At 45.4% G+C, this 144179-nt stretch overlaps 3 protein-coding genes across 4 annotated transcripts in view; 1 reads left to right on the top strand and 2 right to left on the bottom strand.

Moving 5' to 3' along the window:
* The window catches only part of Tgfbrap1 (transforming growth factor beta receptor associated protein 1), a 46752-nt gene extending 10491 nt beyond the window's left edge, over window positions 1–36261 (bottom strand). Inside the window, exons 1-8 of the mRNA XM_041655798.1 lie at window positions 35776–36261; window positions 19622–20323; window positions 11818–12012; window positions 9477–9631; window positions 5004–5086; window positions 4060–4401; window positions 2344–2401; window positions 1–2 (exon numbers count right to left, since the gene is read on the bottom strand). The exon at window positions 1–2 is cut by the window's left edge and continues 142 nt beyond it. Coding sequence (XP_041511732.1) covers window positions 1–2; window positions 2344–2401; window positions 4060–4401; window positions 5004–5086; window positions 9477–9631; window positions 11818–12012; window positions 19622–20309 — 1523 coding nt within the window. The 5' untranslated portion in view covers window positions 20310–20323; window positions 35776–36261. The remainder of the gene's footprint in view (window positions 3–2343; window positions 2402–4059; window positions 4402–5003; window positions 5087–9476; window positions 9632–11817; window positions 12013–19621; window positions 20324–35775) is intronic.
* A 5827-nt stretch (window positions 36262–42088) lies between these two features.
* On the top strand, window positions 42089–53846 carry CUNH2orf49 (chromosome unknown C2orf49 homolog). The gene is made up of 4 exons (XM_041656514.1): window positions 42089–42296; window positions 44342–44508; window positions 48526–48901; window positions 51113–53846. Exons 1-4 carry the CDS (start codon window positions 42198–42200, stop codon window positions 51167–51169), a joined length of 699 nt encoding a protein of 232 aa, XP_041512448.1. The 5' UTR covers window positions 42089–42197; the 3' UTR covers window positions 51170–53846.
* Window positions 53847–60990: 7144 nt separating this feature from the next.
* On the bottom strand, window positions 60991–133634 carry Fhl2 (four and a half LIM domains 2). 2 transcript variants are annotated; one of them, XM_041655097.1, is made up of 6 exons: window positions 133485–133634; window positions 85513–85677; window positions 73536–73710; window positions 66502–66671; window positions 63670–63856; window positions 60991–61566 (listed from the first exon to the last, which is right to left on the bottom strand). In XM_041655097.1, exons 1-6 carry the CDS (start codon window positions 133491–133493, stop codon window positions 61415–61417), a joined length of 858 nt encoding a protein of 285 aa, XP_041511031.1. In that variant the 5' UTR covers window positions 133494–133634; the 3' UTR covers window positions 60991–61414. The 2 variants fall into 2 exon arrangements, with proteins under 2 accessions (XP_041511031.1, XP_041511032.1); XM_041655098.1 differs by lacking the exon at window positions 133485–133634 and adding an exon at window positions 98056–98270.
* Between the last annotated feature and the right edge of the window lie 10545 nt (window positions 133635–144179).

Genomic DNA, 144179 nt, shown 5'->3' with positions numbered 1-144179 from the left:
AGCTGAAAAGTAATAGAAACCAAAAAAAAATTTAAATCTAGAATGTTAAATACCTTGTAGAACTATCTCAGAAAGTCCTTGTTTCCTTACTCTCTTAAGACTTTCAAAAACATAGCTGAAGCATCACTCACACGAGAGTCTAGAATCTGAACACGGGCCAGCATGTTGATAGTGCAGCCTGCATTTCAGGCCTGCAGACTGGGTGGCTGGCTGTGGCGGCTCTCTCTACCCATGTATTACTTCAAAATCGCAAAAACTCTGAAATCTAAAACAATTCTGGTCTTGAGCATTTTGAACAAAGGGTGTAAATTCTTAGATCAGTTTTAATTTTTTTCTTTGAGAAATAAATCTAAAAACCCAAATGTGCTAAAATATAATTATTTTCCAATGTGAGATGATGCTAAAAGTGGAAAATTCCACACCATCAAAATTGGTTTTGAGCACAGATTTATAAAAAGTATTGTATAAATTACTTTCATGCTATTTGTGTAAGACACAGTGAAATTTAGCTTAGGATCAGGTCTTACATCCAAGACATTTCATTTTATACATGCAAATACTACAAAATCTAAAATAATCTGCAATTCAAAATAGCGGTGATCCCCCCCAATTAAAACGGATTAGGATGCTTAGTGTGTACTAGTTTTTTTGGTCCTGAGTTCACCACTTAAATAACTGAATCAAAGGTCCACTGAAAAATATTGACTTTTTTATGGTACTTTTGCCACTTATGAATATTTACTCCATATTATTCAAGTATGCAAATCTTTCTCTATAGTGTGCTAACATCATCATAACACACGTGCAGTAATCTAAAGATGCTGCTACCATGTCTTAAAAATAAACGCTTTGTTTGTAATATCCAAATCTGTTCTTGGCCTTGAGGCATGTGATGATGAAAACTCATTTTCTTGTTCTCTTCTCTCTGCAATTATGTTATTGTGATTTTAGCAAAGTAGCTGCAGACTAAACTTACGAAAGCACAGCCAAAGCCAGGGAGCTGATGTCACACAAAAGTCTCCCGAGGAAACTAGCACCCAATGCAATCTGAGGCATCACAGGGCAGACGGGAGCACATCTCCCCAGGGTGTGAGAAGATCTCTGCAAAGATCAATGGGAAGCTGCAAGGTGAGAGCCAAGAGACAAGGCTAACAGATCAATGGCATTCAGCTGAGGCCCAACAGCCCTGCTGGCCTTCACATCGCAGCCCGCCACAGAGCTGGAACTTCATCACTGTGGCTCTAAAATGTGTTGTATGGGAAGCACCTGCCCAGTTCACTGGCAATGCAATGCCTGCTGTTCTTACTACTAGAAACTACAAATGCAGCTGTTACCTGCTGCCCTCATTTTCTAAGGTGATGTCATATGCCTGCTGTTTCAGCAAAAATATCACACATTTAACGCTCATTTCATAAAAGTCATGAAAAGCAATGGGTATTAGCAGTTACAAGTCAGGGACAGGGTGGGCAGGGGGAAGTTAGATATGGGTTACTAAAATACGGTTAGAGAAAAAAATCCTTAGTTATCTGTGCTCACTGGAGTGACTAAATCTCTAAAACAGACGAGCTCCAAGTTTCCTGGTGCAGAGATGGTGGCATGGACACCAAATCCAAGAAATGTGTACAATACCATGTGACAATTTTCTAAATACATATTGATGTGTATGTACACGTCTGTGTGCAGATGCCACATGTGTGCAGCGCCCACAGAGGCCAGAAGAGGGGTCGGTCCCTAGGATCTGGAGCTATGACGTTGGGAGCTGCCCAATGCGGGTGCGGAAACAGATTCTGGAAGAACAGCAGTTGCTCTTAGTCACCGAGCCATCTCTCCAGGGCCCCTTGTCACTGTTAAAAAGGAAATCAGCCTTTTTTTCATTTCTTCAGTTTTCCCAAACTCAAGCTTCAGAATATTCTTTACAGAGATTTAAAGACATCACTTCTTGGCCTGTTTGTCAGGAACAAGAATGGAGACTTGATGTCAACCCTTACTAAGGAGCTCACTTGTGAAAATGGTGTTATGTTTGCTCTCTGTGGAAAAGGTCAGATCAGACAAAAGTGGTTTCTACTGACTTAAAAAGTAATGCAAAATTAAAGGTTATTGGCCTTTTAACAACACTAAAATGCATTTTAAAAAATGTATGGTGTGTGTGTGTGTGTGTGTGTGTAAATGTGAAAGTTCTGTGTGCCTCAGTACACATGTGGAGGTCTGAGGATAACTTTCGAATGTTGGTTCTCCCGACACCAGAGGTTCAAGGGCTGAGACTCAGGGTGTCAAGCCTTGAACGGCAGGTGCTCTTACCTGTCGAGTCACCTTGCTAGCCCACGAAAGCCTTTCTGAACTCACCTGAACTGCAGAGGCATCCTGTTTATTGTAATGATAGAGCAGTCCTAGTGCAAAATACCTGGAAAAGAGAAGGATGGGAAGGATAAGCGAGGGCATGGCCCACGTCCTAGGACATGCACAGCTCATGCTCTGTCCACGGTCTTCTTCCCACTCAGCAGGTGACCCCTTAGAGTCACATCTCAAGACACTCAAGTGTCCGCTGGAACCTCTCTTTAAAATCTCTGGGAACGCAACATGACTTTTTATAGATACAACATCCCGAGTCACTGCCACCAGGTGTCAGTGTGCACTCTGGATTTGAAACCCAACAGGCTGAGGAGCACTAATCTGAAACCTGAAATCTGAAACACGCCAAAACATGAAACTTTAAGGGCAAACTAGAGATCCAAAAGCTTAGGGTGTTTGTGTGTGTATGTGTGGTCACATGCGTGCTTGCATGGGTAATCCCAAGTGGAGTTTGCATGTGTTTGGGGGGCACATTCCTACGGAGGCCACCCCTTGCCTAGGTCATTTCCTCCATCACCCTCCACTCTGTTCAGTGAAGTCGGCTCTCTCGTGTGGTCTAGGAGCCAGCAGGTCCCAGGTGGGCTGCCACATGTGCCGAGCTTTCGTGTGGCTGCTGGAGTCTAGGTTCCAGGCCTCATGCTTATAGAGCCAACACTTTATCCACTGATCCACTGAGCCCTCTCTCTAGCCTGTTCAGGTCTTGACACAAAATAAGATCTTAAAGTTTCAGATTAGAAAACTGCTTAAGAATACAAAAAAAAAAAATCTGAAAAACTCTGAATTTGGAAATTCTTCTGTCCAGGTATTCTGGTTAAGAGATATGCAACCTACACCACCAGTCCATAACGTGTTCGCTGCAAGCTATGGAAAGAGCTAACACTGTCAAGGATGCCCACACCAAATGGGATCTGGTTCGGTGGCCCCACATCTTCATGAGTCCTTTTTCATTTTAAATTCTAAACAAAAATCATAGGAGATCTAGAGAGATGGCTAGGCTCTTAAGCAGAGGACCCAAGTTCAGTTCCCCGTAGCTATGCTGGGTAGCACACAGCATCTGTTAACTTCAGTTCCAGGGCGTTAACACCCTCTTTTGGTTTCTGTTGACACCTGCACGCACATGCACAAATCTACACAATAGATATTAAAAAGTGAAAATAATCTTTTTAAGAATCACATATAAAAACCCTAAGGAGCTACCAGTCCTAAGCAAGCTGGTCACTGGGCATTCACTGCCCATGGATTTAGGGCTGCCTACTAACCGTTAGGCATAATGAAAACAGTTCAAACCATTATCAGTAAGACCCAGAAAGCTAAAGCTAAAGCTTTAGACCCTATCTAACCAATCAGATTCATGATTGCATTATTATTACAAGCATGCAGCATCTTCAAGGTGAGTCCGAGTCTGACAACAGGACCTTTTCAACTGCTGCATTTACTAACAAAGCTCACGGTAATTCACACTGGACTCGCCAACATGAACAAGCATAGGAGTGAATTCCTCCAAGGTCCCATAGCTCAGGAGAACGTTATCATCTGAGGACCATTTGATGACTGTTGTCACAATGACTTCTTAGTGGTTACTGCCTGGACCCTTGAAAACTCAAACACAACGGTGGCTGAGTCAGTTTCAGAGTATCCCCTTGAGGGGGCCACATGGAGTGCAAGAGGACTGGACAGGAAGCTTTAGCACATGGGGCTAAGAGCACTCACTTTTTGTGCTTCTCCAGCCAGGCAGCACTGTCCGTCAGCAGGCAGAAGTTCTCAGTGACCAGGAGGTCCAGCAGGCTGTCATGGTCAGCCTCTGCATACAGCTTGAGCAGGGCCGTGTCGACGTCTTCCTTGCAGCCATTTGCTACCTCTGTGCTGCGAACTTCATTCAGGTAGCTCATGAGGAAGCGCTTGCACTTGGCCATCTTCTCCTGGTCACCCTGGGTCAGTTGGTTCAGGTCTGCATACTCATGAAGAGGAGGGTGAGACCGGGTGAAGGAAGAGGAGGTGGGCAACAGGAAGGGGTAGAGAGAGATCAGCTCCCGGACATCCAGCTGGCTGCTTCTGCAATTACAGTGTCAAACTAAATGAAGCAAAAAGAGAGAGAGAGTACACATAGGCACACAAACAACACTGGAGGGCAGTGCCTGGAGGCACATGTTAATGGGGGTGAGTGTGACTGAGTGACCATGCTAATCTCTAGTGCCAATGAAACCATATCAAACATGGTTCCAAAAAGAGGAGACAAGAGTGAGGAGCAGAAACGGATGACTGGGGAGTGCAACATCAAGGTACCTGAGCTGGGAGGAAAACCCAATGAGCCCTGGGATTCCCTGAGTAAGAAAGAACCATCAAAAAACAATGTAACATAAATCTGAGCCAGGACAGGGTCCTTCAGAAACCAGCATCTTCCTGATACTAAACTCCAGACAGGTTGCTCAGTGGTTCTTAAATAAGGGATTTTATCCTAACGTGGTTTGTGCTACTGCTAATATCTAGCAGTTGGAATCCAGGAATGAGCACCCTACAATGTACCAAACAGTCCTGCCCCAACACACCTCCATCTGGCCAGACCACAACTACCCCCCTGACATCACATAGATGACGGAGGTACCCAGCAGAGGGGACACTGAGTAACAGTGCTGCCACCAAACACTTCAAATTACCTGAAGAGCTCTTTGGCTTCCAGGAACTGGAGCTGTGCAAACTGTATAAAGCCTGCCTGCTGCAGAACCCTCCTGTACATCACCTGTAAAAAAACATGGGTTAATTCTCTCCTGAGGACGCCTTACAACCGTCACCACAGGAGTAGGCTGCACTTGTCAATCACAACCCAATTTACCTTCTTCTATAGAGACACGTTATTAGTTACAGAAAAAATAAAATGTACTGAATATATGTACTTATCCCTCAGTAATGAAAAGGCACCGTTCCAGGGCCCCAAAGATACCAACATATGCTCAAGTCCCTTAGATAAAACAGCATTGTATCCCACAGACCTACGCATATCGTCCTACATGCTTTTATGTCATGTCTAGCTTACCTGTAACACTTAGCAAGCTGTAAATCCAATACAAACAGTTCTTACACTATGCAATTTAGGGAATAATACCCAAGAAAACAGTCTGTAAGTCTTCATTAGAAATGCAAATCTTTCTTCTTGTGGTGCTTGAGGATGGAGCCCAGAGCCTCATGCATGCAGGGCAGTGCTCTACTGAGCAGAGGAACATACATACATGCATGCATACACACGCACACGCACACACACACACACACACACACCACACTGAGACATAGTCACAGATTCGATTCCATGAACCCCTAACGTACTGCTTCACCCTCTTCTCAATCCACTAGGCTTCTGTGACTGCTTCAGCCTCTGGTTGCTCAGGTGGAAATCAACAACCCCAGTCTTCTGAAAGTGACTTTGCAGAAGCATTTCTCATAGCATCCCTCAGACACAAGGCTGGTCAAACTTAAGTACTACACAGCCACATGAGTCCTCTTAGCTGAAGCTGAGGAAGTGCTGTGTGCCCTATCTCTTGGAGATGCTCTGCTCACATTTAATAACAGACTGCCTAAAGTTCTTGTAGTAAAACTGCCAGCTCATCTGGGCATGGAGCACTGCAACCCAACTTAACTCATCTGCAGAACTCTTCCATTCTTGTAACATCCAACAATAACAACACACACACTTGGTCTAGAGAGATGGCTCAGTGGTTAAGAGCACTACCTGTTCTTCCAGAGGACCCAGGTGCAATTCCCAGCATACAAGGCAGCTCATAACTGTCTGTAACTTCTGTTCTAGGGGATCTAACACTTTCATACAGACATACATACATGCAAAATACCAATGTACATAAAATGAAAATAAAATAAATCATTAAAAATAAATAACCAAAAGTCGGGCACTGGTGTCACATGCCTTCAATCCTAGCACTTGGGAGGGAAAGGCCGGCAGATCTCTGGGTTTGAGGCCAGCCTGGTCTACATAGTGAGTTCTAGGGCATCCAGAGCTACACAGAAAAAACCTTTCTTAAAAAGCAATCAACCAACAAATCACCTGTGCACACCTGAGGAAAATCAGTCCCTTCATCCTTTTTCTCACAGCCCATTTCTGAGTTCTGCTAAGGTTTGTCTGAAATGCTTGTTCCAAGTATGCCAAATCATCATCCTAGCACTGTCTCCCAGCTGAAGATGGATTTCATCGCTCCCTTTGCTACTAATTCTTCTTCTAACCTAGAATGCCAAGAAAGCCTTGAACATAAGGTATGCCTACTACTTACCTAAGCACCTAATCACCAGCTTATCAATTCTCTACTATTTATTCAGGGATTATTGATTTGAAGGATTCCCTGGTCCACTTTCATTGAACAAATCAGTCACCCACTGCCCCCATTTTAGATATGAGAAATTCTACGTAGAGATAAGTTTTGACTTCAAAGTGGCTAAAGTAATAAATGACTGAGCTATGATCTAAAGCCAGACCTCATCAATACATTCTATTGTGTTTTAGAACAATCTTGCACTTTCAAATAAAACTTAAAGGGTTTTTCAGTGGTGTGTGTGTGTGTGTGTGTGTGAACTGTGAATTCATTTGAATTACTGAGTGTTTACTACTGAGCTACACTCCAGCTCACCTTGGTTTTAAAGAGCAACAGTTCCTCCGGGGGCACTGAGATCAGCACACTGCTTAAACTGGTGAGAGGGTGAACAGTTTAAATAGCACTCTCTATCTGCCTTTGTCTTTCCTCTCTGGAAACAACCATTTCTGACCTAACAACTGGATTTACTGTACCACCTTATAACAATAAGCAGAAAGCAGAGCCCTGCCGTCCAGCGTCTAGTTCTGTTTCTGGAAGTAGGAATAAAATGGGTCATCCTTGTAGCAAAAAAGGATTAAAAGGATCTACCAGGTGTGGGGGAATTCCTAGCCATATCCAGGCTTGCTACAGAGAAATCAGTGACAGCGGCATCTTCGTGAGGCTACCAAACTGAAAGTCCCCCCACTCCACCCCAGGAGGAAGACAAAACCACTACCAACTCCATCAGTAAGGATGCTGAAGTTTGAATGAGTACTCAAAATTACCCCCAAATTCACGTTAACAGTGTTTGGAGGTGCAGTTAAGGTTGGATGAGGTCATGAAGGCAGGGGCACTACGTGGCCTTCTTGTGACCAAAGATGAGACTGGAGCTGGTGCATTCACCTTCATTATGTGATGCCTTGGGGTGGGAGGTATGAGTTAGACACAGGCTCCACAGGGGCAGCCTGAGCATAGAAGATATGTCCAGAGAAGAGGATGGGGTGCACCTCTTGAAAGAGTGGCATGTGCATGGTACTGCAGACACACACACACACACACACACACACACACACACACACACACAGAGAGAGAGAGAGAGAGAGAGAGAGAGAGAGAGAGAGAGCGAGCGCGAGCGCTGTTTACATAGCTCAGGGAAAATAACATCCACACAAGGGAGTTGAATTCACAGCAATACAGGGAAAAGGCAGGGATCAGATGCAAAGGCACAAACCCCCATGTAAGCAGGCTGGAGAGTGGGAGAACTCATGTGATGATGTCATCAGGTATTGGCTATGCATCTTTGCTCTTAGTCAAAAAGGGAAATTCAGACACAGAACACTGAAAACTTCCAGAAGAACATGCTACATAATTTGAACACAGTGCAAATGGTGCGCTTGAACAAGGACAGGACACCCCTTCAACAGCAACTGTGGCACAATGCTATGGCTGCACACTGCCCCTACAGCTCCTCTTCACTCTGCCACACCCCTGCCTGCCTGGGCTGTGTGGACACATGAGGTAGTGTGAATGCCAGCAGTCAGAGCTTTGTGCCTTTGCCTTTGCTGCCCCCTGCTGAATAGCTCAGTGCCACTTCAGCAAGTTAGGAGCAGGGAGGAGACCCTCTGAGTGTTAACCACCTGTACGACACATGCTCTTCTCATCCACTGGCAGAAGCTGCCCTGTGCTCTCTGAGGCAGCTCACATCCAAACATGCCTTTTCTGCCACAGCAATCAATAATGGGTAAAACGTACTGGCTTTAGTTTCTAAGGACTGTTAGGGACAGGTTCCATGCAGCACCATGGTTTGGGTGTGAGTGGAGCTTTGTTGTTGCTCTAACGCAGCACTAGGGATGGAACCCAAAACCTTACCCACACTAGGAAAGTGATGTCACTTTTTCTTTGACACAAGGTTACCCTAAATTTCAAGACTGGCTTGAACTCACTCTGTACCTCAGGCAAGCCTTGAACTTGAGGCCCCCTTACCTTAGGCTTCCAAGTAGCTAGTTTTACAGGTCTATGCCTCCAGGTTCAGCTCACAAGTTTTAGTAGTCTCAAATACGTAGAGTGTCCTGAATGTAGGAATTTTAGGGAATGGGACTGATAGTGGCTATATTTATACCAATGACACTCTAAGCTAACATTTCTTCAGTGCACTACGTGCTTTCTCCTGGCCAGATGCAGTGATTTGTGCCTGTGATTCCTGGACTCGGAAGGCTGAGATTGTCTAAGGAAATGGCTGGGCTCCTGCAATGAGTGGGTACTTCATCCACATAGAGGGCAAAGCACTGCCTACAGACGATAAAAGACAGACTGCTGGGGTGGGGCAGCCAACCTTTTGACACTGAGACATGATAATGTGTGGTCTATAAATGCACTGGGTTGCATGTATCCTGGATGCATGGGCCCCACCTCCAAACATAGTCTACATAGAGGACACACACGAAAATTAATTGAGCCCCAACAAAGACAAACTCTAAAATCAGAGACTAATGACCTGACCTCACTCAGTCAGTTTAGAAGGATCAGGTTCATAACCGCTTTTAGGAGGAGATTGAAGAAGAGATTGATTTCAAATATAGTCTAGTGTATCAAGTGAGAAACTGACAAGCTGAGCTTCCCACGATTGGCTGTGCGATCTTAGGAGAGCTGCTCCGCTGCTCTGTAACCTGCTTCCTTACCTATGGCAGGTGAGGTGTGTGGTAAAAGGTGCACGGTAGGCACAAAAGTCCTGCACGCGGTCTTGTGTCGACAGAGTCCAATGCATGCAGTTAAATCTGACTGCTTTCTAACTTGCGGCTTGCAGGCATAAATTCTTGTGACCAGTTAATTACCAACCTGAAATTTGTCTTTTGGAATGTTCCTCCGGGCTCCTTTTGCTAAAACCAAAGCCTCCTCCACTCTTCGGCTTGCTAACAGATCCTGTATTTGTTTTTCCAGAGGTAATGGAACCAAGATGTAAACTCCTTTACTTGTGGCAACAATCACTCTTCCTGAGGGAAGAGAAGAAAAACATTAACATATTTGGAAAGGGAAAAGCATTGCCTCCCACAATGCATTACTGCCTTCCTTATACTCGGCCCTTATCTGATCTGCTAATCACTCCCACCGGCTTTTCCATACCATTCCAAACAAGATTATGGTGTGATGCCTCCCTTTTCTTCCACCCACACTGACAACTGTTGGGAAGGACAAACTTTAATGTCACATTGCTAAAGAAACAACTGTGCTCTTTGTCCCTTTTCTATATGAAAGAGCCATTGATTTAGATACCTGTGGGGAGACACATGACACAGAGTCCAATGAAGCTACAGACCTCCATCATGGAACACCACCAAAAGCTCACCGAAGATCTTTTCCTTCCAAAGTTTGTATACATAAACTAAGATTGTAATGCAATATTTTGAACTCTGAGATAATATGCCATGCTTCCTGTCCATCCATATACCACTGAGTCTTTCTGTTCACTACTGATTTCCCTACCATCCTGCCAGCTCTCTTTGCCCATCACTGTAACCCTACAGGAAGTCTGTGGAAGATCAGGACTGCTGTCTAGGCTAGCTCCTTCCACTGGATTTCCAAACTAAACTCTGACCCTTCTCCTAACTCAGCAGTCCCTGTTCACTGGAAGTAATTAACTTATTCCTTCTGTCTCCTGTACCTCAACTAAAGTGGTTTCCTTGCTTTATGGCTATCTGCTTGGAGGCACTCTTCCCAGGAGCCTCTCTGCTCCCATAAAAGGCAGGCAACATTGGTCTGCTCTATGTCAGTAAGCCCCGTGCAAGTCTGCACCACTCAATATTCAAAGTCCCACAACCTGAGCATATGGTCAGCCTCTGTATTGCAGATTACACATCCACAGCTTCTGAGTCTGTAGGTTCAACTCACCAGGGATAGAAAATATTTGGGAAAGTCTGTAGTTGAACATGGGTAGATTGGTTTTTGTCCTTATTTCCCAAACAATAACTGAAGTAACAACTGTTTACATTGCATTTGCATGGCTTTAAATAGTATAAATCATCTAGAGATGATTCAAAGCCAATAGGAGTATGCATGGAAGTTCTAGACTAACGCTATGAAAGGACCAAAACATCCGCCTGTCTATGTGTGTACCAAGGGATGTTACTCCAACTCGTGAGTCAGTGCCTACTTGGACCTGACCCCAGTCGGGGTGGGGGCTACACTTCTCACTAAGGTTATACCCCAGAATCTCAGATGCCAGGAAGGCAACATTTAGAGGATAAAAAGATCTTTAAATGACAAGTACAAGGAATGAATCTAGATTAAAAATACTCAAAGCCATTCATTGGACATGAATATGGGCAGGCTAAGAGATGGTACTATGGAGGTTTGTGCTGAGGAAGGTCAGTGTCTTCCATTGACTTAAGAACAATGCTGCAAAACACAAAGAAGCTTCCAGTCTAGATGAAGGGACTATGGTTATTCATTCAATCTCTCTGAACGTTTTAAAACGTTCAAAATGGAATGGAGGGAAAGTGAAACTGATGCACACGGCACTTCAGCCACTTGCCAACTGTGCCCACATTGCTGCCCCACCCCCACCCCATATACACAGACATACCAGGATTCACTTGTGGGAGCTCTTGTTCAGATACTCCCTTTTCTCTGACAGACAGTTCTGCATATATCTGCTTGGCTGACTCCTATCTATCCTGACATTAATTATCACCCTCAGGAAGCCCTCCTGGTTTCTCCAGGAGTCAGTTCTCTTTTTGCACTCCCCAGGGGGCCTATTCTATCTCCAGGCAAGTCTTACACTGCTGTGGCTCTTTACTGAAATGCCTGCCATCCCCTTAACCTTACTGTGCCTAAAGCACAGAAACTGCTTTGCAATGACTGTCATAGTCATCGTCGTCGTCTTCTTCTTCTTCTTCTTCTTCTTCTTCTTCTTCTTCTTCTTCTTCAAGATTTAATTCTTTTGTGTGTGTGTGTGATGCACACATACAGGTGCACACATATAACTGTGAGCAGCCTGGTGTACTGAGAATCAATGCTCTGCAAGAGCAGCAAGTGCGCTTAACCACAAGGCATTTCTCCAGCTGTTTGTGTATCTTCTCTCAGTATAAGGCGCAGCTCCTAATGCGTCCCCAGTATCATTTATGGTAGAAAGACCACTAGGTTTGGAATGAAAATGCTGTTAAGATTTCTACTGTTGTACCTTCAAAGTCCTGCAGGATGTGGCCTTCTTTAAAGGGCAGGGTCTGTTTCTGCTGCTGATCCAGCATGCTGTGAACGGTGATGAATTCGTCATCGAGTGCTATGACATAGGGGAAGCAAACAGCCGCCCCAATCACATTCTCTGACCAGTGCACAGGGGCACGCTGGGAAATCCCGGCCACGGTGGCAAACATGCCTAGAAAAATAGAAAAGAGATGTCTTCAAATAACTATGAGGTATTCTTTGCCACAGAAATGACAGGGTGAGAAGTAACTCACTCACTCAATTCTCCTACGGGCTTGCATTTCCAAAACAATAACAGAATATCCTCATGTGCAAAGAACCATGCATGACTTATCACCATGAAGAGAACTACCCTATTCAGAATGCCTATCATGTCTGCTTCTAATTACAAATGAGATCTTAAAATATTTCCACTGAACTCACGTACGCATGTATAAGCGACATGTTCCCCACATGGAAAGAAAACCGCTCAGGAAGCGTGGCAAGTTTTCTTCCATGCCACCTAGTTTGCCTCTATGCATCAAGCTCTTTTTTACACACTTGGTCCACATGTAACCTGAGCACCTACTATGTGCCGCGCACTCTACTACGAGGTCTTTCAGAAGCTGGCTGTGCTTTGGCGTGAGGTCTGAGCCCTGATAGTTGGTTTTACCCCTTTATCACTGAGAATGTATATGTGCTATAAGAACACCATCATTTGCTTTCACAGGGGCCCCTAAGAAGAACGTCGCCCCCATGTCAGCTAGAAGCAATCTAAGAGGACGACGTCCCCTCTCCCAACAGAGTTTGCCCACAGGGTTAGGGACATCTTTTAGTGGTTGGTTTAGGGTTGAGGGGATGGGGAGATATTGTATGGAATTAGGGGTATATTAAAAAAAAGGGGGGGGATTAACTGGTTTGATGGGATGATTGGTATTTGTGACTTACTGTTTTTAGAAAATTATATTGGTACTGTTTCTTGTATATTGATATATTGAATATTGAATGTGAACGTTCCTACCTCTATTTTTATATAAGAGTATGCTTATATTGTATGGATACATCTATCATATCACAATGTAAATTTCTACCTCTGATACTATTTATGTAATAACATTGTTTACATTTGATATGTAATGACATTGTTTACAGGTGAAGATCATTGTCTTCATATATTGCACAGTTGTTTATTCTCTTAGTTTTCAAATTAGATAGGTATTGAAAATTATATGTTTGTCATATTTATTTTTAGGTTAATCAGGTCTTTTAGATAGATAGAGATTATTTTTAGTATAGATAGTATAATCTTCAGCCTCTTTAAAGAGCTGTAGAAAATGGCCTTTAATCTAACCTAGAATTCTGTGCCTACGAGACACAATTACTCCTGGCAACACCACTCTACTCCCGAGAGAACGTTGAGCACCAAAGACACTCCACTGGGAGATTGTCTTCTTGGCAGAACTGGCCTTTGGGTTAAGAAAAGCCCATACCTCAACTACTGACTAAGATATGAAACAGGATTGTCTTATCTTGCCAAGACAAGGTAGGATAATTCTAAGAAAGTTCCTTGCATTTGATAATGGTATGTCAGTTATGTTAAGCCTTAGCCAAAATTGGTTGACTCAACATTGCAAACGAGACTTTGGGTGATTGCCCAGGTAGTCGGTTGTCTCTGTCATTTGTTGCACATTTTGGATATCTCTCATTTGTTAAATAATATTTATTCCCTTCTCAGATCTTTGATAGAGTTAAAGATTATTTAATTGTAGTTACTCTCTACATTATTTACACTCCTTGAGATAGAATGTCTAGCAAAACTTTTGTTCTCAATATTGTTTGTTATATTTATCATTTGTTATTATTGTTTATAGTTATATTTGGTTTATTTCTGTCTTATTTAGACAAAAGGGGAAGATGTAGGGTTAAGCCAGCCCCTTTAGGAGGCGGTTTGCCTCGGGCGAATGCGTATGAATAAATCGGGCGAGGGAGGCGGCTCCTCCCTTTTCCTGCCTCCTGTGAACCGGCTGCGCGGGAACCTCATTCTGTAAGTTTATTTAAACATTAAAACTGTATATATTCTTTAATATCAGCCTTGCATTTATTTACGTCGATACAATATGCTATAACACAGAGAAATGGCTTTTTGTACTCAACATACTGTTATAAAGCCTTTGTCCTTAGAAGACTTGTGAGTTTATCTATACTGTATATAAGGCACTGATATTAGGGATTACTAAGATGAATATTTTCACCAAGGGGTCAATCCATTTTAACTTTAGTTGTTTGCAAAGGAAGCAATCCAAGGGCATCTGCAATAACAGGGGTGGGAGAGGAGGCAGGTATAGGAGAGGCCAAGAGCCCCATTGTTTTGGGTCTCTGCTGAGACAGCACATTCCAGCAGGAGCTTGACAAAGCCGCTTACCTCCTGAAGCAGGAAGCAAACAAACAAAAGTGGGGAGGGAAGAACCCAGACCTCTCAGTCCTTCTCCAGGTCCATCCACCCTAAGATTTCCTCCAGAGTCCACCTCCTAGAAAGTGCTTCTCAGCCTGCCGGCTGCAACCACTTTCACAGGGATATTTACATTACAATTCATAGCAGGAATGAAATTATAGTCATCAAGTAGCAATAAAATAATTTTATGGTTGGGGGTCATGACAACATGAGGAACTAGATTAAGGGGTCACGGCGTTAGGAAGGTTGAGAACCACTGTCCTAGAGGCTCCCCCATTTTCCACTGTCACCACAGAGACTAAATGTAACAGTCCTATGACGTTGTTTACTCTTTTTGTTCTTTAGGGGAGCCCGCCACCCAGCTTCCAAATGAATCACACACAGCCTTCTTACTTAGAAATGTCTGGTCTTAGCTTGACTTGTTTCTTGCCAGATTTTCTTAACTTACGCTATCCCATCTACCTTTTGTCTCTGGGCTTTTCCCGTTCTCTTACTTCTGTAAATCTTTCTCTTAATCCATGGATTGCTGTGTAGCTGGATGGGTGGCCCCTGATGTCCCCCTCCTTCTCTGGTCACTTCTTCCCTTCTCCCATGTGTCACCCCCAGATTTCTCCTTCTAGTCTCTCTGCCTGACAGCCCCACCTATCTTTTCTCCTGCCTCGCTATTGGCCGTTCAGGTCTTTATTAGAACATCAGGTGTCCTAGTCAAGCAAAGAATCACAGCTTCACAGAGTTAAACAAATGCAGGATAAATAAAAGTAACACACCTTAACATAATATTCCCCAACAACTAAGACTCTAACACAGAGACCCTCTGGGTGGCACACATCCTGATCCCAGCAAACAGTGATGCCCGTGTACACAAACAGCATCAGAAAACACTGAGGGAGTGAAGCACGGCTACGAATGAAGACCAAGCTGGGGTGTTCGTGCTATCATTGGAAGTCAGCCAAAGAGACCAAATGGGAAAAATGACCAGCATAGCTGGTAATGGTGATGCCACCTCCACCAAGACATGAGCTAAATACAAACTGGCAAAGGGATGAGCATGAACAATCCCAGAGAGTCTGCGAAATTCTGGGTGAAGAAGCCATGCTCTAAGCTCGACGACATGGAGCCTCTCAGCACTGCCAGTCAGGGTCACTGCACCTACCCACTCAAGGGAATCACACAGTGCATTGGTCCTGGCTAGTGTTTCTGACATAAAGAGGGCAGAAGCCAGATGCCAAGAACTACGGCTTCTGCAGTTTCACCAGAGTAAAGGAGCAGAGCCCTAACTGGCAAATGAGAAGATCAGTGAAGCCAGACAAGTAAGTACCCCTAGGAAGAGGGTATTAACTAGACTGCTGCTAAGTGCCCCAGCTAACTCTCTTCTGCCAAGCAGTCGATAAAGTCTGTTGCTTTTATACTATTATAGGAACCCAAGCGTTGTTGGTATACCGCATGAGAGATTTGGGAAGGGCACACCAACTTTAAAATTATTTATTTTGGTCATGCTCTTTCTAGGTTCAAGCCCACCAGTGATTTAAGCACAAGCTGAAGAAGAGCCTACACAACATGAAGGGCAACTGAATTCTTTCCCTTGTCTAAGAAGTGCCATCAAGGGGTATAGCTAAAGTATTATAAAAAAATTGGTAAACTTGCCTTACAAAAGGCCAAGTACGAGCTCTTATGACATCAGTGGTCACAAGTTACACTCAGGGAAAAAGGCAGAAGAAAAAAATAAAAATTAGTGTCATGCTGAGAGGTGGGTGCATTGATTATAATCTCGATAGTAATTTGTCTCAACTCTTGATTTCTGAAATCATGTAATGATGTTATTTGGAGAACCTATAGCTACAGAAGGTGTACGTAACAGACCTTACAAATCTTTCTATGTGCTTACAACCACATTCATTACAAACAGAAAGACAACTAAAAATAAGTTGGTTCATTTAGCGTAATGCTCATGTAGATGAGACATAGAAAATTTGGGGGGAAATGCACCCAAAAGATGACTATCCTTTCCCTTTAATCTAACACTATAACCAAGAAAGGAGCACAGGACTCTAACAGTTTCCCTGTGAAGCCTTCAGAACCAGAGTTAAGGCTACACTAGAGGACAGGCAGAACACAATGGGAATTCCAGATACATACCCAGGGCATGAGTAAGTTAGTGTCTACTAACGGCAGCCACCAAAATCAGTGACAAGACGGACTCTGCCAACAGTTTATGGGCATAGTGAACAGTCTTATAAAAAACATAGCAATTGAACCAGTTCTTTACATGGTGAGACATGAGACCATATAGGTAATATCAGAAAACACAGATGACTTTGTTTATAAACTCAAAGACAGAGAAGCCTCCTAAGTACAAATCAAAATCATAAAGTAATAACTTAAAAGGCTGAAACATTAGATTATATAGAACTTTGTAAAAAGAGATTTTGCAAGGCAAAAATTAGAAACAAATACCTAAAAAGTGGAAGAAATGTTGGAATCTCAAATGTATAAAGAATACCAAACAAAACAGAGGGTTTGGTGTAGGGGTGGGGTTCAATGACATGGGCTTGGCATGAATGAGGCCCTGAGTTCAGTCCCTAGCAGAATAAAAAAAATTAAAAATAGATGACAAAACAGGTAATCCCTATTAACCCAAGGAAGCAGAACAGACTCCTAAACATGAGGAATTCTCAATGTTGTTCATAGGGAAATGGCTATGCTGCCAAAGACACAAGTTTGGCAGTATATTCTGATGGCCAAGCCTGGGGCGAAAGCACTGCCATGTCACCAGGGAGAATATAAAGTAACCCTTACTAAAGGAGACATGGTAACACCCAGCTCAGCTCACATGCATTCATGCTCTCACTCAGTGTAAATCTGCTGAAGTAGAAAACAAAATAATGATAAACAAAAAGCAAATAAGCTACCCAAGGGAGGAGGCTAGATGTGGGCAGGACACAGGCTAGATCCGCTGTGGGGATCTCTATCCGGGAGTACTTGCAGAAGGACGGAGAGGAAACCTTTGTGCGGTGGAAAGACGACACTAAGGTACAGAAGAATGATCCTAACTGATCTTATGATGCAGTTATCCTAAAAGGTAGGATTCCCAGCACTGGTGTCCACTGACAAGGCCTAGAGAAAGTGGACAAGAGCTCCCGCACCCAGACTGTGGTCTGTAAGTAGCGGGGCTCTGCGGAGGAGGGGCTTGACACCAGGTCTGGAGCAAGACTGTGTGAAATGTGAAAACTCTCGGATTTCTAGAGACACAGCAAACTGATTCAAGAATCCACCACGTAAGCTCACAGCAAGCACCAATGGAACTACAGGTACCTAACGGGACCCATGCGTTTACCATTAGGATCATTTAGTACTATCCCTAGTTGATTGATGAAGGAACCTTAATGTCTCACCTTGATTTCATACACAGTGCCTGGGAGATGCCAAGTGGGTAAGGAAGGGAAAGTTTGCTCCACAAAGGCATTCCCAGGGATATGTGAAGGGAAGAATAGACAGAAACACAATGCTGCCCATTGTCAGGCCTAATATGGCACAGGCCTAGGTCATCAGCACCCTATACCATCACAAGAGGGGAGAAAGCCATGCAAAACCCCCCAAGAAGTATCCACACTATGAAGTTTCTTGCTCCCTCCACAAAGCAAGCAAGCACACACACACACACACACACACACACACACACACACATCTTAAATCTCCTGATTATCTACTTGCAGTCAACAAAGGTCGGAGGGTCAAAGTGGCATGTTAAATGACTCTATGGAGATAAAACTATCAAAATTCCGGAGTGTAGGAAACCATCCAACTTCTTCAGCAAAGGGAAAAGGAAAAGTTCAGGAAAAATAAAGAGAAGGAGGGACTTGAAGAATAAAATTTAACAAATCTATCAGCCAATTACAATGTTTGATCCCTGGATGGTAGTGAGACAAGAAAACTGAAAACACAGCAACAAACCCAAACTACACAGACATTTTAAACACTTAAGCAGACTTATCTGTGTGTGTCTACTACATATGGTCAAATAGGAGGACTATAACACATCTAAATGTACTGATGATGTATTGAGTATTTAACGTATATGTTTTTTCACATGTCTATAACTTTGAACCACAGCAAAATATTTACAGAAGAAGTGCTATGATGTCCAGAGCTGCTTCAAAACAACAGCTAGGGAGAGGACAGGTATACAAAGGGACTGGCAGGGCTGAAAGCCAGAGAAAAGACCTGGTTTCTTTATGCCATGCTCATAGTCATATATATGTGCATGTGTGTTATACATTTATAGAATATATATTTATTTTTAATTAATTTATTTTAACAATATTTTAACATATCATATAATATGTAATTGTATATAAACACATATAATTGTATACATAATATAACTGTGTATTTATATATGCATAAATATATAATCTATAAATATAAAAATGAATATATTTAGTTAATATATAAATGATACAGAATAATTTACATAGCATATAAATTATATGTAAACACATATGGTTTATAGTAATATATAAATATGTATATACTCTTTCCATAATAATTTCTTTTTCTTTTTTCTTTTCTTTTTTTTTTTAAGAGCAAAAGACATTGGGACCAAGCACTTTCTTCTTCTCTCAAGCCATGAATACACATGGAAGAGTCTTGAATACACAGTCAAGTAAAAGCCAGTCTGAAAGGCCACATGTCATATGATTCTAACTATACATTCCATGCCAACTATGAAGACAGTACAAGGTAAGTGGTTGCCAGGAGGCAGGGCTGGGATCAGGGGGACTAGGTCAAGCCCAGGGAGTTTAAGGCAGTGAAAGCATGCTGTTTGCTACCACAGGAGTGGTTGTAAGTCACTACACATGTGTGCAACCTGTAAAGTGTACATCACCAAGAATGAGCCCTAATGTGAATTTGAACTCTGATTATCAATGAGGGTTCACTGGCTATATCTAAAATACCATTCTGGTGGGAAATGGCGACCCATCCCCCCATTTAAATCGGATGGAATTTCAGCATCCGTCATGCAGACCTGCTATGAACTGGCCACACATTTCCAGGGATGTCAGGCACTCATTAGTACAGTCATGTAACACATGCCGTCTGGTCCTCAGTGAACTGCATGTGACTACTATGCCACCTAGTGACACTAAAGCCATCTTAACTGACCAACAGATCTTCCGAAATGTACAACGACAAAATCACCTAATTATGTGTTTCTTAGAACTGTGTCAGTGAGTGACACATTTTGCTGTGGAACCCTCCCTCTCCCATCTCAAGGTGTATCCAGAAACCCTAAGACAGCAGGCAGGATGCAGGTGCCCTGATTGCAATACTAACTGCAGCCCCTCCTCACCCAGGCCTCCAGGGCCAGCCAGCAGGAACTCCTGTCTGCCTATCCTCTTGACAATGGGTGGCTTCTCCTCGCTGCAGTAGGGAAACAGGTCCTGGGAAAGGCCTGTGCTGTAGTTCAGGATGATGTACTGTGTGGTCAGGGCCAGGCACAAGAAGTAGCCATCCACAGCCACAGCAAGAGGCTGCTCTGGAGTGGACACCTCCTTGACAATCTGTACTCGGTCCTCGTACACCAGAAACATTTGGACGGTCCTTCGCTTCACGGATATGATGCACACTTCCACACAGAAGGGGTCCCCATTCACAGGGTTCTCGTTCACTGCAAATGTTGTGGCCCCTTTGATGCGGGCCCCTGAGGGGACTGGCTCCAGGTTCAGCATGTTAACCAGGGTTATCGAGTTGTCACAGAGCACCAGCAGCCTATTGAGAGCCGAGGCTGCACACAACTCATTCACGGGTTTCTTGAAGCCCAGGTGTCTGTGTAGCTGTTTGGTGGCAATGAATGAGGCCGTCCCTGTAGGCAAAGTCTTCTCCTCCAGCAGGAAGTGGTAGATGAAGCAGTCATTGGTGCCGACATAGAGATTCCTGCCACAGCACTCCACACACTCAATGCTGATGTGCTCTCTGTCACCAGTCAGCAGCTCCCGCTCCACTGCAGAGACCAAGGTGAAGGCCTTGATGTTCATCATGTCTACTGGGTGATCTGTGGGAAGACGGATAAAAATTTTCATCTTGGAGGAAGAAAGAAGCATAAACAACGAGCTGCAATGAAGACGCGCTGACTCCCCATCCCCCATTTCATCAGAAGAAAGAAAGAAAGTCCCCATAACTTGTCTCACTAGGAGGCTGGGGACCCCGAGAAAGAATACACACATGTGCTTAGGATTACTTGCCCGTCTGCTCATTCCCAAGGGAGCTGCAAGCTCCACAGAATTTTCTCCATTGTTCCTGGGAGACACACCGCAGATAGAACACCCACCCACACCTACTCACATCCGCAGACGACGTGAGGGATACACTTCTGGAAAACGCAGGCAGAGACCTCACCAAGCTTCTTTGATGTCTATAGTTACCTGCATGCGTGTTTAAGAGAATAGTCGGAGCTACGTTCTGAATCCCTTTGTGCTCTCTGGGAGCCTAGCCTGTCAGCTTCAGCTCCACACTTGTCTCTAGGAATAAACACGCCCACACTGAGTAACAAAGATGAGCCTCCAGTCTCCCATCCTGCAGGTGGTGAGATGAGCTGTTCCTAGGCCTGGGAGTGAGTCACTGGACGGCAGTAATGCACAGCCTCATTGGAAGAAACACACCCTGGGCTTCCAAGGGTCTCTTCTGACACGGACTCTGGTTTCACATTCCACAAAGTCAGAAGCAGAACAGGCTTCCTCAACTTCTCAGCTTCCAAGGACAACTCTTAACTCCTGTGAGGCAGGGACCCACAGGTTTAGACAGAATAGGAGGCTGACAGAAGTGACAAGGACATCATCAGGTCAACACAAGAAAGCAGCCTCTATCACACTGAGCTTCTCAGAGATGGAATAGGATCACTTTATGAGACATTAATTCCAGCTCTCTGACACATTCCAAGGAAGGTAGGGAGACCTCAGAAATTAGCTACTTCAGAGAAAAGGAGGAATCTTGTAACGCCTCTGATGCTTTTCCCCTCAAAGATTCTAATGCAGTGGTTCTCAACCTTCCTAATGCTGAGACCTTTAATACAGTTCCTCATGTTGTGGTGACCCCCAACCATACAACTATTTTCATTGCTACTTCACAACTATAATTTTGCTGTTATGAATCATAATGCAAATAATTTTTGGAGATAAAGGGTTGTAATGGGGTCATAACCCACAGGTTGAGAGCCACTGCTCCAGAGTGTCACAATTTTGAGCACCCCTCCCCGACGGGGGTGATGACAGTTGTTTTGCATCAGACTGTGACTCCCTTCTAATCCTGCATGCCCAAGAGGGAGGCCTGTCTGTGGGAACAGACAGCTCTTTGCAACCATTTCCATCACCTGAAGTGAAGCTGGAATGTCTCTCCCTATGTCGTGAGTTCAAACTTTATCTCCCTTGTAGTAGTAATGGGAGGAAAACTGACTCTGAGATTGGACTTGAGGGTTAGGACCCTAGGTAAGGGCTTAGTGCCTTTCACAGAGAGGGTGAAGAACTGTGTGTCCCTTCTGCCGTGTGATGACATGGCAAAAGGTGCCTCTATGAAGAGAGACCCTAACCAGACACTGACAATCCTCCATCTTAACATTCTCCATAGGTGTGAGCAATAAAGCAGCCTCTCTTACAGACTGCCCAGGCCACAGCACTGTGTTGCAGCAGGACGAAGACTTCTCTAGGCTGCCACCTCTGTGAAATGAATGTAAAGTAGCAGCCCCTACTTCACAAGGCTGGGGTGGAATAAACCTGCGCAGGTAGTGTTTACTATCAGGCACACAGCCCGCTGAAGCTGTTCATTTCAGCATGAAGACTAAGCCCTTCCCTTCGTGATGGGCTCAACTGCTCTCGGCCCCCGCCCCCCAGTCTGTTTTATTTCCCAACCTGGGCTCCAAAAAAGGAAACACTACCACACTCCCTTCAAGGTTGTGGCTATCTCACTGCCCTCTACCAAAGGGCAGAGGAAAACAAACAAGAACCAGCAGGGGGAAGCTAGTGCACACCTGCCAACCAATGCAATCAGCGGGCCAGAGCTACAAGTCTGAAGGGCTGCGTAGTAGGATCCTGTCTCACAAGGAAACATAAAGCAAAGCAAGAGCAGGAGAGGGAGAGAAGGAGAGAAAGGGGGGGGGGAGACAGAGACAGAGAGAGAGAGACAGAGAGAGAGAGACAGAGAGGTGCACTGAGCCTACTTACTTCTGGCCCCCTGATGCGAGCCTGCAATCCCACCTACTAGGGAAGCTAAAGAGGGACGCTCACAGGTGAGGGCCTGTCTGTCTCTAGGCAACAGGACTTCTCAGAGTCCCTGGGACAGCTGGAAGAACAACCCATATAGACATCTGCAAGTAATTTCTGGGACATCCAACTTTCTCTCTCTTTTTAAAAACAGCACCATCTATTTGTCAAGACCAAATAAAATTACCAGAACCCACCTAGACAACTTTTCCATTTAAATGCTAATGAGTCAACCACAGATACTGAAATGTAGCCTTGGAGATAAGATAACTAAGCCAGTAAAAGCGGAAATAATACAAAAATACGTCTTCCTTCATTGGTTGATCAAGCAGGACTGCTGTTTAAAATGGCAGGATAAAGCGATTCTGCCACTTAAAATATGAATTGTTTCTCATGCTTTTGGAAAAGAATAGAAACAAGCTTTGGGCACCTACAATCACACTCCTCTATTTAACTTCGTAAAGAAGTTTGGTATGTAATTCTAGTCTCCGTCTTCCCTCAGCATAGAGATAAACTATCCACATTTGCAGTGAAGAGTGCCAAGCAGAGCCAAATACCTCCTGTTTAGTTGAGTGAGGGGAGCTGGGAAGGGGGAAGGAGCGGGAACAGTAGGGCAATTGTGTGTCTTATGAAAAAGCTGTAATTTTATGACACTTCAAAACAAATGCAAATGCAGTACTGTTTCATCATCTGCCAGCTCAAGTCTTGCTGATGGGAAATTTCCTACTAGAGGTCTTTAAAATTAAAAAAAAAAAGAGGCTGCACAGGTGGCTCAGTGGTTAAGAGCATTGGCTGCTCTTCCAGGGTACCTGGGTTCAATTCCCAGCGCACCCACGATGGCTTACAGCTCTCTACAGCTCCAGTCCCAGGGAAATCTGATGCCCTCATCTGGTCTTCCTAGGCATCAAGCATCACATGGTACACAGACATATATGCAGGCAAAATACTCATATACAAAGGAATACCAATACGACTTTAAATTAGAAGCCCACTCTTTTCTTTCCATGTTGCTGTCTGAATCCCCAGCCCTCTCCTTCCACTCCTAAGCACTGCAATTATTAGGCATGTTTCACCACACCTACTAAGAGCCTGCTCCTGTAGTTAAGCAATAATGTATCAAAAGCAAAACCGGATGGAGGCAAGTGAAAGATGAACATGTAACTTAAAAATGGTTTACTTGCCGGGCGGTGGTGGCGCACGCCTTTAATCCCAGCACTCGGGAGGCAGAGGCAGGTGGATCTCTGTGAGTTCGAGGCCAGCCTGGTCTACAAGAGCTAGTTCCAGGACAGGAACCAAAGCCACAGAGAAACCCTGTCTCGAAAAAACCAAAAAAAAAAAAAAAAGGTTTATTCTTTTTTTTTTTTTTTAAGTTTTCAAGATAAGGTTTCTCTGTGTAGCACTGGCTGTCCTGGAACTCCCTCTGTAAACCAGGCTGGCCTCGAACTCACAGAGATCCACCTGCCTCTGCCTCCGGAGTGCTGGGGTTCAAGGCACGCACCCCATCGCCCAGCTAAAAATGGTTTATTCTTATAAGCAGTAGCAGCATTCTTCCCATGATTAGTTCGAATGACATATTTATGTAGCTGAAATAAGAATTATAAAAAGATAAACATTAGGCCACACATCTGTGTTATTATTAAGTCCAACTTGCAGCAAGTTCCTCTTAGTGTGGAAATAAAATAAAAAGTTCTAAGACAGTGCCTAGCTTCCCACGAGCCTCACAACCTCAGGAAGGAAATCAGACTAACATTATAAGGGGAATAATAGATAAATATGCCTAAAGGCCAAATTAATAGTCTTCATATTTTGCTTTTCACATCACTCTTTTTTACTAGTCCTTCAAGAATTTCATACAATGTGTTCTCTATCCACTGACTTGACTTTGTGTCCTTATTTTTTATTTATTCATTGACTGATCGATTGATTTTTACCCATCAAGTCTAATTTGCGCTGCCCATAAATTCTGGGATGTGTTGCCTTCCAGGGGACTGTGGACTACCTACCACTATAGAAACTTACACACACACACACACACACACACACACACACATACACACACAATGGAACTACCATATAAAAAGCAACATGCTGCTACTAGACACCACAGGCTAACATATTAAATAAACAAACAAATAAACAAACAAACAAATAAAAAGCTCAGTGCTGGAAATGGGTTTCTACTTTTGGAGTTGTTGGCTGGTGAGATCTCACAGATTCCAAATATTACAGGCTTTTGCCAAGGCTCTTGATTAGCCCAAGGGCAGAACAAGACAGTAAGACTATATTATGGAAGACACCACATACTTGAATCACAGAACATGAAGATACCTTGTCAGTATTGACCTGGAAGTTTCATTCCTACTACTGGCTTTCACAGTGCTGGAAAGTATTATACAAAGTAACAATCTTAATCATTGTTTGTTCTCTGCCAATTTGAGATTATGCACTCTGTCCTTTGAAAGATACTGCCACTAATGATCTGAATGTGTCTTTGAAGATGCCAATGTAGGACCATCAGGATGACTCACTGGCTAAAGATGCTTGTCAAGCCCGAGGGAGAAAATCAGCTCCCACAAGATGTCCTCTGATCCCTACATGCATACAGTGACAGTATGTTTTTGTATGCAAAAATAAAACTTTTAAAAATAATTAATTTATTTCTGCTAATGAACACAAAAGCAGTATTGTTTAGTTAGCATCTGTAGGTGCTGCTGTAAGAACTGGCTTTTTTGGCTGTCTTCCTTTAGGCTTTTAGGTCTCCTAAACCCAAGCTCCAGACTGGAGAATTCATTCTTTAAGGCTCTCCATGGGTTAGGTACCAGAGAATCTGATATTGCCCATATATTTCTAAAGATACCTGCTCTCGTGACTTGGAGACAATAGTTATGCAGGCTTCCCGGGCCTTGCTGCTTCCTCTTCATAGCACACAGCCAAGGTCAGCAGCTCAGATATGAGAAAGTTTATGAGCTATGCAGAACACCAGTTATGCCCTGACTTTATGAACATTGTGTTCCCCAAAGCAAACTCAGGGTTCTTTATGCATAGTCTGTTAAACCTTTGAGAATCACATAATACAAGTTCTGCATAATAAACTCTCTAGAGAATTAAAAAATAGGGGGTTCAGATCCCCCTTTATGAAGCCAATATAAATATTCAATCTCTGATAGTAAAGTTCAATAGTGTTTTTCTCAAAAGGGAAAATTAAGTCATTCTTACAAATAAACATGTCCCTTAGCAGCTGCAGCAACCCATCAATATACACTAAAATAAAAAATGTGGCGATGTTGGAATACTATCTTGGCAGCATGTTCACAGGAAAGTCCACAAAGATAAAATCTGTTGGTTTAATGTTCCACAGTTACAAACTAAGAAAGAAAAATGTCATTATTTTGGTAGTTGCATAAAATCTCAATTCAACATTCATCCATATCAAAAGCTTGCAGTATATTATCCTAATACCTAAAACACAGGAAACTAATCCACAACAGGAAGATTTTTAAAAAGATGTATTTTATTTGGGGTGTGTGTGTGTGCGCACGCACGCGCGTGCACATATAAATACTCACAGAGGCCAAGGAGCTGGAGCTACAGACACAGGTGATAGGAACAAAACTCAGGCCCTCTCTAAGCATACTCTCTTAACCACTGAGCCATCTCTCTAGGCCTCAACATCAAAACTTTACAACTATTTCCTTTCAAAGAAGATGAAGATGTCTGTTAGTACCATCTGTAGTGGGATGAATGGAGTCCTACTCAAATGCTAACGGCCTAAGCTCCAGGGCCTGTGAGCACCACCTTCTGCAACACAAGATCTTACAGATGAGTGGATGAACATGAAATCTTCAGGTCAAGCCCTAACCCAATATGACTATGCTCTATAATAGAGGAATCAGGCTGTAGACACACAGAGAGGAAAGATATTAATAAGGGAGGGGAAGATCAGGATCTATAATCCAATGAATGCTGGCCGTACGAGAAGAGGCGTTCCATGGATTCTCCAGTTCTCAGAGGAACTGGCACCATCACCCTTGATCTCAGATTTGGATCCTCCAGAGCTGTGAAACAGGACATTCCTATCGCTTAAGGTGCATAGTTTGTTACAGCAGTTCTTGCATGCCCATACACTGTGTCTATTCTAAGCTGCACTGGGAGTTTGTCAGGATAAGACTCAAAACCCAAGTCAATAGTACATAAAAAGATATAAAGAAATCAAAGACATAAAACTACTAATATCTACATACAGTTCTACAAAGATTCTCTTAGAATTAGTAAGAATTTAAAAGTAGTTAATTAAAAATATTATTATCAAAGTAATCTGTATTTCTACACATAAATAACAATTAAAAACTTTAATCTTAAAATTTATTTGTTATAACACATGAAAGAATCACCTAACAAAGATGTACAAGATCTCTGAATAAGCTAGGTAGTGATGGCGCACACCTTTAATGCCAGCATTTGGGAGGCAGAGGCAGGCGGAGCTCAGTGAGTTCAAGGACAACCTGGTCTACAGAATGAGATCCAGAACAGTCAGGCCTATGCTTTTCCCTGTCTTGGAAAAAAAAAAACTCTGAATAAAATCTTATTTTATTCCTTATGTATTCCTTACACCTTAAGGAAGGCCTATTTATAAACTTAGCAGTTTTTTTCTCTGCAGAAATTGACAAACTAGTTTTAAGTTTTACAAGGAAATCCAAGGACCTTGAATAGTCCAAACAATGTTGAAACTGAAGCACAAAATGACAGGACCCAGACTAAGAGAGCTCAGAAACTGTTAACAAACAACAGCATGTAACTAACATAAGGTTATTCCGTACTGCAGTGCCTGACTGTAGTTCTGTCTACTTGTATCTAAGAACTAGAGGCTAGCTGGGCAACATATCTGCCTCAAAAAGGGAAAGAAAAGGAAAAGAGGGATGGAGAGAAAAACAAGCAGGTCAATCCCCAAACTGGGAAAAAAATGCAGTTTACACACCTGCCAAATCAAACGAGGAGATATAAACTCCCACAAGTCAACAGTCAAAATAAGAAACACTTATTTTTCCTTCCACAAGTGTAAAAAAATCAAGAGGACACTTTACAAAACAAGGTACACCAATGACCAAAAAGAACATGAAAAGACTGTCACCATTCTTAGATACCAGAATGGGGTAAGCTGCATGAGCTGACTTCACCGCTATTAGAACAGCTACCATTGAGCTGAGCACGGTGGCACACGCCTCCAACTCCAGCACTGGGAAAGCAGAGAGGCCAGCAGATCCCTGGGTTTGAGGCCGGTCTGGTGTACAGAGCAAGTTCCTGTTGTGGATAGTATTTTAAGGCATATTACTTTGTTTATGCTGTGGAACGTTTGTTTAATGATGCAAAGATGTGTTACATTCTTTTATGATGTATTTGTTTAACTCAGTGAAGCTGTGTTACTTTGCCTGTCTAAAACACCTGATTGGTCTAATAAAGAGCTGAGCAGCCAATAGCAAGGCAGGAGAAAGAGTAGGCGGGGCTGGTAGGCAGAAAGAATAATTAGGAGGAGAAATCTGGGAAGCAGCGATCAAGATCAAAGTATGAAAAAAAGGAGGAGAGGAGGACTCCAGGGGTCAGCCACCCAGCTACACAGCAAGTCACAGAGTAAGAAAGAAAGAAGCCCAGAGGCATGAAGTAGACAGGATAATTTAAGTTGAGAAAAGCTGGCTAGAAACAAGCCAGGCTAAGGCCAGGCATTCATAAGTAAGAAAAAGTCTCTGTGTGTGATTATTTGGGAGCTGGGTGGAGAGTCCCCCAAAAGTCAAAAAAATCATCTATCTGGCTACCCCATCCATTTTACTTTGTTTATTGTTTCGTTCTGTTTAGACAGGGCCTCAAATTCAGCACGTAACTGGGGTGACCTTGAAAGCCTGACCATGTTACCTGCAATTCTGGACTAGAATGACTGGCATGACCACCTTGCTTAGCCATTCTTTTACTTTTTCTTTCTTTTTCCCTTTTCTTCCCCCGCAAGTCAGGGTTTCTCTGCTTAGTCCTGACTGTCCTACATCTCACTCTGTAGACCAGTCTGTCCTTGAACTCACAGATCCACCACCTCTGCCTCCTTAAGTGCTGGGATTAAAGGTGTGTGCCATCACCGCCTGTCACCACATTCTTAATGTTTCTATGTAATTACACAAGACACACACAACAGATTTATTCTTCATAGTCTGAAAACTGAAAACAGTCGAGTTTTAGAACCATAAGGTAATGCATTCAAGTACTAACTGAGCTATGTTCCCAGCCCAGCTATTTGTGAAACATTCATATAGTAGAAAACTAGTCAGGAACGAACGGATGAAAACAACACATGGCCAAATGTCAAAGACACTGTATGAGGCCAATGAGATGGCTCAACAGGTAAAGACATTTATGGCCAGACCTCAGGTCCTACATGGTGGAAGGAGAGACACAAGTCCTGCAAGTGACCTTCTGACTCTCATACAAGTAAACACGAAAGATAAATATAATAATAAGACTGTACATCCTATACACTTCCACTACATGAATATCAAAAGTAGACAGCACTGACGTGTGCTGATTTAACTCTTATTAGTGCTTATTTTAGCAACAGGGTGACTAAATGGCCAATGACAAAGGGAACACTTTGGGGAACAGGAAGAGTCTATGTCTTGTTTAAGGTGTCTGCTGCAAATGCATGGAGACCTATTCTACTACTGTGACCAAGGCTCGTAGAAGAGTTTATTCAAGGCTTATAGTTTTAGAGAGTTAGAGTCCATGACTGTTACAGTGAGGAGCAAAGCATGAAAGAGGGATGGAGGGAGGGAGGGAGGGAGGGAGGGAAAGAGAGAGTGCACACAAAAACACTAACTGGGAAAGGCATGGGCTTTTAAAATCTCAAAGCCCACCTCCAGTTACACACCTCTTAATCCATCCCAAACAGTTCCATCAACTAGGGACCAAACCTTCAAATATGAGTTTGTGGGAGCCATTCTCATCCAAACTACTACACTTGTCAAACTTATATGACATGTGCATTTCCCCAGGCACAACTGTAATCCTAGAATATAGGAGGCTGGAGGACTGGGAGTTCAAGGCCACCCTAATCTACACAGGGAGACTGCCTGAAAATATAAAAAGGAGCTCACATATTTGACCAAAGGTATCTGGATGTCATGGGAAACTAGCAAAACACCAGCACAGAGCCGGGCGGTGGTGGCGCACGCCTTTAATCCCAGCACTCGGGAGGCAGAGGCAGGCGGATCTCTGTGAGTTCGAGACCAGCCTGGTCTACAAGAGCTAGTTCCAGGACAGGCTCCAAAGCCACAGAGAAACCCTGTCTTGAAAAACAAAACAAAACAAAACAACAAAAAAAAACACCAGCACAGGCAAAGTATTGGCACAGAGTTTTCCCTGAGCACAAAGCTGCAGGTGATCACTGCAAGAGATTTTAGTTTATGGTAAACTAAAGCACATGGTAACTGCATGTGAATATAAGAACAGGACACAATGACAACTCCACTGCCTGTGGAAGATTCCAAACTGCTAAAACTGTTCTAGCATTTTCTGTGAAGCTCTTGACACACAAGGCTGAGTAAGCTGATGATTCCCCCCCCCATGGAATTTATTTTATGTTCACAAAGGTGAGAACAAGAAGGAACATCAATCGTGTCTGAGATGAGGGAACTGGAAACACCCCAGCTCTCCTCCACAGGACAGAGGACTGCACAATGCAATAAGAAAATGACTTACAGCTACGTACAAGGCTGAATCCATTCATGGGGCATCTCATGAGAAGAAGAAATTAATCCATAGGTAATGAGCCTGGGAATGGGCAGATGACAGATTTCTAAGACATCAAAAATGTTTAGTTTCCTAAACTCAACATTGCTGTTATTATTTGCTACATCTCTACAGATTATAATTTTTTTCTATATGTTATTAAATAATTTTTAATTTTTTATTAGTATATATCAATTATATAATGAATTTCATAGTGGTATATTATTTGTGTTTTAGTAAATAAACCTTGCCTAAAGGTCAGTGCTAAGCAGCCACACTGGTCAGCCATACAGGCCAGGCAGAGGTTGCACACACCTTTAATCCCAGCAGTCACACTGATTAGCTATAGAGGCTGGGTGGTGGTGGTGCACACATTTAATCCCAGCACTAAAGAGGAATATAAGACGGGAGGAGACAGCTCTCAGGCTGTCTCATTATGAGGACTCGTGGAGGCAGGATCACTATTTCAGACTAAGGTCAAGGTAAGAGCCTGTGGCTGGCTGCTTTGCTTTTCTGATCTTCAGGTTGAACCCCAATATGTCTCTGGGTTCTTATTACCCATGCTACAGCTTTCATTATCATATTTTGTTTTTTTTTTAATCTTTATGTGTACCTATGAGAATGGGTGTGTAACACACATGTGCATGCATGTTCATGTATGAGTACAGGTATGTTCATGCCAAGACATGCATGTGGAGATGGGAGGTCAACCTCAGATGTTGGTCTTTACCTTCTACCTTGAAGGCACCTCTTTAGCTAACCTATGAATGATGTGGGATTCCCCTCTGTATGCTGTGAATATGTTTTATTGCCAGTGGTTAATAAAACAGCTGCTTTGGCCTATGGCAGGGCAGAATAGAGGTAGGCAGAAAAACTAAACTGAATGCAGGGAGGAAAGAAGGCAGAGTCAGGCAAATGCCATGTAGCTGCCAAAGGAGAAAGACACCAGAACCTTACTGGTGGGCCACAGCCTCGTGATGATTAAATAGATTAATAAAAATGGGTTAAGAGCTAGCTAGAAATATGCCTGAGCCACTGACTAAACAGTGTTATAATTAATAAAGTTTTGTGTGATTATTTGTGTCTGGGTGGCCAGGAAGCAAAAGTGCAGTTTCCACTTACATATAAACTCCCAGGAATTCTCCTGTCTATGGCTTCAATTTTGCCATAGGTGTACTGACATTACAGACAAATGCCTGGCTTTATGTGGATTCTACAGACTTGAACTCAGGTCCTCATGCTTGTGTGGCAAGTGCTTTGACCCACTGAGTCATCTCCCTGCCCTCATTATGACATTTCCATACACAAATATAATGTGTTTTGACTGGTGTAATAGTGGTATGACTGATGTAGAGTAACCACACACTTTATTATTAGCTTTACACATTAATTTTTATGATACGCATTTTTCTATAAATTATTTGCTTTCCCAAACTAGTTTAATGATGGGACTATAAAAAGAATCCATTCAGTAAACTCACTAGAATTCACAATTTTCACTTGGAATTTCACTTCATGGAAGCATATATTTATCCCATATGTAAGTGATCTACTCACAATTTCTGAATTCACCTAAATCCAGTATTTAGTTTATATCAAATCCATATTTAAGGGCCTTTTCTCAAATAGCATAGATATTTGAAATCTTCACAATTATTAACCATAAATGCCTCTTATATTAGAAGATAAAGGGCAAGACGAGCGTGTGGGGACTGCTCAATGAGATGGATGCCCTACACTAGGTGAGTGTCTGCCCCTTCTGCGGCAGCAGGTTACACGAGGCCACCCACCACCTCTTGGGCTGTTGGCCGCAGCAAAGCTAGGGAGGTGGCTCAGCAAATAAGGGCACCTGCCACTAAGTTGGATGACCTGAGTTTAATCCTGGAACCCACATTGTGGTGGAAGGAAAGAACCTATTCCTGCAAGCTCTTCTCCAACCTGCATGCATGCATGTGTCCACACATACACAAAAAGTCCATGTAAAAACAAACAAAATGAAAAGCCATAGCACAAGAACAAACAAATGAAATAAAAGCAGCTGTAAGATCAGTTATCCAGAAGCAGAAAGACATTTGCAGATACATCATAATATTTTAATTTATGAATACATAAAATTAGACCAACTCCTGCTCTAGACAGAAAATATATATATTGCAAGAGTACTGTGACAAAGTGGCATTTACTGAGACTGGCGCTTTAGCAGAATAACATTACTAGCTGTACCATCTATATACAGGGTTTGGATTCCATTGTAGGTTTCTCCAACACTGTCACCTAGTTACCTCAGGAGGACAGGGTAATTTAGATAGTTTGATTGATCACAGTTGGTATTTGGAGAACTGAGACTCCATCTAGGCATCTTAAGGCCAAAGCACAGGCCCTTAACAGGTGTCATGCTGACTCAAGAATGGATGCTGTATTTAACATGTATAGTCCAAAGGATGCTCAAGCCTGGATGGGTACCAGACAACGTATCCCTGAGAACACTATGGCTGACCCTCATGAGAGCCCCAAGGACTGGGTTGGTCATAGTTATTTTTAATTTGCTACATTCCTTTCCTCTATTCCTTTCTCCATTTCTCTCTTCGTATTTTGTTTGTGTTGTGCGGTGGCAGGGCGCTACTTGCTTGACACCACTGTAGTCCAGGTTGCCCTGGAATTCACTATGAGCCAGCCTGGCCTCTATCTCAAACTGATCCTCCTGTCTTGGCCTCTTGAGTACTGGGACTACAGATGTGCACTACCATGCCTAGATTGAGTCAGGATCTTGTCATGTAGCCAAGGCTAGTCTCAAACACAGAATTCCATTGATTTAGTCTCTGGGGTGCTGGGATGGCCAGAATGCACTCAACCTTATTTGGGGTAGTCCCAGACTGAGTTAAGTTTTGCGTCTGTTTAGTGGTCATGTATTTTTTCATATAATAAAGCAGGCGGGTTTGCCACAAAGGAGAGGAGTTGTAAGATCTCAGCCAAATTATTCTGCAGAACCCAAACACCTGGCTGCCACAAATCATGACTTGAATGTCTTTCTGATGAGGACTGGATCCTGACCAAGAAGAGATGTTTAACCCAATCAGGGAAACTGAGTCATTTTTATAAGGGATCAAAGCTTTAACATTAGCATAAAAGGCTTTTAATAACTGTAAAAAGCAGAAATGCTAATTGCAAGTCAGGTCTGGAAAAAAATGCAGTGTTTTTGTTTGTTTTCAAAACCTTCATTTACATTTGTGCCAGGCCCCTATTCATTTGGGCAGGATTTTTTTTTTTTTTTTTTTTTTTTGGTTTTTCGAGACAGGGTTTCTCTGTGGTTTTGGAGCCTCTCCTGGAACTAGCTCTTGTAGACCAGGCTGGTCTCGAACTCACAGAGATCCGCCTGCCTCTGCCTCCCGAGTGCTGGGATTAAAGGCGTGCGCCACCACCGCCCGGCTAGGATTTTTTTTTTTAAACAGGCTCCTCTCTGTAGCTAAAGAAGACCTTGAACTCAGATCCTTCTGCTTCCCCTCCCAAGTGGAGGAATGACAGACTTGTGCCATTGCACCTGGCTTTATGTGGCGTTAGAGATGGAGCCCAAGGCTTCCTTCATGCAGGCTAGCTCCATACTCTCTGAGCTCCATCCTCAGGCCCCAGTGTTGCTTTTTAAGCAGCAAGCTCCAGGCGTCGTCAGCTTCACAACTAGAAGAAGCTACTGTGACACACAGGGCAGTACCAATCTTCATCTCCAGAGAGTTTAGGCCAAGGCTGACTCGGTGCTGCAGGCCTGCTGCAGTGAACAGCTCTGTCCCCAGCTCTAGGACTGCTCCTCAGATAAGAGTGAAGGAAGAATGGCAGAGGAAAGGAAGGCCAAGAGTCCTACCAAGTCTTCCCAATGAGCTGAAAACTCTCACCTTGGCATGGACAGTGAACTGAAATCCAGAATCCACAGCCTAACTCCACAGTCACACCTCCATGGGATCAACGATTGCTCAGAGCATAGAACCCTGGGTTTTGAGAGTGGAAGGAAGCATGGCCTTACGCTCTCATTTCTACTTGTGAACAATCATTTACTTTATTTCTCTTAAGTGTCAGGTCTTATGATAGATGCCTCACATGAATATTTTATGGGAATTCACACACCTTTTGTAAAATTAGCCCTACTTGGTGAAAAAGGGGAGATAAGACAGGGCCTCGTGTAAGCTAGGCCGGTCTCAAACGTGATACACAGTCATGAATGGCTGATGACGGTCCTGAACTCCCTGTCTTTCTACCTCTATCTCCTGAATGCAGGTACCACCACACCCTATTCTTCCCGTTTTGATCAGGAAAATGGCATCCAAAGGTCACTGTTAGGAAGTGACAGGAGTGGGATCTACACCCACAGCCTCACCCTCATCGTGGCCACGGAGTGTGATAAACCAGGGTCTGGGGAAAGGTGCTGTGGGCAGGTTCTTGGGGATTCTGGTCAAGCAGTCTTTGACCAAAGTGGTAGTTGCTTGGTTAGCAGAAAGGAACGGAAAAAGAAAAGGAAGCAGCTGTCCAAATGTCTCTTCCTTTCTGACCCTGGAGCTGTGAGTCCTCATCTTTGCTGACCAAGAAAGAATCCTGACCACCAGCATCAGAGTGCAGCACACAGCACACCAGCAGGTCTCTGTCCCCGTGCTCCGGCCAGCAGCAGGCAGGCAGGCCAGCTCACAGGGCACCCCTTCTCGGAGTCTTCCCGTGCCACCACATTAACACCAATGTTGCCCGCCTGCCCTCCTGACCCAGCAGGCCTTGCCCAAAGCACAGGGGTGATCAATCATATCTGCTGGACTCCAGCCCCCGACTAAGAAGCAGTGTGAACTCCACTTGAGCACCCAGTTGTAGCCCCAGAGCAGCGGCCTCTGAGACTCAACCAACAGTCCTTTGACAGAAGCAAGACCAGGAGGCAACTGCACAGCCTTATGAAGCACTCTAAGAAGTCAGGCAGAAGGCTACGGAAGGAAAAGTCCCACTGGGGAGCAACTCCCTGATCTGGTGCACCCATGGTAAACACTGGGACCAGGGTGATCAGACACAGGCCTCCTCTTTCCTCTTCAGCATTCCCCCGCCTGGTCTCCCCCAGTCTCTCAATTCAGACCTGAGACCGACCCCAATTTCAACCCCTAATCCACAGAGCTCGGGAAACTTCAATTCCACACGCACCCCAACCCTTCCACCCAAAGGGTGGAGGCGCACCAGCACAGTCCTTCCTGATCCTGATCTCTCTCTCTCCCCAGAAACGCAAGTTCAAGGGCTAGGTCTCTCGGATTTTCCTCTGCCTTACACTGACACACCCCCAGATCACAGGGTACACAGTGACCCCGCGCGGGTGAACACCCCAGGTTCCCCCAGCTTGCACGCCGGGCCCCGGCGGCACAGCTGGCCCAGTCATGCAGGCACCCGCCCGCTCTCGCCCCGCTGCACCTGCGCGGGCGCTCGCCAGGGCCGATCGCGCACCCGCGGCTCCCCCAAGCCGTCCCTCGCCTCTCACCAGCTCAGCGCAGCTGTCCCGCGCCGCCCGCGGCCTGGGGGCCCCGCCGCCCGCTCCGGCCGCGGCTCCTGGGCTGCCGGCCCCGCCGCCGCCGCTTCCCGTCACGTGGGCCGCCGCCCGGCGCCGGCGGAGGGAGGGCGGGCGCTCGCCGGTGCCCAGGCCGCCGTGCGCCGCTGGGGGGCTCCGCATCAGGGCTCGGCGGTCTGGACGGAGGGCGAGCGCGCGCCGGCCAGTGCGCAGGCGGCGCCGACTCCGACCGCCGCCCCCGGGAGGGCAGAGTCTCGGCCGGCCGCCTGGGAAGCGCGGAGGAAGCGCCGCCTCATCTTCTCCGCTTTCCCAACCATGGCTGCCTACTACAGAGCAGCGCTGGGCAAGCGGAGGCTCGGAGAAATGTCTGCTGGACAGACGGGTGGACGGCCTGACAGCCCGGGCCCGACTTGGCAAGTGGGGATGCCTCCTGGACCGCAGTGTGCCAACTGGGGGCCTGGCCTGTCAGTGCCCAGGCCCACTGCTAGTCCAGGCTGTAGGATTGCAGGTCCCGGAGAGAGGAGCGTCTTTGCAGGCCTTTCCTTCCTAGTTGGGCGCCCCGGGGCGATTCCACCTACTTCTTTAAGGGCAGTCCATCAATGGCCACTCCTTTGTGACAAGCAGTGGTGAAGAATCATAGAATCATTCTTCTGTGTAGAATTAAAACCCAGTTTCCTGATTAAGGGTTAGGAAGTGCTATCGGCAACAAACAAACCAGACAGGCTTCTCCAGTTATTTCCCCTGACTTGAGAACTTGATATTGAGGTGGCTTAGGGTTCCCCCACTCCCATGGCCCTGTCCCCAGAGTGTGTAGGAAAGATGCCACCCCAAACCCCAAGAGTGGGCAACACACTATTCTGTAGGTTTTTTTTTCCCCCCAAAGAAGGAAAGCTGGTGGGGATGAAGCTCTAGAAAGACTAGCTTCTGAGGGAACCTCTACTGGCTGATTATAGATTCTTGAGTTCAGTGCTGTCCGGCAGTTTATACCTTGTCCTACCTTTACGAGGTGCATACTTCAAGAGCCCCATTTTATTGAGGCAAAGAGAAGTAGATGACTTGTCCTGAGTCTCATTCTAGTAAGATTCAAAGAAGAGACTCAGAATTCAATAACACAGTATGTTTGCAACAAAAAAATTAAGCTCTATTATCAAAATAGTTTATGCAACAAGTTTTACATTCCACTTATATGATCCAGGAGTGAAGAGTAATCAAACAAAGAGATGTAAATCAGAAATAAGTAGTTTCTTTTTTTGTTGTTGTTTGTTTTTTCGAGACAGGGTTCCTCTATAAAACTTTAGAGCCTGACCTAGAACTCACTCTGTAGACCAGACTGGCTGGTCTACTACAGAGATCCGCCTGCCTCTGCCTCCCAAGGGCTGGGATTAAAAGCGTGTGCCACCACCACTCAGCATAAATATTTTCTTCATGAGAAGGCTTACCATAGGCTTTTTTAAATAGCAAGCTTTATTGTTGTAACATCTGTTCTAGGGACATACTGATTCATCTACATCACAAATGAACTCCCTTTACATAATGCCTGGACTATGAAACGTGCTTAGATATCTTCATAAGCTAGTTAAGTTCTTTACGTTGTTTCTTTTGGGTCCATTTAAAAACAAATATAGTGTCATGATTTTGAAATGAATGTTTTAAAAATTACTTTTATATATGCATGAGTGTTTTGCTTGCATGTATGTGCATCACGTGGGTACAGGAGCACTCCGAGCCCAGGAAATGTATCAGATGTGGACCTGGAGTTACAGACGGCTGTGAGAACCAAACTCAGGTCCTCTGTAAGAGCAGCAGGCACTTCAACCGCTGAGTCATCTCTAGCCCCTCAAATGGAACCCCTTGGCCCATATCAGACACTATAATGACAGTTCATAGGATGTGAAAAGATGTGTTCTGACAGAAGACTAAAGAAAATGAGGCATTTCCTAACTACAACTGCATGCTTCAACAGCTGACAAACACTTCCAAAAGGTAGTATCTTCTGTCTTGTGCTCTGTACCCAATTCTATCAGTTCTATCTTCTTGCATATAGAAAGCACTCAGCCAGTTTTTTTTTTAATTGGGTGATTTAATGCTCAACATTAATATACAAAAGACCCTTACTAGTGATGCTGGGGTGAAACTGGGGACCTGTTCATGTGGTAAAGATGCTCTTTACCACACAGCCATGTAACTAACCCCAGAGGGTCTTAATGCTAGTAATCTCTGATTCCAACATGTACCATTCTTAAGAATGTATCTAACATGCTTGACAATTAGCTAACATCTATTATGTTTGGACGTCACTTTTAAAGATCAGGTTAAAGACATTTATGATTTTAAAAGTAAACATGGCTTATAATATGCTATGTTTTTAGAGCTTTTATTGTATAATATTAGCTCATGTAATGATATATAATCATTTCATATACTTGTACTTTAGCTCTATCAAAATAAAATTTTCAGTTATTACTCAATCAGCTACTTCCTGGGCAGCTTCTTCATGCCAAGTGCTATGTCATAAGTCAGACTGTCTCGGGGAGCTTACTGTTTTGAAAATCACTAAATTAGGGAGATGTGTGCAAGAAAAGCTTACCTAACCAAACTAAAAAGTCAAAAATAATGTGCTTTAGAGGTTTGGTGACAATAGAGCTCAGGTAGGAAGTGCCTAAGAATCATCCAGCACAGACTTAGCAGTTCTTGCTGTGTGGCAGGCACTGTGCTGGAGGCTGAAGACCAAAAGATAAAAAGAAGTAACCCTTGAGAAAAGTGCCTTGATCTCAATGTTTGCATGCTCCCAAATTCCTGCAGAAACATATTCCCCAGGATAACAGTATTAAGAGGTAACACCTTTAGGATAAAGTCCATGAGTGGGATCATCTTAAAGTGGAACCCTTTACCCCTCTGCCATGTGCCATGTGGAGGACACAGTGAGATGTCACCATCTCTGTGGAATGGATGCTCACTAGATGCCAAATTCTCCAGCACCTTGGCTCTCTCAGACTCCAGAACTATGAGAAACATGTCTCTTGTGTCTGTGAGCCACCAAGTACTCATCAGTATGTCTGCACACACTAAGACACTGAAGGAGGAGAAGCACTAATATTGCCATTTACAGTGCTATAAACACTAATAGGCAAAAACACAAATCCAGAATGTGAAGCATTTTATTAACTGTTACTTTCACTTTGAAGTTCTTTGTCTTATGCTCAGATGAATTTTTGAAAAATAACACATATCTCTAGAGGTTAGGAAGACAGCTCAGTCATAAAAAAAAAAACCCACTAGCCATTCTTGCAGAGGACCCAGGTTCCATTTCCAGAATCCTCATGGCAACTTACAACCATCTGTAACTCCAGTTTCAGGAAATCCAATGCCCTACTCTGGACTCCTTGGGCACGGGGTACATACAAAGTTCACAAACATAAAAACCATAGACTACATAAATAAACATTTGTAGCCCAGTATCTTAAGGTTTACTTGATCTACAAACAGAATCAATACCTAAAGTTCTTAGAGAATATTCTCCTGAGTTACTCATCCTACAAACATTTTTATTTATTGTTTTTGTTTTGAGACAAGATTTCACAGTGTAACCCAGACTTGCCTCAGGCTCAGGCTCCCAAGTGCTAGGATTAAAAGCATTTGTCATCATCCTGGCCACCAAAACCTACTGAGACCCAACTAAATGCAACTTGATGCACACTAGTGAACGTGGTACGGAAGTGGCTAGAAACTCAGGGAACTTGCCTTATTCACCTTCTAGGGAGGGGTGAACGAGACCCATGGCTGGTTGGTTCCCCTTGGCTTTGTCTCTGTTCGCTAGAGTTACTAAATCAGAATGTTAATGACTAAACCTTCTTTCTGTTTGAAGCTCCCATCATGTTACACTGACAATATTCTCACCAACATGGTAGACTTCCCTCTGGTCTGTGTCTAGACTGGAAAGCTCATATATGTCAAGAGGAGATGCCAGAGGCATCAGATCCTCACAGCCCATGGTAGTCTTTTTCCTCATTGATAATTGGTTTTCAGTCTTTTGGTTCCTGGCTCCTGCTTTTGGAGCTTGGTTTTGGTATCTTCGTCATATAGTGTGGTTGAAATCATCTTGAAGCAGCCCTTCAGCCTGAACATATTTGAAGTATGACCCCAATTTTTTTTAAAAAAAATTACACTCTAGGGCTTTTTCACTAGCCTAAGAAATAAACTCCAATGAAACACAGTTGGCAAAGTGTAGACTCCCCAGAGCTCTACTCAAAAGAGGCTCTGCCTGGGGAGGAGCAAGCAGGCATTGCAACAAGAGCCTATTTCCCTTGGGGGTAGAAAAGGATTGATATGAAACTCAGTATAGTTCCTTCTCTCATAATCTTTTTTTTTTGTCTTGTGGTTTCTGGTTTAGATGTACCCAGAATAGTTCTAGTGGATTTATTTTAAGCCAGGAAGTGCTTTGGGTGGGTACTGGGAGTAGGTTTTTTTTTTTTTTTAATAAAAGGACAGATCTTACCTGTCACAATATGTTTGCAGATGAAAAGTCTGAGGCTTCAGCTGGGGTGATAGGTCCGGAGATCCACAAGGATAAGGAGTATTGCAAGGGCTTGGGACCACATTTCCAGACTGTTAAACTTGCTGCTTCATACACTGCCTTCTTGCTACGTCTCTCCCGTGATGCCAATCAACAGGTTACAAGATGGAAGAAACTGGAGAGGCATTTGACATACTTTAGGTGTCATCCTTACAACACTGTGAGACAATTGTAATTTTATCTTGGAGATAAGAAGCTATAAGGGAGAGGAAGTGGCTGTCCTCAGTGAGAGTGGGAATGGGGTTATAATCCATGGCTGACCCACACCAAAATTGGCCCCCTTTCCCCTTCTTTGCATTCTATGACCAATACCTTTCTAACATCACTCAGTGCTTCACAAATACATACACCTCATGTATTATCCCAATTTTCTCATTCCTCAACTGTTTCCCGAGGAAGGAACTGAGGCTAAGAGATCTACTCGCCCAATGACTGTGCAGCAATGAAAACTGGACTTGGTTTCAAGTACAGGTTCCCTGAAAAAGCACCTACTTTAGCCACTAAGATGACTTCCCAGTGAAGGAAATGGAGACAACGATGCCACCCAAGCTGGTTTCATTATTATATGACAATATAAACGTTAATTTGAATATAGAACAGCACCACAATATTACAAAGCTAAGGCACTTAATTCCAATTCTGTACATTCAGCCCAGCTTTAAGACGGCTCATTTCAGAGTAGGTCACGAGATCAGCTTCCTAGACACAAAAATAAAAACACTGGATGGGATAGCGTTGTAGGCACCAACTTTAAATTTTTCCCCAGCTCTGAAATTGTTCCTGTCCCTAAAGTATCACATAAACAACTTGAAAAATTTGCAAGATTCTCTCAGCTTTATCTCATAATTTAACATCTCACTCCCAGTTGCTCATATTTTCATAGACAATTCAACTGTTTCCAATAAGGGGATATATTATAGAACATAAAAAATATGCGCCCAAAACATGTAATGAAGTGCAACTTTTAAATGTGCAAAACTCGAGGTCTCTATCTCTTTCCATGAACGATTAAAGCAAAGCAGGACAAACTTCTCACAATTATTAGAACATAGTTGAAGCCTACAACTTTTTGTCCTAAGTAAAGACTATTACTTCATTGTAATTATTAGTAAGCGCAGAGGCAATTTGCTTGCTTCTTCGCTACTGTCAGTCTGTGAACTCCAATTACCCTTTCTGTGCCTCATTTTTCCCAACCGAGAAACAAGCCTCCTAGTAATACACCAAGCTGTTCTGCGGAATAACTGTGTCGCTGCCACTTTTTCTGCTAGTTGTCACTTTTCACGTGTGAGCTGGTTGCTTTAAAGTATCGTTCCAGGGAACAAAACTTGGGTGCTTAGGTGCGAGGATTACAGAGAATTAATTCTATGGCCTGGCCATATCGGGCTTACTTTATGTAGAAGGGAAATTAGGTCATCAACGATAGAGACATCGTAAAAAGCGAAAAGAAGGACGTGCCAATTGGGGCCAGGGTTGTCCGCCCTCTCGGTCGATTCTGTCTCTCCAAGCAGTGGGGAGAATCCCTGCGGCCTCTGCCATGGGACGTCACAGGAGGCGCGACCAATGGCCGCCCGCTCGGGTAGCTTCGCCTTCCGTGTTTCCGACGCGGCGCGACCTGGCTGCCCCTGAGCTCGGCATCCTAGCCCATCCTCTCGGCTGAGCCGCCTCAGCCAGGGCAGCCGGCCCCACACTCCTCCCTCCGCAGAAGGCATCAGGGCTCAGGCGCGCCGAGTGACACCGGAGTCCCGCCCCCGTATGTCACTTCCGCGACGCTTCCGCCGCGGTGCTTTGTGGGTAGCCGGCCAGGGGTCTCCTGGCGACGACCATGGCGGGGGATGTGGGCGGTCGCAGCTGCACGGACGCCGAGCTGCTGCTGCACCCTGAGCTGCTGTCCCAGGAGTTCCTCCTTCTCACCCTGGAGCAGGTGGGGCATTCGGGCCCGACTGAGGACCGACGGGCAGCCGGGAGGACGGGCAGGCCTGCGGGAGGCTCGTGGCCGCTCCCCGCCCACACAGATCCGGTGGGGCTTGCCTAGCTCGCAGTCCCAAAGGAAACCTCGAGAGAGTGGCTGGAATCCCCGAAAAAAAAAAAAACAAAAACAATCCTCGGTAGCTCGGAGAGGGCGTCTCAGACGACCTCCGCTGCTTCTGTGCAAGCAACGGCCTACGGAAGAGAGGGGCTGGGGGAAGACACAGACGGGAGAAGTCTGGTGCAGCCAGGGCTGGATCCAGAGCATCTGAGAAATAGTCTGTTACTCAGCTTTTCGCCTCCCGTAGAGACGCCGAAACTGAGTCCCAGAGAGAGTCCCAGAGTCTTACTTCCTAGGATCGCTATGTGGACACGGTCACCGTTAGGAGAACTTAAGGCACCTGGCTTTCTCGTGGTTTGCTCCCCCCTCCAACAAGCTGGCGTGACCTAAGATAATAAGCAAAGCATCAAAGAAAAACGGGATCGGTTTTATCCAAATTAATGAAATTTTCGCTAGAGTTTCATGTGACACGCTTTGTTTTCCATGTTTTTTCTTCCTCTAACTATCCTATGTTTCATTAACTGCAGTTCCCCAGACGTTATTTTAAAGGTGGCCTTTAACCCGTGGTTCTGAAGCTTTTAAGCAATCCAGGATTAGCGAGGTTTTAGTGAAACATACTGAGCTCCATCGTCAGTGTCTCATTAAATAGGTTTCGGATGTGCCCTGAAAGTGCATTTTAACTAGTTCTTGCTCTTGACCCAAGAACAGCACTTTTTTCTTCGAGACAGGATTTCTCTGTAACTTTGGAGCCTGTTTTACTAGACCAGGCTGGCCTCGAACTCACAGAGATCTGCCTGTCCCTGCCTCTCTTTAACCTCTGGGATCAAAGGCCTGTGCCACCCTGCTAAGAACAGCAAGTTTTAAGCCCTGCTGCTAGAAGCCAGTTTTTCAGTGCTTTCCAGACAAATGACATCCTCTGGGAATATTGTGCAAGAGTTTCAGAGTGCTCCACCCCTGAGTGAATTCAAGATGAAGGTCAGCAATACACTATATGAAGGAGACATGATTTAATATTTTAAAAATGGAGTAGTCAAGCTAGTCAGCTGGCTTTTTTTTTTCAGTTTTACAAAGCTTACATTTCTCCAGCTTTTGCTATGTGTTTTGCATTAGTGTACTTCATGATGTTGAGAGGAAGTTGGGGAATGCGAGAGAGTGGGGTTATTTAGGCTTGTGTGGTTGGACAGTGAGTTGAACAGTGGAAATGTGGTGGGGCATGGTGTTCTGTTACTGTCGTCAAAATGGGGGGTTCAGTTGCCTTCTGCAGGAGTAGTTTAAGCTCATTTCAAAAGTTATGCAGGAGACTCTGTCATTTCAAAAAGCTCTACAGAGATCTCTCATTTCAAAAAGCAATACAGGAAAAATGTGTGTGTGTGTGTGTGTGTTGGGGTGGGGAGGTCTCCACGGTAAAGACAGTGCTTGACATGCATAAAGGAACTGAGTTTAGTTCCCAGCACCAACAAAACAAAACAAAAACAGGTGCCCACCCCCCACATTAAAGAAACATGAGAAATAAACACAGGGTGAGACTGAGATCCTACCCCACCAATTTGATTTTGATGATCATACTCAAAAGTAGTTTATGGACAGAATTGGATGGTACCTTTCTTTTGTCTGTGTTCCTCAGATAATGCCCCATTTTCATATAGATTGAGGTTGTGGCGGCGGTGGTAACAGTCCTGTTCTACTAGAATTGGACAGTTCTGCAGAAGTCCTCTACAGCGAGGGCATATGACCACTCTAAGATCAACTTAATATTTGTGGAGTTTAGTGGGTCTTTAATACCCTATCTAATAATACTTTATAGGATACTTTAAATGGATATAATTGTGAAAATAGTTTGATAATTATTTCAGCATAATGCTTTTTACTGTGTTATGCAGATAGGTAGTTTTTAAATAAAAGACGTTGTTTTAAGATAATTTTTGTTTCCTCTCCCACAGAAGAACATAGCTGTTGAGAATGATGTAAGAGTAAACAAAGACAACCTTACTGACCTTTACGTCCAGCATGCCATACCACTGCCTCAGAGGGAGTTGCCAAAGAATAGATGGGGGAAGATGATGGAAAAGAAAAGAGAACAACATGAAGGAAAAGTTGAGACCAAAAGGTACTTTCTAGTGGTTTTAGGTTTCACGGCTTCATCTAATCCTTCATGACTGAAGGGTTTTGTTTTTGTTTTGTTCTGTTTTTTTTTCCTACCAGATAAATATAGCCCCCCCGCCAAAGACATTCATTTGGTAATTGTTAATGGAACACCAAATACTGTGATTGCTGTAGCCGACAGTGTTGACATCCCTTTTTTTCATGCTTTCCTTGAGATAATGTGCTATGGAGACAGGTAAACCGTAGGGAGATAATGGCAGTTTTGGGTAAAGTGGCCAACAACTGCTTCATCACAGAGTGACATTTCAGTAGAAGGACCTGTAAGAGGTAGAGATTTGTCTCGTTCCACTCTCTGAGAACCTGGAACTGCAGAGTGCCCACCATGCATCAGGTCTAGGTTGGGAAAGAGATGGAGGTAAAACATCTGCTATGAATGAATGGTAGGGATTGTGGGTTCAAGTGAAGCCTATGGGTTCGGGAAATTTTCGCTTTCCTCTGAGATGAGAGACAGTGAGAAGGTTTTGAGGCAGTGGCAGTGGTGACCGCACTAGACGGTGTTTTAACAGGACCACTCTCCTTACTGAACTGGGTAGGTACGATGGGCAGTTGCAAGAATGGTTTTGGAACTCGATTAAGAAGGCCGTGCTGTAACCCAGGCAATAAATGATAGTTTTGACTAAAGTAGGTGATTGGATGGGCTAGGGTCTAGATGTATTTTGTAGGTAGAACCAGTAGTATTTGTTGACTTTTGAGGAAAAAGAGGAGTCAGGTAAGACTTGACTAATGTGGAAACGAAGAGTCTGTTACCTAACTTTGGGCATTGTCATTTAATTCTTAAAAGACTTAAGTTTCAGGAAAACTGTCATAAAACTGTAAGCAAATTATTTTTTAAAAGAATTACATAGTATTAATGAATGTTACTCATTACCTGGTGAGGATGGCATTCTAAAGAGTGTTTGCTCTAATATGTATTATGTATATTGTGTATATATTATGTAATACGTAATGGTATAGATCAGTTACTCGGGCTTTCTCTACTCTCTATGTAAGGCTCTGTCATAGGCAATGCACTAGAGATAGTAGGGTGAGGACTGGAGGGATGGGGAGACAGGGAGGCTGTAAGTCTAACTTGATCAATAGTTTTGATCCCTCATGAGTCTCTCAGCTGAGGTCATTGGGCAGTGTGAGTAGTTGGATATATGTATGCTCTCAGTCTTGGGGGAAAGGAATACAAATGTAGTCTTGCTTTTGAGCAGAAGTGATTAGATGTTAGTTGATGCGGCGTAATCGACCAGCAAATTGGATTAATCAGGCTAGCTTTGATATCAGCTTTATTAAGGGAAGAAGGGAATAACTTACAAAACCAAGATTCCAATGAAAAGAGCACACCTGCAATATTTATAAGTAAATAATAGCCTCAGGGGATCCCGCCATTCAAGCAAGGTGATTGGCTGGGCTTCCCCTACAGTTAGTACAAGCTACACATTAGTGTAACTTTCACAAGCCTCTGAACTGTTACATATACCTTTCATTTTGTTTACATTTTTTTTTGTTTTTTTTTTTGTTTTGTTTTGTTTTTTTTTTTGTTTTTCGAGACAGAGTTTCTCTGTGGCTTTGGAGCCTGTCCTGGAATTAGCTCTGTAGACCAGGCTGGTCTCGAACTCACAGAGAGCCGCCTGCCTCTGCCTCCCGAGTGCTGGGATTAAAGGCCTGCGCCACCATCGCCCGGCTTTGTTTACATTCTTAAACTCAAGCAGTGCTATTAGCACATTCCAGCACTTGTCCTAGTAATAAAACTTTGAATGCTGATCATACTCTCCTTTAAAGCTAAACTTTGTATGACAGCCTCTGGGTATTGTTTGGAAAAGATTTGGCTTTATTTTAACAATTAGTGGTTTGGGGGCCGAGTTTCAGCTTAGTTGTAGAACACTTACCTAGACAGTGCACACGGTCTGGGTCTGACACCCAGCCCCGTATGACCCCTGCCCCAGCTCCACTCATGCATATACCCAGAACTTTACAGTTTGGCTCTGGAACCAGGGCGTTATAGTTGCAAGGATTTAGAAGTGTCCTGTTTTGTTGAACTCATTATTGTTTGTGTGGAGAAACTGAGATCCAGAGGAATGCCCTAACTTGCCCACACAGTCTGTTAGTTGGATTTCTGTGGCTGTGATAAAGCACCATGGCCAGTGCACCTTCTGGGAGGAAGAGTTTATCTGGCTTATGACTCCAGAGGGCAGAGAATCCATCGCCATCCCAGGAGGAGCACTGTAGAAAGCAGGGTGGCAGCAATAGCTGAGGGCTCACATCTCAAACTTCACACAGGAAGCAGAGCAAACTCCAAATGGCACGAGTCTCTGAGTCAGTGATTTTTAACCCTTGGTTCTCGACCTTGGTTCAACCCAGGTTGAAGGACCCTTTCCAGTAAGACCTATGGAAAACAGAGATATTTACATCAGTTCATAGCAGTAGCAAAATTATAGTTATGAAGTAGCAATGAAAAAATTTTATGGTTGGAGGTCAGCACAACATGAGGAACTGTATTAAAGGATCACAGCATTAGGAACGTTGAGAACCACTGCCCTAGAGCCTTGTGGCTCCATAATGCCACCCTCCCTCAGATGATGTAACTGACCTAAGATGAGGGTGTGCATGGAGGCCTCGCCATGCCTGAATGAAGAATAAGGCTGTGTTTCACGGTATGAGCTTGCTCCCTTGGTCTGTAAACACCATGTTCTTAGTTTACAGCAGATTTCTAGAGTACTTGTGCTCTGTAAACAATAAATTAGCTTACTGAAGCATCCCTACAGCCCCAGCTTTTGCTTTCACTCATCCCTACCCCATTGTTCATCCAGAGCGGTACCCAGCCCCGCAAACTCCATTCCCTACAAGTGCCCTGTGCTGGCTACCGTTTGAAATCTTCTATACCTTGTTTTTATTCTATGTGTTTAAATCTACAAATATAATTTCCTGCAATATTCAGTCCTGTGCTTCAGATGCACCAATTAATTAACCAGTGGTCATGATGACTCATCAAACCTCATACTTAAAACTGTACAGATATTTTAATCACTGATTATAAAGTGTCCAGACATTAGAGACACTTGGTGTTTACAATAAAGTTTCTCTTTGTTGTTTGTGAGCTACCACTGTGGGAGTCTTGTTGCTGTTTTAGTTTCTCTTTGTAAAACAATAATTGAGTGCGATTGCCTGGTCAGGATAGCAGTACCAATAAGCTGCTCTTTTTTATTGTGGAGCTAATTAATATTTATTTCCCATACTTTTTTATTTGTTTGATACAACACCAAGATCAAGGCAATTTGTAGAAAGAGGGGTTTACCGTTCCAGAAAGATGCGTCCGAGATGGGATCAGCAGGCTGACACAGTTGAGAGCTCACATCTTGAACTGTAGACAGGAAATAGAGGACAAACTGGGATTGGCAGGAGCCATTTATTTATTTATTTATTTAAGATTTCTGTCTTCCCCGCCACCGCCTCTTATTTCCCTCCCCCTCCCCCAATCAACTCCCCCTCTCTCATCAGCCCAAAGAGCAGTCAGGGTTCCCTGCCCTGTGGGGAGTCCAAGGACCTCCCACCTCCTTCCAGGTCTAGTAAGGTGAACAGCCTAGGCTCCCACGAAGCCGGTGCGTGCAGTAGGATCAAAACCCAGTTGGCAGGAGTCTTTAACTCTCACAGCCTCCTTCACTGAGGTGCTCCTCTAGCACGGCCACACCTCCTAAACTGCCCAAGCAACATCACCAAATGGAGATCAAGCATTCAATTCCCAAGACTATGAGGGGCATCCCATTCACATTTTAGAAATGTTTTTATAAAAGATAACAGAATTTATTATAAAGAAATATTTTTTACTTTAAAGCACTAGAAAATTGTTGCTTTGGACCTGTAAGTCTTATTTCCAATAGTTCCCTTTACCTCAGTCTGGTCAGTAAATTTTGTTGCTTATTGTTCTGATCTGCCAGCCTGTGAGGTGCTTCTGAAGAGAATGTCTCTCTGATTTCAGGAGTGGTGCTGTGGATGGATTAAGGAAAAGACCCCTCATTGTGTTCGACGGGAGCTCAACAAGCACAAGCATCAAAGTGAAAAGGACAGAGAACGGAGCGGACGAGCGTCTCAAGCCTCCCGCCCAGACAGGCTCTACCCGGGATGCCTTGCAGAAGATACCAAATTCCTCTTCCAGGGTTTCACCCCTAGTTTTGTTTTCCAATTTGCCCATGAACAATAAAATGGAGCACAATAATAATGACACTAAACAGAACCATGACTTAACACATAGGAAAAGTCCTTCCGGTCCTGTGAAGTCGCCGCCTTTGTCCCCTGTGGGAACTACTCCCGTGAAATTAAAGCGGGCTGCTCCTAAGGAAGAGACAGAGACCACGGTAAGTGTGGGGTGTCTTTCATATTGACCATGGCACCAAGCACCTACTCTGCAGCCCCAGGTCAGCCAACTGTGCTTCTTGCCTTTTATTGGGGATGGGGTGCTGAAAACAAGCCTATTTCCTGTTTAAAGAATTAAGATCTGAAAACAGTTTAGAATTTAAAATTTGACTCCATGTCAAACTATCGTGGAATTTTGATAGTTAAGCTGACACCTCTTTCCTTACTATGATGTTGTAAAGGGTCACCCTGAGACCAGTCCCTGAAGCAGGGAAGACTTAGTGGATCCACCCACACAGAACCCACTGAAGCCCTGAGAGAATGCTCCCTCCCCTCCCCAGCCTCTCAGTCCGCCCCAGTAGGTACTGCTGGTAGCAGTACAGCATGTCTCATTGGCTGAGCCGAGCTGAGGAACAGAGGGTGGGGCCCCTATGACTCAGTGAGTGCCATTCCAGGGTGGGTGCTGCGTCTCTGAGGCTCAGCAGCTTGAGAATGCTTGACTCTACCATCTACAGTGCCCCTTGCTGCCCTTCAACTCTGCGGTAGTCTGTTTGGTTTGGTTTGGTTTGGTTTTTTGAGAGAGGATTTCTCTGTGTGTTCCTGACTGTCCTGGAACTCACTCTGTAGACCAGGTTGGCCTTGAATTCACAGAGATCCACCTGCTAAAGGTGGACACCACCACCACCCACAGTAGTCTGGCTTTTATGTCTTGGTGCTTATATATTTGAATCCTGGAATCTAAAATTCTACAATGATTATTGTTTTTGAAAGTTCTCTGCATTTCTTTCTATGTAAAATGAATGCAGGAAGACAGATTTCCTAAAATTTTCTCTTTCTGTCTAGGGATTAAAAAGCTAAATATTCATTTGTTAGTGGGGCTCAGAATGCTACCGTCTGGGGCAGCTCGTTTATGCAGTAGTGTTTGGGTCTGGGCCTTAAATCTGTTTGTATTTACATTAAACATACCCTAGAGACTGCTCTTCCCTAAACACCAAATTGCTTTACTCTGGAAGGATAGAGGAATTCTGAGGGTAGTCTCTCACATACATTGTGTTCTGCCACACTAAAGTGTCTGGGTGGGTGCCTGGACTTTGTACATGAGTCATGGGTGCTTGGCTCCCAGTTAGGTGGTAGACCATGCTTTGATTACAGGGCATACATGGCACACCAGTCTGCCCCATGCTTGTGTTAACCACCTGTAAGACAGGAGAATGTGGGATGAAAGGTGGAAAAGTAAGCACACACAGGTGCACCCACACACTAAGACAATGGGGATGTTCTATTGGGATCTCACCAAGGCCAGCTGGCCTAGGTCTGAAAAAGCATGGGATAAATCCGGACTAGCTGGACATAGCGGACAATGAGGAATACTGAGAATTCAAGAACAATTGCAGTGGGTTTTTGATCCTACTGCACGTACTGGCTTTGTGGGAGCCTAGGCAGTTTGGATGCTCACCTTACGAGACCTGGATAGAGGTGGGCAGTCCTTGGGCTTCCCACAGGTCAGGGAACCCTGATTGCTCTTCGAGCAGATGAGGGAGGGGGACTTGATCGGGAGAGGGGGAGGGAAATGGGAAGCGGTTGCGGGGACGAGGCAGAAATCCTTAATAAATAAATAAATTTAAATAAAAAAAAAGAAAAGTAAGCCACATCTGAAATACAGTTACTATGAAGAGTGAGCCTTTGAGGTCCACTCAACATATACATTTATGTTGCTATGATCTCTGTATGTTTATGAATGTGTACCATTTGGAAATGTAATATTTAGTCACCATTTCTCACGACGTTTAGATTTTGGTGTTGGTGAAGGAGGTGGGCTAGGTGGGGAAGAGGCAAGTTGCAGCAGCCAGACTTCTCAGCTCTGCCCATTAGAGTCACACTGTAAGAGCTTCTAGAAAGCCAAGAGAGGTCTGTCCCTCTATGTTCTGCAGTTAATGGTAGTACTGTGGGATAAGGGTCAGGCGCTGTGTGTGTGTGTGTGTGTGTGTGTGTGTGTGTGCGCGCGCGTGTGTGCATGTGACACTAGTGCATAACATTTGAGAACCAGAATAGACAAATGGGAGCCAGAAGATACTTTTTTTTTAATTGAGCACCATCCCCACTAGGTGGCAGCAGAGCTCTTGTAGTGGCTTAGCCTTGGCCATCCCTGCGGGTCCCTATGAGCTGTTCTGAGGCATCTGCCATTGTAAACTGGTTCTGCTCCTGTCTTCCAGAATGCCCTGAAGCCTCCAGAAACAAAGAGGAAGATTCAACATGTCACTTGGCCATGAAGGGTACCTCTGGGAAGTCACCAGAGCTACAGCTGCAGTTTTCAGATGAGTCCACAGTGTTTACTGAGGTCCTGATCACTGTGGGATTTTCTTGAGGTTTAAAATAGGTTTGGAAAAATATAAATATTGTCCCTCCCTTTCCCCATTCCTTCTTTCCTTCCTTAAAATGTCCTGATTTTCATGTCCCAATTAGGAAAGTTTTTTTTTTTTTAAATATAACTTTGTATACATCCTTTATAAATTTTTCTTCCCAAGCAAAAGCATATATCAGTTCGCAGTATTCTGGGAAATATTACCACCTTTTTCGTGAAGGGCTCACCTAGAAAGTGTTGATGGTGTTGCTGGAAAAGCCTTCTGCTCTTCGGTTGCTTGTGCCACGTTGTCCCATGGAAGGCAGGAGGAACGTTAGGGCTTGCTGTCACTTCCCTCTCAGCTTCAGAAGCTGCTCATGCATTTTTAGAATGTTCTGTCATGCAGGGTTTTGCCTGCTCTTTTTTTGTCTGTCTTGACGTCTCGTTGTGAGTTCAGCTATTTCTTCTGAGCTTTACCTTGTTAAAATGAGACTGACTTCAAAGTCTTCAGGCTGGGTGATCATGTGAGAGGCATCACTTGATGGCAGGGAGCGTGGGATGAGGGTGCGAGAATTGTAGACACTAGGAAGGTCCAGACCATGTGGCAGTGGGAGGGGGGAGTGGACAGTCATTGTTGTCAGGCCATTGGAATGGGATTCACTGTAGAGTGCAGCACAGAAGTGGACTCCTAACTAAACGAGGTTCCTGTGCTATAATCCGGCTTCCTGCAGGACTGTGTCCCATGCAGGGTTACTTTTGTGCAAATAGCATCATCCACTTGTATAATAATGGCAAGTGAAAACATACTATTTGCTTTGCATTCATGTCTTCTAGTATCTGCTTCCCCCCTTTATATTTGTAACTAAAAACAAAGATACTTTATACCTTTTTCATGTGTAATCTTGAGATTGTATTGTTTACTTTGTTGGTAGACCTTAGGGTCATCTCCTTTTTTTGATTTGTTAAAACAAGCGTTTTAGATCAGTTATTGACTAGCCTTACAAACCATAATTCAGCCTTGCAGGTACGTACTGTTCTTAGACATCAATCCTGTAGTTTTTTTAGTGTTCTGCTCTTTTTCCAGACTTTGTACACATAAGACAAATTTGATGCATATTAAGTGTTGCATGAGTTGTTGATGCTACAGTAAAATTTAAATATATTGTTATCTGCAGGGCTGATTAATTAACATTGTTGATGGGAACTGTGCTCCTATATGTAGTTGTCAAGGGAGATTTTAAAAGTGCAGCTTTTAGAGTAGAATGACATATTATATTTTATATTCAGTTGACCCTTCTGCTTCCACCGGCATTTCTCTCTTTGAAGAGAGAGTTAGCCATTTGACAGTTTTAAGTCAGTGGGAACTTATTTTTAGTTACTCAGTGAAATTAATTTTTAATTTGTATATTTAACTTACAGAGTAGGTTGGTAATAACAGCTGAACTGTGTAACCTTGTTGCTTCAAATTGAAGTTTATACTACGAACATTCAGCATCTACGCTCACATAGCAGCATATTATTGAGCTGTTTTGAGTTTGAGAGGTGGAGAAGCATTGAACCAGGCACTGTGTATTACGTACTCCCTCTGTCACAGGGCTCTGTGCCTCCTAAGGGGATCGTAGAACTGGCTTCCTCCATGTGTTGAAGCATGCTAAGTCCTGGGAATCTGGAGAAGCAACCATGGGAGTCTTGTTCTGCAGTGTTTCCGTGTGGGTTAGAAGGACTCAGTGTGAGTGCCGAGCCACTCTGGAATAACTTCACTCACTAACATAGGGTTAGTGTTGCTTCTGATTCTGTATCCCAGTGAGGCCAGCTGTTCTGATTACTGGGTTGGGCGAACAAATGGCAGTAGAGTCAGTGGGTAGCTTGTGAGGTACAAGAGGTACCACATCTGCCATCAGCAAGTCAGCCATGTTTTCTCCTACCTGTGTATATCCTACTCTCGTTTCCATCCTACTTTTTCTCTAGGTCTCAGCTTCAGACTTAGATTTGCAAGTTGTATTGTGTCTGTGACCTTACTCCATTCACTAAGGGGTGAAGACAGTCTGACCCTAGTCCTCTTACATCTGAGGCATCATAGACCACTGTGTGGGTCCTGCAATCTGGAGCCCTGCAGCACCAGGGCACTAAATTGCTTCCCAAAGGCTGTTACAGCAGCATAGTTTTCCAAAGTAGCCTTACTGGTCTAGACAGCTGCCAGACCTTGGAAGAGCAGCTCACTCTTGCCATGAGGCTGGTATTAAAATCTTCAGAATTCAAGTTTTTATTTGAAATTCTAGTTTGGTTGACTTAAGTTTGAGAGACTGTTCTAAAACTGATGTAGAGACTCATTCAACAGCAATGAATCTTTTAAAAACTTACATTAAGTAAAACTGCCAGTACATTAACTCATCCCGTGTGTTAGAGCTTCCTCTACATACTGCTGTGGAACTTGAGCATTGTTGAGTTGCTACTAATTGGTCAACATGTTTTTAAGTGTGCTTTTACTAAATGCTTGTGTAAGTTTTGTAATTCAGTATAGAAAAGGTTGACCTTGTAATGTACGTTTTTGTATGTATAGTCTTTTAAGTAGCCCTGTCCTTATTTAAATAAACGGAATAAAATTATCTTGAGCAGATCTGTCATTTGCAAAACAAATGAAATGGGAAAATACTCATTTAAGTTGATGTGACTGGAGAAACTGCTTCAGGAAGTATCATTGTGTGTAGCATAATCTTTTCTACATTGCATTCATTGCGCTCAAACAGCACACAGCCTGATCACCTGTTGTGATCAAAGGGCAGTTAATGATGCCATGTTTGAGACATCTTGATTGACATGAAGATGCACAGCCCCAAGTATTCCTGAATAATGAGTAAATGGGACAAAGCAGAAACTTGATTGAGAGACTTAGGGCAAATGACCTAAAGTCACCAGCAAACCCCCTACCCCCACCCCAGGGAGGGCAAGCACTTTTGAGAGGTGGCCTCACCACAGCCCTCTGGCTTATACCTCTTCAGTGTCAGGAGCACAGCCCTGAGCTTAAATGACTGATTTCTTAGCCGGGATCTTAATGTTACTGCATTTGAAGACTGAAGTTCTAAATCAAGGAACTTGGAAAATATTCTGGTAATTTGCCATTTTGAACAACAACAACAAAAAATAACTGCAAAGACAAAACTCTCCCTTGCTTTTGGTTAATTTTTACTAGTGTGTTTTATGAACTGAAACATCTTTAATCTTTTTAGCTGCTTAATAACTTAGTTAATTTCCTTATTGTGAAATAAAACATAAAAATGTGAGTTCCTATATATTTTTAAATGCCTGATATTGTGTATCTTAGGGTTGAGTGAGGTGTTTCAGTTCCTGATTCCATGGAGTAGGTAGACCAGTGAACATGAAATGACGAGGTGTAAACCAATAATTTATTCCGTAATCTATGTATAGATGCAAGGAAACTTTATGCTTTGGGTTATGGCTAAGTTACTTTTCTATAGCTGTCATAAAACACCATTCCCAGGGAGCCAGTGGCCTCCACCCGGAGCAACCTCTGTGGGACCAGGCTGAGCCAGCAACTTCCACAGGGGCAGGCCCGGGCTAGGAACCTCCGCTGGAGCAGGCCTAAGCCAGCAACCTCCACTGAAGCAGACCCCAGCCAGAGACCTCAGCCAGAGCAGGTACGAGGGAGGGACCTCCACAGGAGCAGGCCCACAGCAACCTCTGTGGGAGCAGGCCCGAGCCAGTGGCCTCATCAGGACCAGGCTCAGGCAAATGACCTCGGTGGGAGCAAGCCTGAGCCAGGGACATCCACGAGAGCAGGCCCAAGCCATCCACCACCATGGCACCAGGCCTGAGCCAACGACCTCTGCAGAAGAGGCCCAAGCTAGTGACTTCCATGGGAGCAAGCGTGAATGACCTCCAAGATTGCAGCAACCTCCAGGAATGTCAAGTGACGCCCATGGTGACTGGCTTTGTGGCCCCAACTCCACCACAAGGAGCAACCATCTGAGCCTTGGATCCACTGGCACCTGGAAGAGTGATCACCAGAGACACAGTCCCAACTACACCAATCAGAGGAAAAGATGGGTAGACAAAGTAAGAAGACATTTGACACCACAAAGAGCAACACGACATCAGCAAAAACCAGTGGCTCTACAATAGCAAGACTTGAACACCCCAGTACCGATGAAGCAGAAGAAAACGACCTAAAGAAAAACTTTAGGAGAATCTTTGAGGCCCTGAAAGAGGAAGTGAAAAATTCTCTCAAAGAAACAATGGAAGAAATCCCTTAAAACCATGAAAAAGCTTACAGAACACCAAATAGAGTAGACCGATTAAAAAAAAAAAATTGACCACATACTAGGTAACAAAACAAACCTCAACAGATAAAAAAAATATTGGAATAACCCCATGTATCTTATCACCGTGGCTTAAAATTAGAATTCAACAGCAACACTAATTTCAGAAAGCCCACAAACACATGGAAATTAAGCAATGCTCATCTGAATCACCAATGGGTCAAGGAAGAAATAAAAAGTTAAAAGACTTTCTAAAATTTAATGAAAGTGCCCATACAACATTCCCAAATTTATGGGACACAAAATAGTGTTAAGAGAAAAGTTCATAGCACTAAATGCCTATATAAAAATGTTGGGGAAAATTCCACACTAGTGAGTTAACAGAACACCTTAAAACTCTAGAACAAAAAGAAGTAAACTCACCCAGGAGGACTACATGACAGGACATGATCAAATTGAGACCTGAAATCAACAAAACAGAAACAAAGGAAACAATGAGACAAAGTAGGTTCTTCGAGAAAATCAACAAAACAGACAAACCTTTATACAAACCAAAAGGCAGAGAGAGAATATCTAAATTAGCAAAATTAGAAATGAAAAGTGGGACATGACAACAGACATAGAGGAAATTCAGAGAATTATCAGATCATATTTCAAAAACCTGTATTCCACAAAATTAGAAAACTTAAAGGAAATGGACAATTTTCTGGTTAAATATCACCAAAATTAAATCAATAACAGATAAGCAAATTAAATAGACCTATAGCTGCTAAAGAAATAGGAACAATCATCAAAAGTCTCAAAAAAAAAAAAAAAAGCCCAGGACCAGATGGTTTCAGCATAGAATTCTACAAGATTTCAAAGAAGAACTAATACCAATACTCTTCAAATTGCTCCACACAATAGAAACAGAAGGAACATTGCCAAATTCATTACAAAGCTACAATTAACCTGATACTGAAGCCACAGAAAGAAAGAATTACAGACCAATCTCATGAACATTGATGCAAAATTGCTCAATAAAATATTGGCAAATTGAGTCCAAGAACACATCAGAAAAATCATCCACCATGATCAAGTAGGCTTCATCCCAGAGATGCAGGGCTGGTTCAGCATATGAAAATCTGTCAATGTCATCCACCATATAAACAAACTGAAAAAACCCACATGGTTATCTCATTAGATGCTAAAAAACAAAAACAAAAAACCTTTGACAAAATACAACATCCTTTCATGATAAAAATCTTGGAGAAAGGCAGAAAGACATATATAATATGTACTCACTCATAAGTGGCTTTTAGACATAAACCAAAGAAAAAACAGCCTATAATTCACAATCCCAGAGAACTTAGACAACAATGAGGACCCTAAGAGAGACATGCATGGATCTAATCTACATGGGAAGTAGAAAAAGACAAGATTTCATGAGTAAATTGGGAGCATGAGGATCATGGAAAAGGATAGAAGGGGAAGGGGAGGGAGACAGGAGGGGAGAGAAAAATATATAGCTTAATAAAAACAATAAAAAATACTCATGCCCAGAGCAAATTATTTTGTGCTTACAGTTTCAGTGTGTCAGAATTCATGATGGCAGAGTGGAGATAAGGAGGCCTGGGTAGCAGGAGGGGCAGCTGTTGCTCACATCCTGAAGCATGAGCAGGAGACATAGCGAACACACTGGGAGTGCCATGAGTCTTGTGAAATCTCAAAGCTCACACTCCCTAACACACACACACACACACACACACACACACACACACATTTTCTCCAGCAAGGTCACATCTCCTGTCTTAGGCTTCTGTTACTGTGGTAAGACTCTGACTAGGCAACTTTAGGAGGTTTATTAGAGTCTGTGACCGTCATGCTGAAGAGCATTGTAGCAGGCAGACATGCACTGGAGCTGTAGCTGAGAGCTGAAATCTTCAGATACAACCACGTGGCAGACAGTCTTTTGAATCCCCAGTGCTCACCCCCAGTGACACACCTCTAAAAAGGCCACCTAATCCTTCCTAAAACAGTTCCACCACCTGGGGACCAAGTATTCAAATACAGGAACCTATGTGGGCCAGCTTCATTCAAACTACCACATTCACCTCCCTGGCCCTCCAGCTCATATACATATAATACAAAATGCCGTTCCACATCAGAAGTCTCTGTAGTCTTACACAGTCTCAGCACAGTTTAAAAGGCCAAAGTCCAACTCTCTTTTGAGACTCAGGCAGTCTCTTAATTGTAACCGCTTATAAGATGAAAATGCAAGTTGCATACTTCCAACATACAGTGGCACAGCATATGTTACCATTCCAATAGAATGAACTTCAAATGGGGTAAGCCTACACAACCTCAAAGCCTGCTCCCAGTGACGTGCTTTCTCCCGCAAGGCTCCACCTCCTGAAGGTTGCATAAACTCCAAACATCATCACCCACTGGAGACCAAGTGTCCAAACGCTTGAGACTTTGAGGAACAGGTCTCATTCCAACCCCCACACCCATTTTACATGCTGTTAAACATCACCCAGATTAAGAAACTGACTCGAAAAGCCTGTGGGAAAGTCCTAAGCACAAGTGGAGAGCCTACTGTTTGATTAAAGGCACATGGTATCAAACTGCCTTCTCAATATTTGTTTATACCCATAGATTAGCGCTGCTCTCAGCCTTGCAGTGGGCAATGATTAATGCAGCAGGGAATGAATGAGTGACTGTTGGGTATTCAGCCCTAAATGGTCATCCAAACACTGCAGAAAACAGGGAAGAATGTAAGAGCCGGAGGACAGGAAGGACTGACATAAAATGTTGCTGTCTGACAATAGCATGACTGTTGTCCTCATGAAATCAGTAGTTCTGGTTTTTAGCACATGATGGGGCCCCTTAGAATCCTATCATTTAGGGATGAGGTACTGATAAGGCCCCATCCATCCTTGAGGAACTATTGTGATTAATGACTGCTTGGAAAAGGGAGTAATTTTTTTTTTCAGTGGCGTAGCCATTGGTGAATTGTCCATGCTTGAATAAATAACCTCACCCATGCAAAACTAGGTGGATTATACTGTGAAGGTAGGAGAAGACTTTTCGGGGTTCCGCAGGAGTGGGAACGGGACTAGAGAAGGAAATTGTGAGTAAAAAAATGACTCATGTACTTTATATACTTGCTTGATATTATAAAAAAGGACGATTGGGATAAAGGAAGGTTGGATGGGGAGCACGGAAGCACAATTCTTAGTTAAGGGAGCCACCTTAGGGTTGGCAAGAGACTTGAACCTAGAGTGGCTCCCAGGAGCCCAAGGCGATGTCCCCAGTTAGTTCCTTGGGCAGCTGAGGATAGGGAACCTGAAATGACCCTATCCTATAGCAATACTGACGAATATCTTGCATATCACCATAGAACCTTCATCTGGTGATGGATGGAGATAGAGACAGAGACCCACACTGGAGCACCGGACTGAACTCCCAAGGTCCCAATGAGGAGCAGAAGGAGGGAGAACATGAGCAAGGAAGTCAGGACCACGAGGGGTGCACCCACCCACTGAGACAGTGGGGCTGATCTATTGGGGGCTCACCAAGGCCAGCTGGACTGTGACTGAAAAAGCATGGGATAAAACTGGACTCTCTGAACATGGCGAACAATGAGGGCTGATGAGAAGCCAAGGACAATGGCACGGGGTTTTGATCCTACTTAATGTTCTGGCTTTGTGGGAGCCTAGCCAGTTTGGATGTTCACCTTCCTAGATATGGACGGAGGCGGGAGGACCTTGGACTTTCCACAGGGCAGGGAACCCTGACTGCTCTTTGGACTGGAGAGGGAGGGGGAGAGGAGTGGGGGGAGGGGGAGAAGGGTGGGAGGAGGGGGAGGGAAATGGGAGGCTGGAAACTTTTTTTTCCTTTTCTCAATAAAAAATAAAAATAAAAAAATAAAAGGACATCCTGTACCCATTTAAAAAAAAAAAAAAACGCCTGATTTTACATGATTGAACAGAGGTATTTCCTTTTTGTACAGCTTTCCTCTGTATCATACTCTCTTTTCTTATGAAAGAAGAGGGAGAAAAGTTGCCATGTTGCCATTCCAAAGAGAAATGAATGCATGGTCAGGTACACAGATTGACTCACTGTGTCCTAGTTCAGCCACTAGAAAGAAGACTCTTTCACAGGCTGCTGCCGCAGTCTGAGTTCTCTGTGGCTGTGTATTGGTTTTCCTTTTTAGTGAAAGCCTGAAGGTGAGCTGGATACGATAAACCACCTTAAGCATGCATGCACACGCGCACACACACACACACTAAAGATCTCAGTGTCTCCGTGTGCCTCCCCTTCCTAGGGTGCTGGGCTGAAGATGTGAAAGAAACTGGTGTTGTCTGTGGCTCGAGTCACTTGTGTCTTCGCTTGGTGGATGAGAAGGCAGCCAACCAGGGGTTCTCAGCCTTCCCAATGCTGTGACCCTTTAATACAGTTCCTCATGTTTCCGTGTGAAACATGATTAATAAAAACTCAGAGACAGAAATTGGGGCTCAACCTGCAGGTCAGAAAAGCAAAACAGCCAGTCACTGCCTCTTACCTCAACCTCAGTCTGAAATAGTGATTCTGCCTTCAGGAATCTCATAATAAGACTATGTGAGAGCTGTCTGTTTTATAATACTTTCTAGTTCTGGGATTAAAGGTGTGTGTCCTTGCTGCCTGTCTGTAAGGCTGACCAGCGTTTTACTTTTCTGATCCTCAGGCAAACTTTGTTAAAATATAAATGTAAGGCCCCTACATTGGTGACCCCATGACCATAAAGTTATTTCATTGCTCCTTCATAACTGTAATTTTGCTGCTGTTTTGAGCTGTCCTGTAAGTATCTGATATGCAGGATATCTGATATGCGACCCCTGTGAAAAGGTCATTCAATCACCCCGCAGTGGGTCAAGACCCCACAGGTTGGGAATTGCTGGCTTACACAGATGTGTGCTGATGGGATGGAGCCAAGCTCTGCTACTGAAAGTGAGGCTCAAAACCTGGGTTCCCTGTCATTAGCCCCCCAGCCTTGTCGCCATTCATATTATGGAGCATAATTTCATGCATCAAATGTAGAACATTTGTGTTACAAGAGGAGAGCTTGGGAGGGAGAAAAATTAGTGTCGGGAAATAAGGTGCTGCCAGAAGGCTTTCTTGAAACAAAGTGTGGTGGAATTTTGATGAATACTGCTGCCCCAGTCCAACCTGCTAGGCCAATAATCACCAAATACTGACCCATCCGGACCCACTGCAGGCAATGGTCACTGGCCCTCTCAGTAAAGTATATCTGATATCACATATCAGATACCCTGCATATCAGATACTGACAATGCAATTCATAACAGCATCAAAATTACAGTTATGCAGCAGCGATGAAATGACATTATGGTCAGGGGTCACTACAACATGAGGAACCGTATTAGGGGCACAACATTAGGAAGGTTATTTAAAGGGAGACCCCAATATTGAATCAATTTTACACACTGTGCTTGGCCAACGGTTTTATTCTGAATACCTTTATTCTAAGTCACATAAATCTTACTCTGGGTGTACACAAAAAGGAAGTTACAAAGCTGCAAATCCCAGCTCTCCCTTGAGAACACATTCATGACAATGCTAATTGCACTTAAAAATTAAATAGGCAGTGTAAGAGGGATGCTTTATAAAGACACGCTGGGGCACTTTTTCATTTACTCTGCCTCGTGTCTCCAAAGAATTCCGAGTCATCTTTCCATCCAGGGTTTACAGTCCCGGCTAGGACTGCAGTGGTGCAGAGAGCTAAAGGATTTCAATTAACATGAAGCTGAGACAGCGAGAGAAAGCCTTGCGGTGGCTGGCGGGAAGCAGAACACAGCATTGAAAGAAAATATCCGAATCTCCGCGTCACAGGCTGCGGCTTCCGCGCGCTGCCTTCAGATGTCCTTCCCACAGTCGGGGCAGAGGATGTCGTCTCTCTCCGTGAGGAAGCCGCGCCCCACCAGGGACAGGGAGCACTTCTTACAGTTAAAGCAGTCGTTGTGCCACTGGCGTTCCTCGAAGGAGATGTACTTCGTGCCACCGAGACCTGCGCACAAAAGAAAAGCGCAGGGTGAGGCGTCTCCACGTGATCAGTCTCCACAGAGCTGAAAAAAGGCCTTACAGTTTGATCCGCTTCAACCTTGTGCCTACTACACGTGCGACCTTCAGATGAGTGACGGAGAGTCAGGAATTCACATACAATCATCCATTCTACAAAGCCTCAAGGAACTCAGGACGGGCACAGGGGTGTGATACACGCTATGAAGAAGTGCCTGCCTGGGCTAAGTGTGTTGCTCAGTTGTTGCCTACTGAGTGTGGGGTTCTGGCTTCCAACCCTGGCACTGTGAGAAGAAAAGTGCCTGCTGTTTCCTGGATTAGTATCTGTTTTCTCCTGAAATGAAACCTGCTCCCCATGAGAAAAGGGAACAGGATCCCGTGCCTTTGCTGGGTGCTGTAGCAAAGGGAGTAGATGCGGGGAGGCAGGAGAGGAGAGGTGTGATCATCTCAGGAAGGGCTAGGGAAGGACCAGCCTGCAGAGGGGTGACCCTGGGACCAGCTCTAGATCAGGAGTGGGGGTGAGAGAAGGGGCTCGGTGAATCGGGGTACAGTACAATGAAGGAAGATAGGGTCGCAGGCCGGAGCTGACCCTGAAAGAGTCAAGGACTGAGCGAAACCACGGTTTTATCTTTTCGCAGTGCTGGAGGCAGGCCCGGGGCCAGGCATGCCGTGGTAGCATTTGAGCACTGAGCCACAGCCCTGCTCCAGTATTGGTAAACAAGCAAACTAACTAGTTTCACTTCTCTCCTTTCTGGTGACTCATGTTTGACTAGTCTTCATGAGATGTTTAAGGTTCATAGGGTGCTGATTATGCTATCAACGACAGGTGGTCTGTATGGCCACTGGCCACTCTGCAACCAAGAAGAATGGAATACATGGACTTATGACACAGTTGCCATGTGTTCTGGTGAAATGTAGATGACTAATTTTTGATATCAAGAGTCCAGTATGATAAACCATACTGTGACAAAGAAGCCACACCCACACCCGTTCTCAGACTTACCCAACTCTGACTCACCAGGTAGTTCTTATTGACACGGGGAAAGTGTCAAGTTTTTTTCTCTTTGGCAAGTCACGCTAGGGCTAGATCTTAGCAGTGGTCTCTAATGAAGTGTCTGTGTCCTTCCAAAGGCCACTTCTGCTCATGATGGAGGGATGCACAGCAAACCTCATCAGCCTTCTTTCCCTAAGTAGCTTGTGGAGTTTTTGTTTATTTGTTTGTTTAAAAAGGAAAAAAAAAAAGCAAGTTCTTGGAGCTGAGGGTATAACACAATGGCACACTGTTTGCTTAGCATGTGTGATGCCCTGGGTTTGATCCTCAGAACCACAAGAAAAAAAAAAACCAAAATGGAGTATCTAGTTTACATACAAAGTAAATGGAGGAATGCTTCTTGAAGTGCTCTAGTTTGCTTGTTGCTTTGATAACCACCATGATCAAAAAGCAACTGTGGAGGAAAGGGTTGATTTCCTTTTACTGCTTACAGGTGAGCATGAAGAGAAGTTAAGGGCAGGAACATGGAGGCAGGAGCTCAAGCAGAGCCAGGAAGGGGTGCTGCCTTCTGGCTTGCTCTCCAAGACTTGCTCAGCTGCTTTCTTGTAAACCCAGACCCACCTGTCCAGGAGTGACACTCCCCACATTAGGCTGGGCCCTCCTCCATTTGACAGAACTCTCACGCTTTTCTCTCCCCACCTGGCCACTGATTGGTACACATGGCAGATGTTTAGTCTGAAGCCAGCCAGTCTCCACCTTCAATATCTTCAGCATGTCTGATACCTTAGAACAGATAATTGGCTGGCCAGCCAAGCACATTTTGAGCTCTCAGTTTGCTCATGTGATTATAATAGGCTCATAGACCCGAGCAGAAACACTCAATGAGAGGCCATTGGTTCTCCATGACCAGGCAAGGGGAAGTTCTCAGTAATCTGCAGAAGCACAAGCAGTGTGTCAAGGACAGGCGGCGGGGAGGCAGAAAGGTAGACTGGGCGCAGAGCCTCAGGATGCTAACAACACCATGCTAACACTCTAGGCCTCCGCGGTGCTCCAGGAGGCCGCCAGCCTATCCCCTGGCAGCGGTCTTCCCAGGATGCTTACCGCTGATGGGGTTGGTGCACCCAGCACACTTCTTGGCGTACAAGTCGCAGAAGCAGGTCAGGCAGTAGGGGAACTCATCCCGGGCAGTGAAGCGCTGCCCAGACAGCTGCTTCTTGCAGGCAGTGCACACAAAGCACTCCTTGTGCCAGGGTTGCTCCCGGTAAGTGACGCCTCCTGTGGTGATGGGCTGGAGGACACAAGTGCAAGAGTCAGGACCACCCTGGTTTCTGGTAGGCATCTGTCACCATTATTGCCAGCAGACGATGCGAGACAGCCCGGCCCTCTGCAAATGTCCAGTTTGAGCCTCAAACCTCAGACACCTGGTGTTACCCTCCCTACCACTGTCACTCTTGGCTTTCTCCCTAGTGACCATGGGTCTTTAGGTGTCACTAGTGCAGGGGAACAGAAGGTATGGGTGCTATGGGGCATTGTCACCTTCCCAAATAGGAAGGTGGCGCAGTGGTGTGGTCACCATCAGAGACAACACTGAGGATGCTGACTCCTACTTCTGAGCAGCCCTATCGCTGAAGAGAGAGCCATGGATAAAGACCTCAGCACCTCAGTTCTAGCTATGACATTGCACTCATGAAAAGGGAGATGCATCCAGTGACCTCTCCAGCTCTATCCCCATGCCCAGCTTGTCCTGTCTGCTGGTGTGGCCTCAAGGGACGGATCAGCATCCTGGGAGCCTTTATCCTCACCCTGTCTTCCAGACATAGAAGGTTTGTGAAGAAAGCTGCAACGTTGCAAACAGCTCTTCATCCCTCAACTGCATCTAGTCACTTCAAATATTTCTTTTCACAGGAATTTAAACACTGGGTGATGAATGGAGTCAGAGACCAGGGGAGGTCTCAGTTTGACAGGCAGTAGTGAAGGAAGGTGGGATGGAAACACTCCAGGCCACACCTCAGTGTGGCAGCATCCAGCAGTTTCTGGGGTTCTTGCGTGATGGTCGTGCAGCAAGATGCTATTTCTGTGCTACAGAGGACTCAACCGAAACCCAAGCATTGCCCAAGAATGAAGTCATAGCAGGATAATGACAAGGCAGGAAGAATCGGGACTCCTTCTGCCCTGCTCTCTTGTCATTAAGCCACCCATCAGAGACCATTGGCCAGTCACTCCCTCATGCCAGGAACAGAATTTATGGAAAATATTTTGGCCCTCCGTGCTCTGAGGAGATACAGGAGGCGTGGATCTGTGAGGTGATGTTTCCTCTGCCTGGAGGCTCTCCTCCGTGACCTGGATCCCACACCCACTGTCGCCTATGCCTCACACTACTCCACCTCTCCTCACCCCTTCTATTAGCCCCTCACCACCCCACCTCTATTCATACATTCCATCCCTCTCCCTCAGCTCTCCTCACAACCTCCACCCCATTATTTCACACTCCATCAGCAGGTTCGGCTTCACTTCAGCATGGCTTCCTCAGAGATTTTTCCCTAAGCACCCCCAGTCTCCATGCCCCAGCCTAGCTGGTTCCTCTTGTTGCCTACTCTGTGAACAATCTGTCCTGTCCCACAGGACATGTGTCAAGACACCCACTGACTGCAAGGTCGTCTCCACCTAGGTTAAAATCCAGCCCTTGAATGTGTCCTGTCTGGCCTCGGATCCCTGGCGCTCCATGGCTTCTTTCATTGCCTAAGGAGGGATGTGTCTGGCTTGGAAGTCCTGAGTGTATTTGGGGAGCACATACACAAAGGCATGCACCCCACAAGGCTGTGCCACCTGCACTTTAGCAACTAAAACGACCACACAGATGGGCATGTGACAGAGGGAGTTACTCAGAGGAGGTGAGTTACTCAGATGGCAGGGAATGCCATCAGGGTCTTACAATGTGGAGATTATAGGGGTGCCTATGAGTTTGTAGGCCTAACCATGGGGCTGATCTCAAGGTCAATGACTCCCAAACAGAGATCGGTTTTTGTTGTGCATAAGTACAAATGAAGAGACTTTTAGGCCTCATATATAGATTCTATGGCCATCAAACACACGCAAGTTAACAAGGAGTTCAGAATGAGATATCCGCCTCGCTGACAGAGTTCATGATGGGTAAATTCACATGGGAGCCTCCCCCATCACATCAAGATGAGCCTCGTGGAAAAAGACCAAACTGTTTCCAAGTTAGAAGAGGTAGCTGCACAGCAGAAAGATATCCCAGAAGAAACAAGAATTTAAAGTACGGGAGTGTTCAACAAAGAACAGCCATCAATATGGCGGGGGCCGGTAGAGCAGGGAAGTAAAGGGAGGAAGGGGACACAGGAAAGCAGGGAAGTGGGGGAGGGGAGGGCACAGGTGAGCAGGGAAATGGGGAAGGGGAGGGCACAGGTGAGCAGGGAAATGGGGAAGGGGAGGGCACAGGTGAGCAGGGAAATGGGGGAGGGGAGGGCACAGGTGAGCAGGGAATTGAGGGAGGGGAAAGACATAACTTAAACAGGCCGGCAGAAGTCCTAATGGCAATGAGGCCCTGGAAGTGTCGCCACCCATGGAGCTGTATGAGGGAGAGAGTGGCAGCCCCCTGCTGTGGCTCTTGTTGATTTAAGATCAGCAGAACAGAGAGAGGTTAAGACGGGGAGTTTCACTTCCCTCCACCATCAGGCCATAAACATTCAGAAATGTTCTGGAAGGCATGAATTTTTCTCAGAGCTCATCTCTTTGAAACAGAGACCGGATCACAGACCCAATAGATCAATGCACAGACACCCACAAGAACAAACACGCAAGGTAAAAACGGCCATGCCCTCTAAGCAGGGAGATGCAATAATGTTCCTGCATGGCAGCCAGGCCAAGGATGGGAAATGAGAAGTTCGAGCAGACCCGGGGGGAGCTCAGCACCTTTTTGCACTGCACGCACTGCAGGGCGTACTGCTTCTCATAGCAGGGCACACAGAAGTTCTGGTTCTCCTTGGGTATGAAGCTCTTGGTTCCAATGGGCTGCTGGCAGCGCTGGCAGGTGAAGCAGGTCTCATGCCAGCTGCTGCCCTTGTATTCCATCTTGCGGGTACCTGAGGTGGGAGGCAAGAGAAAGCAGCAGATGTTAGGCTGGCTTGGGAGTCCCAGTGATGTGCCTCCAGAGCCTGCTACCGCTGAGTTTCATGATACAGCTAATCCCTCCTGCTCTCAAAGGCTCGCCTCTAGCTGGAGATAGTTCCTAGTTTGCCTTTAGATGCGATGCTTTACATGTGATCCTCGGACAGGACGGGTACTTAGTAGGCATTTGAGAGTTACCTTAGATACGGTGGTTGGAAATGTTAAATGAAAATAGAAACTGAATGCTTTTCTGCTTTACAAAACATAGATAACTACAAGCTTAGAGCATTCTTACGGGGTGGTGTTGGTGAAGGTTGCCACATGGGGATGATAACGGTCTACTCTACACTCATAGTTCAACCTTCCATGGTTTCTGTTATCTGCGGCCAAACTTCAGTCAAATAGAAAACATCTAACGGAAAATTTCAGAAAAAAACAATAGTGTGCTCACTACAGCGAAAGGGCTCTGTGCCTTCTGCCTCTACCTTCATCACAATGTTCATGAGCCACCCTGCCTATGTGGGCTTCCTTGTTCCCTTGTCCTGCACCCATGCTGGTGTAGTTCACCAAGATGCTGTCTCAGCGGCTCTCTAATGACACTTGCCCCTCCTCTGTACCTCTACTTCCCCAGGACCTGTCTGCCCAGCCCTAGGCACAAAAGATCCTAGCATCCTAGCACTGGTCTTCTAGGCATGAAGGGCAGGGCAAACTGGAGGGACCAGTCAGCAGGAGTCAAACAGAAGGTGGTGGGCCACTGTAGAGGTGAGCATAAGCAGTCAAAATGGGAGAACAGAAACAGGAGGAAGTAGAGACTGTGGCTGGGCTGGAGCAGGGTGTCTGGGCTGCAGCTGGGCTGCAGCTGTGTGGCTGGACTGGAGCAGTGTGTCTGGGCTGCAGCAGTGTGGCTGGGCTGGAGCAGGGTGTCTGGGCTGCAGCTGTGTGGCTGGGCTGCAGCTGTGTGGCTGGGCTGTAGCTGTGTGGCTGGGCTGGAGCAGTGTGTCTGGGCTGGAGCAGGGTGGCTGGGCTGCAGCAGTGTGGCTGGGCTGGAGCAGGGTGTCTGGGCTGCAGCTGTGTGGCTGGGCTACAGCTGTGTGGCTGGGCTGCAGCTGTGTAGCTGGGCTACAGCTGTGTGGCTGGGCTGCAGCTGTGTAGCTGGGCTGGAGCAGTGTGGCTGGGCTGGAGCAGGGTGTCTGGGCTGCAGCTGTGTGGCTGGGCTGCAGGCTTGGGAAGTGTCTAGAGGACCCTGCCCACCAGAGGAACTGCACACTGACTTTCTTTGGCTCTTGTCCAGAAGACCATCAGAGATTTAATTTGCTTTTCTTTTTTAAGATAAACTCGTGTGCTGGGCGTTGGATTTGTTTGTCTGTTTTTATGAATTTGATATGAGGTAGAATCACTGGGGAAGAGGAACCTCAATTACTACAGTGCCCCCATCAGATCGGCCTATAGATTGATGTGAGAGGGGTCAGCCTTTGGTGGGCAATGCTTCAATGCCCACTGTCATACCCCTCTTGGGCCCCAAGTTTCTAATTAACGTAGCCTAGAATTTAACATAGCCTAGAATTTAACCATCCTGAATTGTCATGCAGCTAGCTCTGCCTTCTCCACTCCTCCCCAGCTGTGCTTTCAGGCTGGGGGCTTCCATTCCTGTCACAGCGTGTCACCGTCATTTAAAAGTCGTATTAACCGGAAAAAGTGTTATAGCAATAGACTCTACCTTACCAAAGGTCTAATTATCTCTTCTGGAGAAGTAACACTTGTCGTCCCACACATCTTCTCCAAATACTTCCCATATGTCAGTCTGTCACCCAGAATGCTGCAGTATCTCTTCTTTGCCAAAAGCAAAGCAAGCCAAAAACAACAACAAAAACCCAAAAGTGTAGCTGGTTAGTCGCTCTCCTACAGAAGGGTCGGAGCTTGAGTGCAGTGGCTATAGCCCAGCAGCAGTGTTCCCTGGCGTACAGGGAGGCCGCGAGCATCCACTGTACCAAGTGTCACAACGTGACTCTAAATTGTCTCTTAAGCATCATGTACTCCATGGGACCTGGCTGCCAATGACATAGGGTTATTCTGTTGGGTGATTTAAATTTTAAAGTTGAAACTACAAACTCAAAACCCTTGACTCGAATTGGACTCCCCCATATCCCCCAACACAGGAACCACACATATGTGTAGAGGTCAGAGGTCAACCTTAGGTGTTGTCCCTCACGAGCTGTCCACCTTGTTTTTCTCACTGTCCATCTTGTTTGACTAGCCCACGCTGGCTGGCATCTTCCAGATTCTGTATCATGTTTTAGCATATGATGACACATTCTCTGACAGTTCTTGTCGCCAGCACTGAACAGCCAGATTGTCTATGTTCCTGACCCAGCAGTGAAGGCAAACATTTAGGGAGAATGTGTGGTCACTCCATCTCCAGCATGTCCTTCTTTCAGGATTTAACCACTTCTGGGACTTGTGGTAATGGATTATTATCCTTGGTAGAAATGGTTATCATATCTGAGGTGGGGCAGACAGACCACAAATAAAGGGCATCTTTCCAACAAAATGCAAGTCCCCACGAAGAGCTCACCATGGCCCTGCCACACGGGGGAGCACTACACGTCTGTGAGAGTGGGTGACTGTGGCTGGGAATTGGAGCCTGGGTACACACTTGATCCCAATGACCAACCAGTGCTCTTCCTGTGAGCTGCCCAGCGGTAAGAGTGGCCACAGAATGGTCCCAGGACTGTCCTGCTGTCACCCCCACTGTGTGAGGAAGCCTGCTTGCCACATGTAAAGCAAGTAAGAGAGACTAAAAGTGTCGGTCAACGCCCACCTGGTTAGACCAGTGTGGACACTGTTGAAGACCAGTGTGAACACTACAGAGGACCAGTGTGAACACTGCAGAGGACCGGTGTGAACACTGCAGAGGAGCGGTGTGAACACTGCAGAGGACCGGTGTGAACACTGCAGAGGACTGGTGTGAACACTGCAGAGAACTGGTGTGAACACTGCAGAGGAGCAGTGTGAACATTGCAGAGGATCAGTGTGAACATTGCAGAGGACCGGTGTGAACACTGCAGAGGATCAGTGTGAACACTGCAGAGGACTGGTGTGAACACTGCAGAGAACTGGTGTGAACACTGCAGAGGACCAGTGTGAACACTGCAGAGGACTGGTGTGAACACTGCAGAGGATCAGTGTGAACACTGCAGAGGACCAGTGTGAACACTGCAGAGGACCAGTGTGAACACTGCAGAGAACCGGTGTGAACACTGCAGAGGACCAGTGTGAACACTGCAGAGGACCAGTGTGAACACTGCAGAGAACCGGTGTGAACACTGCAGAGGATCAGTGTGAACACTGCAGAGGACTGGTGTGAACACTGCAGAGGACCGGTGTGAACACTGCAGAGGATCAGTGTGAACACTGCAGAGGATCAGTGTGAACATTGCAGAGGACCGGTGTGAACACTGCAGAGGATCAGTGTGAACACTGCAGAGGACCGGTGTGAACACTGCAGAGAACTGGTGTGAACACTGCAGAGGACTGGTGTGAACACTGCAGAGGATCGGTGTGAACACTGCAGAGGACCGGTGTGAACACTGCAGAGGACCAGTGTGAACACTGCAGAGAACCGGTGTGAACACTGCAGAGGATCAGTGTGAACACTGCAGAGGACTGGTGTGAACACTGCAGAGGATCTGTGTGAACACTGTTGAAGACCAGTGTGAACATTGCAGAGGATCAGTGTGAACACTGCAGAGGACCAGTGTGAACACGATTACAGAAGCCCCTCCTTAAACCCCTTCCAACCTCCCCTGCCACTCCGACATGGAGGTTTTGCAGCTCACACACCCCTATGAAAGTGACAGGAATCAGGCACTTTCTGACTGAGCCATCTCCCCAGCTCCAACTTCAATTGCTTTTACATGCATCATTGACGCTGCCGTTGGCACAATGGAGTTAAACATCTCCTTCGACCAGAGACAGGCAGGTGTACATACCTACAGTTCCAGCCACTAGGAAGCCCGAGGTAGGAGGATGGATTAAGCTTTCTCTCAACCCCTCCCTCATCATATGTGCTTATATTTTCCAGAGTGGTCTTAAATGTTTGGTCTCAGTTGCATCTGATTCTTTTGTTTCTGCTTTTACACAGACACTCATCACGTAAGTGGCTGGCCTCAAACTCAGAGATCTGCCTCTCTCTATCGATGGAGGGCGGAGATTAAATGTGTGCCCCATCACACCTGGCACTGAATGTGATTCTTTAAGAAAAATACTTTAAAATGGCTTTATGTTGGTCTCAGTAACCAGCGGGGTGAAATGAATTTCCTTTAAACTTCAGTTTCAAATTTAATATATTTGATAGCTCTACCTAAAAGTTCAAACTTCAAATTCTTAAGTAGTAGGAAAAAAATTAAAATTATGGGTATCATGAATAATGAAATATTTTAAGTGCTAAAATAGCTAACACATTAAGAAATTTCAACTTAAAATCACACTTTCTCAATGTGTACTTCAAAACTCAGAGTCCCAAGGTTAATTCACATTTTTAAAATCTCGCACAGACTTTAGTGGTGACTTAATATTACGGTGGTCTTAGGGATGTGTCACCAGCTGACAATATGATATTGTGATCTACAAACACGTTGCTGGCATTCGTGGCTGTTCTGGGACACACAGAGCCTGTGGGCACCAGAGTGGATACACCTGGTGATTCTAAAGTTTCTCAATGTGTCTGCTTCCCCTTGATTCTAACCCTCCCTATAGTTAAAATATTCCAAAGAAGACGTCTTGACACTTTAAATTATTTAGTTATCTTACATTGAATCTGGCACTATGGCCCAGGCTGGCCTGGAATGTACTGTCCTCCTGCCTCAGCTTTCCGACTGACCAGGTTCAGGACCTTGTTAACAGTCAATTGTAAACAATTTGAGTTCTCTTGTCTATACACAGTTTCTCCACTAGAGGGCGCATGATGGCCTTGCTTGGACCACTGTCTGCACAGGATCTGTCCACCTTCCCCACGCACCCAAAGTTACATTTCCCTGAGTCCCATCTGCTCACAGATGTCTCTGTCCTCAGTCAGCTTGCCATCCCCATTGAATCCAAGTGACCTGCTTACTGGTGCTTCCGCCTACCTAGTCTTCAGGAAGGGCCTATACTTCCTAATGACACTCTAGGGACGGAAGCTCTCTGCCGGCTTTGTGTAGCTATTCAGCAGCCATGTATGGCATATGCTAAAAGCGACCTGGCTCTTAAAGTAATTTTTTAAAAGGTGTATTTATTTATTATGTACACGATGTTCTGCCTGCAGACCAGAAGAGCACACCAGATCCATATTATAGATGGTTGTGAGTCACCATGTGGTTGCTGGGAATTGAACTCAGGACCTATGGAAGAGGCTCTTAACCTCTGAGCCATCTCTCCAGCCCAAGACCTGTATTTTTATTGGCTGAACCAGGCAACTTGAATCTGGACAGCCTTTAATAGGTCATGCAAAGGCTATTCCTCACGGTGGCCCCTGAACCTACACCTATGCCTGTACCACCTTTTTAAAAATGGGGGTGACATCAGAGAACCTAGCCCAGGTTCTCTGAGCTGTTCTAATGCCCATTTTTACGTCATGTATCTGCTAAGATTTGCTTCTTCAATCCTGTATTTGTGTATGTGTGTTTGTGTGTATTTTTGCAGTGATGGTAATCAAACCCACGTGCTGGGCAAGCACTCTGTCACTGAGCTACACTGGCCCTCCGTATATTTTCATTAACTTACCCTGACAGGTCCCTAACTCACAGAGATCTGCCTGCCTCTCCCTCTGGCATGCTGGGATTAAAGGTGTATACCTCAATGCCTGGGCTGTTCTCTCACTTTTTAAAAGTAAAGATTCCTTTTTCCTTCACAAAACCAAAAGGAGAGAGAGAGAGGTACCCTGTCTTTTCCAGGTGAAAAAAGAGACACCTTATCATTACGTCCAGTTCTTAACCCAGTTGAGGTTCTGTCCTTTTTGATGTCTGTCTGTCTATTCAGGACATAACTCCACGAGTCAGACAGATGGTGGGACTCTGAGACTCCAGCTAAGCAACCTGTAGCTCTTGGCCAGTCCTGACACCCCAGGGCACAAGTCATAGTTGCTGAAATCACTGAGTACAAACTCAGCAAGCAGGGCAGAATGAGAAAACACATGTAGTGGGAAAAGTAAGGGAGAAGAAGAACTGTATTTCCAGGGAACGCCCGGCATTCTTCTTACTGGCCAGTTCTCTCTATTGACAACCAGCTGCAGATCAAGAATCCCCCCAAAAAACAACTATCTCCTTAGAGAACTTATATCGACTTCCTCTGTCATTATTTTCCACATAGCACAATATAGCGGTGTTCATATAGCACGTGCAAATGATTTTAAATACACGGGAAGATGCTCTATGTAAGCACTGGGCGTTTTGCATAAGGAGCTTAAGGATCTGTGTGTGTTGGTGTCTGGACACACTAAGGGGTGACTGAACATAAGCTCTACTTAGAGATCCCACACTTCCTAACGATACACCTTACCCCTGCAATTTTTTTCCCAATTTTTGAGACTGGGTTTCTTTGTATAGCTCTAGCTGTCCTGTAACTAGCTCTGTAGACGAGGCTGGCCTCAAACTCAGAGATCTACCGGCCCTGACTCCTGAGTGCTGGGATTAGAGGTGTGTGCTACCAACCCCACATCTTCGGTCACTAAACACATCTTGAAGTTCAGGGGACAGCACTGAAGTACCACTACCAGTGTCTATGGCCAAGCGAGAGTCCCACATCACTGGACTGGCTCAGGCCCTCCTGCGCCGTGTGCGCGCGGGAGAGGCCCGTGCTCTGACCTGGCATGATGGTCTTCTTGCATTCCTGGCACTTGGACGAGTACTCATTGGAGTAGCAGTCGGTGCACAGCAGTTGCTCCTCCTTGGCGGCGAAGGGCTTGTCCACCAGCGAGTTCCCGCATCTGGAGCAATGGAAGCAGCCTTCGTGCCAGTGCCGGTCCTTGTAGGACAAGTCCTGGAGAGTCAGACACGCAGTCAGAGGCAGGACAGAAAAGGTGGAGCTGCTGTCTAACTCATCGTAGCACAGGGGCACAGCAAAGCCCTCAGGACAAACGTGGACACAGGTGGGCTGGAGCCCGGGAGCCTTGGTGTGCTGCATTGCTAGAGTGTGTACACATGTGTGAGTGTGTGTGCGTGTGTGTGCGTGTGTGTGTGTGCGTGTGTGTGTGTGCGTGTGTGTGTGCATGTGTGTGTGTGCATGTGTGTGATTTGAAAACTGACCTTCCTGTACAAAGTATCTTCAGAAGATGGGCCACTGTGGTCACAAGCACATCAGGGAGACCCTGGGTGTTGGGGCATTCAGACACAGGCTCCAGGGCAGGATCTGGGGCCAGCAGGAAGTGGATCAGGAAAGAGAAAGAGGATCGGTGTGGACAGCTGTGGGACAGGAGAAAAGAGACGAGATGGGGTGCCTGTCAGATCTCGTGTCACTGAGGGCAACAGGCCCAGGGTGAGAAAGTTCATGTCCGGATGAGTCAGGCTCTGTTCCTGTGAGCATGGAGTTCAGTTCATCCCGAAGGCTGTAGGGAGTAGCAGTGAGGCTGTAGTGTTGGACTGAGAAGGGAACAGGGAGGGGAAGACAAGGGTCGGCACTAAGGGTGGGTGCACTGGGCTGCCTCTGAAGGGGAGAGAGATGAGGGTTTGCACTGGGTTGCCTTTGTTGCCGATAGCAACAATATGCAAATGGGGAAAGCCTTGAGAAGACAGAAGCAGAAGCCTTAGTAAATGATAGCAGGGGGCCAAAGAGTCCAGGGGAGAAAATCCTGTTGACTCTGTGCTGCCCTTGATCTTGCTTGAAGGATGAGAAAAGCCCTGTCTACATGGGCCCTAGAGTTTTGAAGCAGCAACTTGGAGCGAAGCCACAACCCTTTCATGTCCAGTTTTACGTTAGAAAGTCTCTGTTCCGGCCATTGCCACCCCGATCCCCACCACCATCCACACATCAATCAGGCAGAAACAGAGTATGAAGCTACCAAGTTTCCTGGGCTAAACTTCCACCTGAAAATCTCCTGGGCACCTCTGCTCAAGTAGAGGGCATCAACAGCAAACATCCCAAGCGTTGCACCCGGGTCACACTTAGAGTGACACCCGGGGGAAGGGGAAGGTGTGACTTGATTAGAAAGCCCTAAGCATCCCCAACCCAAACTCAGAACAGAAACAAAAGTACAGCAGTTCTCTCTTGCTGACACCTCTCTCTCTCTCTCTCTCTCTCTCTCTCTCTCTCTCTCTCTCTCTCTCAGATCCCAAGTGTCAGTGGGTTGGTCCTTTGCGGAAGGGGACCAGGGACACAGCTTACCAATACGCTGGTCTCTCACAAGCCTGTGAATGAAGAGAGTAGGGTATAGGAGAGCAGAAGCCCAGCCTCTCCTTTCCAGGTTTAATACTTAAATATTTTTAGAATTTTTTTTGGTAGGGGGAGAACACATGTCCTTAGTTTTAAAGTGAAATAAAGTATAAACTGCTTTAATTTGATCCCACGGGTCTGTGTGTTAACTCATTACAAACTGCTAAGTTAACACAATGTACATGTTATCATTTAAATATATATATATATATATCATCACATGCTATATTATATCATTTGGGATTGGATATAACTTGTTTCCTCTCTATGCATATATACCCTATCTTCAAAATAAAACACATCAGGGGTCCAAATCGCAGAGAAAATAAAACAAACATGAAAAATAAACCACAGAAATTTGCACTATTGATGATAATTGGGACTGTGTGGTAAGCTCACAATCCTACAGAGGCCTAGAAGGTAATTAGTGCTGAAGCTCAGAGACATTCCTTGGCTTGCTCATGGTCACACAGCTGGTATGTATCCAAATCAGGCTCTGGGCTCAAATCCTGATTCAAAGCTGTGGCATGGGTCAGTGGAAGGTCGCTTTTGCAGACGTTAGCTGGCCTTCCTCTGGGATAAGTCACCCTACCAAGGAGGGCTCTCGGTGGCCGCCACTGGACGGAAGTGAGGGAGCAAAGTCAGAGCCGCCTTTGTAAGCTGAGCTGTGGTTACCTGGTGGGTGACTCTGCTCAGGGAACGGGCACCACACACACCTGCTGAAACTTTTTATCGGCGAGAAGAAAAGCAAGAGTTTTGTTCGTTGCTTTTCACAGGGGCAAAACACCATGCCCAAGGTAACTTAGAAAAGAAAGTATTTCATTGGGCTTCAAGTTTTGATGGATTAGAATCCAGGATAATGGAGCAAAATCCTGGTGGCAAGGAGAGCCGAGGTCTCACGTCTCAAAACCGCAAGTAGGAGGCATGTGCGCAGTGCATTGAGATGACAAACAAAGGCCTTTGAAACCTTAAACTGGCCCTCGGTGATGTGGCTCTTCTACCAAGGCCACACCTCCTAATCCTTCCCAAGCAGCCACCCGCTGGGAACCAAGTGTTCTGATGCCTGAGACTTAGAGGGGGCGTCTTGTTCAAACCACCTCAAGGAGCCAGGAAAGTTGTATTTCGGGGCAACCTTCAGAAATGACAGAAACAGAGGGAGGAAACCTTAAGAACTACAGAACAAAAGTGAAGCTGCCACATGTCCCCAGTCCCTACCCTGGTTAATGAGTCCCTAGAAGGACAGAGTCCTTTGCGTTGATGTAATGAGACATTTGCAGAAAAGCTGACTGAACGCTCTAAGTTTCCGTAGAAACTCTTTGTTCTTTCCACAGGGAACACTTCTGCCATGAAGACGCCACAGGTAAAGACTGCCTTGCTGATAGTCACAAGACACTTACAAGAATAAATATGTGCATTGTCACGTCCCTTAGACGGAAGCATCAGCATAGGGCTTCAGACCTGCCCAAGGCCAAAGCTCCTACTGACTTGACTACTCCTGATGGGACACTCTGACTTCTCATCCACAGACCGGAAGGAAAGGGCCTGTTCTTGGCTGTGACAGTTCACCCTTTGCCCCCACCTATGCTGCCCTGCCTTTCAGACTGCTAAAGAGTAGAGCCGAAAAGCAAAACAAAACAAAACAAACAAAAAACCATCCCATCCCACTCAGGGAGCCCAGCCAGGCATGCAGAGATCACAGGATGCCTAGCAAGAGTCAGGCAGAGCACTCACTCCCAGCTGCCTTCCCACGACCAGGGGACATCATTTCCCGAGGCTTTCCTAACTCACTTGCCTGTCTGGCACACACACTTGAGTGCATATGCACGAACACACACACTCGCCATGAATACTATAGTGCATAGTAATCATTCTTAACCCTTTCTAACAGACATGTTTTCTCTGAAGGTAAATATCAACCTCTGATTATATTCCTAAATTCAGCGGTGGACCAGAACGTCACTAAACAGGTTTGCGTCACCATTGTTGGCAGGTCCTGGATGGGTGGGTAGGAGGCTCAGAACGGGCCCTTCCCCTATTCCAGGTGGAGATGTTGATGACCTTCCAGCCTTTCAACCTCAGACTTCTCATCAGAAAACTGGAAGGGCGGCTCCTGCTATTGGTTGTGACAGGCGGTTGCCTTAATACATCTAAAGCGGCACCGGTTTCTGCCACATCGGGACTGCTCAGTGAATGCTAGCTCAGAACCAGTCATGGAAGCGGTGGCCTGAACGTCACTCACTGGTACTACACTTCCACAGGAAGGTGGCAATGCAAATCAGACATTCTTTCTCTCTTGTGCCTTCTTGGTTTGTTTCTTTGTTTTTGAGCTTACTGTGGAGACCAAGACACAAACTAGGTATTCTCGTTTCTTAGCTTCTCAAGTGTGAGGGTTCCGGGCATGAGACACCACACCCCGTTAAAAAATTTTAACATCTTAAGAGCTCCCACAGGAAGAATTCCAGCACTCTAATTCCGTATAGTGCTTTTAAAATTTCCTCGGCCCTTATAGTCTAAAAATATGTTTCTAAATTCATCTTGCCTATTCCAAGCCATACAATAACCATATGAGGCAAAGCTTTATGCTTATGCATGAGCAGATTCGAGACAAGGATGCAAAAAACTAGATGCTTCCCCCCAGCATCCCAGATTTCTACCTTCACTGATTCAACAAGCCAAACTCTGCTCCCGTTTTTGTTTGTTTGTTTGTTTGATTGATTGATTTTTAGGTGGCACATCGGCGTTAGCCCTTTCCAAATTGATCCCAGCCTGCTCACCCAGCCTTGGCTTGCTCCAGCCCCACCCGTTTAAGCCTCCATCTATGTCTCTCCTCTCTGGAAAACGCTGCTCAGATGCAGGCTCAGCCCACATCTCACCTGCCCCGAGAAAGCTGTGGCCAACACAGAACCTCATGCATGTCGTTCAGACTCACACGTATGCAAAGCCATACGGTACATCACTTATTAGGCCACTGGGCTCTTCCTGGGCTTCTCAGGCTGTGCTCTGAGATCCCTTGATAAGGCTGTCACATCTTCCTCCTGATCTCTCTGCTTACTGCACTAACCAGGAAGTGGTCAAAGAGTTTACAGTGAGAAGATGGTAACTGAGACTGTGCATTGCACTCGCTTCAGAGCAGAGCGGTTTCCGGGCCCACCTGATTTCAGTGTCTTGAGTCTTAGTGGGAGACAAGGTGTTAGTCCCAGGATTCTCTGGGGCTCAGAGGCAGTTCAAAAATGTCACTCCGAAAACTGAGATGATAGGTCAGAGCTGGCCAACGCTTGACACTACACACCACATATTCACCACGAAGACTGGGTGCCAAGTGATCTTTCCATTCTTTAGGTTCACGGCTCCAAACAGAACCTTGGTTTTCATGATTAGTATTATGGCAGTGTTGGCTAGTTCAGTTTTTCCTATATTGTTCTGCACAAATGACTCAGATATCTACAGATTCTCAATCCTGAGGTTCAATTAACCACAGATGGAAAAGATTCAAAACTAAAACATCATCTGGATTGAACACACACACTTTAGGGGTGGGGGTGTGCTATAGTCCCTAAATAATACAACAATTCTTTAATAGTATCTATACTGCAGTGGATATCACAAACAGCATGTAGACAGTTTACAGGATGTTGGAGGCTGTGTGTAGTTACATGGAAATGCTATACTGTTCTATAGAAGAGACTCGATCTCCATGTCTTATTACTAACCACCCAGTCTTTTCCAGATACTGAAGACCACACTGCTTCGTGAGCAATGACAATGACACTTAAATGTTGAGGAGGGGGCAGCTTGAACTTGGTGAGCATGCATGAAGCCCTATGCTCATCTTAACACTGGAAAGAGGGAGGGAGGAGGGAGGGAGAGAAAGAGAGAGAGAGAAAGAGAGAGAGCATTGGGAGGCAGAGAAAGAGACTAAGTTTTCTAGAGAAATTGGAAAAAGGGGAAAGACCTTTTCTATTTCCCAGAAAAACAAAGAGAAAAACCACTAAGGCTAATCTTGAGCCCACAGGAAGGTCATGAACTGCAGGAAAATGTTGCTATACACGGAAGAACAGCACAAAGACTTCTTTTCAGACTATAGTTTTCCCTTTGAGGCCATTCCCAATTGAGAACACGCTTGTTGCCTGCCTCCAAATATGCCCTTGTTGGGACTTCGGCTGAACTCTAGAGTTCCACTGGGCCTTTACGTAGCTGGCGGTAGCTCTAAACAGCAGGCCCTACTGCAGCTGGCTGCCTTTCCACAGTTCCTTCGCATACTCTTCCACCTAACCTGGGAAATGTTTGGCTGCCGTTTCCCCAAACTAACTGCTTCTCAAGCTGATTTCTGAGAGTAAGTGGATTTGCTCACCAACTATGCCCAGCCTGCTGGAAAGAAGCTCTGCTTTGAGATTATTAGGTGATCCTGTTTCTTCTACATTCTTTCAGATCCTTAGAAATGAAGTCAGCAGGCATGGAAGGCAGGAGAAAGGATGGCTGTCACACGGCTCCCCGAGAAGGAGAATTTCCTCACATTGTTAATTTCCCTGACAGCTCTGTGAGATAAGTGACCTCATTGGACAGATACGGAAATGAAGGCTCATAGGTGGCAGAGCTGGTTCTTGTCACAGAGCTTGCTGAAGATGGAACCAGGCATCAACCCAGGGAGAGCGGCTCCTGGGTCCCATCTTGAGCGTGCGGAAGGACACATGCCGCTGAAGGATGCTGGCGGCTGAAGGACGCTGCTGGGCCTTCTTGAGCTGCGAGGTCTTTTCTGACAGAACCCAGTAAACCAGCTTTATTCCTCACTCTGAAGGCCCTGATTTATTGAATTTCCTTTAAAATTTGCCCAAATAAATCCAATATTCGCCCTTTATTACACTTTTACTTTCCATGTTCTCAGATACCTAAGCCAACCACAATATAAAATTATTATTGGGAAAATCCAAAAATAGAGGAGTCTTAAGTTTTAAGTTGCAACACATTCTGAGAAGCAGGACACCGTCTCAAGACATTTCACTTTGTCCCAGACGGGGCACGAATTTTCTTTTGTCACATTGTATATGCAGCTCCCAGCAGTGACTTCTTGTCATGCTGACTGTAGGGTGTCCTGGTGTTTGGAGAAATCATAACGTCAGGGGTCCAGGAATCTTGGAATGTACTTTGGCAGACAAGTGGGATTACTGTACCCACGATGTCTGTGCTCATTACAAAGTCTATGGACAGACTATGCATGGCGTGGCTTGCTCATTGAGACCTGAGGAATCTGGCCAAGAGATGGTTCATCCGACATAAAAGCTTGTGTATAGGCCTGATCCCTGAGCCCCATCAGTCAGAAGAAAACTGACTTTCTAAAGAGTTGTCATCTAACTTCTACACAAACACACAATGACCCGCATATACCTATGGTCACACACATAAACACAAAGTCATAATAACAACAACACCAGTAATAATAATAATAATAATAACTTAAACATCCTAATTTGGAGAGTACTGACTTGATACACTATTTAAAACTATTGCTATTATTATTTTGCAGAAAGGGTAGCCTTGGCTGGCCTAGAACTTGTTATGTCAGTTGTATTGGCTTTGATCTCACAGAAATCCACCTGCCTTTGCCTCTGGAGGATTGGGATTAAAGGCATGAACCACCACACCCAACAAAAAATCTCATATTTTTGAAAGAAAAAAAAAAACTCGAAAATCATTCCAAAGAGTAAGCATCCAGTTTGAAAGAGGCCATAAAAGGAAGAACGGCACAGCACTCTTAGCAGAGAGGGGTCCAGACGGGCTGTAGGCAAGGCCTGCATCATGCCGGTAGAAGACTGGCCCCTTCCTAACAGCCCCCACTCCACCGGTGCTCAAGAACTTTCTCAAACACAAGACAGGCATCTAGGTCTTCCCTGGGTTTGGGAGGACCAGAGTCCACCTCAGAGTTCCCATTCAATCCCCCAAAGAAAGACCTCCTAGATTTTCTGTTTAAAAACTTTTCAACATTAAGTAGGAAAGTGCGTCCTGATAGAGAGAATTGGTGCTGATCCTATTAGAACTTTGATGTTTCCCTCTTAATTGACTAGTAAAGCCAGTGAGTAGCCGGTGAATGTGCTTGGAGCTCCTGAATCAACCCTCCAGACCACCTCTGCTGTCGTCATTTATTCGCTATTTTTTTTTTTTAGTTGAGTGGAGATAACACCTGAGCTTTGGCCTTGATGCCCACAAGTGAGGAAGTTTGATAAAACAGTCTATTCTGCCTATTCCGTATTTAACCCGTAAATATCCCAACCCTGCCCTGGGGAGTGGACCTGAGACTTCCCCTTAAGTCTCCACAGGCTTGCGGGATGAACACTACTGGAAGCTCACTATTCCAGGGATTGGCATACTATGGTGGACAGGAGCAGGGGACACATTGAGTGTGCCACAGTAGCACCAGAAAGCTGGAGAGGAACTGTAGCCCACACCCGGCACCATTTCTGTAGTGCCCTCATTGCTCTTGAACAGGAGGAAGACAAGGACCTTTTCCATAAGGGAGACAGGTGGCAGAGGTCAGGCAAAAATCTCTTACTCACAGGACTGACCACTGAGAGTCCATATCTGATCTGAAGTTCATGGGCAAGGCTACGTGCAAGTGGGCAGGGAGCACAGCTTGTCGGTTAGGGACCTTTCGTGTCTGTCTGTGTCTATCGCTACTACTTCCTAATCCCTCAGTAAGAGCTTCAACTCTTCTAAGCCTCAGTGGTTTCTACACGTGATGGGGTGAAAAAGTCCTTATCAGTGGGAGGAATCTAGAGGGGTTTAGATAACACAACGGAGTCATTTCCAAGTGCCAGAGCCAAGTAACTACCCAACGGGTGCTAAGTTTTAAGATTAGTTTTGGCTGCTAGCATCCTCTACTGGCATCTTTTCCTTACTATTACTGCTCTCGTCACAGCGCCTCCTCAAGGTACACTGGAGTATGACAGCCTGCCCAGCGTCAGGACTTTGCAAAGGCATAGAATATTCAGTCTGTTCAGTCTGAGCCCTTTGTTACAGTCATTAATTTTTTAGATGCATAGTGCTCTATGAGAAGTCTGTTTTTCTTCACTTTCTGCGGTTCAGAACTCAGGTTGCTAAAAAAAAAATAATAATCCTATAATCAACATATGGTTTTCTTTGCTATTGTCTCTGGGTATCCAAGAAAAAGATGTAATATTGCAGGACAATAAAATTACATTTGTATTGTGGCTTCTCAACTATTTCACTGGCTGTCAGAATCAATGATCCCGCCTCGATTATTACAGAATTTCCAAAGAGTGGCCGAATGGAGACAGGAAGGGAGCTAGGTGGCTGCCAGGACAATCGAACAAACAGATGCATTCTAGTTACCGGGACACGTTCTCAAAACGCATCTATCTCGGTGCCTCAAAATCAGCCCAATTCCCACAGGCATGAGTTTATCTTAGGCTTTTACTCATAAGCCTGTCTTCCATGGAGCTGAACGCAGTCAGATATGCCTGGACTACTTTAAGAAGACTGAAGGCTGAGCGGCCATTAGCTCCTGCTGCAATGTTTTAGTTTACTTCCTGAAGTAACAGAAACTTTTTTTTTTTGTTTTGATCACTGCTTCCTCCACAAAATCAACTACACAACTATGTCTGATGATCAAGAAAAACCACAGCAAACAGGGAAAATCCTCCAGTTCAAAAGTCTCCCTCCGCCCCACATCTCTTTGTTCCCCAACGAGGAAAATCACAGGGCAGGACCCACACCCACTTGATCTCCAGTTGCTGGTTGTGGGTTGAAAAGTTCAGCGTGCTAGCTTCTGACCCCTTTAGCAGTCTTGTTGACTTTGGCCCCTCAGAGAGACTCTTGTTTATTTGTGCATAAAATGTCTTTGGAAAGAAGACCGCCTTTTGGGGTCTTTCCATTAAATCATTCTGGAGAAATGATAAGTGACGTTTGTCTTGTTTTTACTTCAGCCATTGGTCAGGGATGACTAGCCCCAGATATGCGCATTATTTCCTTTAAGCTAGCATTCATCATCGGAACACTATGTCGACCTCTCACCAGCTTAACTCTTTCCTATCCAGAGAGGGTTTTTTTTTTGTTTTGTTTTGTTTTGTTTTGTTTTTATATAAAATCCTTCTTTTTGTCTCTGCCTAGGAGTTAGTCTTCCACACTGACATTTTTACTGGTGCGGCCATCATGAAAACAGGTAGGGAGGGCAAGGCTTCTGGGAAGAATGTGTTAGAGGAAGAATGGAAGAGGAATTGGAGCGAGAGCAGAAGCACGGGGCTTACAATATCACAGCTGCCACTCATTGTGAGGACTTTGCATGAGGACGCTTATCACAGTGACCCTATCCGGCAGACACCTCATTTTCCGTTTTACAGACGTGGACAAGAGCACAGAGGGGTCGAGTAACCGGTTGAAGTTCAACAGAAAGGCATGAGACTGCCTGGCAGCTGAGCTCTATTGCTTGGCCTATTGAATAGGTGGAGAGATTGGTAGCGTTTGGATCTTAGGTTTCCTCCCAAGTCCTATGTGTTAAAGGTTTAGTTCCCCACCGGGAACTCATGGGAGGCAGTGGAACCTTTAGAAGGTAGAGAGAGCCTTAGATGATTGAGGATGTGCTTTAAAAGGGGGCTGTGAGACCCTGGCTCCTGCCTCCTTCCTGCTTTGTTTCTCAGTTTACAGAGTAAGCAGCTTTGTTTTTCCATGTGCATCTACCATGATGGGCTGCCTTGGCACGGGCCTCAATAAAAGTGGTGTGTCCATCCAATCATGGAGGGAGCCCTCTTAAAGCTGGAAGCCTAAATGACTCTCTTTAGGAGCAAGTGATCTGTGCTACCATGATAGAAAGCTGACTCTGGGCGTAAGAATGCTTACCTCCTGGAACATGACACACACCAGCAAAAGCTGGAGAAAGGAAGAAATACCATTTGCGATGGGTCAGGTTAGCCGTTTGCTTGTGGTCATCAGTCCTCTGAGCGTTTTTAACACTGGCATGATGCAACTGCTAAGTTGCCCTCTAACACTCTGAAGCTGAAGCTACCTGGCTGCAGCTTGGTTTTGAGTGACTCAGGTCCACACACTTCATTGGTGGCCCAGACAGAAATCCTTCCTCAATACGCAGATAGCTAGCAACAGAAATTATTGGCATACCCATTTGGCTATTTTCTAGGAGACAGATGAAAAAAGAATGAGTAAGGGCCATGCACTGGGCATGCTGGAATGTTCCTACTGCCGACAGAGCCTGAGTCAGTTAGTCAGAAGTTACATATTGGTTTTTATACTCACGGAGGAGAATAGTAAAAATCCCAATGAAAGAGAAAGTACTGATAGCAGAAATTAGACTGCCCAATGCCACGCATTTCCTTTGAGTCCATAAGCTGGAAATTCCCTAGGGACTCCAAAGTTGCCCCTTTTGGTAATCAGTTCTGGGGCTGTGGGGGTGGCAGTCACTTGAATTGCTTTTCAAGTGTGTTCTAGGAGTACTTTTGCCAGTAAAGATAACAAGAATCTTACGTGAACCCCCACTATAGTTGGGGTCTGAGACTTCCCCCAAAGACCCAGGTGTTAAAGTCTTGGTGTTTAGCTTGGAGCTGCTAAGAGGTGGTGGCACCTTCAGAAAGTGGAGCCTGTGGGGAGGGGTCACTGGAGGTGTGCCCTTAACGGGAATATTGGGACTTTAACCCTTTCCTGCTTCATACCACAAGGAGAGAGGCTTTCTCTGTCATAGGCTCCTGCCACGGTGTGCGGGCCAAAGGTGACTATGCCAACCTCACAAGAATTGGAAGGTCTCAAATTGTGAGCCAGATTAAACTGATCCTTAGAAGTTGTTGTCTTGGGTAGGCTGTCCCGTTGATGGAGAGCGAAGACAGACCCTCCCTTGTGTAGCCCACGTTCGGCAAACCCCATTCTTCTCCCCAAAGGGAAAAGAGCCCATCAGATCCCAAGGACGTTGCTGCTTTTCTGGGCCCACTTATCCAGGGGATGACTAGATAATGCATATATACATTCGCTCATCAAATATTTACTAAGCAGCACCTGTTCCCTGTTAGTCACCAAGAGGCAAACAGCAAAGGCAGGAGGAGGCTTTACCACTGCCCGGAAGGGTGGGGTTAGATAAGGGCCCTAGAAACCAGAAGAGGCAGCATGGACTTAGAACACCAAGCAGACAACCTGGCACAGCACTCATCTGACAGGCAGAAACTAGATCATGGAGTGAGCAGCTCTGCCCGGCCTCACGAGAATTCAAAGCCATCAAAGGCGGCTGTCTTAAACACGGGAGATAAGGACAAGGATGCCAAGAAGTAGCCTGCTCTTGGGACGGTAGCGCTGGAGTGGGTTAAGAGGTGGGGAGGGCGTTTCCAAGAGCCTGCTCTTGGGACGGTAGCGCTGGAGTGGGTTAAGAGGTGGGGAGGGCGTTTCCAAGAGCCAGCAGGCAGCTACCTTGCAGTCGCAGCCAATGGGCGTGCCACACTCTTCACACGTGTTGGCGTAGAGTTCTTCGAAGCAGGCCACACAATGCGGGTTCTCCTCCTTCAAGATGTACTTCTTGCCGTACAGCGACTCATTGCAGTGGTGGCAGTCAAAGCGGTCAGTCATGTTGACACCCTGCGACCAAAGGAGAAAACCCAGACTTTAGCTTCAGGAACACTCCACGCCCCCTGTCTACGAGGGCAAGGCGACAGACAGACTTTCAACGCTCATCCTTTTCAAGTAAAGCCCTTTTTAGCTGGGGGAGTTTGGGGCTTGAAGGCGCCCCATGCATTAGGGCAGTCATTCCTGACTGGCTCTGAATGTCAGATTTCAGAAAAGGTAGCAGGGCCCCCACTTCACCCTTGCTACGTGGAAGCTTCTAGCACGTGACCCTGCCTCACCTCTCTGCCCTCAGAATAGAAAGGCAGGCGCAGAAACAATATGTCTATCTCTATAAAAAGATTTTCCATGTGCCCTGCTTTATGATTCATAAATTTGAGTAGGACGAAAGCATAGCAGCACAAGACAAGGGTATCTGACAGGAAAATCTGTAGTCAGAGGCCAGGAGAGTATTGACCTTGACGAGAGCCTGCTTTGGGAAATACAATGTAGATGAGAAACTGCCAACTTCCTTTAGAGAATCATTCTCCCTCCTTCAGCTGTCCAGGTACAGAGAAAGCAGGAGAAAGAGGAAGGCTTGACTCCAAGAACAGGGATTAGCACACAATTGGGAATGCAATGACCACATTCGGTGACTTTCCAGGAGACACCTCAAGCCTTGCAAAGGGGGAACAAGAATGTGTCTCCATGCCAGCCACGTTGCATTCTTCCAGGATGAGTATACAGTGTCGAGAGAAAGAAATGTTCTGTAGCATGGAGAGGAGGAAATGACTGATTTTCACCTCCCCATCTTAAGCCACCATACCTAAAGATCCTGTTAGGATGATTCTGGATACAGAAAGCCCACTCTGAGAATAATGGCATGGACCAAGGCCTCTGGCACATTGAAATTTTAGACTTGATCTTTTTTTTTTCCCAGGAGATTTTTCATAATTGGCAATAGCTAATGTGTTAACAAGTGAAAAGTTTTATCAGTCATTCACAGGCACACCAGCTAGTTTTGTGACTAAGCAGTATTTCACAAACGCTAAGCAAACCCAACTCATTTTCCAGTTACTTCAAGTCATTCAAGGGTGAACTTCCAGAATTTGGCTTTCCAATGCAAATACAGTATTGCTGTCTGGTTTATGATTACAGTAAATGTGATTGCAGCTATTAATTTGATACCTTGTGTACACGAGGTTGCAGTGACTACAAGCATTTGTTATTGGCTTATGTCTGTGTTTATAGAATACTTTGCTTCCGAGAGTACAAAACACACAGCTGGATACATGTGGCAAGATCTTCCTTCTAAACCGCTCTTCCCGGAGTTAAAGACAACTGTCTGGACATTCCCGTGATAGCGTCCCAAGAGGAGGTCCTTGAGCCCTTGAGTAATGACTGAAACATGACATAGGAATAGCATTTTTGCTTAGGCTATCTGGGTTGTAGCAGCTATGCTGGCAGAGGATCCCAAGCTTTCCTGTAAGTCTTCAGTCAATGACCTTGCAAATGCCTGTTCACTTATTTCATCCCCGGGGGGAGTCGGCCTTCCAACATATATGTTTTTCCATTAAACGTTGCCATTTAGCAGCGGAGTGAGATCACTGTCTCTTCTGTCCACACAATCAGAAGGACAATGGGGAGTGAACTAACTGTGAATCAGGGGATTTTGAAAGCTGGAAAACACTCCCCAAATCATCTAAAACAACGACCTCATTTTAGGGATGGAAAAACTATAATTCAGAAATGAGGATGGACGAGGAGTCTCGTCGGCTCTCCCAAGAGCTACCTAACTGAGAAAGTCAACTGATCGTAATCGGAAAGGTGGCACCACGTTCAGATAAGCACGTGGAAAAAGAAGGTTATCTCCTAACGAAGGCAGCTATCTGCATAAATACCACGTCAGTATCTGATACCAGGGAGGGGTACGTGCTTCTCATTCTGGTTATGATGCAAGTGTTTTCCACCTCATCTGATTCTATAGGTCAAGTATGGAGAGAGAAAAAAACAAAACGAAACAAAACTAAGGGTGTAACCTCTGAGAATCAACAGAGATTCTACAACTGTTCAAAGTACAAAGCCACCTAATACCAAATATCACCATTGTTGACCCCAAGTCTCCAGCAGGGATGATGCAGCAGCTGTATTCTGCTCTGGAGGTCTAACAGGGATGATGCATTTGGCCCCATTTCCATGGAATCTTTTCTCATAATCGTTGAATCCATCCTGCCTTGTTCCTTCTATTTTCTAAGAGGTCCCCTGCCTTAACCAAATAGTGTAAGGCATAAAATGAGCACGTTAGGAACTACTATCATTAGTTCAGAACATAGCAAGACATACATCAGTGAAGTTCACTCTTAAAAATTAATTTTTGGCCGGGCGGTGGTGGTGCACTGCTTTAATCCCAGCACTCAGGAGGCAGAGGCAGGCGGATCTTGGGAGTTCGCCTGGTCTACAAGAGCTAGTTCCAGGACGGGCACCAAAGCTACAGAGAAACCCTGTCTCGAAAAAAAAAATTAATTTTCGTTTTTCAAGATAAGCTTTCTCGGTGTAATAGCCCTAATTGTCCTGGAACTCACTCTGTAGATCAGGCTGGCCTCAAACTCACAGAGATCTGCCTGCCTCTGCCTCACGAGTGCTGGGATTAAAAGTGTGTCCTGCTGCCACCACCCAGCAAATTAATTTTTATAAACATACAAAATAATAGATTTCTCTTTTAGTTTTTTAAAAAACTCTACTTACATACATGTCATATTTACTTCAGTGATTTAATAATTATTATTGTGACTATGCCAATGCTAAGCAAAAGAAAAATACACATTAATGACAGACATTCTGATGATTAATGTGGATAATTTTTCAAAATAAAATATATTTTCCACCTATGACTAGCTCATTAATTATGATTCTTAACATGCGAGGTCCTATTTTGGATAATGCAAATGTTTTCCAGAGGTTTTCATACTTGAGACAGGCATGTACCAGCCATAGACAGCTTTGTATTCATTTCCGATCATTACCAACAAGTTGGCTTTTCCCTAGTTGGAAAAGAAAGAAAACCCTAGAATTTGACACTGTTGTTATTTTAGAAGTGTGCTTATGTGTCCCCCTTCACTGCCATGCTGTGCAAACTTGACTCTATACAATGGGAGTCAATTAATCAGGAGTTACTATTTTTTTGTTGCTGGGACAAAACACAGTTTTCAGGTGAGAGGGTTTATTTTGACTTATGTGTTCAAAAGGACACAGCCATCATGGAGGAGGAAGCATGTGAGCTAGGGTGGGAGGTTGACTGTTCATATTGCATTTGCTGCCAGGAAGCAGAGAGAGAGAGAGAGAGAGAGAGAGAGAGAGAGAGAGAGAGAGAGAAAGAGACAGAGAGAGTCAGAGAGAGAAACAGAGGGAGGAGAGAGGGCAGGGGGCAAGAGACTGGAACAGCTTATACAACTTTAAGCTCCACCTTCAGTGACCCACTCACTCCTAGCAAGGCTTCATCTATCTATCTCCTGGAGGTTTTATGACCTTCCCACACAGCACCACCACAGCACCACCAGTAGTTGGGGACCAAGTGTTTAAACACATTCAATGCTCAAACATGTGAGCCTATGGGGGTCATTTAGTAAGGAGTATGGAGGTGCTAAATAAATTCCTAAATTTCAGGGTGGTGTTGAAAATTGAATTCGGGGTCTCTCCATCCCTCATCATTCATTGGTTATCATATATATATATATATATATAGTTTTTCAGAGTATAAATTCACTGTACATGGTGCTGTGTTAAATGACATTTTATACAGGTATGTATGATTGATGTGCAGGTGTCTCTGTGATATATATAACTGGATTCCTATGGGTAAATACTGAAGAATGGCCTAATTAGGTCACATGGTAGATTAATTTTGTTTTCTGAAGACCCTCTCTCTATACTGACTTCAGTAGTAGCTGGACTAGTCTGCATTCGCACCAGCAATGCATAAGGGTTCCTTTCTGTCTACATCCTCGCCAGCATTCATTGTTAATTGCTTCTTAGTGACTGCCATTGTGACTGGAGACCAATGGAACCCCAATGTAGTTTTGACTTGTGTTTCTCTGTACTGAGGCCGTCTGTGTTTTATCTTTCAAGAACTGACTGACTATTTGTTTTACTACTCTTCTTACTGATTGCATTGTTTGATTTCTTGTGGTTTAGATTTTCAAAAGATCTGTACATTCTACATATTAATCCTTGGTCCGAAGTATGATGAAGATTTTTATCCCGTTCTGTGTGCTGTTTTTGCTTGATTAGCTCTTTCCTTGGATGGGCAGAAGCTTTCAGTTTCATGAGGTTCCATTTATCAGCTATTGACCTTATTTTCTGAGTAACTACAGTTTTATTCAGAAAGTCTTTCCTTATACCTATATCTTGAAGTATTTTTTTTAAGAGAGTTTCTGGTCTTACATTAAGGTCTTTGATCCAATAACGGGCTTATTTATGACATTTCCATAACGTGTATCATACTTTGCTCATATTTGGCAATCATTACTTTCCCTTGTCATTTTCTTCTCTGGCCCCTTTAATACTCTTAAATATTCTCCCAATGTGTGTATGTGTGTGTGTGTGTGTGTGTGTGTGTGTGTGTGTGGTGTAAATTTAAATCTAGGTCCCATTTCTGAGATAAAACATGCAATGTCTTGCTAGGTCTCCTTGCGTCAGTAACAACAGTTCCCAAAGTAATTCAAGAGCATGGAGGGCCTTGTCTCACTGTCACAAGGGGCTTTAAGCCCATTCATCCCTTTTATTTTTATGTTCGAGGCCAGGCATCGATATGGGCTTGACATAGAATTATGTGCTTATCATTGAGTTACTTCTGTGGCTCCAGAATATTCTTTGTGAAAATCTTCATGTTTAAAGTTACATGGTCAGATTAAGCCACCTTTTAAAAGGCAGACCACTATCTGTTTTGCTAATTAGCCATCTTATGTCATGCTTCATGAGGATGTACATCCATAGCGTTATATTAGAAATTGTTATAATTTTTCATTTTTAAAACCTACAAAATGCCTGGTTGTTCATTCATTCACTCAAAAATGGAATTATTTACTGGATGTCAGATAAAGGATTGGGGCTACAAAGATGAGAGAGGGATGAGCAGCATAGAAGAAAACCCTCACGTCAACTTCCAGAACACCAGGCTGGGAGCTCAGTGGAGACCCACAGACTTTAGTGATATAACCTCCAGGAGTACTGAGCTGGCTTGCTGGAGGGGAAATGCTTGTGCTGAGAAGGGTGGTGAGGTCATGCTGCAGACAAGGGCACAGAAAGCCACACCACAGTCTAAAAAACACTGCTGGACATGCTCACACCAGGAAGACGAAACAGAAGCAGATGGGATGGGAAAGGGGAGATGCCTACTTCGCCAACTTCGGTATTCCCTGTAGGCAACGGGATTTTGCAGTTTCCCCAAATCTGCACAGCACTGAGTAGAGAATGTTTACTGCACAAAAGTGACTTTACCATGTAAAACTGGGGGAGACAAAATATGAGCAATGCCTCCTAAGAACGATGCCATGCTGTCAGAGTCAAGTTTTTGTTTGTTGAGCTCCCCCACCCACCCTCCACCTAGTGGGAAGACTCAAACCCAGGGATTTGCATATGTTGGGTGAGGACTCTACCACTGATCCATATCCCTGTCCTTTTCATTCCAGTTCAGAATAGCCTTTCCAAACATACATGTAGATGGGGGTTTGGATAAGAATGGCGCCCAAAGGCTCACATACTTGAGTGCTTAGTCACCAAGGAGTAGGACTCTGAAAAAATGAGAAGGACTAGGAGGTGTGGCCTTTTTGGAGAAAATATTCACTGGAGGTAGGCATTGAGGTTTCAAAAGCTCATGCCAGGCCCAGACTCTCTCTGTGGATCAAGATGTAGAACTCTTAGCTACTTCTCTAATACCATATCTGCCAGCATGGCGCCATGCTCACTGTCAGGATATAGTAATGGACCAAGCCCTCAGTTAAATGCTTTCTTTTGTAAGAATTGCTGTGTCTCTTCACAGCAGTAGACTAGTGGTTAAGACAGGGAGTTTCTCACTCAACTGAGAACAGTCCATTTGCCATTTCTGAACTCTTCTCTCTCCCAGCAGGCTATGTATATAATTCCTGCCCATTACCTGTTGCATAGGAATGCTGGGAGGATTAAGTAAGGGCATGCAGAGAGACACCTGAATGTGAGGTATAACTGCTGACTGAATCAAATCTAAATTACAGGGTGCCAGGGTTCTCAACCTTCCCAGGATGAAATCATCCTCTGATGTCATTCCCCTCCAGCTGCGAGGAACCAGGTATTTGAAGAAGCTGGATTTTAGGGCGCAAACAGGAGGCCAAACTCAGCTACCTGTACTGGGAGAAGCGTGGATCCAGTACAGCTCGTGGAGGGGAGGTCTGCACTGGGGACAAGGGTTTTGACCTCTGTGCCTGCCCTCAGCCAGCTTCCTGGCTCTTGCAGAATAAAGGTTCAGAGATCAATGGGGTAAGAAAGCCTAGGGCTCAGCTACTACTAAAAGTGACAAAGCCTGCACGAGCCAACAGGCTTACATTTTGCGGTTCTGTTTATACTTTTTCAGACAGGGCAGTGTCAGAGCTACAAAGAGGAAAGAGAGAGCCCTGCAAATCCGGAAGAAAGAAAAAGGAGGGAGGGAGTGGTGAGGGAGAGGAGAAAGGGCAAGAGGCAGAGGAGTAGCCAGAGAGATCCTCTCTTGCTTTTCTGCTTAATTGAGAAAGATTTCCAAGGCGGGGGCTAGGATGCTATAAAGCCTGTTTTGGGCCTACTGGCCCAGGTCTTCGAGTTTCAGGCCAATCCTTGTGAAATAAGGTAGGCCACCACACAAGGCTAGAGTTGGCGAGAGTGCCCAAGAGGCAATACTTCTCAATACTTCTTTTCTCTGTTTATTTTTACTACCTCCCCCACGGGCCCATTCAAATCCCAAGGGATGCCAACCATGTTTCATGTATATTAACCTTACTGTTTGTGGTTTTCCTCATGCAGCCATATCTACAGTGAAACCTGTGCCCCTTCTGGAGACACACACACACACACACACACACACACACAACACGTATAGAAGCAACTGCAATCAGCCAGTTTGAGACACAGTTGATATTCCTTCCTTCATTCCTTCATGTGTTCACTCATGAAGGTACAGGGTCTTGCTAGGCAAGCCAGACTGACCTTAAAAATATATTCCTCATGCCTGTGACTCTAGAGAGCTGGGATTGCAGGCTGGGGCTACTAGATCTGGCTCTTACCATGCTGACCTTTAATTGTTACCACAGATTTAGGAAGGAAATCTCAATGCTAAGAAGCAATTCAGCACAGTTCACTAAAAAAAAAAAAAAATACGAAGTTGGCCAGTTAGCTGTGAGGTCTTTGTAAGAATGCAGTATTGGGCAGGGAGCATTGCACACCATGGAGACCTCCCCAGCAGGGAGCACACACAGGGCCTTTGTAAATAAGTGTAGAACAAATGAGAAAATAGAATAGCTGGGCAAATTAACAAACTGTCTTAGTTAGAGAATTTACTCAGTGGATAAGAGGTCTTGCTGCTCTTGCAGAGGACCTGGGTTTGATTCCCAGCACCCACATGGAATCTCACAATTGTCTGTAATTCCAGCCCCAGGAGATCTGATGCCCTCTTCTGACCTTCTTGGGCATCAGGCATGGATGCAGTACACAAACATACATCTGGCTAAAATGCTCATGGGCATAAAATAAATAAATAAATAAATACTTTTTTTAAAAAAAGTATCTTGTAGAAATGTGGGTAAAGGTCAAGAGTGCAAAGGTAGAAAAAGGTTTTCTATGTATAACCTACCCAAAAGTCACCGTGGTTTGGCATCTGACAGCATTAAGATCTCCAGGTCTTTATGTTTTCTCTTCAACACCAATTTCTATCCCTCCTTCCTGACAATTTGCTGCTTCCACAGGAGGGAGAACTTTCTTGTGGTGTTTGGACTCTGAAAGCAGCCAATACACAGCTGCATAGTTCAGGCTACCACCTGAGTAGGTCAAGAAGCAAAAAGCCAGCCAGGAGACACTCCCAGGCCTTGAGAAAAATGGACAGATCCAGACGCGGGCTGCAGAGATCAGAAAACCCCCTGGGGGATGCTGTGTTTGTAATCAATGTTATTCCACCTCAGTCCAGAGGCACGGGGCTCTTACACCAGCACCCAATCAGAGGACATCTGCTCTGGTTTGATTTGTCTTCCCTGGATGGCGACACTGACGGGCAAACTCAGCTCGTTCAACACTGTGTTCTCTGGTCTAGGTTAGTCTAATCAAGCTGACTTAGTTTAAGTCGAGATTCTGGTAAAAGGGACGGGTATCCATTCTAATGATACCCGTGTGTCTAAATGTGTCTGAAAATAGAACAAGCTACCTAGAATTCACTTGAGATCAACCTCTGTATATCTGGATTGCAAACACTTTAGATTACAAAGTGTATGTTTATTAATTCATTTAACCAGCCCCTCCTTGGATACCGCCCCTAAGGGCAGACAGAAAGGTGAGTCACTGTGTGCCATATACACTAGGAACTTTTGAAAAATGAAAATGAAAACAAAATCTTGCCTTGTCTCAGAGAATTTTAAGATATATTTTGTGTTTAAAGGGATGCTGTCTTCTGAATGATCCTTGGATTATTCAGTAATGAAAGTCAATAAACGTCAAATTTCTGATCTGAAGCCCACCAATACAGAATAGCTATACTTTTTAAAAGAAATATGCTTCTGACATTTTCAATCCAGAGAAAAGAATGTACTGAGTAGCCAAGATGTCCCTGGACCGTGTTAGGCACTGAGGAGCTGAGAACAAAGGCACGCTGCCAAGCAGCCCCCGCCTGACTCTATGGCCAAGTCACTGTTTAAGATCCCATCACAACAATCCATTATCAAAACATGCCCATTCGGTCTCCACAAGACAGCCTGTTGAAGCCCGGAAGGGTAAGCTGCTTCAACCTCACAAGCCTTCCAGATGGCAGGAGATCCCACCCGATGGCTCTACCACTGCATTCGAGGGTGAGAACAAGAGACTGATGCTGTCAGCTCTGCACCTACAGAGTGAAAGCCAATCGTTCTCTCTCCGAGGTACAAATCCCTAGCAGCTTGGTCTTCATCTGCCTGACCTCTGTGTCCCAGCCCCAGCTCCTTATGCAGACCTCTGCTGCCTTTTCCTTTAGTCTCCCCCACTCCAGAACAACTGCCCTCTTCCTCTGCGTGGTAGCCCTTCTCTCTTGTGGTTCTGCCTCGGTGTTCCATATCAGGACTCCATCAAGAGAGGCTGGCATACTTCCTTCCACTCATTCACCGATTGCCTAACTTAACTGGCTCCAAAGGTTGCAGCAAGCCCGGGTCTATGTGCTCTTTGACTGACAGTCTTGGTTGTAAGACAAGCTGTATTTGCTGGTTCCAAAGACACTTCCCAACATCCTAAATGCTGCAGCTTTGTGTTCAGATGCTCCTTAATTCATGGATCTGGAAATTCAGAAGCCTCACAGGGGATGTAGAGAGAGTGAGCTCACAGACTGATGAGCAGAGACTGAAAGAGATGGGTACCACTGTCCCTCCCGAGGGTGGGCCTTCTGATCATTAGGACCCCTCGCTTAGGTTCTTTTGTTTTTATTTTTTACATAGTGTATATGCATCCATAAGTAGGTAGGTGCCCATGGTAGCCAGAAAAAGATGTAGGATCCTTTGGAGTACAAGTTCCAAGGAGTTATGAGTTCTGTGCCAAACTCAGACCCTCTGTAAGTGCTCTTAACTGCTGAACCATCTTTCTAACCCCTAGACTCCACTCCCTGCCTCCCAACATTTACCCAAGGATAACCAAGCTTCCAACACACGAATCTTAGGGAAAAGTCATATCCACACTACAGCTGTTCACAAATGGGGAAGCCGGTGTGTGCTGGTCTAAATGAGAATGATCCTTGTAGACTCATATGTCCGAATGCTTGGTCACCAGGGAGTGTAATTCTCTGAAGAAATTAGAAGGATTAGAAGGTATGGTCTTGTTGGAGGAAGTATATCACTAAGGGTAGGTTTGGAGGTTTCAAAAGCCCACGCCAGGCCTAGACACTCTTTCTCCCTGCTACCTGCAGCTCATGATGGAGAACTCTCAGCTGCTTCTCCAGCATCAGTCTGCCTGTGTGCTGCCTTGCTCCCTGGTTTTGATGAGCGTGAACTATGCCTCTGAAACTGTAAGCCAGTCCTCAGGTAAATGCTTTCTTTTATAAGAGTTGCCTTGGCCATGGTGTCTCTTCTCAGCCATAGAACAGTGACTCAGACATGGTGTGTCAGATGCTAGGTACCAAGCCCTCCATGCAGAACAGGGGTAGAAGCCAGACCTGTTGGCCTCCTGAACTCTTTTTTTTTTTTTATGTCCTATTGGGCATTTCTCTCTACAGTTAAAATAGTGATCAGTATTGAAGGCATTTAACAATCTTAGGTCAAAACATACAGCACAGGGCCTCAAGAAAATATTGATACAGTGTGGCCCAATACAGAGTAGAGGTCAGAACTCAGCTGTCAAGCTCTCTAGAGGTAGCTCTCGGGGCCACCATCTACAGGCTGGGAAACTTTGGACAGCAAGGTTACTTTAATCATTCTGTTTCAGTTTCTTTCTCTGTAAACTAGAAGCTATAAAATCTACATATCCTTTGCATAAAATGTGCAAAATATAATGAACATATACACAAATACATATGTGTATATGTTTATGTATGTATATGTGTGTATGTATATATATATATGTATATATAGTAAGAGATAGGTAAGATAGATAGATAGATAGATAGATAGATAGATAGATAGATAAATCAACCTTGCCAGGAAAGCTCCCTTGTTATCGAATTCTATGGGAGGAAACTGAGGAACCAATAGATTTTGTGGCTTAGGCAAGGCCATGTGGGCTGAGAGGTCCCAGTGCTAACTCTGGCGTCTTGGTTCTGTTCCAGGTGCATCTATCTGCCAGTCAAACCTTCTACACCCATCCATGTTGTATCTGTGAGGCTGGATAGCAAAGAGGCAGACCAAAAAAAAGCCAGAACAGGGGCCGTCAATGCTTATACACTATTCTGTTAAAAACTAGGAGAGAGCTGAATCTGAAAAAAGAGTGAGAAAAATAAGCGTTTTAAAGTTTGGTTCTATTGACCTTTAGTTATTGGGTTAAGAATTCACAGACTCTAAGATTTCAGGCAAATTTTTCTTTATGGGGGGTGATTGAGGGGAAGGTCCTAGATCACTGTAGCTGCAGGATGTCTAGGTCACTCCTGCAACTGCAACACTTTGCAGGCTGAGGCAGGAGGATAGGCAGCAGTTTGAGGTCACCTGGGATGGCATGGTAAATTCCAGGCTTTCCTGGCTACAGAGGGAGGCTTTATCTCAACCAACAAGAACAACACACACACACACACACACACACACACACACACACACACACACCTACTACATTACTGCAAAATATCCATATAAGCAGGGTAACAGCACATGACACACATTCAGAGTGGTGTTTTTAAGACGCTCTCTTGACCATAAGCCCAAATTGTAGCTCATTACTTCCAAAATGCGTGTAAGAAAGTGCATGCCACAAGTAGGTTCTGCCGAAGAGGGCTGTATATTCCATAAAATGCCTACTTCATTGAGTTCCAGAGACACACCCGAAAACTACCGAGCAAATACGGCTAATTCTTCTTTTAAAACCAGAAAGGGCATTGAAGAGTTTCTTTCCACAAGACATCACGAGACTGCAAGCTATCGGTTAGAATTCTTTTCATTTAAAAGCATTACTTCCTTTTTAACCCTATGTCTCAGGTTTTAATTTTGTGGATGAGTCAAGATGTGTGGTCACAGGCAAACTCCCACTTCTTCCCAAGGGAAATGCCTGGACATCCACGTGTTGGCCAGCCTGTCACCTCCCTTACACAGACTTCACAGACCAGTTCCACTTCATCCCCAGAGGGTCGCCGGTAGGCGGTTCACCGTCTCCCACCACCTGGCGGCGACCCACCCCTCTAGGGCTGCAGCTCATCCTCTGGACGCCAATGGTCTCTTCCCCACCATTCCCAAGTTAAGCTCTCGTATGCTCGGATCCCTAGCATTCATGGATCTGGTCCTCTCTGGCCCGCATCCGCTCTTCCTGGAGGTGTCTTCCCGTATATCAGCTCCCCGTTTCTGTAGTCTCCCCTTCAAGACTCCCCTTCTTCTCCCATGTTTCCGGTGCACCGTCTCCATGACTCGCCCCCTCCCCTCCTAGAACCCTCCCCTTCATTTCGAGCCCCCATCTGGGTGTCCCCTGCCCAGCTAGGCTCTCTTCTCCCCGGATCTGTCCTCTCTGTTTTAGGTCCCCATCCCGGGTGTCCTCTGCAAAACAGAGCTCTCCTACCGTCAGGTTCTGTCCTCGCTCCGTTTCGGGGTCCCTATCCCGGTGCGGTCTGCACAGCCCTGCTCCGGTCTCCCGGTTCTCCGCCCCGCGGTCTGGCTACGCTGGCTACCGGTGTCTCTCCACGCGTGCTAGGGCAGCTGTCTGGTGACTATTCTTGTGTACCAGGCCAGACTGTGGCCTGGGCGGCGGAAGGAGTACTCGCCCGCAGCAGGGCCGGGGTCTAGGGCACCCAGCGGACTGTGGCGCGGCGGTGGCGGCGGCTCAGCAGGCGGAGTGCAGCCCGCGCCGCTCCCGCCCTCGAGAACCCCCGCCGAGTCATTTGACCATATAAGGACAGACGCGCCGGGGCGGCGGGCTAGGCGCGCGGGCCAAGGGAGCAGGGCGCGGTGGCGAGCGCCCCTCGATGATCGCCTGTTGTCGCTCGCGTGTTTCCCTGCTGCAGCTGCTGCAGACCCTTTGTTTGACTTAACGTTCTTCCTTGCTTCCCGGTGTTTTCGCACACAGAGTCAAGCCACCCTGAACCCTGGCCTTGGTTCCAGGGGCCAGTGGTGGTGTGATGCAGAAGGCTGGGCCCGCTGCCACCCAAGGGAGAAATGACATGGGTCTCTCACCAGGACCCTCTTCTGGGTTTCTGGGTCTGAGCCTGGTCACAGCCTGGTGCAAACATGGGTGGGCTATTTGAAGATTTGGGAGAGGAACGGTGTTATGCACAGGACATGCCTTGACATGGTGGTCTTCTGGACCTTGCTTTGCAGATAACTCACCATGTGGGAATGAACCCAACCAATGACCTAAAGGATCCTTAATAAGTCTGTTTCACTAAGGAGCTGACTGAGAGAAGGTTCTATGCCCAATGCTCAGGATTAGAGAACTGTTGACATTTAGTGGCTCCATCAGGGCAGAAGGCAAAAGGAGGTCTTAATGTGTCCCTCACACTCAAAACCAAGGTTCTCTGAGCAGAGTTGGCCCTTAATAGGGGCAGGAGGCAAAGTCCATCACGGAGGTGGGAGGCATCGGTATCCCCGTGCCTAGGAAAGGCGGCATCTGCTCTTGAGCGGGCCCACAAGCAGACACGGTGGCAGATGGGCACATGGAGGGACAATGAAAGCCTGAGTTAGTGCTGTGACATTTGAGTGCAGGGTTTATGGAGGGATACAGCTGGGTGTCACTGAGATGGCATGGCCACTGTGAGAATGTGCCGTTGGTTGGTCATTTGCCTTCTCAGTCAGGAAGCAGAGAGAGATGAGAGCTGGTGCCTGGTTTACTTTCCCCTTTTCATCCGGTCTGAGAGATCAGCTCTTGAGGGGTGCTGTCCACCTTTGGGGGGTCAGTCTTTCCCCTCCTTTAAACCTCTCTGGAACCATCCTCAGAGTCCTCTAGAGGTGTGTCTCCTAGGGGATTCTAAACCCAGTCAAATCGACCGAAGAACCATCACAATAGTAGAGGGTTTTGTGGGTGGGCATGTTATTCTCATCGCTCGAGGGGGGCTCAGGGTAACACGTTTTTCAGAGAAGGCAGGGACAGCTGTGTGATGGCTTTCTCCTGGTTGACACTTCCTGATTGGTGTCACAAGGGAGTTTGCATGGTGGACTCTCAGAACGTGAGAGGTGAGGGTGTCACGTGATCTGTCCCTTACTCAGCACTTGCTCCATCTGGCCTCGCCCAGGATGCTCAGTCCCTTTAGGTAAAGTTAATTATCTCGGTTATGTGACTTTTGCTCTAGATGAGGAGAATGATTTTTATACCAGCTGAGATTTGCACTGGTGTCTATGAGATGGCAAGGCCATGCAAGCCAAGTAAAGGATCAGAAATTCTCAATTCCTGTCACTCACTCAGGGGACTCCCCAAGGTTAACACTTTCCCCTGAGGAGGTGGGTAAGCTGAACTTGACACAGGGATCCATTCCACTCCTGTTCCCATCTCCCAAGTGAGGCATACCCTAAGTGAATTCCCTCTAATGGTCTGGGTAGGCTGGATCCTAGATTCCAAGTAAAGTGTATGTAGACAGATCAATCACTCCAAGGCTACTAACATTTACTCTCTCTAAGTAAAAGCTACAGATTGCAAAATCGTCTAGGTATCAGATGGTGAGTCTTGAGCATCAGTTTTAAAATACAAGTTCAAAGAATAATGAAACACTAATTCTGCGTTTATTCTTGCCTGCTTCCTTCTGTTTTATTTGCTTACACTTTGAGAGTTATGCATTTAGTTTTATTCTTACTGACATAATAAGTTACATAAAGCTTCTTCTGCTAACTGCAGGAGCTGTGCCCCACTGATTCTGTTATGCTGGTGCTTTCTTCATTAGAAGTTTTGTGATTTGTTTTTATATTTCCCTTGCGACATTAGAGAGGTATTAAATACCTCAAGAGTCATATGGTCAGGAAAATTCAGTCTCTCAAACAGGGTTACCCATTTCTACAATGTTGAGAAAAGAGGGATGGGGAGAAACCAATGGACGAAAAAAAAAAAAAACTCCCCCCAAACCCAACCAACCAACCATCACTTACGTTTGGATTTTGATCGTAGAACAAACTATTAAAAGAAGAATTTTTTTATGAACCAATTTGGGAAATTTTGGCATTGACAGGTTATTTGATGATATTATAATAAGTTAGTAAGGTTTTTTTGTTTGTTTGTTTTCTGAGACAGTATCTCTGTCTGGCTTTGAAGCCTGTCCTGGAACTCACTTTGTAGACCAGGGTGGCCTTGAACTCACAGAGATCTACCTGTGCCTATGCCTCCCAAGTGCTGGGATCAAAGGCATGCACCACCACCACCTGGTAGTGGTTTATTTTTATATGAAATTACATATACACATGTTTTTCTTCTTCAAAACCCCCTTACTTTTCAGAAACTTTCCCAAAAGAAGTAACATGCCAGGGCTGGTTCAGGATAAATCGAGGCAGAGGAAGTAGATGGAACTAAGATGTACATGTGAAACGGTTTCACCTGTGGGCTTTTAGAGTCACTGAAGCTCGATAGTGAATGTTGAGAATTTATCCTATCTCTCGTTTCCCCTCACAATGCTTGAAGAACCTCATGATGAAAAATGTCTTTAAGTTAAAAGTGCACACACTGTTGGCCGTTTCTAGGTTTTCCCCTTGCAGGAACCTACCTTGTGTGTACTTTCTCCTAGGCAAAATGATATGAACCAAAGAGCAGTCCCTGAAGAACTGTTTGTGACAGCAAAATCCTGGGCCAGATCAAGTGTCTGCCAGCAGGGGACTTGTTAAACACAGCATGGTACGTTTCCAAATTATTTATGAGCGTAGCTGTTAAAAATGTGGTAAGTATATTTACTGATTTGGCATGATCTCCGAGACACAGCAACCAAGAAAAATAAAGGCAGGGAATATTTCCTAGATTGTAACCAATCATTTGCCTTCGTGAACAAAGAGAGGGGAAACAATACAGCCTTGTTTGTGACTAGGCCTGCGAGGCTGGGGCTTGGGCCAGGAGGGAAAGGAGACTGTTTTATTGGGTATTTTTACTTGTTTCCTGCGACATTCAAGAAACCCAAATGTATGAGCCGTTAAAAAAAATGTATTAGTTAAATGTTCTTATGCTGAAAGTAACACGTGTTCATTTAAGAAGAAGAGAGAATTAGAGGGTCGGGGGACTTTCAGGAAACAGGAAGGTTAGACAATTACAATTTCTGGTTTTAAAATCATCTACTCATATCAACAACTCAAAGAATAAACTATTTAAAAATAAAAATTATCATGTAATCTGGATGCACGAACGGACCAGTCACTGAAAGATAGCTTGGGACAATCTCTCATTTTTTAAATTAATGACTTTTTATAGCGCATTGGATAAAACATTCTGAGAAATATAAATTCTACTATGGAAGAATAGAGCCCTGAATACAGGCCTGTACCTGAGTGTCCTACCTATGATGAGATCTGTGACCTCAGGTAAACCATGAGACTTCCTAGCCCTCAATTTACTTATTTTATAATATGGCCTAACTAATATCTATTTTAAAGAGTTATTGTGGAAGCCCTTAGTCTTTAGAGGTCCTGCATGTAAACAACCCAGGACCGAACAGTATAGCACACAGTAGGTCTCCAGTAAACGTTGACTTTTATGCAACGGCAAAGGTGTGATGAGAAGGAAACCACCGTCTTCTCACCAGGAAGGAGATTAAGGCTCAGCTCCTTTCTATAAATGGAAGATTTTCCTCTGGAGAGAAAAAAACTCTGCTTTAGATAACAGGCTAGTTGGTCAAGCAAAAAGAAACTGAGAGACAATCTAATTCCGTAAGCAGAACCAAGCCACAGTGAAGGCAAACGATAGGTTATTGAATTCTTGGCCTGGAATTCGGTCACTAGCCAACACTCTCTGGACCTTGGGGCCACACAGCTGAGGGGAATGAGCTCCTAGCTGCGTGTCTCGAAACCTGTGGCCAGCTTGGCCAGGATGCACAGGGAACGTGTGAGAGGGCAAGTCCTTCGGGAAGCAGCCCTCCAGGTGCCCCTGAAGGCACTTTGAGTGAAACAGCTCCTAGGAATTCCAACTGCCTGGCTGAGGTTACTGCGATTCCCTGTCAATCTCTGGAAGAGGGAGGGAGGGAGGAAGGGAGACCAAAGACAGAACAGACCGCTGTTAGCAACACCAAAACCCAATCTCATGTGTCATGTCCTCTGTCACGGGAAAACAGCATAGCAACGTCACAACATCAAAAGGTTTGGTCTCGGAGCAGAGTGATCCAAATGCTGACTTTGCATTGGCCTGCACCAGCCTGAAGACTGAGTACCTGGGGCAGGTGGATGCTACCACCTGGTGGCAAGTTAGCTAGTGAGAGAGGCTGGCTGCAGGCCCACCTGTGAGGAGTAGATGGGGTCTCCTTCCTCCGATGGTGGCCACTCTATGGACCAGGAGGACCTAATCACTAGGAAGAAGGGGAACGTCTGAAACAGGGCCGGGTGACAGACCTCTCCATATGGCCACCGGCACTGGATAACCTTAAGAGCACGTTTGTCTCACTGAAGAGTGATTTCTCCCACGTAGACATCCCCACTCAACCCCGAGCAGGAAGCTGCTTGGATGATTCAGCCTTGATTCAGAGCTCATCTTCCGATTGCCTCATGTGGTTGGAAGGTGAGTGTCTAGAATCAGAAAGCCGGGACAGGCAACTGGGAACGATCAAACACCATGCTCTCTCCACCTGGGAAGCCGAAGGCAGGTGTTTGCATGTGTCTAGGTGACATAGAACCAGATCCTGGTGTGGTGGTGGTTCAGCAGGTTCTACACGCTTTCCAGAAAGCACTATGGCCTTGCTCAGCAGGAAAACCAAACAGTTGACAGGGCACCAGTCTTCTCAGAGCTTATGCAAACAAGGACTCCCAAAGGCTTCCTCCAATGAAGGGGAGGAGCCTTTGGGAGCCATCTCCCACTCCTAGAACCCATACTCTGTTCATTTGCCTGAGACTCCCAAGAGAAGCTCAGTGTCCCAGCAAAGGCTGCCACATACCCCTGGTCTCCTTTCAGGCTCTGGTTAAAAGGAAGATGCTTGGCTCTCTGGGGTGCAGTTTCCATATCCTGTTCTCTCTCTCTCTCTCTCTCTCTCTCTCTCCTCTTTTCACAAACATATTTAATCGATGCAAACAGTCAGTGTTTGAAGCCTCAAAACACGTCTGACTCCCAGCCAAACCCACAAATGACTCTATGATTCTGAGTTTTCCATGGGTGGTTAGAGCTCGCTTGGAACGCTGGACACAAGTTTCCACTGTGGCTTTGATAGCACAACCGAGAAGGGCTCTGCTTGGCCGGCTCAACCACCAAGGGCAAGGAAAAAAAGAAAAACTGGAAACACAAACGCTGGCATCGCAGTTCAGGCCTGTCAGCGAATGTTGCCAAATATTGAACTCTTACTCATGAGAACTTCCCTGGTGCGGACCCTGAAAACATGTGCTTCTCGCTTCTCATTTGAGCTCTTAAAGGGAAACAAAACTCACAAGCATGAGCCGCGTGTTTGAGACCCCTCTGTTCTCTGCTCTCGGAGAGAATTATCCGCCTTTCTTTCGGCTTGTCTTCTCTGGCTGTGTCACTCTCCCGTGCCCGGGTCAGGACACCTTGAAATGCTTGCACATGTGGCCTCTCACCCTCCTTCCCTGCATCCCTGAAAGGGGACAATCTCATGTGCCTCTTGTTCCTGGGATGTTTACTTAAGCCACACCAAAACTGTTTCCCTGTGTGGAGTAATTTGGCGAGTTGGCCTTGTAACTTTGAGATCTCTCTCTCTCTCTTCTCATTGGCAGACCATCTGAATGGTCTGTCCAAGCATTGCTTCGTGCCAGCCTGGCTACAGGAAGGAGGGGGCTAAACTCAGAACCAGAATCTGTGGGGCTACGGGAGCTTTCTGTCACAACAGGGACCATTAATTTGGCTCGGTTGCGTGGGCCTGTGCTGAGGCTTTATGCCAGCATGATGTGATAAAGCCGTTTCTCTCACCAGGTGGTGATGGCGCACGCTTTTAATCCCAGCACTCGGAGGGCAGAGGTGGGTGGATCTCTGTGAGTTCAAGGCCAGCCTCGTCTACAAGAGCTAGCTCCAGGACAGGCTCCAAAGCTACAGAGAAACCAGGTCTCGAAAAACCAAACAACACAAACAACAACAACAAGAATAAAAAGCTGTTCACCTCAAGGCCAAGGAGTAAAAACCTCAGGATCTGGGATCCCCAATCACCATCAAGGACATCCTTAGTCACCCTTTGGGAACCAGGGATTGGTTGTTATTGTTTGTCTGTTTTAAGTTCGGGGATTCAACCCAGGTTTTATATATGCTTAGCACACAGTTTCTACTGAGCTCCAATCCGGTTTGGGGTTTGGGGAGGATATATAAGGTCCGAGTAGAGCAGTAGGGGTATTTGGGACTTGGGAACGTCCTTCTACTTTTCCTCACCTCACCTGTGAAGCAAAGGGAACAGTGGCTCTCTTTTTACCTCATGAGAAGAGACCACCTGATTTCTCTGTCTTTCCTTTAATCCAATTGTGGGTGAGTTTCAATTGGAACACTTCTAGAAAGACTCTTGTGGATAATTCTGCACCGGGAGAAAGTTAGCTATATATGTTTTAAGTTCACCCAGTAAGAAAATTGAGGACAATTTTCTACCTATTTGGAGGACACTTTAAAATTGGGCCTGGGTGTCATGGCAGAGCTTTCTAGAACAGCCACGTTTCTCTTCACATCACTGAGCTGGGTATTTTTGCCTGTTGGAAAGCCAGGAATACATTTTCGGAATTGTGTGACATTCAACATCTTCTATAGCAATATTTGCCGGAAAACTACAAATAAAGAAATACATGACGCTCAGGCTGTAGTAACTGTACAAATATTTTTGGAATCTTCCGCATGGGAAAGACGCTAGCGATTCTGTACAGTTGTAGTGGTTTGGTTATCTGCCTCCTGGGACAGATCCAGGGAGCTGCAGTGCAATTAACTGTCAGACACCTGAGACAGCCAGCAAGCAGTCAGACTGTACTCCACGCTGCCGCCCTCCCGCTGCCTTCGCCATCTTTCCACAATCTGAAATTCTACATTTTGCATATATCCTTGAGGTGGTCTGATTTTCTGGCTTCATGGCCTTGGGAGGAACTCTCCCCGCCTTATTAGATCACTGTCTGCTTCCTTGTGTTTGCTGTGGGTACCTTGTACTTCTGTAGTAGGTCAGGTTTAAAGTAGAGGAAAAACACTCTGGAGGTTTTCTTTTCCTAAGAATATGCTTGGCCAGTTACCAGGCCAGGGACTGAAAGATGGTAATTCACCCAGAGAAGTGAGAGCGTTTTAAGAGAGAGTTTTTTTTTTTTAATTTACATATCAGTATTGTATTTGTACCAGGACCTTAAAAGTGCTAAAAGAACTCTCTCTCTCTCTCTCTCTCTCTCTCTCTCTCTCTCTCTCTCTCTCTCTGTGCTACACCCCCAGTTATCAGAATGAGTCTCTTGGAATGTCTATCTTTTCTCTGTTCTCTCTCCTCTATTACCCAGAACTCCAACCCTAACCGCATCGAAAGACCACACGCAGTAACTCCAGGCAGAAGCGCTGTGAAAGACATGCGCATGCGCCACGTTAGATCATGCCTCATCTATCCCTTGCGCGTATCAGCAGAAGGAAAGTATGTGGGCCTCTCACAGGAAGGACTGGGACATTTCTGTGTTCACATCACTCTGCAATTTGGTCATATTTACTGAACTGAACTCAGGTTTCCTGAATACCTGAACCAAGTATAAGGTTGCAAACGCTGTGAAGTATATCACATCACCTGCCTGGACCAAAGCAGTCAGGGCCGATTCCCACTCCCGCACTGTCGTGATCCGGACTTTGCCCTGAGATCGACCTTGCAAACAAGCTAATTTGAAAAGCCTACTTGGCAGCATACTTGGGCTTGGGAGCAATTCTTCCTGCATTAAGGGAAGTGACCGCCAGGTCATAGCATTTGTAGTCGCTTCAAAGAGTGACCCTGCAGGAAAGTCACACGTGGGAAGTCTCAACTTGCTCTGCCTGCCCGTTCCTGACACTGCTCACCACAGCTCTATTCAACCCCGGAGAACTTTGTTCAGGGCGGCTTCCAGGAAGTCCCCATTCTGCAAATGACCCCTCTTTTCATTTCAGGGAACTGCATCGGAATGCACGTCTTTCTGCAAAGATCGCATTAATCGTCTGTCAATTATTTTTAAAACCCCTGTCTGTGCAACTGAGAACATATAAAATAAAGCAAGGAATCCCTCTCCCCACCACAGGACCTCTTAGAATCTCTCCTCCCTAACAGTGTGAGCATAGGTCACTGTGCAGGCAGCCGTATGATCCGACGTCACCAGCTCAGTCATAGCTTCACGAGGCCTCCTCATTCCTCTTCCTGTATTTCTGATAGTCCTTGGGCAGAAGCCCTCACACCTCCCTTTCAACACTACCTGCCTATGACACATTCACTTGGATTGAGAGACTCAAGTTGTGAATAGAAAACACTGACCAGTGTAGACAGGGTCAGAAGGTCCACACCTTTCTTGACTGTGGCTGTCTAAGCCCACAGAAAACTGGGGGTGAGGCATAGTGAGAGGTCTCCAGGTCACTGAGGGTGTATCCTTAAAAAGGACTGGAGTGATCTCTCTCTTTCTGCTCTTATCTTTTTCTTCTCAGCCAGGGAGTGAGCTGGCTCTAGTGTATTGTCCCTGCTTTGATACACTGCCTCACCACGGGGCCAAAACGGCAGAGCCTAAATGATACTACCGTCCCTGGGCCGTCTAGATTCTCTGTCTGCAAAAAAGGCAGAGAAGTGGGTATAAAACTCATCATGAGGGGCTGGAAAGATGGCTCAGTGGTTAAGAGCATTGACTGCTCTTCCAGAGGTCCTGAGTTCAATTCCCAGCAACCATATGGTGGCTCCCAACCACCTGTAATAAGATCTGGTGCCAACTTCTGTCTTCAGGGACACATGCAGGCAGACCATTGTATACATAATAAATAAATAAATCTCTTGAACAAAACTTATGTCTACACTCACTAGGCCTCTTGAACCCCTGTTCCCCATGCTCCCTCAAAACTTGCCAACCTTCTTTAAAAAAAAAAGAACTCACCACGAGGCTGCCTCAAAGGCCAGGTTTTTTTTTTTTTTTTTTTTTAACTCTCCTGGGGTCCCTGAGGCATCTGTGTGGGCTAGATGGAAAAGAGATGGGGAACACTTTCCCATGGCAGCAGACACCCAAGCCGTGGCTGGGGGCTGGACCTACCCCAGTGTCTCGGCCAGGGGAACAAGTTGGCGCGTGCCTGGTTCCTAGACAGGGTCTACATCACATTACTGGAATGGAGAGGTGTTACAGAGATCGGGGATCACAGTGACTCAGATCTGTCACCATTTGCACCTGGGTGGAGCTGCAAGCAAGGTCTGCAATTGGAAAGAAGGCAGAACCCGAAGTCCAGGGCTGGACGCAGGGAACTTGGTAACCTGGGTAGGAACCAGAATGGGATTAAAGATGGGAGGGTAGACTGACAGTTTTATCTCTCAACTGTAATCAGGGTGGGGCCAGGCAGCTGGCCAGCTGGAAGGGAAGACGGGAAGGCTAAACCCTGGGTGACTTCATCGGCAACTCCTCCATCTCCTGGCTTCCTTAGCCTTTCTCCCTTCACAGTCTGTGCCGGGACTGTGTTCCAGACAGGCCCTCATAACAGCAGAGTGAAGCACTTTCTCTGCATCTGGTGGATGTGTGGCTGCTCTCCATGCTGAGGGAGGGTTACCCTGCATGTGGGTCTGTTTTAATAGCATGCCTCTTTTCCTCAACCACCTCTACTGTACCAGTCCCTCAGCAGGACCTGCTCCGATATAGCTCCTTGGCGAGCTATCTGCCAGCAGGTCTATTAGGGTGAAACCTTTTGAAGTCTATTTTGATTGCTAATCTCCGAGAAAACAGGTCACGCATTGTACTGCTAGTTGGTGGTGGTGTCCAAAACCAACACTGGCCTGTGTTTCTCAGGCAAGAAGGATTCTTGGCTCAGGCTCCAGAGGGAAGTGTGTGGTATGCATGTCTTCTTGTATCAGCTTGTGTTCTGTCATGCTGGCAGTCAGAAGGTTCACAGAGGTGGGGAAAAAGTACTGTAGGATGTCAGGCAAGGAGCAATGAGATGCTTGGCGCTTCTGGATTTGCCTTCACAGTTGCTCAAGAGCCAATCAGGGGCAGCCACAGCTGTGGCCATTGGTGGAAAGGAGAGAGGGCTATGTGATAGAAGCCTGCTAGGTTTTGTGTGCACCCTCCTCCACCCTCCAGCTGAGGACTGAGCCCAGAGCCTTGGGCAAGCCTCTACCACTGAGCTAAATCCCCAACCCCACATGCTAGCTTTTTTAGGAAGCCACACACCACAGTAAATCCAACTCCCAAGAGAAGCCACAGGACCCATACTTAGAAGGTGCTGATGGTTGCTCCAGGTCTCTTTCATCATTTGCTGAATCTCCACCATCTTGACCTTAAACCTATGGCTGTGTACTGAATTGTCATGAAACTTAAAGGGGAAAGGGGAACAAGACCAGGAGCAAACACTCAAGGCATGAAAGGAAGCCACACGGTGCCCTTTCTCCCTGAGATGCCTACAGCCACGTTCTCTAATCTCAGTTTAAAACCTGAACCCGAATGGAGTCAGGCTGACACCCAGTCCATCCTAAAATGCCCCAAAATTTCGAGGATATTAGTGTACGCGTCTTGTATTATCTCTGGGCTAGTTTAAAAGTGTTACTTGGAAGAAAGTATAACTTTAGAAGAAGTATCAATATCAGTGCTGTCCCATTTGGAGGTAATTTTTCAGATGATAAACTGGAGGGTACAAGGTTTCTGTCTCATTAACCCTTTCCAAACAGTCCAGTGACTCTTGTCTCTTATTCCTGGTTTTAAGTGAAGTCCTTTATTTCTGATTCATCCAGAGTCCTCACATTTGGAATGAATGATGTGAGCATAATGTCAGAAGTTGGGGTCATTCTTACATTCAGAACTCGTAGAGCCCAGGGTAGAGCGATTGCTAAGCACGTATAAGGTTTTGAGTTCCATCTCTAGAATGATAGCAATGAAAAGGCAGGCTCCCACAGCGGTCCCCAGGAGTGTGTGTATGGTGGCATACAGAATCCTTCCAGGAGCGGGGGAGGGAGCCCAGGAGGAAGCGGTTGAAAAGGAACCTGTTATTTATTACGTGACTCATGCTTACAGTGCCACCGTGATGAATTAATCTTCCCCACCCCCTTCCAGTAGGATGAGAAGAGAGGGAACTAGCTGAGTAAAGGTAAAACTCCAGGAAGATGTGGTCAGAACTAAGATCTGGAAGGCCTGTCCTACTTCTAGAAGTGTATCAAGAAGACTGAAAAACAAGATCTGTATCCACTCTCGTAGAAAGTCCACACGCTGGCCGAGAGGTGCATCTAACGGAAGTAGCCATAGATAGAGGAATGAATAAGCAAACTATGGCGTATTCAGTGGAACGACGCACACAATAAAACATTGTATAGTCCTAAAAAGGAAGGAACTTCTGGCATACGCTAAGTAGAAATGAAAGACAGTGTGTTAAATGCAATGAGCCAGCCACAAAAGTACAAATCCACAAAGCAGTCAGAGATGTGCAGACAGGAAGAGCAGTAAGTTCCAGAAACTGCCTGGGGGCATTGGGTAGGATGGAGGTGGGGGAGGGGCAGTGGAAGTTGAACTGGAAACAGCTTTCCATTTTTCGAAGATGAAGGAGTCCCTGAGATGGTCCTCCAGCTGGTGCAAGGACACAGTGTGACTGATAGCAGACACTGAACAGTGGTTAAGATAGTGGGGGGAAGAGCGTGTATAGAAAGTTATGGAAATATGGGCACAGTGCTTAGTTTTATATGTTGACCTGAGTAGTTTACTAAGTATTAAGCTATTTGGCCAACCTTATTCCGGAGTTTTAGATGAGACTGACATTTGTGCTAATCATCTTCCTGAAACAGAGACCAAACGACAGAGAGAATGGACTTAAATGGAGAAGTCTGTCTGTTTTGACTTGGGGTTTCCAAAGCTTCAGTCTACGGTCATATGCTGCTTGGGCTCTGTGGTGAGACAGAAGACCATGGCAGATGCATATGGACAAGGAGGCTGCTCACCTCATGGTGGCCAGGAAGCTAAGAGGGATAAGGGGGGCTAAATATAGGGGGAAGGGAGGAAGAGATTGGAACTTCAATGAGCCATTCGTGGGCACTTGCCAGCCGCCCAATCTCCTTCCGTTAGGCCAAACTTCTAAAGGTTTCACTTTTTTCCAAAAGTGCCTTCAGCTGGGGACCAAAATTTCAACACCTGAACCTCTGGAGAAGCATTTAAATTCCAAACATAATAACCTCCACGCCAATCCAGAGAGACAGTTTATGTTGGGATCTGGTGGAGAGAAATAATTTATGGTCTGGTTTAGCACCGAACCCCAACAAGGAACAAAGCAGTTTAGCTTTTGTTTTGTGAGTGCCCTCCAATCAGTTAGGGCGTGGATAGAACAAAGCCTGACCTACCCTGCCTGACATTTCTAGGCCTTTCCATCAGGTTTTTCTTATCTTTAGCTGCGAGTGGAAACTGTGTCCTGAGCCTGCCCGTCCTCGTCAAGGCGACTTCTCCTTTTTCCTTGTTCTCAGACGCAGGCTCCCTTTGGCTTCCAGCTTGTTGACTCCCTGTTGACTCTGGGACTTGTCATCTGTCACCATAGTGTAAGCTATTGTGTGTGTGTGTGTACATAGTCATCCCTCGGAGTCACAGCGGGGACTGGATCCAGGAGTTACTCCAGGACAGCAAAATCTGAAGATGGTTGACTCTCTTATATAAAATGGTGGAGTATTTGCGATATAACCAAGGGGTATCGTTGCATATACTTTAAATAATCCTTAGATGGTTTATAACACCTAATACAACACAAATGCTATACAATACTGATACACTAGATTATTTCGGGGATAATGATAAGGAGCAAAAGTTTGCACATGTTTGGGAGAGAGAGAGAGAGAGATAGAGAGAGAGAGAGAGAGAGAGAGAGAGAGAGAGAGAGATTGAGATCACCTGTCCTTCCATCCCTAGAGCAGCAACAACAAAATAAATCACAAGAAAATCTCATCCGAAAAACAGCATCCTTTGCCTAGGAGTAGAGTGGAGCATGCAGGAGGGAGAGGAGACACATGTAGGTTCCAATAGACACAAAGGCCGTGTTATTTGAGAGCCTTAGTGTCTGCATGCATGAGAGCAGAATGTCTGTCCACTTACGAGAACACCCTGTACAGTGGCATTTGTAATAGCGGCTTAGTGCCCACAGGAACTAGATAGTGAGACCCTATTGCTGAAGATACTTCACGCTTTGATTGCAGGACAGAGAAAACAAACTGGAACTAGAATGGAAGCTTCCACCCTGCTGGCTAGTTCACATAGTGCCAGAGGGTGCTACCAAGGCTCTTCGGGGAGAACTGTCATCAAACACCTTACTTGGCTATGGAGTCTGCATACTGTGCTGCTGGGGGACCGGGTGAGAAGTACCCACTGGTGACATAGTGACAAATCTCCGGTAGGAGTAACTAATCCTCTGATTGGGTCTGAGGCCTCTTCTACAGGAGGGAATCTGTGTCTGGTTCTGTAAACCTCGTCTAAAGCCTGTGGCTGGGGAAATCATAGGCCCTAGTAGAAAAGCTACTGCCTTTGCTTTGCTAAATAGACACAATGATCCCATCAAATGACTACCCAAAGAACCATGTGTACACCCATAGATTAGTGCTACCATCATCTTTGGGAAGGGATGCTCCTTTGTGTAGTGGGCAACAATAACTGCCAAGACTTATGCATGGTTAAGGTGCTGAGATTAAGAAACCGTTGAATGCTCAGCCACAGATGGGATCTCTATATCACTCCTCCAAGGCTCAGGAAACATCGTGGAAGACCGGTGGGAAGCATGCCAGAGGCCAGGGAAGGGGGAAAATGAATAGAATACTATCTTCAGAATGTGTCCTGGCTCTTACAGCCTTGGTCTCACAGCACTTGAGATACTGGCAAGACCCATGTAAGGTTGTACCTGTCACCCTAGGTCCTTGGACCCTCCCATCCCCAGGACCTATAGGCAATTGAGGATAGCTATGGGGGAAGGGGCTCAGGAGGCCTCTTCTACCCCAAGTATCTATAGACACTTAATGGTGGTTTGAAAGAGATTTTCTCCAGTGGTGTATGCGCTGACAAGGAACCTGTAAGTCTGTGAATAATTTCTCAACCGCAACACTGTAATCGGCCCTAGTAAACTACATCGGAATGCCTGAAAACAAACAGACAAACATAATAAGACACGAATGTTGAGAAGGACTCGTAGAGAGGTGGAGGGGGATCAGCAAGAGCAGAAGGGAACCTCAGAGGGTAATGGTGGGTGATTATGATGAAAGCTGTATGAACTATATGAAAAGCCCTGTGGAAATGCCATAATGAAATCTATCATATTTTTTCAACATGTGCTAATACAAAGTAAAAATTAATTTAATTGCTTGTCAGTCGTGCAATTTGGTAATGGTTTCAAATAGAGACCAAAAGTGTTTCACGTCAGGCAGTGCAACATACCCTAACAGAATGAGAAGAACAGAAATTGCATCTGTGAAAAAGAAAAAAATACTACCAGAATATGTGAAGGAGATGAACCAGCTGAAAAGATATTCCTAAAATAGAACCAAGAGACAAACCAAAGCAAAAGAAAATAAAGCAAAGTCTTTCAGAACACGTCTGTCCGTACACCTGAGTGGTTCCATGGAGGAGACGCCCTGACAGAGCACACGCTTCAGTGAGGACACGGCCCATGCTGTGCACTGCCCCAGGTTAGCCACGCCAAGAAACACATCTCTGACTCAGTGTCTTCTATAACCGGCTGAAGTGGGAACTGTGGAGAGCTGGAACTGTTTGTGGAACCCTTCTCAGGTGCACTGAGCCACGTATTGCCTATCTTCTCCCCATTCCCCACACCAAAGTCTCTGGCATAATCTTTATGGAGAGGTGTCTTGTTCATTTTATGGCTCACACCTACACAGCAGGCTTCCCTGTCTCTGTACACTGGGAAGGCGTGAATACAGATCTGCAAAAGGCCACCAAAAAGAACCAGGACGTACCACCCCCAGTGGCACCCCCACTCTGGTGTAACAGTTATTTTGAGCTTAAGGCATCTGAGAAACAGTCAAAGCAGAAAGAACAGTTCTGCCATCCCTGCTCCCCATCTGGGTAAAACAAGACATGAATTTCCCTTTGAGGCCCTGCCCACCTTCCAGGATCAGAACAGCCCTCAAGGCACCATGGTGGGTCTGTACAACATATTTCTCTTCCACCAACTTCCCCTCCCACAATTCACCCAGAAGCCCAACACCTTTTTCCTTTGTTTAAAAAAAGAAAGAGAAAAACAATTCATACATTCATTGTTGTTTGTTAAAAACGGACTATGAACTCCAGGGTCTGGCCGCCTCTCTGGCTTTCCATTCTGCTATGAACATCTCTGGGGAAGAAAATAAATCCTCAGCAAACACAGCTCTGTGTCTTTTCTCCTGGCCGTCTGTTTTCTTAGTCTGACTTACAAGCTTCATCTGCAGAACATGAGGCTAGAGAAAAGGGTTGTTTTCTTTTCCCACACCGATAGCCCAGCAATACACAGTAATCAGAGGAGGGGAATCCAGAATGCACTGACCAATGCTTCCAGAGCAGGTTTAAGTGCTTGGATTCAGTCCCCGTTTTTTAAGACAATCCACCTGCCACAGCAAGAGTGGGTGACTTAAACGCACGGATTCATTTTCTTATAGTTCTAGAGACTAAACATCCATGATCAAAGTGCCAATAGGCTTGTCTCATTTGAACGCCACAGATAAAAATCCATCCCTTGATTCTCACCTAGTTCCTGGTGAGTTGTTAGTCATTGCTGGCTTCCCTTGACTGGTAGACTCATCACCCTGATTTCGGTTTTCACGTCCACACACCGTCTCCCTCTTCGATCGTCCTCCTTTTTATCAGGACACACATCATACTGAATTGAACTGCATGCTGTTCTTTTGTCTTAACTGATTGCATTTGTAACAACTCTCTTTTGTTTGTTTGTTTGTTTGTTTTTGAGACTTTCTCTGTAAAGCCTTGCTATCCTGGAACTTACTCTGTAGACCAGGTTAGCCTCAAACTCGGAGATCCACCTGCCTCTGCTGGTATTAAAGGCATGAGCCACCATGACCTGGCGTACCGACCCTATCAACAAATGAGGTTTCGTCCTGAGTTGTTGATGATTAGGGTTTCAGCAAATGAGTTTTGGGGGTAGGGGCATATTCGACGCCTTAGCCAGACTAAGGGAGAGGTACAGATTAGAGTAAGAATCCATCTATTCCAGACCTCCTGGGAACAAGGCTCTCTGGTGGAAATAAAGTGAATATTGCTTCCATCCATCTATCAACATGAGCTTATCACTAGCCGAGGGAATAGCAGTTCTTCATAGGCACAGGACAGAGTATTCATGGACTTGATTTGGCACTAGTGATAATGGCTCTATAGTAGCACCCTGCTTTGCTGGAAGCTAGGGGTGTGGCTTCAAAGGGTAGCAGTCAATCCCTAGTGAATTGAGTGGCAGGGTTGGAGTAGACTGATCACAGTTACAGTTGGCTTTTCGTAATTGTGAGTTCTTCATCTAAGGATTCAACCAACCAGGCATAAGAAAAGGTCAAAGCAGCATTCTGGAATGCTCCAGAAAGCAAATCTTGAATTTGCTACATGAAGAGTATTATACCACATTGCACATATGACGTGATATGTGGGCATTATGCCAGATATGCCTGGAGGTAGTCTATGTGCAGATGTGCATGGCTTACGTGCAAACATGACACCATCCAATGCCCTTGAGGGGCCATGTATCCCGGAGGTCTGGAACCAAACCCCTGTGGATATATGTCCTACAGAAAGCCAAATGCCTGAGGGAAGAAAATAAACCCAGCTCTCATCAAGAAGACAAATTCATCCCAAATCAACATCATTCCATTGAAGTCAGAACTGCCAAGTTGAAGGGTATCAGTGGAGTGGGAAGCACAGTGTGTACTGAGCTCATAAGAGGAGTCCTTGTTCTTGGGGACTCCTTGTCCTGAGGTTTCATTTTCCCCATTTATTTCTTTGATTTAACAAGAAAAAAAAATGTCTTGGCTTCCACACTATGCTAGTTCTCCCCTGGAATTAATATTGATAGTATTTTTACTTCCTTTAGCCTTTTGTCCCTCTTGGGATCCTGTAGTTCCCAATGTGAGGGCAATGCAGCCAGAGAGGAATTCCAATGGAGGCCACCCTCCCAGATTCCTGCTGTAGGTTCCTCAACACGTCAACTATTCTGCAGTGCATGCACATCAGAGGGCAAGACACAGGGGGACTACTGGTTAGCTCGGGATTACAACAGGTTTGCCTTTTTTGATCTGGGTTTTCAAGAGGCTCCTGTCTACTGTAGTGAAGATGGTATGGATTGCTTGCCTTCTACTTCCTGGCTTTCCTACGTGTAGAGCAAGCGGCTTATGCTGTGAAGAGTAGAGGTTCATGGGAAAAGGCTTTTCTTTTTTTCAGATATGGCAACACATTGGAGAAATGAAATAGAGGTGGAAACAAGGGATTACAGAAAGGTAAATAAATATCTTCTTCTGATTTATGATTTCCTTTGTTTTGGTTTTCTTTTGACTTCAGGATTATAGCTCTCGATGAGACATAACCTACAGACCAACTACAGAAAACAAAAACTAGTTTTCTTATTATTTTGTTTGCAAAGCTGTGGCTGGATGACATTTCAGATCCAAGATGTCAAAATTAAAGGCTGCCTGCGGTTTGAAGTGTCACCACCTGACATGGTCTAGGTTAATCTCATTCTCTTTGTGTGATTGATGAAGAAGGTCATTGTCTTGATCAGAATACTGTGAATGGATTCATTGGGCGGCATTCCAAAATCATCAAAGGATGTCCGGTTTCATGTTGGCATTTGTACCACCAGCCCACGTCTATCAGCTAAGAAGGAAGTCATAGCAAACGTGCCATGCAGCCCACTCTGTCAAGACATTAACTTTCTCATTTCTTTACTCCCCTGCAACTCAAAGCACCTAGGAATCCAGCAATATACCACAGTAGTAATTCTGGGATCAAGAAGGGTGTCTTAGTTAGGGTTTCTATTGCTGTGAAGAGACACTATGACCACGCAATTCTTATAAAGGAAAACATTTAATTGGGATGGCTTATAGTTTCAGAGGTTTAGTCCATTAGCCTCATGGTGGGACATGGCGGCATGCAGGCATGCATGGTTCTGGAGACCTACTTCTCCAGAGCTCAGAGACCTACTTCTTGATCTGCAGGCAGCAGGAAGTGAAGAACACATCACACTGGGCACAGCTTGAGCATGGGAGACCTCAAAGTCCACACTCACAGTGACAGCTTTCTCTAACAAGGCCACACCTACTTCAACAAGACCACACCTACTAATAGTGCCACTCCCTTTGGGGGCCATTTTCTTTCAAACCACCACACAGGGTGTTTTCTTTGAGTCGCATCTAAGCAGTGTGATCTAGGACCAGGTCTTTGGGAATGACTCTTCCTTCCCATCCTTGACTTTGCCCCCAGAGCAATGTGGATATTCTAGATTTTGCAGCAGGATTGAGGCTAGCAGTAATACTCAGATATGAGGACTAGTCAACAGTACGGAACTCACCACCAAAGGCAAGATGGCACCAACAGAAAGGCGGGTCACCTTTGCTTATTGGGGAACCTCTTGAAGATGTCAAAAGCTTATTTTATATGACCTAACAATGCTTTAATAATTGCACCATATGAATACAATTATCTGCACTGTTGAGGAATGGGGGGGGGGCAGAGAGATAAGACTTCTGGCATTGGTACCAGAAGAAAATAGTCTCTGTCTGTCTGTCTCTCCGTCTCTGTCTCTCTGCCTCTCTGTCTCAGCTGCACATGGATGTGGACACGTGGAGGTCAGGTCAGAGGACAACTTCTAAGAGTCAGTTTTCTCCCTTCACCACTGGGTCTCTGGGAGAGAGCTTAAGTCATCAGCCTTGATAGCGTGTGGTGTGTTTACCTGCTGAGCTCTCTTACCCACCACACAATACAAGTTTTACTCCTAACACTATTTCAGGATTTTTTTTAAACTAATAAGTGGCCTATTATTTTATTTTTATTATTATTATCATCTCTTTTTATGGCTTTCTTTTTTAGCAAGCCACCCTATTTTTGCAGGAGTAAGAATGTTTATCTTTGCATCTTGCTCTCTGGTCCAAAGGCAGCTGCTTCCAGTGCAGCAGCCTTATGGCCACACACTTTGTGGTCTCCGGCTCTTCCTCCACTGGAGGCTGAGTTTTACCATCTGCGTTAGCCAGAGCTCCCCGGGCTCTTTTACAAACAGATTCCGTTCCCACAAGGAAGAAGGAAGAAAGGAATTTTCCAGATCTCTAGAAAGGCAATGTGCTTTCTGTCTTAGCCACGTAGCATCCTCATTAGCCCACCCCAGACAAATCACTATCCATTTTTGATGTCTAAAAGCAATTGCAACCACGTTACCTTAACCAGGCTCCGTAATGAGAGCCAAGAGTAACCAGAACGGGAATGAAAAACACATGGCGAAGATGGGAACAACATGTCCACTCAAGTACCTTTGCAGTTTGCTCTCTCAAGACATGTTGCCGAGGGCTGGGGAGGCTGTTCCACAGGAGGGGGTGTAGGGGGTGGGCTCAGGGGCGCCTGTCTCCCTCCCTATCAGCAGGAAAGGGGGCTGTGACGGAGAGCCGGGGTTTCCCACATCAACCTTCTGCTCCATTATGGGAAAGGCTGGATGCGGGAGCAGTTTCACAGATCCTCAAACTATTCATAGTAAGGCCTGGCCTCGGGCTGGGGTATTTTCTGCTCGTGACGTGGCACGGAGGGGATTGGGGCAGAACACACGTATGCAAATGCTCAGAACTCCACATATGCCATGGAGCCTGCCATATGCGCAGAGGCTGCCGTGGCCGTCTCACCGTAGCTGTTTTGAGCTTCTCTGAGAGTTCTATGCCAGTGATTCTGTCACTTTCCAGGGAAAAGTGCAGACTTTTGGTACTGTTTTGTTTTGTTTTTTTTTTTCTTTTCTTTTTCAAAAAGACACGTGCTGATCGAAACGAACAACTGGGAAGCTGCTTCATCCGCCCTCTCAAACCTTACCATCCGCGGTCGGAGGGTTTTTGAGAGAATGCATACTATTAGCCGAGTCGTTCTAAGAATCCAGACGAAAGCAGAGAGGAAGCAAACAATACAGTCTAAGACCAGAGATCAGGAACTCGGCAGCAATCGCACCGAAGGGCAAGTCATAGCCGCTTCTCGACTTGGACAGACAGGGCGCTAGAATAATACCATTACAATACACCATTGTGAAAGAACTCTTAATCTTCCTTTCCGAGGCTCAGGTTCTTTTCTGATTTTGTATTTTTTCTAGCGTATTTCATTTTGCTGTTCAGAATACGTTGGTCTGCCTCCATGGACTTGATATGCAACTATCATGACTCGGTATGCTAGGGGGACAAGAGTTGAAGACGGGACAGTAGAGGCGAAAGGCTAACTTAGGGCCATGCCATAAACTACAGGTGACTAGGGCCAGCTCTTCAGTATTGACAGATAGTGCTGGAGGCTCCTAGAGTCAGCCTGAAAGCAGCTGGACTTTAGCATTTCTGATTTTCTACAAGAAAGCAATTCAAGTATGTGAGTCTGCAGGAAAGCTCACAGAAGCCACATGCTTACAGTGTCGGCAGCACCACTGGAGCCCCCCGGTGTCTGGGTTCTGAGAATTCCAGTCAACAGATTTTGGTTCCGCCTTCAGGAAGGGCAACAAAGACTATCCCAAAAGCAAACTTTTGGACCCAACAAGCATGTATCCCTTAAACGATGGAGAAACGTTCTGAGAACCATGAAGTTAGGCAATCTCATCATCGGGCAATTTTGTCACTGTGTGAGCCGCAAAGCATGCTTTTCCTCAACCCCAGATGGTGTGGCCTCCTACACATGCGGGCTGGAAGGGTCAATGTACCGCTTCTTATTGCAGCACCGCACAGCACGCTACTTACTGCACTGAGCATGGCAGACAACGGGGACAGCATGGCAAGGTTCAAGTAAGAAAGTAAATATTGAAAAGATTCAGTAAAAGTCCTTGGTGAGAGCCATTGTTCTCACGTGGTGGTGTCTGCTTTGATCTAACTGCCATTCTGAAGCATGTTTAAAGAACTCTGGAAAGGGCCTCCATTTGGGCAATACACTTTGTAAATGTTGGGACCATCCTCTGTAGGGAGAGATGAGGAAAGTGTGTCTACATACATCTCGTTACTATGTCTCAAACACACAGCCCCATGTGTACTTTCGCCTCTCTTTGACATTGCAATACACACAGCAAGCAAAGGGTAGACAGGGAACAACTCACTGGGTGCAGGTATATACCCTTACCCAGTCATTCAGGAGCTTGCTGAGGGTCCCCTAGTCCCTTCCGCCTAGAGCGGTGGTCCTTTTAGGAGTTGCTTATCAGATATCCCATACATTAAAATTCATAACAGTAGCAAAATTACGGATATGAAGTAGCAATGGAAATACTTTTATGGTTGGGGGTCAGCATAGCATGGAGAACCACACTAAAGAATCACCGCTTCAGGAAGATTGAGAATCACCAGCCCAGAGGAACAGAGGCCCCTTTGGGGTTCTTGCAGCTCTGGGAGTATTTGTATATTTTCCTGTGGAGAAGCCCTGTGCCTCATGGGTGAGGTCTAGATAGGATCATCAGAAGGGTTTGGGAGCCAAGAGGGTGGCAAATGCTGAGGCTCAGGGAAATGACAGCTCAAAATGAAGCCTCGGGAGCAAAATTCCTCGCTGACCTTCCACTGAACCCCTGTCCCTCCTTCTCCCTTGAGGCAAGCCACAGGAGTCCAGATTGCTCTTTCCATAGGCAGGTCATGGCAATTGGAATCACTCTTCCCTAAGTCAGTCATGAAATAGAAAAATTGTCCTCTAACTTTCCTGTCTATAGAAATTAGATTTGAACTACTTACATATATGTTTGAATACAGACATATGAGTGCCATGATGCTTGTGTGGGGGGTCAGAGGACAACCTCTGGTTTGGGCCCTTGCCTTCAGCTTCTTTGAGACAGGGTTTCTTTGTTGTTTGCAACTGTAAATGCCAAGATAGCCACTCTAAAAGCTTCCAAGATTCTCACATGGCCGCCTCCCTTCTCACCATAGACCTCGTACAAATGCGTGCTGTGCGTAGCTATCTGTGGGTTCCGAAGATTCAAAATGAGGTTCTGATGTGTGTGAGTCAAGTGCTTTACCCCCTGAGCCCTCTCCCCAGAACCTCCCCTGCCTTTTCACTTAGGAGTTAGACACAGGGAAATTCTCTCATCTATCTAGTCTGAGAGTAGATTATAGACTTCCAGTTCTGAAGGGCCCTGCCTCCCACCTGGGAAGAAGGAATGCAGCACCAAGAGACCACAAGCAATAGGGACAAGCCCTGTGGCTTTCCCAGTTGTCTGTTTCCACTGGGTCATCACTTTTGCCCAGTCACGTCTCTGCACAGCAGCTCCTGCCTTATTGACCCCAAGCATGAAAATGGATTGTTCTTCCTAGACCTGTGCTCTTTAATCTGAAGGTGTTTAATTGTCCGGTCCAAAAGAACCAGGACAAATAGTTAATTGAGGTGCCTATTAGCATACCAAAGTACTTGTTAGCAGCTTGCTGACCGCCAGGCTCACTCAGTACCTGTGGCTCCTCTCTGCTCTTCCCACCCTTACCCCTACCCTGAACCCCTCTAACCCCGGGTCTTGCCTTCCCTTCCCCCAGCTTCTCTTCCATATACACATATATATGAAGTGGTTGCCATTTCAGCCACTTACTTGCTTGGTCCTCACTCTCTTGGTCCTCTGCTTTTGGTCCCTACTCCGTCCCTCTCTCTTTACCTCTTTAGTCCCTTCCCCTCTCATGCCCGACTTCAGTCTGCTGCTTTCTCTCCCTGCTCTGGACTCTTCCAGATGCCTCTGCACTCTCACTCATGAGCAATGAAAACCTTCTCTTCTACTGTCCCTTGTAGTAGCTATGTCCTCGTTTCCATCCACTTAGGCCATGTACAGTTTACACTCCAACAAATGTCTTCTATGTCCCTCCTGTTAACCCGGCAGTTGCTAGTTGATTTCAGCAGATTCCAGTGATTGGCCTCCCGAGGGAAAGTTCAAACACCACTCTGTGAATATCATTGTGCTGACAGTTGCTGCCTGCCTGACTCCTGGTCTCTGCTCAGACTTACTGCTTTGGAACCTAAAGAATCTCCTGTCTGTCTGTCTTTCTGTCTCTCTGTCTCTCTCCACTAAGTTAGACCGCTATCTGGGGCATCTCCTTAGACAGTCTCTTGGCATTGCCTGTGGGCTCTGTCCAGTCTCAGGAAATTGAGATTCCCGTAGACCCTGCAACCTGACTTTGACACCAGTCACCCTGTTTTAGAGAGGGCTCTTGGCAACTGCTGTGGACCCGTGACTGTGCCCACCATTCCCTTTGTCTTTATATAATATCATTTTGTTCTGTAACCCTGCTGGTCTTGGGGTTTCTGCCTGTCCTGGTCTGACCAACCTTGGCTTCCTGACTGCTTGGGCCTGGTTTGTCCTGGAGGACACTGAGCTTGATCAGTCTTTCTGTTGGCTCCTTCAGGGGTTAGAGGCCCCTCCTCCATCCATCCTCTGTCACGGGGCTCCTTCAGGGTCTGCCTGCTGCTCCTAGCATTCTGCACAGGCACCAGGCTCCTGGTGAGTGGGAGGTACAGCTCAGCCCGTCTCCTCCAGCAGGGCTTTCATTTCTCCCGAGACTGATTTTTATCACATATCTGTGGTCTCAATCATATGTTTGGGGTTCCTGTGAGACTGATGATTTGGTGAGATATGGCCATTTTCAAAGTTAATTGGGAATCTGTGGCACCCTGTATTGCAAACCAGCAGGGCAGAAGAATGAACCACCATGTGCAGTACATCATAGGAGCCCCAAGCCAGGCTCCTGGGCCTCCCACCTCTTTCATAACAAATGGGAAGAGGCTACGAAACACCTCTCAGGGTGATGGGGGTTAAGCCACCTTTCTGCCACAGAGCCATTCCCCTAAGACGTACACACTCCATCCCTGGTACCTGTGGGCATCGTGCCTTCCTAGGAGAATGGACATCGCATGTGTGATTAAGGGTCACAACGTGAGGAAATTGTCTTGGATTAACTTGTGGTTCCAGTGCACTCCTGAGAGCCCTTGCTACATGAAAGACAATGTCGGGGACAGGTTTGCAGACGCTCCACTGTTGCCTTGGAAGGGGAGGCAGGAGCCACAGGAGGAGAGATTTGCTGTTGCCTTGGAAGGGGAGGCAGGAGCCACAGGCTCTAAACACAGGCAGCCTTCAGAGCTGGAAGAGTCGAGGAAATGAATTTGTTCTGCCGTGTACTCCATTCTAACGCCTCAGTCTTAGCTCATGGAGACACACCACAGACTTCTCACCTTCACGGCTAGAAGACCATGAACTTCGACAGGTTTAAGACAGAACGTTGATCCTGACGGACAGCCTCAATATGAAACTGATGTCGTCACCGCTGTGCTTCAGTTGCGTGAATTTCACTGCGGTTCCTCATTTGAAAGCCAGGGATTATAAAAGTGCCCGAACTGTTGTGGAAGTGAGGCCATTGTTTCCATGGCATTTGCATCATATTTACATATTTGCATATTCATTGCTCATGGCATGTCATCTAGAGATGGATGTGTGAGAACATGAATAGCTTCCTCATAAATAAATGCTGTGCCGTTTTATTTTAGGGATTTGGCCATCCGTAGGTTTTAGAACCCCAAGGGATCCTGAATCTAATTCTCTATATATAACTTTATACATACCACATTCATACGTGTATATACACATAGAGTATTTCCAGGTGTATATGTGTGTAAGATAATGCTCTGAAGGAAATATAGAAGGAGAAGCAAGTTAGATGAGGCACTAGAAGGTGACTGTCAGCTTTAGATGGGGTGACAGGTGGATCTCAGATGTGGTTTGATAAAGAAGAGCGTAAGATGTGTGAGTCTTAGGTAAGCACATGGTGGACGGAGACCCCATCAAATGTGAAGGTCCTCGGCCCAGCTGGGAGGAGGTCAATGTGACTGGACACCTCTAAGTAGAGAGGAGGACATGCAGGCTGGGACTGGTTTTCTGGCCCCTGGATCGTGCAGGAGTCTGTCGGCCATGCTTAGAATTTGGCTGTGCTGACTCAGGAAGCCTTTCTAGGATTTTGGGGAGGGCAAGCTGTGTTCGAGTTCAAGTTACACGTACAATAACAGGCTTGTAAAGGCAGCTAGAGGTGAGGCTGAGTGCACCCTGGTCTGTGTGGCTATCTGGATGCTCCTGCTTTGGGCTTGGTTCGTCGGCACTCCCCAGGAAAGATAGGGGTGCTGCTTAGGAAAGGAGCAGCAGCTGGAGGGAAGAGAGCCAGGCCCCGCCCAGTGGATCAGCAGCCAGACAGGAGGATCAGCTGCTCTTGCTAGAGTCTAGGACTGCGGCCTATCCGTTCTTCAACCCCAATCTCCTCACATGAAGAAGATTGACCTTGGCTCTGTGACCTTGGCACTTGGGAACCCAAGCTCCTGACTTGTTGAGGACCGTGTTTGAATCACAAGGTCCCTTCTCAACCTTTCCCTACATCTTGCAGAGTTTCCCACCTGGAAGTGTGTGCCAGAATGGCATGGAGATTGGGACTGTTTCTTCCTCTCAAGGATGCTTGCCAAGCATGGTTCACTAGAGTGCCAACACATTGGCACCTGCTTATAGGACTTCTTTGGATTTTCAGTTTGTAGGGGCAAAGAAAGGTGCACCTACAATGAAATTTGTCTGTGTAGGTAATCAATTCTCTTAGCTTTGTGGATTGTTGTAGTTTTATCACTCTTTCGCTGACTTTCTCTGACCACCCTCTGTCTTCTGACTCTGGGGTTGGAAGAGAAGTACTCTTGACCATGGGACCTCAGTTAAACTCAGTTAAAACTGGCTTTGAAATAAAGATTATACTGTTTTTGTTCCCTAAATTGTATTTTGAAAGAAACACATGTCTCCTAAAATTAATTAAAAGACTGTGGCTAAAAATTGGATGATTGTTCAGAAATGGAAGCTTCTAAACTGTGGAATTTATAGAGCATCATTCGGCCAACCTCCAACACACTGGCCCCACCCTACACTGTGGAGAATTCCAAGGCAGACGATCTACTCAAGGGTACATCATCATCAAATGTTAGTGTTCAGTGCCCAATAAAATGCCACTTAAAACATTATTCTAAGCACCATGTTCTTGTATGGTATACAAAGGGGTCAAGAATGAACATCAAGCCTGCTTACCAGCCAACATCCCAAAAGGAGAAACTGTCAGCTAAGAGAAAAGCTCCAAGCTCCTCCCTTTGGCTTTCAGGACTCCTAGAACTCTTAAGTACGAATTGACCCCTACAGTTTAGTTTCACAAATATTTGCTAGACAGTTGGGTGAGTCACTGTGCCAGCTCTGAGTCTGACTAAGAAGGGTAAATACACCCTTCCCAAGCTCCAGGGATGCCGGGTACCCTGAAGAATCTACGGGAGGGGAGGTTGGCATTTCCAGTTTCTGTTCCAATTTGCATTGCTCTCACTGTGGGTGGGCCCCATCCTGCTCTCCCTCTCAGTGCTTCTGAGCCTCCGCACCCGCTAGGATCTAACAGGCCTCCTCAGAGAGGGGCATGAGCCCTGTGGGGCACAAGCTTAGCTGTGTGATACACTCACAACAGTGCTGGCTGGGCCCATGCACACCCAGCACCCACTTCTTTTCTCCCTCCCATTCTAACTGAATGAAAAAAAAATACAAACAGTATTGTGTGTGTAAGGACATGTGAAGGTTCTGTGTGGATGCCGGAGGCAGACAAATGCATTCACTGACCAAAAATTCCTCCAGACATACCAGCCACCATGACTGCCGCTGCACCGCCTACAACATGGTCAGGTTCTTTACCTTTTTTTTTTCTTTCCACTTTTATTTGAAGGAGCCAAGACACTTCTTTATTTCCTTTCATAAAATATTGAGTGTTAGAAATTCACTAACAACAAGAACAAAAAAAAGGAAGCCAGCACTGGTCCCTAAATCATTAGACTTCAAACATACACTTGGTGGATTTCCTGGGCCTTAGAGAAAGAGCATTTGTTTCCATCTCTACATCTTGTCCCCGGCCTTTCCCACTGCCGTGTTCACAGATGTCAGGAATCCATCTCTGCTTCCTACAGGCTGAGCACGCCAAGAGGAGCAAGCCGGTAAGCAGCATTCCCCTGTGGTCTCTGCTTCAGTTCCTGCCCCGACTTCCCCGCATGATGGACTGAAAGCTGAAACAAACACCATCCTGCCCAAGTCACTTTCGGCCATAATATTTGTCACAGCAACAGAAGTCAAACTTAGATACATATATTTATGTTATTAACTGATACTGGTTTTTCTTTTTTGGTTTGACTCTGAGTCTTATTTTTTAAATTGTTTAAAAATAACCTGTTTTTAATTATTTTTTATTCCTATGTATATTTTAAATGCAAACGAAGCAGTAGATTGTAAAAATGCTCTTTGAAGTTAAAATTTGATGAAAAAAATTAAATGGCAGAGGACTTGCATAGTATGACAGTGGTCTATATTTAATTTCCAGCACCAAAAAATTAAAATATTAACAAAACTGACTTCAAACTAAAATCAATCAGAAGAGACCGAGACGGTCACTTTATACTCATAACAGGAACAATTCATCAGGAGGACGTCTCAATCCTGAATATATACGCCCCCAATATAAAAGCACCTACTTATGTAAAAGAAATATTACTAGAACTCAAGGCAGACATCAAACCACACACACTAGTAGTAGGAGACTTCAACACACCTCTCTCTCCAAGGGACAGGTCAATCAGACAGAAACCTAATAGAGAATTAAGAGAATTATTGGAGGTAATGAAGCAAATGGACTTAACAGACATCTATAGAACATTCCACCCAAATAGGAAAGAATATACCTTCTTCTCTGCAGCTCATGGAACCTTCTCAAAAATTGACCACATACTCGGAAACAAAGGAAACCTCCACAGATACAAAAAAATATCAGTGTCCACCTGTGTCTTATCAGATCATCACGGATTAAAGTTAGAAGGCAACAACCACGCTGCCCCCAAAAAACCGACAAACTCATGGAAACTGAACAGTCAACTACTGAACCACACCTGGGTCAAGGAAGAAATCAAGAAAGAAATTAAAGTCTTCCTTGAATTTAATGAAAATAAAGGGACAACATACTCAAACCTATGGGACACAATGAAAGCAGTGCTAAGAGGAAAGTTCATAGCACTAAGTGCCCACTTAAAGAAAACGGAGAATGCATACATTGGGGACTTAAAAACACACCTGAAAGCTCTAGAAAAAAAAGAAGCAGACGCGCCCAGGAGAAGTAGAAGACTGGAAATAATAAAACTGAGGGCTGAAATCAACAAAATAGAAACACAGAAAACAGTCCAAAGAATCAATGAAACAAAAAGCTGGTTCTTGGAGAAAATCAACAAGATCGACAAACCCCTATCCAAACTAATTAAACGACAGAGAGAGAACACGCAAATAAATAAGATCAGAAATGAAAAGGGGGACATAACCACAGACACAGAGGAAATTCAGAGAATCATTAGATCTTACTACAAAAGCCTGTATGCCACAAAACTGGAAAATACAAAAGAAATGGACATTTTTTTAAATAAGTATCATATACCAAAGCTAAACCAAGACCAGGTGAATGATCTAAATAGACCGGTTTCTCGCGAAGAATTAGAAGTGGTTATCAAAAATCTCCCTTCGAAAAAAAGCCCAGGACCAGATGGTTTCAATGCAGAATTCTACCAGAACTTCCAAGAAGAATTAATACCTATACTCCTTAAGGTATTTCACAATATAGAATCAGAAGAGTCATTGCCAAATTCCTTTTATGAAGCTACAGTTACCCTGATACCAAAACCACAAAAAGACCCAACCAAGAAAGAGAATTACAGACCGATCTCACTCATGAACATCGACGCAAAAATTTTCAATAAACTACTGGCAAACCGAATCCAAGAACACATAAGAAAAATTATCCATTATGATCAAGTAGGCTTCATCCCAGAGATGCAGGGCTGGTTCAACATACGCAAATCTATCAATGTAATCCACCATATAAATAAACTGAAAGAAAAAAACCATATGATCATTTCACTAGATGCGGAAAAAGCATTCGACAAAATTCAACACCCCTTTATGATAAAGGTCTTGGAGAGAATAGGGATACAAGGGTCCTACCTAAATATAATAAAAGCTATTTACAGCAAGCCAACAGCTAACATTAAATTAAACGGAGAAAAACTCAAAGCCATCCCACTAAAATCAGGAACACGACAAGGATGTCCACTCTCGCCATACCTCTTCAATATAGTGCTTGAAATTCTAGCAATAGCAATAAGACAACATAAGGAGATCAAGGGGATTCGTATTGGAAAGGAAGAAGTTAAGCTTTCGTTATTTGCAGATGATATGATAGTGTACATAAGCGACCCCAAAAATTCTACCAAAGAACTCCTACAGCTGATAAACAACTTTAGTAACGTGGCAGGATACAAGATCAACTCCAAAAAATCAGTTGCCTTCCTATACACCAAGGATAAGGAAGCAGAGAGGGAAATCAGAGAAGCATCACCTTTCACGATAGCCACAAATAGCATAAAATACCTTGGGGTAAACCTGACCAAGGAAGTGAAAGATCTACTTGACAAGAACTATAAGTCTTTGAAGAAAGAAATTGAAGAAGACACCAGAAAATGGAAAGACCTCCCTTGCTCTTGGATTGGGAGGACCAACATAGTAAAAATGGCAATTCTACCAAAAGCAATCTATAGATTCAATGCAATCCCCATCAAAATCCCATCAAAATTCTTCACAGATCTGGAGAAGACAATAATCAACTTTATATGGAAAAACAAAAAACCCAGGATAGCCAAAACAATCTTATACAATAAAGGTTTGTCTGGAGGCATTACCATCCCTGACTTCAAACTCTATTACAGAGCTACAGTATTGAAAACAGCTTGGTATTGGCATAAAAACAGAGAAGTTGACCAATGGAATCGAATAGAAGACCCTGACATTAACCCACAAACCTATGAACACCTGATCTTCGATAAAGGAGCTAAAAGTATACAATGGAAAAAAGAGAGCATCTTCAACAAATGGTGCTGGCAAAACTGGATGTCAATCTGTAGAAGAATGAAAATAGATCCATATCTATCATCATGCACAAAACTCAAATCCAAATGGATTAAAGACCTCAATATCAGTCCGAACACACTGAACCTGATAGAAGAGAAAGTGGGAAGTACTCTACAGCACATGGGCACAGGAGACCACTTCCTATGTATAACCCCAGCAGCACAGACACTAAGGGCATCATTGAATAAATGGGACTTCCTGAGGCTGAGAAGCTTCTGTAAAGCAAAGGACACTGTCACTAAGACAAAAAGACAACCCACTGACTGGGAGAAGATCTTCACCAACCCTGCAACTGACAAAGGTTTGATCTCCAAAATATATAAAGAACTCAAGAAACTAGACCGTAAAAGGCTAATCAACCCAATTATAAAATGGGGCACTGATCTGAACAGAGAATTCTCAACAGAAGAACTTCAAATGGCCAAAAGACACTTAAGGTCATGCTCAACTTCCTTAGCGATCAGGGAAATGCAAATCAAGACAACTTTAAGATACCACCTTACACCTGTCAGAATGGCTAAAATAAAAAGCACCAATGATAGCCTTTGCTGGAGAGGTTGTGGAGAAAGGGGTACACTCACCCATTGCTGGTGGGAATGCAAACTTGTGCAACCACTCTGGAAAGCAGTGTTTCGGTTTCTCAGGAAATTCGGGATCAACCTACCCCTGGATCCAGCAATACCACTCTTGGGAATATACCCAAGAGAGGCCCTATCATACAACAAAAGTATATGCTCAACTATGTTCATGGCAGCATTGTTTGTAATAGCCAGAACCTGGAAACAACCTAGATGCCCTTCAACGGAAGAATGGATGAAGAAAGTATGGAATATATACATATTAGAGTATTACTCAGCAGTAAAAAACAAGGACTTCTTGAATTTTGCATACAAATGGATGGAAATAGAAAACACTATCCTGAGTGAGGTAAGCCAGACCCAAAAAGAGGAACATGGGATGTACTCACTCATATTTGGTTTCTAGCCGTAAATAAAGGACATTGAGCCTATAATTCATGTTCCTAGAGAAGCTAAATAAGGTGAATCCAAAGACAAACACATAGGCATCCTCAGGAATATTAACCTTCATCAGGCGATGAAAGGAGACAGAGACAGAGACCCACACGGGAGCACCGGACAGAAATCTCAAGGTCCAAATCAGGAGCAGAAGGAGACGGAGCACGAGCAAGGAACTCAGGACCACGAGGGGTGCACCCACACACTAAGACAATGGGGATGTTCTATTGGGATCTCACCAAGGCCAGCTGGCCTAGGTCTGAAAAAGCATGGGATAAATCCGGACTAGCTGAACATAGCGGACAATGAGGAATACTGAGAACTCAAGAACAATTGCAGTGGGTTTTTGATCCTACTGCACGTACTGGCTTTGTGGGAGCCTAGGCAGTTTGGATGCTCACCTTACGAGACCTGGATAGAGGTGGGCAGTCCTTGGGCTTCCCACAGGTCAGGGAACCCTGATTGCTCTTCGAGCAGATGAGGGGGGGGGGACTTGATCGGGGGAGGGGGAGGGAAATGGGAAGCGGTTGTGGGGACGAGGCAGAAATCCTTAATAAATAAATAAATTAAAATAAAAAAAAACAATAAGTAAAATAACATAAAATAAATACATGATAGAATTCATTAGTGAAAAAAAATTAAAATATTTATCTTTACTAATTTTCGCTTTTAAAATACCATATTTAGGAAGCACATCTGTTACATAGCAGATTGCCCAAGGGTTCTCTTTGTTCCTTTCTATTTTCACTCTCAGTTTAACACAATGGGGATAAAGTGATACGCTTTGGATAAACCAGTGGCATTAACAAAAAAATTAGGAAAGCAAATTCGTGTGGCTGGCTGGCTGGGTCCGCAGGGAAATGTGTTTGCAGGTGCAGGCCTGATGACTTGAATCCAATCCCAGAATCCACGTAAAAGAGAGAACGAACTGCAAAGAATGTCCCCTGATTCCCACAGGCATGCTATGGCACATGGACTCACGCAGACAGGCAATAATGATGAGGTTTTGAAGGGAGGGTAAGAACAACTGAGTTGTGAAAGACTCAAGAGGCTGCAGTAAAAGGTGGAGAAATCACGGGACCCATCTGACCTAGAAGTGGTTGGTACAGTCTAATAAAATATTAGCCAAATCTCCAACTATGCTTTTGATCCCATTTGTGCAACCATGACTAGCATTTTAACACAAGAACTAAGAGGAATCACTTTTTCATATAGAAATAGTCAGTTTTCAAAACATTGGATTTTGAGTAGACAGTAAAAGTATGTGGACCATAAATTAGACATAAAATAGATTACCATATAACCTGAGTATATTTATAGTTAATGTATATTTATATACTTTTAAAATAAAAACAGATCCTCTTAAATTATAATGAGCAACATATTTTAAGATGAATCGAAAACACTTCATCGTGGAAGGAAGATATAACCCAAATAACTGAAGATCTCTTTTTCTCCTTTAACACTGTTTATGTTGATGATTGCTCTTCAGCAAGGATGTCTAGAATCAGGGGGCAGTAATGGGACTGAGAAGATGGCTCAGTGGGTAGAGTGCTGGCTGTACACGCGTGAAGACCAGAGTTCAGATCCCCAGCGTCAGAGTAAATGCCAGGTGGGTGTGGCAGTCAGCCTAGGATCCCAGTGCTGATGACGTGGTGTCAGAGGGTCCGTGGAGCAAACTGCTAAATGAGCTGGAATAGTGAACTCTTCATTCATGTACAGATCAGTCAAGGAAAAAACCTGACGTCAGCTTCTGGCTTCCACAAATGTATGCACACACTTGTAGCGCCCCCGTATGCACCACACACGTGTGAACGCACATACAGTCACATCCCACACACACACAAACAAAAATGAAATTAAGGCAAGAAAAAGGGAAAAATGTACAAATGGAAGACTAGTTATCATGGGTAGACCCACACATAATTCCCTCTGTTTTTCTTTCTGCCATTCTGCCTTTGTTATGTCAAATAAACACTATCTGTATAGTTAAGAAAAACCAAAGGAAAATATAAGCACCAAGAATATGGCTTTACTTCCTAATTTGGTGAGGAAAGGAGACTTAAAATGAACACCAGGGTCACATATTCCAAGTACTAAGTATTTTGAGATGAAAAACAAGGTCTCTTCACTCTAGGTTTGGAAACTGAGGAAAAGAAGGAGGTGGTCTAGGATCTTGGATGGAAAGTTCTGGAAGCACTAAGTAGGATGATGAAAAGCACAAGTTCAAAACATGCTTAACAACAGATGGGGTCCGCACAGTCAGAGAACCCTGTGCTGGGGAGAATGCACGGCTCTTAGTAGATTTTCTATATTACATTTTCCTAAGGCTGGGGAGGTCTAGGTTGGCCACAGAATGTTTGCCTGGCATTCACAAGGCCCTGGAATTGATCCTTGGCTTTTTCAATTTTGGAAATCATTTATTTCATTATTGATTTTTGTGTATACATGAGTGTCTTTATGTACCTATGCGTGTACATGTTATCCACAGAGGCCAGAAGGGGGTGTTAGGTCCCCTGAAGCTGGAGTTACATGTGGTTGTAATATGGCTGCTGGGACCCAAACTCCAGTCCTTTGGAACAGCTGCGAGTACTTCTAACCACTAGATCATCTCTCCACTCCCCTTATCTTTTTTAAATATTGGGAAAAGCTTCTACAATGCAATGATTTGAACTAATAGGTCTTCTACTCAATGAAAGACAGGATGAATCCCACCGTGTGCCATGCTTTATCACCGTTCAATCAGTTATCAGCCTAATAATAACACAGATTCCAATTCACAGAAATGAGAAAACAGCAACAATGAACCGATAAACAGGACCTGTCAGATAAGACCATATAAACCTAAGACTTGGGTGTCTAGTCTATGACTTCAGAATCAAAACAACAACAACCAACCAACCAAGTAAATAACAAAAAAACTGGGGTAGGAATATTTTTAAATTATGATCGAGTCTAGTATGAGATGCTGGTCTATGCCAAGTTGATTGTCACCTGAGTCAGGTTATCAATACTGAGAACGTTATGCTATCTGCCAGATGTAGCCAGTCCTGTAGCGGCAAGAAATGGTAAGATACGCACACATTCGCTTTAAAGTGCACAATAGCTCTGGACTTTCAAACTATTGGCTGTAGCGCGTAAGTCATCTTGTATAAACATACTTTCCCAGAGTCATCAGACACATCAGTAATTGGCCTTTCCACCCAGGCCTCCCGGAAATACTGGGATGGGGGTGGGATGGGGGTGGGAGTGGGTTCTTAAGTACACCGCAGCTTGACCCTAGCCTGTGTTTATCTTAGGATTTTTTCTTCTTCCTTTGCTTTCTCTTCTAAAAATTTTTTTGGTTGTCAGTTCTGGTTCCCATAGAGGCAGGCTAAGGTGAAGACGGGCTTGGGTTGTTCTCAGCATCTAAGCAGGTACCACAGCAGCCATTTGGGGAGCTGGTGTCCTGAGGTCCCAGTGCCTATCAGAGTACAGAGAACTCCCTTGGCGCTGAGCACAATGCCATCTAAGCACAGTGGGCATGGGAGTATGACCCAGACACGTACTGCAACCGACAGGTGTGAATATGATTCTTACCTGTGGCATCAGAGCGTTTCCTTCTGCCCTGCCACCAGACCAGTGGGGATGAGGGCCACCGCTGCGCAGGCTGTGCGCCTCATTGGACTGCCTCAATGTTGTGGGCTTCTGTCAACAACGCTATAAATAAGGCATGTCCACTGGCCCAGCCCAGCAGATAAGAGCCCAACCCTGGCTCCTGCAAACCTTTTTTGGTCTCTAAATGTAAGAAGTCTCAGGCCCCAGTTGGGAAGAGGCTGTTGTGTACACGTTCCTATTTGGCCTGCTGGTCTCAAGGACACCCTAGGTCTCACGTGTATTTTAGCAATCCAAGAGCAGCCCAAACAGGGAGGCCATTGGGTCCAGAACTTCCAAGGCTATATGCCTTGCTTGGAGGCTGAAGGCAGCTGGCCCATGAGTGGGAAGGAACTTTTCTGGGGATACAGGAGCACCTCCATAGGCTCAGAAGGGAAAGCCTGGTGTCTGGTGCTCCCTGTTGGAAAGAGTTCGCTGACCTTCCTTCTCTAGCTTATGAGGACAAGGGCATTTGCCTGGGCATGTATTCTAGAAAGTACAGAAGGAGTCATGGGTTCAAGCACCAGGCATGTATTTGGCTGTGGACTGAAACACATTTCCAGAAAGTCATGCCCTCTCCGTCATCCTTGTATGACCACAGAGATTCTGTGTGGAATGGAAAGCAAGAGTTTATTGGAGTCTTAAACAGCCTATATGCCAGAAGAAAGAAAAGACTGGGGGAGCAGCAACTCCTGAACCCCCTTAACTTTCCAATTTATGAGCAGATGGAAGTGGTATCTCGTGGCCCCTGCCCCCAACACTGTCCCTACGCTGTGTGCTTGGCACTAGCTGCCTGCGATCCCACAGAAAAGCAGCTTGGGAATTCTGCTGTGGACAGATGGTGAGCAAGGGTGGTTCCTGCAGTTCTCTTCAAGGCACCAGGGAAACCCATCCATCACCTTCCTATTCAGCAATAACAGACTGCGTAAATTATAGAGGAGAAGAAAAATGGCTGCCTCCACCCTGCCAGGACAGGATCCAAACAAATTGATATCAAACAGTTTAGCAGGAGGAAAACCATCTTAATCACATGCATACTGTCATGAGTGACTGTCCTAATCTCGGGGAAGTTTAGCTGCCCCCTGTATTGGCTTGAATAAAATTGGTCTCCATAGGCTTATATATTTGCATGCTTAGCCCCCAGTTGATGAATTGTTTGGAAAGGGTTATGAGGTGTGGCCTTGTTGAAGGAGGTATGGCCTTGTTGGAGGGGGTATGGCCTTGTTGGAGGAGGTGTGGCCTTGCTGGGGGAGGTGTGGCCTTGCTGGGGGAGGTGTGGCCTTGCTGGGGGAGGTGTGGCCTTGCTGGGGGAGGTGTGGCCTTGCTGGGGGAGGTGTGGCCTTGCTGGGGGAGGTGTGGCCTTGCTGGGGGAGGTGTGGCCTTGCTGGGGGAGGTGTGGCCTTGCTGGAGGGGTGTCACAGGCCCAGAGTCTTTCTCCTCCTGCTGCCTGTGGATCAGGATTTCAAGCTCTCATCTGCTGCGCCAGCACCGGGCCTGTTTGCTCCCTGCTACGATGATAACGGACTGACTCTCTAAATCTGTAAGCAAGCCCCCAATTAAATGTTTTCTTTTATATGAGTTGCCTTGGTCTTGGGGTCTTTTCACAGCAACAAAACAGTAAATGAAGATACCCCATCCCTTTGCAAAAGTTCATCCCAGCCAGGCTGATTAATGTTTTTGTTGTTGTTTGGTTTGGTTTGGTTTGGTTTTTTGAGACAGGGTTTCTCTGTGGAACAGCCCCGGCTGTCCTGGAACTTGCTTTGTAGACCAGGCTTGGCCTCAAACTCACAGAGATCAGCCTGCCTCTGTCTTCTAAGTGCTGGGATTAAAGGTGTGTGCCACCACTGCCAAGAAGGGATGGTCAATGTGTTTCACCTTCCCATAGAGGGACAGAATTATCTCTCAAGTATCCAGATACTCCCTGCCACTAGGCAACTCTGCACCAGGCCTGGGGGAGGGGCTAAAGTAAGATAGACGCTGGGGAAGACTAGAAGGCAAGGATCTCTATCTATTCCTGTTGGGTATAGATAGGTATAGATGGGGTAACTGGTTAGAGGAGGAAATGCCCTCTTCTAGCCTCCATAAGGAAGCCCAACAAATTCATAGTTCTCCAGAGTGAAATTTGGCACAATCATGCCTCAGTTTGTCATTGAGACCTAAGGAGGAGGGGTAACCATTGTTTCAAAATTTTAGCAACACTAGGATCCCATAAAATAACTAGGCTTGAAGAAGAGTCAGAAAATTCAGGCTTATGTGACATCCTGAGTGCTTGGAGAAGAATGGAGGCTTGGCCACTCGATAGGAGAGTGTGGCTAATAAAGCCTGTCAGACAGCTTTATTAATTAATATGGGTTAATTTCTCAGGTAATTTAGATCTCTGCAACTTCACCTTCTGCATCTGTGGATTCAACTGCGGGTTGCGGAAACCCTGGATCCAGACTGAAAATACTGAAAATACGACCCACCAAGTTACATCTCTGGCATCTATTTTTATCCCTCTGATATTGTCTAAGGCACAGAACGCGCTGGATTTCTGAAGCCTTCCTGTCAGATGGCTGTCACGAAGAAGGGTCTGTGGCAACTACAAGCAGTTGTGGCCTGGGTACCGAACCCAAGAACAGAGCCTGGGACTGAAGCCTCAACTCTCTAGACTGTCTTTCTGAATTGGGGAATCAAAGCCCTAGACTAGCGAAACCTTTCCTGAGGGTAGTAGCCCTGATTTCCTGCCTCAGATGTCACTGGGCTGGTGGGATTCACAAAGTGAGGCTTCAAAGCAAGGCCTCTCTGAGGTTGTGCTGCCCTTCTGGCTCTCACGGCTCATTCTGCTCTGAGGCAGACCACAAAGAGGATGATAATTCATCTTCCCCAGTGTGGGTAATAGAAATCAGAACCACTTTCCTTCCCCCTAAACACAGCCGTTAAACCTAAAAGTACCTCATTAACTCTCCCTGGCGTTTCAGTGGGAGAGTCAGGGACAAAGAAATTCTCTAGCTTGCCTTGGTCATGAGACCGTCAGTCAGAGGAATCCTACTCCCCTCCAGGATCCTTCCCCTGAAGGAAAGAAAAGCTACACAGAGGGGGCTACCCAGAGGGGTCAGCAGGAACCTGAGCCACCATGCCTGTCTGGGATTTCCCACTCTGCTTCCATTCCCCCCCCCCCCCCCATCTCTTTGTCCAATGACGTTTCTACCCATACTTCACAGTCCAAGCATAAACACAGGTAGTCTCCAAGTCTGCAGGCTGCAGGCTGCAGTGTCATGGTGATCTGTGAGCAAATGCCTTCCTGTGCTTTGCTCTTGGAAGTATGTCTGTGGTGGTGCTGGACGCGGTGGTCATGAGGAAAGATTAGCTCTCGTACAATGCTGGAACTTCCAGTCTGAGATCAGCCTCTAGGCCCTGTGGGTTCTGGAGGGAGGCAGGGAGAGTGGGGGCTGAGAAAGCCAGGTAGACAACTTCTCTTGAAAGGAACCAGCCAAGGACCAGGAATTCAAGTGTCCTCATGAGGAAGGACCTTCTGAAAAGAATCTGTGAGTTTTGAGGATTCAAGCCAAGGAAAATTAGGTATCTCCTTGCCCTTCTCTGGTTCTTAGCTGTGACATGCTGTAAACAAGGACAGATTTGCAAGAGAATAAGTATGACACCATAGTGACCACCACGCAAAACTGTGATTGGAAAAGGGGACTGAAGGAGAAACCTGGCTAGACCTGTCTGCTCAGATCCCCCCACCCTCCACGGAGCCCCCAAATACGGAGTAGGACCACTCTGAAGTGAGAGTCTTACTGTCTCCCATCAGACAAGACAGATGAGAACATTTCTTCTTGGTAACTTCGAGGCAGAAAAGCAAGGGACGATTAGATTATTAATGGCAGCTTCCTGATGGACGTAAATTCCTCTGACAAAAGGATCTCTTTGCCTGAGGTTCGGTGTGGCATGTTTCCATCTCTGTGAGTAGCATCCTTCTTGCTACAGCTGTGGGGGTGGGTGAGCAGGCAGGTGGTGAGCAGGCAGGTGGCGAGCAGGCAGCCTGTCTGACGTTCACACCCCACCCACTGGAGCCACCACTGGTGGGAGGGAACAGCATCTGTGGCAGCTGGGGCCTGGCATTCTGGGTTCTGATCAGGCAGGCCCAGGCGTGCCAGGGAGAACTGGTCTTGACTGTGGCACTTGCTCATCTTTTTCAGCATCATAAAAGATACTTCTAGACTGTGCTCTCCAAAACTCCAGAGACCAATGTCAAGAGCCTAGAGTAAGCAGTGATTTAGCTTGCAAAATGCATTGTAAAGATGGACAAGATCACTACAGAGTTGTTCAAAGATCTTCATCACCATCATCATTTTGAGAAAGTATCTATCATCTATCTGTCTGTCTGTCTATCTATCTATCTATCTATCTATCATCTATCATCTATCTATCTATCTATCTATCTATCTATCTATCCCCTCCCAAGCTGTATAAGCTAGAACCACGGTGCCTGATAAAATAAAGCATTCAACTGGCTTTACTTACGGTTGCATTGTACTATACTTCATCCCACAGAACAGGAGAATAAACGTCCTGATGGGATGCACAGGAGTTGTTTGGGTAGACAGAGAAAGAATGAAGCAACAGAAGCAGAAAAGAACATAAAATAGACAGGTCACTAGGAAGTACCTGTGCTTGTAGAGACACCAAGACAGAACAAGAGCAAACAGGCTGGTTTGTTTAAATCAGGCTGTCCTTTCGCTGTAAGGATGGAGACAGGGGGAGTGTCATTACCATGCCTGTTACAGATGGCAGTTTGGGAGCTTGGTTTTCATCTCTCAAACCTAATATCTCCTTAGGTCAGATGAGCAACTTAGTTTCAGCACAGTGAGTGATTCTATCTTGATTTTTCGCCTCATTTGTATATAAACAAGCATAGAGAGGTGATAGACTCCGGAGGGAGAGTATATCCCTGGCTGCCTACTATCCTAAGTAGGGATATCCCTCCACAGCAGGGTCTCCTAGAGAATCCCAGTCTCCTGCCCCTGGCCTATGTCTATACACTTGGGCGTTTTACCATGGGATCATGAAATCCGCTGACACTATTGTTCCTTGTTTGGGGGTGGGCCGATAGTGGTTGTGTTTCTCCTGGGATCCTGGTGCTGTGGATTCCCAAGCCTGTCAGAGTGTAGCTAGCAGCTGTGGCCCCAGTGCACTGCCCATCAGGGGTCTGTGTTTCTTGTCAGTTCTGAGGTCCAGGAGGCCCATATACGGGCTGGTTTTGTGTATCAACCTGACACAAGCTAGAGTCATCCGAGAGGAAGGACCCTCAGTTGAGGAAATGCCTTCATGAGATCCAGCTGTCAGGCATTTTCTCAATTAGCGATCAATGGAGGAGGGCCCAGCCCATGGTAGGTGCTGCCATCCCTGGGTTGGTCCTGGGTTCGATGAGAAAGCAGGTTGAGCAAGTCAGGGGAAGCAAGCCAGCAAGCAGCTTCCCTCCATGGCCTCTGCCTCAGCTCCTGCCTCCAGGATCCAGCCCTATTTGAGTTCCTGTCCTGACTTCCTTCAGTGATGAACGGCGGCATTGCTGAAGGTAAGCCTAATAAACCCTCTCCTCCCCAACTTGCTTTTAGGTCGCAGTATTTTGTTGCAGCCATAGAAACCTTGACTAAGAAAGCCCACGTTTCTTCCCTTCCTTTCCTCACTGAGCTTGCCCGTTGCTGTGACTGCCTTTCCTGGGTGCTCAGAACACCATTCCTCAGGGTTTTGGCTTTATTGATGCTGACTGTTTTGAGTGAAAGGAGATCGGAAGTCCTTAGAACCCAGGTCTCTCTGCTCTTCTCCAGACTTCCTGTCTTCTACCTCCTAGTCTCTCCAGAGGAAGCAGCAGAAACCAAAATTTCTCTTCCCCGACACGGATTAGAAGAATCTATCTGTTCTTTCCCCCAAAATAAGCTAGGGAGCATGAGCAGGCCATTCTCTCCCTTCTTTCCTCCCTTGGAGTCCTGCCCCACATCTGCAGGCTGGAGGAAGGAAGGGTGTGCAAAGCCATCAGGAAGAGTTCTACTCTGCACAGACATGCCTGGCTGGGTTCCCCTCCATCTCTTTCCATTAGTTCAGCCTCCCATCCAATCGCATGTCTACACAGTGATCTCCACATAAACAGCGATTGTTTCCCTGACGCTTTGGGTCTTGGTTTCTGAAGGGTCAATATCAGTTAGACACTAATCTGCCATGCTTCTTTCTGGTTAGCCTGCCCTTTGTTACAGGAGAGCCAGCTGTGACCGTGGTGACAGCCTAGGAAACTGGAGCTCCTTATAAGCTCCTTATCAGCCGCGTGCTCCTACCTAGCCAGGTGGTCACTGGATTCCTACATCTCATGACGCCAGGGAGCCTGTGGGGAAGGGAAGGAGGAACACGGTGCTGGGTCAAGAGGCCTGGAGGCAACGCTGCTTGGGAGAAAGAAGAGCAAAGGCAAAGAAAACTGTGTGGTTCTGGACTAGGAAGTACGCAGATGCAGGACCAAGGTGAGTCTCCAGGAGATGCGAAGCTGAATGCCTCAGGAAATGTTTCACTCACCAGATGTCGTTCTGCAGAGAGTGGGAGGACGAGTCAGCTTTGTTTCAAGTGGTTGCTGGGATTACCTAGCCACTGGATCTGATCTTACTGAAAGTTCCCTGTAAACAGCCCTTCTGCACTTCCCAGAACAATGACCAGGAAGGCAGCTGCAGAAATGTCTGCAGTATAAACACATCCCTGCAGCTCTGGAAAGTCTCAACCTAAAAAATAACACCAGCTTTTGCTGACATGACAGAACCCAGGCACCTCTTCCTTCTAAGTGTGGCTTAGCCAGAACTCATTTGGATGTGGAGAAGAACCAAATTACCTTCCAAGCAAGAACTCAGACAGGAGTGTCTGGCATGCTAAACCATCACTCTCTTGGGGGCTTAGAGGGTAAACCCCCACTGTAATATTAAATTGGGGGTGTCACCCCAGCCCCTGGCAGTCATCCATGGAGCGCCAATGGAGCAAAAAGCTCCATCTCAGGTCCCTCCCCCTGGGAGTTGCCTTGGCCTGGACTCCATCTCCCAGCCTGCAAAGCGCTTATCCCTCCCCCCGGAAGGGTCAGAACCACTCCCACAGGCTATTTAGGCTAGAAAAAGGAGCACGTGGTCTCTGGGGTTTGTATGGGCTCTTCTCCCCGTCAAGCTGTCTCGATCCAGAGTGCTGCATTTATTAAACGCGGGCATTTTAATTTGGTCTAATCCGGTCTAATTGGAGTTATTTGTGTCGGCGGAGCAGCGTTTCTTAGGATTAAACCAAACACCCACCTGAAAAGCTCTGACTCTAAACCATTCCCTCATCCTCTCCTGCCCTCCTGTCTGCCACCCTTCATTCTTCCTGAGGTGGTTTGAACAAGAACGCCCTCCACAGGCTTATATATTTGAATGCTTAGTTACAAGGAAGTGGCACTATTTGAAAGGATTAGGAGGTGTGGCCTTGTTAGAGAAGTGTCTGACTAGGGATGGGTTTTGGGGTTTCAAGCTAGGCCTAGTGTCTCTCTTAGCCTAGGGGTCAGGATGTAGAACTCTCAGCTGCCTCTCCAGAACCATGTTGCCTGATTACTGCCATGATGATAATGAACTAACCTCTGAGACTGTAAGCAAGTCCACAGTTACATGCTTTCTTTGCTAAGATTTGCCTTGGTCATGGTGTCTCTTCACAATAATAGTGACCAAGACACTTCCTCAAGGCAAGCCATGGAGACTCTTCCCCAGCATGGATCACAGAATCCAAAAATTTCTCCACAGCTAGCTACTATGTCCAGGAAGATCTGGCCATAAAGAAGCTCTCTGATCTACAGCACAATAGTAGGTCACAAGACACCACTACCCCCAATTCCAGAGAGGATTCTGCCCACATCTAGAAGAAAGGAATGTTGCCCAGAGACACCATGAAGAACCCAAACAGACAGGGCTTGCTGGCCTCCTGCCCCAGGTCTAGTCCATTAGCTCAAACACTTTTGTACAATCCCATTTTACACAGCTGTTCGCACTTTGCCAGTCTAAAGATAAAAAGGGATTGCTCACCCTGGTCTTTGGCTCTTTAATGTGTAGGCTTCTGTGCCATGTAACACTGTGATCAAATAAACTTATTTTTATTGGATTTCTGTATCCATAGCAAATACATGAGATAAGCCACTAAAGGGAGGAAAGATTCATTTTGGCTTGTGATTTCAGGCCATGGTCACTCAGCCCCATCATTTTGGACCTGTGCCAAGGCAGAATACCACAGCGATAGCATGTGTTAGAGCCAAGATGGTCACTTCATGGGAAGCAAGGAAAGAAGGAGGAGCAGGAGGAAGATACAGGGTCTAATTACTATGCCACTCACAATTAAGGGCTTCCATGATCTAACTTCTTCCATGGGTTTCATCTCCTAAATCTCCCAACAGAGTCATCAGCTTAGACAATTACTATTCAAAACAGTGTTGGATGCTGTAGCATAGATCTGCAGTCCTACCGCTCAGGAAGTTAGGCCAAGAGTTTGTGGTCAGCTTTAGCTATACAGTGAGAGCCTGTCTAAAACAAAACATGAGACAAAACCAAACTAAACATCTAAACCGCCATATTTGTTAAGCGGTCTTTTGTTATAGAGTATGACTCATATGGCAGGCAGGGCCTCTCCATCCCTACCCCTACAGTATTTTCGGCAAGCAAACAAATGCTTATGGGGGGGCTCAGTTGTTCAAGGCTTCTGCGGTTCAGATCTCCTGGATTCCCTAGGTCATTTTGCTTCTTGTCACACTGAAACATGTGTGTGTGTGAGTGCGCATGAGCACACACTCTCTCACACACACACACTGCAGCACAGTAGGTGCTTACAGATCAGTAACACCCCCATATTACAGATGCTGTATACCCTCATTTTCTATTATTAACATTCCCATCCAATCTGCTTTTAAAGACTTTATTCACACCAACGTTTGTGACTGGTAACAGCACAGGGGTAAATTTTCTTTTCTTTTAATTAATTTCATTAGTTTTATTGTTTGAGAATTTCATTCATGCATATAATACATATTAATAAGGGCTACCCCCATTTCCCACCCTTTCAGTGTCTCTCCTATCAGCCCCACCACTTTTCCCTGTCAACTTCATGAACTGTTTTTAAAAGAAACCCACTGAGTCTACTTAGAGCTGCCTGTGTGCGCATGGGCATATTGGGTGTATGGCTATCTGCTGGAGTGTGAGTAACTTTCAGGGCCAGCTTCCTGAAGAACACTGACTCTTCCCCCACTTACCAGCCACCAACTGCCTATAGCTCCTCAGCCAGGGGACTACTTGAGTCCCTTCTCCACCTGCCCTGTGATTTTGGTTGGCCAGATCTAGTGCATGCCTTGTGCATGCAGTCACAGTCATTGGGCATTCGTGTGTGTGTGTGTGTGTGTAACAGCCATGTCGTGTCTGAAAAACACTGTTCACAACAGTCCTCTGATACCTCTGACCCTTACAATCGTTCCGCTCTCTCGCCCATGAAAATCCCTGACCCCTGTGTGGAGGGGGTGTGATTTCTGTCCCCGTTAGGACTGAACCCTCCATGGTTTCTTATTCTCTGCACACCGGGAGGTCATAGATTTCTGTGTTAGTGTCATCTTCTGTAAAAAGAAGCTTCCCTGATGGAGTCTGAGAGATACGTTCATTTGTAAATATTAAGAAAAGCACACGGGGGCAGTTTATTACTCTGCCTATTTAGCAGAATAACGCTAGTAGGTTCTCCGCTAAGGTTTATGACTCCCCCAGCTACAGGTTTGTGGTCCCATTAACAGCACCAGACATGTGTGCGATTGATGCATTTTAGTCAGATGATGACAAATCCAGTGGTGACAAGTTACGGCACACAGAGGAACTACAGGAGAGTGGATTGAATGCTTTATCAGCCAGAGTTTGCACAGGAAACCTCCTTAAGAGCTGGAGTCGGAGTAGTCTAGTGGTCGAGTGGCCGTCTGGTGTACAGAAAGCTGTCGTTTCCATCTATAGTACTGCAGAAAGGCAGGGGCTGGGAGGAGAAGGAGGAGGAGGTTAAAGAAAACTAGTCAGCTACTCTTGGACCTCAGCTGTCACTGTAAGTAATAAACAGAATCAGGCGAACAGACTAGACTCGTTTATAATCATCCTATAGCAAGCTCATTGAGAAAATCTAACCCACTGAAGAGGTACCAGAGAGCTCCTTTGCCGCCTGGCATTGGGTTGCGTTTAGCCAATGGAAGGGACCAGTGGAAATTAGAAAGCAGGAGGAGATTGGTAGCAGATTCTTGGAAGCCTAGAACCACCCTGCAGAAGTACTTCAAGTTGACAGTCCCACTTCAGGTAATCACTTCAGCCCTAAAGGATCGATGGTTCCCACGGCACCAGCGCCAGGTTCCTGTACTGTCCCTTGTTCGTTTCCCTATGTGCTGACCTCGTTTGGTTCCTTGGTTTGAATGCTGCTGCTTCAACACTAGGCTGAGTGTGTTTCCCAGTCTTAATCTTCAGGATGAACCCACTGAGAAATGGCTTGGGAAGAGGTGTTTAGGGCATGGGTGACTTCCCCATAAATGGATTACTGGCTTCAAGATGACAGTGAGCTCATTGTAAAAGCCAGTTTAGCCCTTTCGATCTCAGATGTCCCTTCCTA

The sequence above is a fragment of the Microtus oregoni genome, unplaced genomic scaffold (genome assembly GCF_018167655.1).
Source record: "Microtus oregoni isolate MIOR12 unplaced genomic scaffold, Mior012 000007F_ref0000211, whole genome shotgun sequence".
In the NCBI taxonomy this organism is placed as follows: Eukaryota; Metazoa; Chordata; class Mammalia; order Rodentia; family Cricetidae; genus Microtus; species Microtus oregoni.
This window is presented reverse-complemented; position numbering and strand designations above follow the sequence as displayed.

Coding starts and splice junctions, on each gene's coding strand:
- CUNH2orf49 (XM_041656514.1), top strand. CDS start 42,198: ATGGCGGGGGATGTGGGCGGTCGCAGCTGCACGGACGCCGAGCTGCTG. Junction 44,509..48,525: donor GGAAAAGTTGAGACCAAAAG/GTACTTTCTAGT, acceptor CTCTGATTTCAG/GAGTGGTGCTGTGGATGGAT. Junction 48,902..51,112: donor AGGAAGAGACAGAGACCACG/GTAAGTGTGGGG, acceptor CCTGTCTTCCAG/AATGCCCTGAAGCCTCCAGA.
- Fhl2 (XM_041655097.1), bottom strand. Junction 66,672..73,535: donor CAAGAAGACCATCATGCCAG/GTCAGAGCACGG, acceptor CTCCCACCTCAG/GTACCCGCAAGATGGAATAC. Junction 61,567..63,669: donor GTGCACCAACCCCATCAGCG/GTAAGCATCCTG, acceptor TTTTGTGCGCAG/GTCTCGGTGGCACGAAGTAC.